Source organism: Chelmon rostratus, chromosome 20 (genome assembly GCF_017976325.1).
Source record: "Chelmon rostratus isolate fCheRos1 chromosome 20, fCheRos1.pri, whole genome shotgun sequence".
NCBI lineage: Eukaryota > Metazoa > Chordata > Actinopteri > Chaetodontiformes > Chaetodontidae > Chelmon > Chelmon rostratus.
Window position 1 is genome coordinate 14,627,953 of NC_055677.1, and position 144,179 is coordinate 14,772,131.

The 144,179-nt window shown below is 42.4% G+C and overlaps 1 protein-coding gene across 1 annotated transcript; it reads left to right on the top strand.

Annotated features, from left to right (window-relative positions):
• Positions 1-33,686: 33,686 nt before the first annotated feature.
• On the top strand, positions 33,687-112,154 carry ofcc1 (orofacial cleft 1 candidate 1). The gene is made up of 24 exons (XM_041961729.1): positions 33,687-33,763; positions 36,358-36,434; positions 40,933-41,003; positions 41,396-41,571; positions 44,600-44,704; positions 45,348-45,431; positions 47,496-47,720; positions 48,043-48,140; positions 49,523-49,603; positions 49,929-50,002; positions 51,224-51,350; positions 55,272-55,514; positions 59,480-59,628; positions 59,865-59,979; positions 60,905-61,232; positions 67,489-67,580; positions 69,357-69,502; positions 82,231-82,482; positions 84,891-85,143; positions 85,549-85,712; positions 89,083-89,242; positions 106,075-106,272; positions 111,640-111,778; positions 111,996-112,154. The coding sequence occupies exons 2-24, from the start codon at positions 36,417-36,419 to the stop codon at positions 112,067-112,069; spliced, it is 3,372 nt and encodes a 1,123-aa protein (XP_041817663.1). The 5' UTR covers positions 33,687-33,763; positions 36,358-36,416; the 3' UTR covers positions 112,070-112,154.
• The last annotated feature ends 32,025 nt before the right edge of the window (positions 112,155-144,179 follow it).

Below are 144,179 nucleotides of genomic sequence, written 5' to 3' on the forward strand. Positions count from 1 at the left end.
TTTTATTACATGAAACATATGAATAAAGTTACTACTCACACATCCACAGCATTTTAACTCAGAAATAACAACAGTCTGACTTTGGTAGGTCATGATGCAAGATGTCAGGCATTCTTATTCCCCACAAAGGAATTTTATAGGGATTCCATTATACTAACTTTACACATTGCCTTAGCTGAGGTTGGACAATCATAGTGAACACCTATCATATGGTCAGTCCGCTTCTCTCTGCAGCTGTTCACCGATCCAAGTGAAATTCAGCCTGTTGTGTCTACTTGGACAGGAAATGATCTTGTTTAGATGTTTAACAGATTGTCTGACTTTTGATATTGGGCCTTACAAATAAAACTGACTCGACTTTTGCTGACTGCTTGAATATAGCAAGGTCATTTTTACCCCACAAAGATTATTGTGAAGGTGGACTTTTCACAGCTACAGCGAATTTTACTTTAAGAGTCAGAGTATTTTATTATGTGTAATGATTAGTGATTTTATTATCGTTAAAAGGGCAAATTTTGGCTTTAATTCTGGTTTTGGCCCCAGATGTGGGGAAGGTTAATTTCCCAAGTTGAAACTTCAATTGCCAAAAAAAAAAAAAAAAAAGCAATCAATGTCATTCTTCTATCCGCTCATAGAAAATGCAGTGGAGGTCTTTCTACCTCACCTCAGCCGTGCATCAGTAACCATTCTAACAACTGTGTCCTCTAAATAATACTCCACATAATTAGGGTGTACTCCAGCTAGCCTAAAGGCTTTACTGGAAGCATGGCTTGTATTTACACATCTGACAGTTGAGAGAGAGCAAGACAGATGCAGAGAGACAGACAAAATGCAAGTGTGTGTGTGTGTGTGAGAGAGAGAGGGAAAGATGGCGGCGCACTCAGAGTGATCCTCTGTACACCACGCTTCAGAAGACAGACACGAGTGTAAAGAAGCAGAGATGTAAATGAGCGCGTCCATCCATCCAAAGGCGCGCTCAAAGCTTTTACATGTGTGAACTTTAAATACCACCCACCCAGCTCTTTCCCAGTGCCTGTATATCAGTCAGTGCCTGTCTTAAGAAAGGGCAGCGGACTGAACTCTTTAGTCATTGATTATGTGATTATGCTGGCTTAGTGCGTAACTACGTCATTCTGCAGAGAGTCTCATGAGGAGTGCTTTTCCAGCACTGTGATGGGCTGTGTGTACATTAGTGTGAGTGGGTGTGTTCCCTCACATGTTTGTATGTATGATCAGCTACTGCTCATTTCACCTAACTCATCAGTATTGTGAGACAGGATCATCGACTTTGATCCAGTTTTTCTGAAGCCTCTGGGTTTTGTTCTGACAGCACGCCAGCTAATATCTTAAAAAACGTCCACATTCTATTATTTTCGGGTATTATTCCGTCTTTGAATCTCAACCCGTGAACTGAAAAAGCGCCGCTGTTGTGCGTTGCTCGTCGCCTCCCTATTGTGTGGGATCTCCCCGCTGCGCTGATCACAAAGTAAGAGACAAATCATCAGGTGAGTCAGAGGGAGCAGCATTCCTTCATCAGCAGTTCCACTGCGAGCCTGAGCGTTACCACACAGCTAGACCCATATACATGAACACACACGCACACACATACACACACACACACACACACACACACTCTGCAGGTGTGCCATAAATTAAGTGCATGAGTAACTGTCTAGAAGAAGGAGAGAAAAAAAAGCAGTCCAAAGAGACATAAAATGCCAGCACACACTCATAAACAGATGTCTGAAGGTCTCCCTCACACATACACTCCTACATACTTATGCAGCAATGTTATGTTTTTACGCGTAAATGTGTGTGTGTGTGTGTGTGTGTACTACAAAATGAGTAGTAGTATTATACAGGTTTATACAAACATATTGTGTCCCAGCCACTGTTGTTGGGAAAATGTGGCTAATACACGTATTCAGTTCTATTTTAAGACCACCCAGAATTGCAGATAGTTTATGGCCTGTATATATAAAGCTTTAGGCTGCTGTTATATCATGAGACAACACAACTGGGACTCTAGTATCTTGATAAAAACATAACAAATGAAACAGGTAAGAGAGGATATTTTTTCATTCTGTCCCCCTTCTCAGCTTTCATAGTTTTGGTTTTTGAACCACGAGCCTTACTCACCTGTTCAGTGCATGCCCAGAATGCCATTTGTGCACACCGATGCATGCATGCTCCATCGCACGACTTGACTCGCGTGTTCTCAGAAGGCCTGTCTATGCCGGTGACACAGAAATAATTCAAAAATGGCTTCCCGGTTGCATTCACTGAGGAATGTGGCAGATGGCAGTGGCAACTTGACAGTCCGGTTCTGCGTCGGTGTGTGACGAGCCAGACCAAAAGGTCACAGACTTCAAAGCCTGGAAGCAGCTTCAAAACAGAGCTCCGCACCTCTGACAGCAACATAATATTTGTGCTAGTGTGTGTGTATACCTGAGTGCGTGTGTCTGTGTGAGTTATGAGAAGGGAAATTTTGAATAATGGGTTTTAATGAAAGCCTGCCAAGAGAACTGTTGCTTTGTGTTGATGGGTCAACACTTTGATAATCATATGTTACTGTAAGGGGGGTGGTTAGTGAAGCAAACTTGTAAGAAGAAGGATCTATTCAACAGTGAGTTTTCCTTCATGTGAGCAGTCTTTTTTTTTGCAAAGTTGCTGCCCCAATTTTTGCATGTGCATATTTAATTTTGGAACAAAATTGAGCGGGAGGAAGACTGAGAGCTGTGCTGCACTTGACATCCAATGACCTACTGCAGGTTTGGCATGCTCTTGCTCTTGGGAAACTTGATTGAAAGACTCAAAGGAATGTGAATCTGTGAATGTGTGTGGGTTTGTATACGTAAATACTCACAGCTGCAGCCAAGGAAGCTATTCTTTACAGACGGGTGCAATCGATACACAGACATCAGCACTGACTCGCTTTGTCTCAAAACTCTGCAAAGTCACATTTAACTTGGGCACTCACTTTATTTTTTTTTTTTCGAGGACTCTGAGAAATTAATTTGTAAGCCTGACACAAATAAACAGCTCATGCATAAATATGCCCATAACTTTAAGACAAAAGGGGAACAGCTCTATCTTCGTTGCAAGGGGGGGATTTCTTTCCTTATCAAAGCAACACAGGGCAAGATTAAAGAGTCAAAATCCTCCCCACGTGTTTGCAGTGTGTGTGTGTATTCGCTCCTGCATGCCTGCCCCCGGACGTTCTCTCTCCTTCTCCTCCCTCCCTCTCGTCACTCTCCCTGTAGCATTAGGAGCTAGCTGCCAGGCTCTCCTCTTTAGCATCCATCCATCCCTCCATCCTTACCCCCGGAGGAGTCTGCATTAATCAGTCCTTTACGAAAGAAGTCCTGCTACAGTAGCTGTTGTGTTTCCTCTCATTTGTTACCATGCAGATGTGGCCTACAGTGAAGTCACATCAATCCTTATACAGTGGAATTACACGGCCAATCAATAACATTCAATAACAACAGGCCATTTGCCCATCGGCCTGTCCACTCTTTCATCCCACCCACTGACAGTGGCCTCAAGTTTGTGTGCGTGCTGCATAGGTTATAGATTACAATGGGAAAATAAGCAAAAATACTCACAAAAGCAAGCAAAACACTTTTTTGCACTATTTCGTACCTTTCGTTGTGGGGTAATTAGAATTAGCATGAAATTAGTATTCTTCTCTAGGAAAAAGCGTGACAAAATGTTCGTGTACAGCTCAATCTTCTGGGCCTAAAACAACAAGAAACAGCTGTACAGGAAATGTAGTGGAGTGATGAAATCAGCAAAAAATCATAGAACCTGTTTAAAATTAACTGCCTGTACACTTCTTTCTTAATGATAATATTGCAAATTGAACTGATATCAGAAAGGCAACATGAAAGGGTAATATTTGAAATTTCAACATAAAGATATATTCTGATCAACTCTACCTGCAACAGTGCTTTGGTCTGAAAAATGTTTTGTTTCACCTGCAAGGACAATAAGACACATCATGGATTTTTCAAAAGAAATGCTCTCTTAGGTGTTCTGAAATGTCCGAAAAGCCAATTTTAGAGGCAGTAACCACTGAAAGCTGATAAAAACATTTTAGGCTGTGTTCTTAATTTTCTGGTAGTGTCGTGTACCACAGCAACACGTACAAACCAGGGGAATTTTGTTCCATAGTGACACTGGAATATGTCCAATGTTGCCATCAGCACATGTAACTGAATACATGTAACATGTTACACATGTAACTGATAAATCCAGTATCGCAGTGAAAAGACACAAACAACAAGAAAAAAGAGTGTCAGTCCTTTCCCTGAGTATGGGATATCAAAAATCAGAAATGATTCAAATCATGAAAATTAAGTGGCAGCCTGAGAATAGACAGAAGAAACTTAAAGGTAAAGAAGGGAAATCTTTTATTATCATTTAATAAACACCTTTTAAAACAAAGTCCCAAATCAAAAAGTGGATTTACTTCAGCTGTGGGTGGAAGACCGACGCACACTGTAGAGCATGAAAGAATTTTATCACAAAATTAGTGGATGTCATTTAACATAATCGCCTTCAGTTTGAGCTCAACTCATCAAAATAAACATACCAAATCCTCTTAATATTGCCCTGATATGTAAATTTCAAGTGTTCTATACTAGCCTTCAACTCTGTGCTACACTGGGTCCAAATCAAGCTGTCAGCGAGCGTGCCAACGTGTCCAGAGGGCGTCACCACACATACGGTACTGAGCTCCGAACAGACACCACTTCATGCAGCGGGTTTACGGTGGCTGCCAAAGGCCAGAGAGGAGAGGAGCAGGGAGGGCATGCGTGGAGAGAAAATGTGGGGCAGAGAGACTGCAGCGAGGAGGTGAGGTAGAGACAAAACAGGAAAAGTGAAAGTGGGAATGGGTGTACAGAAGAGAAGGAGGAAGGGAAAGGATGAGAGAGTAGGTGGAAGATGGCAGGAGGGCAGCATGCAGATTGCCCAGGACCTGACTGGCATATTCTTGGATGGCTAACAGACGGAGAAAGGGAGAGAGGAGGGAGGGTTTGGGGAGCCGGGGAAAGTTAGGGCCCTCAGGATGTTCTGTCCCACTGCCAGCCCCAGAAGTGTGGCTGGGAGATAGCAGGCCCACGTGCAGTGGTGCACCATACACACCAACACACACACATGCACTGACAGCGACAGTGAGAAGATGGAGCAACGCATGGATCAAGATGGATAAGAGAAAGTGTGCTGAAAAGATATACTGTAGGTATAAAAACACCAACAGATACTGTGGAAAGAAATGGAAGGGAGCGGTTTCAAGGTCTGCTTGATTGACTCTGCATAAAAAAACTCAGTGTGACATTATCCGAGTGAGGTGAGCTGCTTCATTTCCAGTCATTACTCAGAACTCGGTAAACCCAAGCTCCATCTTTTCACAGAGGGCAGTATGTAGCTGCATCTTCAGTCAGGTCAGCTGCCTTTCTCTGCTTTACTTTCTCTATCTGTATCCTCCACTCTCATTGGCAATGTAGAGTGGAGGAGCTTGAGGCCATGTGTGCAGGTTTGGGCCAATTATAGGGATTCTCATCAGTGCTGGGCTGCCTTTTCGCTGTGGGCTCAGAGCACACAGACCAGCTGAGGGTCCACATGGGTCAGCCCCGTACTCCTCACATCTCTACGCAATGAGCATACCTGGGAGATGCAGCACTGCTGGTTTGGCAGATCTGATACATAAAGACAAAAAAAAAAAAAAAAAAAAAGAGAGAAGAAATTATGCTCTTTGGGCTTAGATGTAAAAATATGTTATTACTTTTCAACATAGGACAAAATGTTGTGTTAGAACTCAACCAGTAACAAAGGCTGAGAAAACTGAAGCAGCCGAAAATTGTTGAATTTGTTTAGCTGATGCAGCTAAAGAAATGCTGCAGCCTACAGAATATTGCTATCACTGACGGGCTTTGTGAATCTGAATAAAATAAACAAATAATAAAACTTGCAGGAATCTCTGAATCAAAACACTGACTTCAACATGCATCTGTTAAGACACCTGAAAACATCTTGGAAAAGAAACTGGAGCTGAAAACTGTTCAAGCTGACAGAAATTGTAAGGTGCACCTGCATGTACAGTACGTAGCACTTGAGCTGCTAGTAACCAGTAGTGCATTTCAGCTGTACAGCAACGTCATCCGACAGAAGCAAGGTTGCACAAGCTTCCAGAGAAAACATGATATGGTGGAAGGATTGGAAATGAAGCCTGTAGCTTATACAGCCCTCATTTGTGAATTTCTCCATTGTGAGATTAATAAAGTCTTATCTCTCTCTTTTAGCTGAGACGGAGACGTCAATATGGATACCTGGTGAGTGAGGCGTGGCGTCTGCAGATGATATGGCCAGCGTTGGACCGCTGTCATGCACCGTCCTTACATCTGCAGGGATAGAGATATTGTGACTACATACACAGACCGAAGCCTGAAAGCACACCTTGATTTCCCTCTGCTATCAGTCCAATCCAAAACCTCGTCTGGAGGAGACATATATGCAGGAAAGTCAAATGATAAAATAGCTCCAAAAATGGGTGTACAAACTTTTTTTTTTTTGCATTGGTTGCCTGTGTATTTGGCATGCTGACTGAGAGGAGTGAACATCCTTGTAATTCTGTGCGGCTGAAATAGAAATGTGGAAAGAGGAAGGTGAGAGCAGCGAGAATACACGACAAAATCTCAAATGTCACACTGAGTGGCTTTTGGCTTCTCCCTTTGAAAAATGAGCTGACCCAGTTAGAAAGATGAGCACAAATGATGATAAACTGTCGCGAAGCTGAAATGATACTGGTCATTGTCGGTATGAGGAAACAATCTGAGAGGAACACCAGACAAAAGCATGCGTATCCCAGTGATTTCTTCATAGATTCGAGAAAAAGTAATAACATAAATGTACCTGAAGAACGCTCCCCTGATCCACTGGATGACTTCACTCAGGTTGAGTGTTAACTTCCTCAATTTACCCCCAGGTTAACAAGGAGGTTACTACACCCGATGTCTATACCAACAGCAACAACAGCAGTACTTCAAGTACACACTTTATTCAGCTATACAGTAATTACCAGCTTGGAGGGAAATTCGGCTGAGAAACTGGATTAAGCATGACCGAATCTTCTTAAGTGGTTAGAAAATCAAAGCGCACTGAATGTTTGCCCCATACACATTGGCTTCGGGATGAAAGGCTTGGCCGAGGTTCGTGAACTAGCGCCGACACCAGGAAGGCTTCTTCTTCTTCTTCTTCTTTTTTTTTTTGTCAAATTATCTGCTTTTATAGTACCAGAACTTTGAACAGTGCTGGCCTGTGTGTTCGCTGCTGAAACAGAATCTCAAACATGGCCTGGAACTGTGTGTCTTGGAGAAGGAACCAAACTTGTGGCCTGTTTGGCGCGGTTGCAGCAGCGCAGCCCTGAAAGTGGATTGTGCTGGTGCTGTGGATTAGCAGAAGGCAGCAGCAGGCAGTGTGTGTGTGTGTGTGTGTGTGTGTGTGTGTGTGTGTGAATAAAGTATGTGTACATGTCTGTGTGTTGGCGCTGGAGGCTAGCGTGTGGTGAGGAGGGAGATTCGCACCTCCATGCACGCTGCTGAAAACCTGCTAACCGTGCATTTACAACTCTCAGTATGGTGAGGTAAACACATTTTTAGTGAACCCCCTCCTCTCTCTACCTCTAGAAGATTTTTTAAAGGAAAAGCAGCAAAAACATATCCAAAATAGCAATGCAATAGAGGAGGGATTGTCTTTGCCCCTAAAACAAACATTTTGGATTGCCAAATGATGCTTGTCATCCAAATGCAAACATTCCCTGATACCATCGCATGGACTTAAGCCTGTTGACAAAATGGAGAGCAAATCCTGCGAGGTCGCCGTCCTCACACAGACTTGCATGTAACATGAATATATACCAGCTGAGATACTGCTAATTCTTAAAACACTAATTTAAGTCCATTTTATTAAAACCATGATATGAATACTCACGAGTATTTTTTTCTTTCTCTCCTCAGAGGAGAAAAATGGATATCAGACCCAGATTTCCATCCCACAATGCATTTGGGGTTGTTAGTTGAAGAGGAGGAAAGGCAGACAGGGGAAGCTTTAAATCTGTGTCAAAAAGGGAGACATTAGGGCCTGTGCAAGATGTTCATTTAGGAAACCTGGTGTGAAGGTAGGTACGTCAGTGGCCCATTAATTACAATAATCACATCGTAGGTGTTAGAATAATTCATTAACTCAGATTTAGTTAAGGCTTCATTTAATAAGTCCTTGTTGGTCAGGAGAATAAGAGACAGGAGAGAGGAAGGCGGGAGGGAGACAGAGATAGAAAGAAAGAAAGGGAGGGGAAGCTAGAGAGATACAGGGTGCCTATTAAACCACAAGGCCTGGATTGTCAATTTGTGTTTGAGCGTTCCACTGGGGGAACTGTTCCATCCTTTTTAAGAGATATATCATTTTATAAAAGACCAAAGGGAGGAGAAAGGAGACAAAAACTGGGGGGATGGAAGGGAGGTACTGATACAATGGAGGGATGGATGGAGGGAGTTACAGAGGAGGGGTGGTTGGTTAGGGAATCAGTTTTGCCTACTATATTTAACTGACCCATAAATCTGTTTTTAAATTCCCCTCCATTTAAAAACGCCCAGGCGAACTGGAGAGAAGTGAAGGCAAGGAAAGGGAGGAAGGGAGGGTTTTTCTTTTTCGCGCCGGCTGTTAAGTACCACAATCCATGCATAGCCGGCGCTACATTTATCCTAACAATGTAATTGGTCCAGCTCCCTTGGCTGGTGGCTCAGTTACTGGCCCTCCCTCAGGCCCCCCAATGCGTGTGTGTGTGCGTGTGAGTGTGTGTGTATGCGTGCGCAACCGAGGCCCTCCCTTCAGCCCTCAAATGAAAAGAAATCCCTGGCTTCCATTGAGACAGAGACTCACTGGGGGGCATGGCGGCTAGGCTAACGTGGCTAATGCTAACATAAACTGTACACACCTGCTAACAACCTCACTGCAGGGCTATGAGTGTGTGTGTGTGTGTGTGTGTGTGTGTGTGAGAGTGTTTGTGGATACTAGGAAGTCGGTTGGGAGTGGGGTTGTGGATTGCACCATAGGCAACAGATGAAAAGCAAAGGAGGTGGACTCACACAAACACCAGTGCATACGAGCACACATACACAAACAACCCAGCGCAACACCCCCCCAATACTCTCCTCCTCTCTTTTTTGTCTTTCTCTCTGGCATGCGCATGTACAGTACACGCACACACATTCACACACACACACACACACACACACACACACACACACACACACACTCTGCATTGAGCCTCGGTGCAATTACGAGGAAGAGGACAAAAGCTTCACAGACAGAGACAACATAAGGGTCTGCTCGCTGTTTCACCTGGAGCCAAATATCTAAAGCAGAGGGGAGTCAGAGGTATGGGGAGGGAGGTGTGGGGGAGGAGGGAAGGGCAGGGTGGAGGTGGAGAGAGAGAGGTGGGTGGGGGAGGAAGGGATAGGGGGACGAAAGGGGAAGAGCAGAGGAGAAGGGTGAAGAGAGGGTGGAGCAGGTGGTTAATCGCAACTATTGTGACGTTGGAAAGGGGTTTTCTTCGTTTTGTTGGTCATTTTCTTTTTATTGGAGTTTTAACTTGTTGAGATTGCTTCGGAGGGAGAATTTGAAGAGATCACAGACACGGGTGAATTGGGGAGGTTGCAGATTAAATGAGGGGCGCCGGATAAAAGTCAGGAGTGAAAATGAGGAGATGATGAGACAGGAGGCTGGAGCAGTGGCGAGAGAGGTTCAGCATGGAGGAGAGGGATAGATGTCGTGTCGGGGTGAGGAAAAAGGGGGAAGGTGAGAATGTGGAAGAGGGGAGAGTTGCAGGGGTGAGGGAAGAGGAGGAGACAGGAGCTGCATAATGAAGTGCTGGGCTAATTTGGAGAACTCCAGCTGGCTGCAGCCAGAGGGCCTGAGCCTCCAGAACATCTGAAGCACCTTAATGCTGCATACACACACACACACACACACACACACACACACACACAACATACTACAACTCATACACGAGCATGCATGCGATATCGCTGCAGTTGTGCAAACATGCACACTTTATACACTGAACATCACATTCTCTCTTTGACCTGAACCTGTTTTGCGAACTAACCTCAGCCACACACACACACACACACAACCTATAGACTACAAACACTATAAAACATCAATACACTGGTGTGGTGTGGCTCTGTGTGTGTGTATGCCTGTGGTGATGTTTCAGTTGGGGATTAATAAGGTCGACGAGTTGGTTGATTCTCTTGTGTGTGTGTGTGTGTGTGTGTGTGTGTACATCCGCGTGTGTATCATGGAGTTACTAGAAAGAGGAACGTTGGTTTACCTGCTGCTCCACAGTCACGTGATAATACTTTCCACGCAACCTGTCCATCATACAGATTTAGGAAGTATAGGAATACACTGTAATGCCACATTTCCCGTTCATATAACTACCTATGCATAGCTCACTGAGACATAACTGAGACTGTTAATGTGATGGTGCACATTTTTGCAGAAATATCCGCATATGCTGAGGAAATATTAAAAGTGAGGTGTAATCTTTTCATATAAGCAGACCCTTTGTTTTATCTGCCTCTACTGTATGTGTAAGCAACACGGTGCGACATGCCAAAGTGAAGGCCTGTCTGACTAAGTCTAAGTACTTAAGCTCGTTTTATCTGCTCCTGTCAGACAGATGTCACATACAGTATATTTATTTATGGATTATTTACAGACATTAATGTAATCAGTGGCAAAAAATAGCAATGACCGTCACTTACCTTTGCTGCTATAAATGCTTTCTGCTGCTGTTACTGTTTTGCAACAGTATGATTAAGACACTATTTCTGCTTTTTCTGATGTCAATCGTACGTCAGAGGTATATGAAGGTCATATTGCAACATCAGACAGCAGGGTCACTCAGTCAAGTTTAAATACATGACATGCATGAGCATTATTTGGAGTTTGGTTTAGGAGGTTTTTCTTTGCTTGTCCTCAGATGAGGATCAGTGTGCTTTAACTGTTGCAAACAATTGCTCTCGTACACTTATTAATGTGTTTTCCAATTTAGGTGGAAGCCAGAACAAGCAAGTCAGCATATCAGGTCCAGAAGATTTCGAATTTAAAGGCTGAAAGTTTATAACACTGAGAATTGAAGCCTGCTGCTGTCTGTGTTTTACAGAGTCAACACACATGTCAATTATGTTGTTATGGCAACACCTTACAAACAGTGTCAGGTCAGAGTTGTCAGTCACACTCAGCCGTTGGTCCCCTGATGAACGGGGCGGCCGCTGTTTGCCTTCAACATATTGTCAACCGCGTCATGGAGCTTTGAGCCGAACACGAAGTGCACGGACACGGAGTAAAATTCCTTTTCTCTGAGGCTACATCACGGTAATGGCTCAAAACACAGCTGGATTAGAGTCTCTCTGGTTTACAACCATAAGGTTTCCCATCTGCAAAACAAAGCCCAACTCTATTTTGTTGCCCTCCTACATTTGGTTAACCTCAAGCCTTTATGGTTACCGAGGGGTGGCTCAGGGTGATGGCATTTGACTTAAGACTAAAGCCAAAGCGAAATGCTGACTAATCTGTAACATCTGGCAAATTTTATAAGAGAGAAGGAAGAAAGGGAGAAAACGATGCCAGGTTGGCAGGTGGAGGAGTGAGGAGCACACACAATACGTTTATATAACCACATACACATGCGTGTGCACGCACACACACGTACACACAAGCAGTGACTAGACTTTCCATTGCCAGGGTGTGGTGGCTACTGATGCCAAGCAGCTTGTCTTTGTAGAAGTAACCATTTTATGGCCAAGAAAGTTAACAAACGCACATTCAAGCCCTTGTCTCCATTACCGCATGTAAACACACCTACAAACGCGTGTCTCATGGGCGCACGCACGAACAAACACACGCACGAAGCATTCGAGAGGCGTTGCAGAGTGGCCCGGGCCGTTTTTCAATCATCAGCCAAGCCTTCACTCCCAGCGCACCACGAGTCCCAGACCTGGGATCTGTCAGCAACTCAAATAGTCAAATAAATAAGGCAGACTGTTCAGGTGTGTGTGTGTGCGTGTGTGTGCCTACAGCACAGGTCCATTCAGTTAAAACTCAGAGGCCATTCAATAAATTATGAAACATCAGGCCCACAGATGAATGCACAAAATTACTACGAAAATTAACGTTTCGTTTCAAGTCATTGTTTCTCTCCTGGGCAGGCAAATTTTATTTTGGGGACATCAATATGTCAGTTTGAGAAAAGCGTTTTCTTCCTGTTAATTGAGGCAGATAATTGTGTTGTAGAGCAACCAGATAGATTCTCTGTAAAATATGATGCAGGTGGCACACGAGGAAAAGGGTGCACACTGTTACATGTTTAAGAAGAACAAACCTCAATCTGAAGGTGGATTCCAGCTTCTGAATGTGTGAATCTGTGCCCTTTGGTTTAGGTTCCATTGAGGTTTCCACACGCGCACATAAAACTGTGTACGTACACTTCTCCAGCAGAGACACTCTACCTTCCCAACACACTGAATTACTCTGATAATCAGCAGAAAAATGAAACTGCTATGACACGCAATACAACATGAAAAGGAAAAAAAAGAAACAAAAAACACATGCAACACACATTAACACAGAGTTTACTTCGTGTTCTAAGCTGTACCATGTAGCAATCACATGTGTGGTGCGCACCGGGGCGAGAGGAACGGCAGCAAATTGGATTTCCCAAGGATGATGGTGTGATGAAAGATTGTGTGTTTTTCTCATCTACCGCCAGTGCTGTTAGAGCGCAGCATGATTAAATAAAACCTTGCCCAAGTTTCAATAAACGCATTATAACAATTGCATTTCCTTGACAAAGATTTAGGGACTGGTGTGATGCGATTGGATTACTGGGGAACATTGAGCTTTTTTAATGCTGTTTTTGCCCTGCCTTAAGTTGAACGTACACCTCCACTTGAGCAAGTTTAAAGGATTTCTCGCCTCTCAACATGTGGTTAGGGACACTTTGATGAAGATGATGGAGGTGGCTTTTGCTCATCCCCACCCTCTCTTCCCAGTCTTCATGCAACGGAAAATAAATGGCCAAGCTTTCACCGTTCACAACTGCAGCTGTTGATGTGTGTTGATGATCAGCAATGCATGATTATTTAGCTAATTCCTGTTAGTATCATGACATACAGTATAGTTTTATATTTTCAGCATTGTTCTTTATGATTATGTCCCGAATTTCCCCAGCTGGGGATTAATAAAGTCTCATTTTATCTTATTTTTTGATGGATTACATTTGTATACGCACCAAATGCAGAGAAATAATGGTGACTCAATGCTTTGGATATGTTTTTAGAATTCCCTTACTGTGTGGCACAGGAACACGGCAACACAACTGGTTGCAAGACCATACTCGTGTGCTATATACTGCCAAACAAGTATTTATCTGAATAGCAAAGACAAATGTGAATCATAGCAGACTCAATGCCACAGAAAGAATAGAAGTCTGATACACTGGTGACTAACAGGTGAATGTGACGCATAGCTACATGTGGAGATAGAGAGTGAGAGAAAAATGAGAGCAAATAACATCAAAAGTAGAGTGTGTGTGTGTGTGTCATCTACCACCGTGGGAAGATGCATAAATGCTCATCATGATTTAAAGTCAACTGTCAGTCTTTTCATTGATTTAACCCCCAGTGTCAGGAGACATACCGGTATAAACATACTCAGGTATGGCCCAATGCTACCCATCTGTGTTTCTGGCAGGTGGCGACAAGCCGGTTAATACCGCCACACCTTTTTTTTTTCACTTCACCCCGCACTCTTCACACACCCACGCAGACACCAACACACACACATAGATTACAGAGGGTTCACTGGAACACACTCTCTGTACTGTTAACTGTTTGCATGTGTGTATGGAAGAACTGTAGTCACATTTTTTTTTTACTTCACAACAAGTTTACTTTTAGTTTGGCTGTAGAAAGGCATCATTTTATTTTGATTCCTTTAATAAACTCACCATTTAATGTAGCCAGCCGTAAATACATTTGCTTACCTCTCAGTAGCCTGCCAGACCCTGTGTCCAGTAGTTGGACACTGGTTATAACTGACTCATGCTAAACCCCACTCCTGGCTACTTCAGACAAATTACTGACAGGAAACATGTCATTTAACCACCAGAAGCTGACAGCTTCAAGCAAAATGAAGTAAAACTTGAGGCAAAGTCAGCCAACAAAGTCTTCTGGATAAGATCTGACTTCACTGAAACATAAATCTGGGCTACCATGGGTTGCATAGAAGTAGTGGAAACCAAAAACTGGCATTCTGTGTTAAATTAAGAGTAATTTAATGTATGGATGAAGTATACTAACAACTTGGTGATGCAAAGTTTCTAAAGGGGTTTGACAAGGTTTTTGCACCCATTGGTTATCTATCTTGATGATGTTACCCAGAGGCAGCCTGTAGTAGAAAGCTAGCCTTACCTGAACACAAACAGCCAAAGTTAACAATAGATGAAGTGTTTCCTGACAGGTAAAGTGCTGAGCTTCTGACACCTAAACTACCAACAAAATATCTGGCGCAACACGAACACTCCCGCTCACATATTGACTTCATAAGTGCAAACACAATGACTGGAAAAATGCCCATGTTGATATTGTGATGACAGTCTGCAAAGTGAGTTTAGTTTATGCACAGGTAGCAGTCAAATATCAAGATGTCACTCTGTTGTGTTAAGTGCTTTTAGAAAGATTAATCCACTGCAAACAGTACTTTCTAGTTACATAATTTATTTCTATAGAAAAATCCAATGCAATCATCTGGTTCCGGCTTTGTGATGACTGTATCTGTGAAACACACTCTGAAACACACAATTCAGATCGTCAAGGTAACCCCAAGGTACCGCGTTATCATCCATCAACTGCCTGGCACGAGCTAGCACCTCTACTTGATCACCAAAAGCCTTGTCAGCACACTCAAACCTCACTTATATCTTTACTCATTCAATCACGGAGAAGTGCTGGATGCAGACTGACGGAGTAACGTGGCGATGACAGCCAGGCAGACAGAAAAAAACAAAAAAACAGAGGGATGATAAGAAGAAGGGTGGATGGTGAGGACACGGCCTCTCAGCCAAAAAGTTAATGGTGCAACATACAGACTGGTGGACAGTTGATCAGCAAATCCAGCAGATGCTGAAAGACCAATAGAGAGTTCAACAAAAGAGCAGGTGACGATGCTAAAAGAGGCACTTTGCTGTTACCCCACCCCCCCAGGAACTGTTTGGGTAACGAGTCTGATAAACAGACAGGAGCACAGTTCATTGTCTAAATGAAAACTGCATGCTTTTAAGTCTCAGACTGACTTGACAGAGAAACACTGGTGAAAATATGCAACTGCTATTATGATTATTTCAACAGGCAAATATACGACATTATGGGATCATAAAAAATTGACACTGAATAATGACAACAACATGCAACAGTATGAGACAGTGGCAAGGGGTGCTGTGTCAAATCCTCCCCGACTCAAGTGACACGCAGGTTCCTCAACCCTAAATAAAAATAGAAAGCCGAACAGAATAATAATGAGAAGAAATTGTTTTATTAATGTTTTCCCCTCTCGTCTCTTTTTCTCTCCGTTGGAGGCATCCTGCATTCTCCTCAGCATAGCTCACAGTTCCTCCCTGCTTGCACTCTCTCCTTGGAGGGAAAGTCAAAAGGTTTTTCATTTATCTCAGACCGAAGACAAAAGCACAAAACACGACTCCCCCGAGAGACCCACGAGGAAACTGCGAACACCTTGCCCCAAATATCTGATCTTGGAGCAGCAGAAAATAGCATGCACGTATTTGTTTGCCGGGACGAAGACTCCCCTCATTCCCCAGACGCCGTGTTGTCATTGAACATTTCGCCGCTGTGTGTTAGGCATATAAAAATACATTTCGATTTTTATTGGGGAAAGAAAACAAGTCTCGAGAACAGAAGATAATTGTATTGATTTGTTCAGCATGTGGAGCAGTTCAGAATATGTCTGTTGGTAATGTTTTGAGCTCTGAGATTGTGAATGTGTGTTTTTATGTGCGCATGTGCGTGTTTGCTTGCTAACTGCATATGCGTTGTTTTGTGGTCGTCGTATTGACCGAGCTCTCGTCAGTGCTCGGTTTCAGGTGCAAAATGGATTTTAAACGTGAGTTTGAGAGGAAGCTTCAAGGTATAAAAACAAAGATGAGTGATAAAGAGACGCAGGCCAAAAGTTCTGACCTCATTCTGTAGGCAAGCAGCTGCAGGATTTTTGACTGGTTATGAAGCCGTCTCCGTTTAACACTGATGCTTCTGTGTGACCTTCATAAGCAAATGAGACCATCAGTGAGGAGATTGGCTGTTCCTATATAGTTATTCTTGATGCGTGTCTCCAGGTCGGATTCCCTGCGAAAGGATTTGCAGCAAACAAACCAGAAGAGCCCAAGTTTCTTGACATTGTGATTATGGCTGAAAAAGAAAAAGAAAATGATTGACCAAACATCCAAAAAAAAAAAAAAAAAAAAAAAGAGCTTAAAGGGACGGCGATAGAGCACAGGCGAAAACACGAGTCTTGAGCCTTGGTCGGTCATTGAACAGTTGGAGAGAATTGCGGAGTTTGAAAGGACGGAACTGATCCGAGATTGGCCCCCTTCCTCCTACACAGGTAATATGTCTGTTGTATTCATGAGATGGCTGTGTGCAGTTCATGGTTGATTTTACTGAATGGAAATGGGCTTTATCATGTAATATTTTATGGTGGCCTTGCTACAGAGTAATACCTTCCTGTTTGTTCGCTTCTTATTATGAAGACATAACATTTCAAGGGACTGTTGATCATTTTAGCTTTCTCAACAAAATTAGTATTACCATGTAGTAGAATCTATTGGTTATAGGCTTACATGTAAGCTAGGTGTATGAAGGGTACAAATCAAAGTTTCAACACACATTTCAACATTGTCATATTATTGTTATTGATCATGAGTTATGAAAGTAAAGTAGTATGAAACATATGTAAAGAAGTATATGTTATGTACCCAGGCCCCCGAGGAGGGGGAGCACTACCGCTTTTGTCCACAGGGGTGTCAGAAATCAACACAAAAAGGATGTTTCTTGTCGTTGCTTTAATGTCTGTCACAGGCCTCCATGTTGTTTGGTGCATTTAAAGGCATCAAGTCTTGTTTGTGCCACAGTAGCGTTCTGCTCTTTCCATTAAAACCCAATGAACAAGTGCACAGTAGGGGATTTCAACAGCAATACTGAGCTTGTATTGGGTCGTTTAATATGACATGCAAAGGCCTTTCATGGTTGCCGTCGCTGCAGCATTCCACGTCTGCATCCGAACAAAGTCTCTGACAACAGTTAATCAGAGTCACTAAGAGGAACCGGTTATGTCAGTTATGGCTGATGACTCAAAGAAACGTTTCCTCATCTATAGGCAATTACTCTCTCACTCTTGTGCTGTCTGTTGCTTGAAGCTATGCTAAATCAGATAGATTTGTGCATTGATAAAGGCAGCTACTGGACTGGAACAGCATGAACGTCCATAGAAGAACCAAAGAGCAAAAAAGTAATTATGCTTTCTTTTCCCTTTATTGTATATTCTGTTTGACTCACAAGCCCCATTCTCACACAGAAAGCACGCATATGTACATGTGCAATAATAATAATAATAATGAGAATTTTTTTTTAAATTGATCATACTCTGCATGGTGTCTTGCCATGTGAATCTGTCTCTTTCATGGACATTTTATTGCAGAGTGTACACAACAGTACTGCTGATTATATTACAAACTGGTACAGTACCTTGTTTTATTGTTTATCTATTATATGTGTATATTATGTGTGCATAAGTGTGTGTAATAATACTGTCAAATGCTTTTATTTACATAATCATTTGAAATGGCTGAAGTGTTCTTTTTTTCTACCCAGGAAGAAGAAGCTGTTCTGGAACTTAACAGGATTCAAATAAATAAGTAAATAAAGTCACCGGAGACTTGAAATCCATCTGTTGCAGGCAAGAATCAACCTTTAGCTGATTTTCTCTCTGTAGTTTTTGTGTGTTTGTGCAGGAGTCATGAAAAGAAGAAGTGAGCAAGAAAAAGTGAGAAACTCTCTCTCTCTCTCCGCTGTATTTGCTTTTTGCCTGGAAGGTAGTGTTTGATGCAGCAGCGACGGCAGGCTCTTGCTGTGTCCAGCACACACAATGTGCAGCCTAGCAAAGTCATCCTGGCTTTCTGGACCTAGACTCTGAAAGCAATCCTGATCCTTGCCTCTGCCAGCCCGTCACCACATCTAGTTCTCCTTTTTCTACATTTCATTAAACAGTTTATGCAAAGTCTACATAAAAAGCTAACAGGCTACAGTGCAACAAGTGTCAGATGTCTGCAAACATTAGTGTGCAGCACCAAAAATATTTAAACGCAGATGGTAATAGAGTAATTGCTACACAGGAGAAGTGTAAAATCCTCCTCAGGTTCTTTTGGAGGAGACCCTCGGGGATGCCAGGGGGCAGACTGTCAACCTCATCCTAGGGATGGTGACCTGCAGAGGGAAAGGGGAGCAATGGGCCTTCAAAGGCAGGTTGGTGGGAGGGATTCAGGGAGCAGAGACGACCCACGCCTACAGTGGATTAATGCCAAACCCACACGCATAGCAAAACAAGCAGAGAACTTGCTGCATTTGAGCACAAATACATAAATTTAGTGCACAAACACACACGCTATGAAAATCAGAAGAGCACATTAGGCTGTGTATACCTGAACACCAACACACATGGGACAGAGATTCTCACTTATTTTCACATTCTGCACATAGCAAACAAAAAAATCCCTCTCTTCCTCTTTCACCTACACACACACGCACACACACATACACACAAACAAACGCTCACGCACAAGAAGTTTCAATCTGGTTATCAGCCTTGGTCTCTTGGCTACAGGGCTTGTGGGATAGCCCTGCTTCTTGGCAGCCTTTTCTAACACAAGCTGGAAAAACAGGCTTCGGGTTTGTGTGTGCGTGTGTGCATCTGACTCATTCTGCATGTGAGAGTGTGTTTTGTTTTTATATGACTGTGAGTGTGCTTGCATTTAAGGCATGTGCATTTTATATGGGCCTTTGTTTGTGTGATAACTTGTGTCTGCATGCCTCCGTGTACATGCACATTTGCTTATGTGTGCAGATTGTAGGAGGCAAAAATAGATCTATAAATAAATAGAGTGTCTGAAAAAACAGTAAAATAACAAATATATGAGGAGAAAAAGTTGGAGAAAAAGAAAAGAATGATCCAACCCCAACTTGACATGCATGGTTTCTAAAAAATGAATCCACCCCCAATGACTTTTTGTACGTGCAACAAAAGGATTTCAAAATGTTCTTATGCATGACTTTTTTTTTTTTTTTTGCTGTTCCTTCATTTTTAATCAAAGTGAAAAAGAAATTTTAGATTTATATGTGAATGTATAAATGACAGAAAGGCAGAATCTAAATTTTAAAAGAGTTCAATTCTTTCATTTTATTTGGGCTAAATTGCCTCGGGGGCAAAAAAAATCTTTAACATTTCATATTATGTTACTCAGACGCTGCCTCCACATCGTACAGACTTTTTATATCTGAGTTATTGTAATTCTGTCTTTCAATATTAGCAGCTTTTATACATATTTGAGAGGGTGCATTGTATATTAATATACTATAGAAAAGCATAGCTCCGTTTGTCGGACCACGATAACACAACTTATGTAATTAGGGTCATGATTTCATTTCTGAGGCAAAGTTTAAAAGTGTATCTGTTTACATCTCACTGACACGTTTTCCCAAGAACTCCCACATGCACCTCTAACTGCTGTTTTTACTGCCTCCTGTCTGGGCTTTCAGGTCACCTCTTACCTTTAATTACCTCCATCTGTCCATCCTTGCCTCCCTTCATCCAGCTATTCATTCCTCCTATTTTACCTTTTGGGTCGAGCAAACCAAGAAGGACCAGGTCAGTATTTGCTCTCACCACGAGGCTAAGTTTTACTCCATCACAATTATACTTGTGTTAGGCAGGATGTTGATTACAAAAGCTAAGCATTGACTTTTCCTGAGAGTTACCACCTGGGAATTCAAATGAAGAATATATTCTCAGGTTCATGAGGAGGAAGCCAGGCCTGTGACACATTTATGGGCATCACTGGGCATAAATAATATGGTTAAAGTCTGGAAAGAATGCTCTGAACTGTGGGACTTGAAGGCAGGAGTCACAGGCCTGGGCAGGCAAACAATTTGAGGATCCTGATTCAGATCCTTGGTAGAAAGCAAGTTTGCCACTTCCTGTATCTGTTGTGCATCTAACCAAACCATTTTTTGTTGCTGTCGTCACAGCTGTTTACTCGCTCAACCTCTCGCTCTCCTACATCATGTCTCGCCTCTCTCTCATAATCCTCGCTGTCATCTACAGATTCAGATTTAAGCTTCCATTTCATCCTAGAGGCCACTGAAGATGAAACGTAGCTGCTAGTTTTGCTCATAAATGTCTCACTAAGTGCTGATGTGCCAGAAGCCCTCCTTAACTGGTCGACTGCTGCCTTAGCAACCTTTTTTGCAATACCAACACACACACACACACACACACACACACACCCTCTCTCATTCTTGCTAGTGCATTTGCACACATAACTTGTACCCCCTTAATCCTAAAAAAGCAGATGAGTTGCTTTCATATTTGATTTATCTAGAGATAATATCATTGGTATGCATGATGTTGGGGAGGGGGCGGGGGGGCGTAGATGGTGTGGCAACCTTCCTGGCAGCCAGTCAGCCAGTGAACCAGCCAGCCAGAGAGCGAACACTGCTGAAAGGCAAAGAGAGGGGGCTTACTAATCCCCACCTGCTTGTCAGGAGATCTACAGGTACCTGCTAAGGCAGCCAGCCACTGGAAGAAATCTTGGAACTGAGTCAATGTGTTTGTGTGTGCGTGTGTGTGTTTGTGTACATTTGCATGAACAAACCAGTGAGTAAAAAAGAAACAATGCATGTCTGTGCTGTGTTATAGATGTATGTGTGTGAGAGAGATGCTCGAGAGCAACAATGTGAGCTTGTGAGCTCGCAAATGGTGGCACCAAGCAAACACACAAACAAAAGGAATATAATCGATGAGGATGAGCACCTCCCTCAACAAAACTGGTTGCTGAATACTGTAATGGGCTGGGAAAGACTGACTACGTCACCGCCACCTCAGAAAGCCAGAGACAACTGCGCTGTGCTGCACATTGTGTTCACTGGCTTTTGTCCAGTACAACCACAAGAAAAATGCTACCTGACCACCAGTCGCGGATGACAATTACAATTTAAGGACATAGAGAAATAGGTGCTGTCATTAGACAGAAACACCCATCCGCATGCTCACAAGCAGGCAGACTCTGCAGCTGTGCATCTGAATACAGCTCACGCTGACTCACATGTAGTTCAGCACTATAAAAGGGCATCACTTCCAGTTCCTGTTACGCAAAACCCTGAACGCGGAACTGAACCAACTCCATGACAACTGAGCCAAGACTGCGAGACGCAAGCGATGAAAAAAGCCTGTAAGTGGACCATCAATTAAGATTATTTTGTGAAGGAACCATTAGGTTTTCCATAAGAAGTGGGAGTTGATATGAATAGTGTCTTTTTTCACATCCTGTGTCCTTCTTACTGCTGTTTTAGTGAAATCTATACTGGGGAAAGCTTTTTTTCTTTCCGTACAGCTGTTGCATATGTCACTAAATAAAAGCATTTTAACATGAATGTATGCCTGAATCTACTTTGTTGAAAAATCCACCAGAGGCCAGGAGTGAATTCATCTCTGCTGTCCAAACTTGAAAGCATTCAATTAAGATTTAGGTGTGAAATGTGGTTGCATAATTACAGCAAGCAGCTCTATACTGCCTCCCCTTTAATAAACCAGGTTAGTCTGAAAATCTCCTTGACTCAAGTTGTTTAATGACCATAGCTAATGCCGCCGTGCTCTGCCCTCTCTTTGTCTTGTCTGTGTAGCCAGCCTAATCGCTGCTGACAGTCAGCTTTGCTCTTTTATTAGCTCTGCGTCGCTTGCAATCAGTGACAGTGAAGTCAGGCAGCAGGAAGGGCTTGTGTGAACTCAACACCCACTCGGACTCGAACGTTTAGACTTGCGCACGCACGCACTCACGGAAATGCGTGTCGGCCCGTTTTCCCAAACAAACTTGCACTCGTCCTGAGCCAAGTCAACATGCGCACGACCTCTCACATGTGCGCACGCAAATGTATATGCGCAAACATTTGCTCGCGAGCATGAGTGTAAACCTCACAACTTGCCACACACAGGCATGCATGGACAGACACACACACACACACAGATTCACCATTGCTTTTAAAATAATGAAACAGCCTCGACTAGGCAGCCACTGGCCTCACTGTATGTGGGTCAGGCCCATGCAAAGCTGTATTGATTTTTTGGCTGTGTGTCTGACTGTGTGCCGCCATGTTAAAAAGGCTGAATGCTAATACGACAGCTAGCAAGCAAAACTAAAGACACACACACTCATTCACAGATGAGAGCTTCCACAGTTTGCTAGCCTCTTCTTGTCAGTGCCCCACGAATTGGCAGACAATGGACTTGTTTGATAAAGAGGAGGTCTGACATTCGAACGTGCAATTTGTGAGCGACGGGGCGGCAGAGAGGGATGGGGGGGGTGGATGGGCGGGGAGGGGAGGGTCAGGAATTCGCTTCACTCTCTTTAAAGAATGTAGCGTCACCCATATGTCCGTCTGCCCTGGTGCATACTCGATGGAGTGGAAGGGCAGGGATGGGAGAGTGCTCTCTCTCCCTTTTTCTTTCTCTCTCTATTTCTAGTCTATTTTGCAGGGCTGACTAGCCTTTCTCCCCACTCTGGTGCAGAGCAAAAGCTTAATGCTGTTTTGTCTATTGCATTAAACCATGCAGTGGCCATTTAGGACACTATGTAGGCCACAGCACAGACAGAGATGGCCTTAAAACCTGCACCGTCCATAGTCGAGGTCAGAGCAGCCCGTAGCCCAGTCACAGTGAAATATTTTAAAAGATGAAATGTCACTCATCCTGAATAGCCAACATCCATGCTCCTTTGCAGTAAATGCGCTGCACGCTCCATTTAAGTGCTTTTGAACGAGCCCTTATTAATCCCCTTAACTGCAGGTTTGCACCTCATATTTACCACAGCTGACCTTTTGACCCTAGCCACTGGCTAACATCTAATGTTGAAAATTGGCTAATTTGTGAAATGGCAGAATTTGGGGGTAAAGACCACTTAGAGCTAATGGCTGGCTCATCTGAATATAAGCGGCATGCTTAGGGGAGGGCAAGCGCAGGGCAGCAGTGCTACCAGTGTTGGTGAGGTGTATTTGCGAGAATTGCCCATCTCAAAGAAGCCAGATATTTCTCTCCCTAACATCAATCTGGATAGCTAAGACTTTCACTGCCTCCATTATCTTGCCATTCGTTATCCTTGTATGCTGTAGGCCTTTTCTCAATTACAGCCATTTATGGTTTCTGGAGTAATTACATCAAACTCAAGTCAGTTACCTGTAAGGTGTGTTCTACTGTAAATTAATTTGGAAGTTTCAGTCTTACTTCCTTTTCATTTGGTAGTAATGGGCTGTACTTGTTCTCATGCAAGACAACCAGAGGGCTGAATGAATTCTGAAGCAGGAAACTGACCTCACGAGGGAGGGAGACAGAATTTCAAGAGTTCAGAGCAATTTCCATTAAAGCCGGGAGACAGAACATGATATGTGACAAACGATGCCAGGCAGGCATATTGTGCCAAGCCAGTACATGCAGAAATGCTTACTGCCTCTCTGTCTCTATGTACAGAAGAATTCAACACATCATGAACATAGTCATTTTGTTTTACATATTATATTTTTGACTTAACTTCTGGTTCATTAAATTGCATTCAGTGGATTTGTAATTAATAGGCTGAACATGCAAAAATGGTCAGGAGCCAGTTTTTCCTGTTTTTTTGTGATGAACAGCAAATGAATCCTTCATCCTGCAATTTATATCAATCCTGTGAGACTGCTTTGTTTGCTCATTAAAGATATATAGTTATATATAAAGTTCCAAAATAGTTATAAGAAAATAGTTTAAATTCTTTCTAAATTGTTATGGCACATGTTCTGTGGAATCACACAAAAATGTGCATGGTTCCGGCAATACCTGAGAAAACTAATTTATTCCTGCTTTCTCCCCTCTCCACTCACTGTAATTTGAGTATGAATGTTTCGCTATCTGTGTTACCTTCAGCATATTTAGCCAGCCCTTCATTTGCACTCGTCTTTAAGGCTAACAGCTTATTCAGCCTGTTTATGGATGGCCCCTCAGAGCTAAATTAATAGAAGAGGCTTTGGGGACCAGAGAGGAAAGTCATAAGCAAGACTGTAATGCTCATTTGCAACGTAGAGGCTAATTACCAATTTGCCACTCTCCAATCTTGTTTCATAATACGTTCACGGCTCAACTTCTTTTGTGTTTTGGTGCCTGCGAGCGATGTATGACTTTTATACAACAGAGGATGCTTAGCTTCTGTCTTCTTTATAACTTCATGTGCTGGAGATATTGAGCTCTTCCACTTGCCCCACACAGGCCTACATCTAACACTCGCTCATGTGAGAATGGTGCCGTGATTGCCTTCAGCCTCAGCTGCGTTCTCTTTGGCTGCAATTTTTGTCTCGTGGAGAAAGAGAGAGCTCGAGATGACGAGATACATAGAAGGGAGAGTGCTCAATTGAACATCAGTCAATCCTCTGAGATACTCAGCAACTCTCCATTTTAAGCGGGATTCACTGAGATCCAGAAAGGACACAGGAACACGAACTTAGATAAGAAAACCAACATTACACATCAATAAAGTGTGCAAATATGGCCATGTCTGGTAATCAGGGGTTATTAATTACCAAAACTCGTTCTTTTTCTGTGCTTTCAAGAATCAAAGGTACAAACAAATTCAACTGACAGCAGTACGAGTGCTGTGAGACAGTTACATAACCCACCTTTAAATGCTCTCCTCTTGTTGTGTGTTTCCTCATCTCTCAAAACCCTGGAATGACAGACAGAAACAAAGTCTGAGGCAATATGCAGGATTTACACGTTCATTGTTTACAGGGCAAACCACTGTACGACCCAACCAGCTAATATTGTGTCAATTCCTAACACAAAAGGGAGACTGAGCTCTGAGGGACGCTGAGCTGAAATGTAGAATAAGATGCAAGCAATTAAAGAATTAGCAAGGTCGAGCTACACTGACATCATAGATCAGCTGCATTAACACTGACTTCTGCCTTTTATGTACTTTTCATCTCTGGTTAAACAACTTTGACACCACAACTCTTAATGTGGTTCATCTCACAGCAAACATGCTGTATACGAACAAAGTCTGTGGATTACCTGGCTTTAAGAAGTATATTCTTAAAAATCCAGCTAGCATTAGCTTTGTGTGTGAAGCTTCAAAACATCCTTGCTGAAAAAACTGCTTAAACCAGTATATGCTGGTTGCTGGTTTTAGCTGGTTTGAAGCTGGTCTTGGTGGTTCACCAGGCTGGTCAAGTTCGTATCAGGTTGGCTCTGCTGGCTGGCAATCCTAATAAGGTTGGACCAGTTTAGTGAGACAGATCAACCAGCTCTGACAAGTTAATATGATGCAGATCTAGATGGTCAGCCAGCTTAGCTGGGTCAAACTGGTGTAACTGGTGGACTGGTAGCAAAGTACCTTGGGGATAATTTTGACTTTCATTAGTAACTAATAATTAATGACTACATGTGCATTTCAGAGATTTCATTGAATATTTTCAAAACTAATTTTGTAGGATCAAAGTTGTTTTATTCAGATGCCAAGAGGGTATCATCCTCAGGCCATTACTTTGAAAGACCAGCAGGGGTCAGTGTTCTAGGTCCATCTCTTACTGCGTTCCTCAGCACCAAACAGTGCCTGAGACAGTAAAAATGTCAGCTAGTTTTCATGCTTTGCCAAGCTTGCCCACAGATGAACTAATTAAAAATTAACAGAAGCCGGAATACAAACTGACGAGGAAGAGAGAAGGAAATGCAATGGTAAGTATCTGGACCATACTGTTTCTGTTTATGCTGTTAGCTAGCTAGGTAACTTTAAGAAGCCTAGCTTAACTCAGGCTACTGTAACTTATCATTTGGTGGCTAAGTACATGAAACTTTGTTTTTACTTGTTGCTAGCGGCCCAATTTGTTAGCTTAGCTATTTCAGAGTCATGATCTCTGTTTAACTTGCATGCTTTTTATTTCAGACTGAATTTTTTCATTAAATTACTGAAGTGGCTAACACTGTAGCAGAATGAAATGCTTCCACTTACGCTCAGATTTATGTGTATTAATATATATATATATATATGAGAATACTAAATCATATTGTTACACATTGTGTACATACCAGCAGGATTTACATGCAGTTGAAAGAAGGCAGCACAACAACTAGTGTTGTTACGTGGCAAAGTCAGTGTAGCATTCATTAAGGCAGCTAGCAAGCTAGCAACTGTTTGACAAACAACATCTACTCAAAGTTAGGGCTTGAACCGCATTTACATCTGTTTTCAGCTGTTTAGCCGACATTAGCTAGCTTGAACTCATGGAGCCTCCATGAATGAAGTCTTGTTTTTTTCGTACTGTTTTAACTAAAACAAATATAGCCTCGCTGTCAGTAATTTTTGTGCCTGAAGCTTGTGTTTTTAATGCTGCAAAAAAACAACAAAGCTGCAACAAACCTGCTGTTCAACGTGTTGCATAACAACAATCAAGGCTCAGTCTGTGCAAGGATTTTTGAAAGCAGTGACAGTGGATTTGTGAGAGATGGCACTGGGACATCAGTTGCTACTGTTTTCACTGATGCGTACAGTGGTGGTGCACATGAGAATGTAAATGTTGAAATGTACAGCACCCAGTGTGTTAAAAGAACGAGGCAAACAGAGAAAAATACAGTGTTACCTCAGTTAACTTCTACATCTAAATGTGTCCTTGCTTTGCCTGTGCGTTAATATGTCAGTGCACACACAGTAGTAAACTTAGTGTTGAATCATTAACTGTATGAAATGGATCATTAAAAGTTCAAAAGAGATCTAGGTTAAACTCACAGAGTGAACATTATACCCTTTAAAAACTTAAAAGGCAGTAGGCAGAGGACACACAGTCTATGAATAGTTCAATGAGCATGCCCTAAGGGTCAACGTTGCATGTCCATTGAAGACAAGCTGAGTGGAGGTGGTCATTGAGAACATTTACATTTCAAACATTCTCCAAGATATTTAGACAGACGTGTGGGTTAGCTAGTGACCTGGGAGATCAGGGTTGTTCTCATTTCAAGCAACCAGCTGCTCTTACAGCAGGAGTCCAACCTGGACAAACTACTTCCTGGTCTGTTACTTCAAACTGGCCTACATCCTTGTGAGAGTAAATGAGCATTTTTGAGCCGTAAACAAGCTTATACAGCCTCTCTATAGAGTAGCTCGTTAAGTTCTTTAAACATTTTTGAAAGGAAGCGCGGCATTTCCTTTGAATTTCCTTCCTTTTCACCATCAGCTGAAATGCTAAATCATTACTGGACAAACCCACAGCAGTGTATACAGCTGTTGTTCCTGCTCACGCTGCACCACTGCTGCAATGAATCACAGTTTTACCAAAAAGAAAAAGAAAAAAAAAATCTTCTTCCATGTAGCTGTTTCTCTATAAATGACATAAACAAATGTCAAGGCATATTTTTGCCTCTGGCAGTGTCAAATGTTGTGAGAGCGACGGGAAATGTAAGGGTGAGATGCATTGATACGTATCAAAAGTTGATAATTTTACAACATTACAACAGCAGCAACATGGTTGGTTGGTTGCACTGTGCCACCCATGATACACCTGACTTGTTCAGGAAGTAAAAGTCCCATTAATTTTTCATGTGATTGACAGGTGCAGTACTTCTATGGCTTTTAGATGGGCGTGAACTCTCCCAGTTATACAAAAATCAACAACTCCATTAAAAAAATAGCTCGCTCTTCAATAAAAAGCTCATGAGAGTATGGTGAGAATTTAAATATGACTCCAAAGGTGCATTTTGGTAAGAAACAGCCATTCACAGAGATTAAAATTCTGTGACATGTGCCTCTAACGGCAGGCTGAACTTAAAGATGCTGTTGATGATGCAGCTTGACATCAGTTGTGAATTCTTTGATGAATCTACTAACTTTGGCACAAATTTTTGCAATTTGTGCAATGACGAAAGTTTTAAATTAGCTCTGATTCGTGTCTCTGATAAAACATGTTTTTCAGAAGCAAAATTCAAATAATTATAACTGCTGGCGGTAACGCACCACTCCAAAGAAACAAGGACTACTACTGCAACAACTGCCACTAGTACAGAAACAATCTCATAGTCTCGTGACAACATTTCTAGAGAATTCAAACAGTAAAGTAGTCAGGGGCGCCGATAATCACTTTTCAGCAAATGACAGGCTTGAAACATAGGCTTTATTGTCAAGTCAAGAAGATGAATGGCACTGCAAACTAACTGAATTAATTTGACTGGCAAAACACCCTCAATTGTGAACTTCTTTATTTAAAGCAGCAGAAACAGCAGATGCAAATTTCATTGCATATAAAAACTTAATATTTAATTAAAATTTTTAAAAAAGATTTCCCACAATATAAGTACTTGTCTTCATAAGGACTTTCGTTATCTTTTAGAAGTCCAAATAAGATAAAAACAATTGCAGAGTATAAGATGTACTATTATATACTATATAGTATATGCCAGAATAAAACTCAATTGATGAGATCATCAGTATCTCCCAGTTTTGCATTGTGAGTCATCACAATGTGGTTCTTGCAACAGATAGACTCAAACTCATCTGTTCACCCTCGTAGCTTAATGTCTCAGACTGTATTTCATAGCATATTCATGCCGACCCTTGGCGCCACTGACACACCACTGCCTGTGGACTCTTGATCTTTAAAAGAGATCACAAGACCTTCGCCGTGCCATGACATCACTGCGTCTCAGAGTGAATGACAAAGAAAGAAAGAAAATGTATTTATAGCACAAAGTTTCATCCCGACAATAGTCTAACTTCCTCAAGCGTTTAATGCGTGCACTTGAAGTCAGCGTGCTCATCAAAGGGCATCTTCAGTGCCTGTCACAAGGCGCATAATAAATCCTTGTCATAGAGGAGTCAGTTGCATGCAAGATGCCCCTTGTTGGTCAGCAAGATGTTTCTCAAACACTCCCCCTTTGCTCTCAATTTCTCTGAGATCATGCCCTAATGATGACCCTAGGCCCACTTTTAATCACTATTTGCATTGCCCTTTAAACAATTATTCCACTCCTCTGCACAATTTTAACTCTAGAAGCATGAGATGGATTCCTGTGATTGTTAACTGCCTTATAGACACAATCTTTTGGGGCCACGTCAGCCTTTCTGCTCTCAAGATGTGATGCATTCAAAGGAAATGATGGAAAATCTGACTTCTCCTTTATGTATTACTTATGCTGTATCATGCGAGGCGAGCCTCCTTCCGCAGCATTTGCTCCCAAGTTTGACTGAAGCAAAGTTGAGGCTTACAAGACTTTAAAAAAAAAAAAAAAAAAATGCCACTCACTCCCACTCTTTCAAAGTTGCATGAACTCTGTGGTCAAAGAGAAAGCAAACCAAGTATGAGAGAAACAACTTAAGAAATTGAGAACCGAAAAGTCTAACTAAATGTTACACGGAGTCCAGACTGGACTGAACCACAATCCAGAAACAACAGTAGTTTAATGACAGAACTACACTATTGTTTCAGTACCATCCCATAGTACACACATACTGCACATGGTGGCTCCTATTGCGTTGTAAACAGAAGCATAGATTTATTGATGTGCCAATAGCAAAATATGGTCTGTAATCTTAAAAAGTATGACCTATTTTTACTGACAAAGACCATATATGTGTGTATACATACATGAGATTCCTCTGCTCAGGTCCAAGAAAAAGGTTTCGAGTGCAGCAAGCGACACATTCCTGTTTGAGTAATCTACATGTGAATAATAAAGTAGCCTTCAAGGTTTATGTATTTTCCCCTTCACAGTCGGTGTTATTAATAGCCTCATCTTTCTTGCTGCCTTAAATACAGGATGAATTATTTTGACGTGTTCATTGCAGAGGGTTGAGGCCAAATAAACATTTGTTTTAATTAATCATTTGATTGTGAATTAGAGCTAGCTTTACAGCCCACTGGCCTCTCTCTTTAACGCTGACATCACCTTGAGTCAAAGCGTCTGCCCCTGTAAGTCACATGTGTGTCTATTTAGGGAAAATCTTTACAGAGATAAATTATTTTTGAGCAATGAAGGATGAATCTCCTGTGTTTTCTTTGACCTTGTGAGCAAACTACAAAAAGTGGAGCAATCGATCGCTACCCTCTGAAGATACTGCAATATTGTATTTTGGAATGAACAGTGGGAAAAAAAAAAATAGAAGTCAAGCCAGATGAACAGCTGTATTGAGATAAACCGTCACCCCATATGCTGAGGGAAAACAATCTCTGCACATTATGGAGAGTGAAGATGAAAAAAATACACTTAATCAACTAACATTGATATTACTTCTGGCAATTAGGAGCATGCTGGTAATGATATGAGTTTTCAGCTGTAAATAATTATGCTGCCTGCGGGCCATACTTTAATTCTCGGCTGTATCTATAAACAATAATCAAACCAACAGCAGCAGGCTAAAAGTTGGAGATTTGTGGTTTGCGGAGCAGCGGTTGAGGAGCAGCTTATTGGAGCCCTGTGGTGATGCCAGTAGTCAGGGTCACCTTCAGGTGCTCTCTCATCTGTACACCAGCGCGCTAATGCGCAGCTCTATTGATCAGTCGGTATGCGTCAACACACACACACACACACATGCAGGTGCACATAAAGCACATAGATATGAGCTCACATCTAGAAGCGCATACATAGACGCGAGGTTGCATGTATGTATACTTCATAAGCTCTTACACATGCATAATGTATACACACATGTTACACCTTACATAAGAGGTTACCAGCATGGTAGAGCTTTGGCTAAAGCAGCCAAATTAACATGGACATTAGAAAGAATTTGTGTAAACACTCAACTCTGGATTTTCTATTAAAAACAAAGGAGATATACTCTTATTGTAATTGTTATTGTAATTTCCTAATTACACCACATGCATCTGTTGGTTTGCGCAATTGCATTTTGTTATTTACCAAAATAACACTGCAACAAATTATAAATGAAAATATTCAACATCTTTTTCTGCACTGCTGCTGCAGTATTTAACAGTTTAAAAAGAGCAAGGAAAGAAAAAAAAAACTTAAAATACAAGAGTGAGACTTGACAGCTAACTTTTACTCACTGTCAAACAGGAAGCGGCAGCGTGCTGATTGTATAAGGACTAAGATGAAGTGCATAATTAAGGAAACATATGAAAGCCGGCACTGGGCCTGAGATTAATTAGGTGCGTGTCAATACCCTCATCAATATCCGATTAACTAATGACACATGGCCCAATGAGGGCTATTGATCTGCTCCAAGTCTGCTGTGTTAATAGGTTGAAGCTGACATTCAGTGAGGAAAGCTGACAGAAAAGTGTGAGGAGAGTTTCACAGCATGCAGGGTGCGGGGCCCTAAACACAGCAAAATCAGAAACGCCCCCTCAGTCATAAGTAGTCAAATCACATTCGCGTAATGTAGTCTCATGGGATTCTAGTGATTGCTGTGACCACAACTGAACTTATTCAGCTTTGCTAGAATTCCCATCCTTTTAGTGATAATTAAAAATGACCCCAAAGGAGCCCCCTCCCCAAAAGAAAAAAAGGGACTCAATCTAGATTAATGGTGATGGAATGGCCAACATCATAAGTTAGCCCCTTTATGATAATGATTGTAATGATAATAATGAACACTTGGATGAAGGATGAACAATCCCCTGTCCTGGAGTTGAATCCCTATACAGGTTAATTAGTAAAGATAACATCATTAGCCACTCTCATGCCTGCACAGAGAATTAATTGGATAAGATGGAGATTTAAGTCTATATTTAATCGCATAAACGATCAACGACAGCTTAGCCAGGTAATGGGAGGTCCAAATCGGTGGGCATCTTATTTAGATCACATTTAACCAGCTTAATGAGCAAAAAAGATCCCAGTTGTTTTTAATGTAGGGCCTGTACGGATCCCCTTTGCATGCACTGTATTGATCAAAATGTGCATTAATGATGTATTATTGTGCCTTGTTAACTCCTAATTGTTTGCAGAGCTGTTGGAGGAGAGGTTGTAATATGGGTCACTTGAATGAACAGAACAGAGTTCACAGCACCAATCGTACACTTTTTATAGGCTGCATTAGCATAGCATGTATATAGGGTCATAACACATGTCAAAATTCATCCATTCACATACACTGATGACAGAGTCGGTCATGCACGGCAGCCTTGTGGATACAAAATGCTTTGGCCATGATGATTCTGTGCTCCCCCATTACAGACCGATGGTGCAGAAATTGGGGTTCAGTGTCTCACACGAGCGCATTCAGACATGCAGACTGGAGGATCGAACCACCAACCTGATCAGCGAAAGACCGGCTCTACCTCCTGAGCCACAGCTGCTTGGGTACAACATAGCATTGACTCCATATTTACCAGACAAATGAGGACTATTCATTGCCATGTACAATCTCTCTTCCTCAGCTGAAAAGGCCACAAATGGCCTGATGGCTTTGCAGTCATAAATAAAGCACAGTCTGACTGTTTGTTCCAAGGGAAGCATTCGCTGGAGTTCATGATCTCTTCTAAGGGGGACATTAGAGTTAATGTGCCTTCTGCCAAACGTGAGCGGGCCAATCCTCCGGGTGTTTTGTACCTATTCTTCACAGCAGCTGTAAAGCTTGCTGGGTTGTCTTTGGCTGAGAAATACGTTGTGAGCAGTTCCCTCTAAATAATGCATGTGGGGAACTTTTGTGTGAATTTTCATATACATAATGGAGGTTTACAAAACAGTGGGAGTACTTTACCTACAGTCTGGGGGAGCTGATTGTAATCGGCACAGAGAGGTGATAAAGCAGCCTGTGATATCTCTGGCTCTGGTGAAACAATAAGTGAACGCCTCTTTGAAGGAGTGCCATGCCACACTCCCCATTAATAATGAAACATCATTTAAAACACAAACAGTGCTGCCATCTGGTACATGAGACTGTCACACAGACGAAACCTTATCATGGCACAACTCAACGGTTGCAGTTCTGGTAATGGCATGCACTGAACTGTGTCAGATATCTCTCCTTCCCTCCGAATTTAAATAACACGCAGTTCCAACATTCAACTCTTATTTTTCCTTTTGCTTCACTTAATTTATAATATGGCTTATCTAACAGGTAGAAACCTGAGATCTAGTGGATTTTATACATTTGAGATGTGTATAATTTAATTCAGACTTTCTCCTGTACTTTTTGTTTCAGGAAGTGAAAGTGAACACGAGGAGGTTACCTGAGACTATGTGTACTTGTGTGTGTGTGTGTGTGTGTGTGTGTGTGTGTGTGTGTGTGTGTCTGTGTGTCTGTTGTCGTGGACTGCGTCATCATCACCTTGACGACTGAGGTGTAGCTGACCATGAAGTGGAAGAATTCAGGCCTCACAAGGTAACATACCTCTTAATCCTAAACATAAACAATATGCATGTATACAGTTACTCATATAATGCGCTCGTTATTTGCGATAGATTTGGTTTAGAGTCCAGTAAGATCGAATGGCGTACTTTAGTGAAACGTGTGTTTAGAAAGGCATCACCTGCTTGAAATTTACCTAAGGAAGAGCAACCCATGCACCCATAATTTCCATATCTAAAATGCAACAGACCTGCATGAATGCACTAAGATATACTCCACTGTTGTTCACTTGACTACTGATATATGCCTTTGTCAGTGCACTGGAAAGTGCAAAGAGTACATTTAGAGTAAATATGCATGCAAAATGTCTCCACTGTGGAGCGAAGAAGAACCAGCCTGCCCTTTTTCTACCCTTATTGTCAGCTGTGTCAACTCTGTATCTTGAAGGAGACTAGCTGTTGTCAGACACTAAGAAAAGGCCTCTGTCCACAAGCAAATAAAATATTCTTTGGTGCACAGTGCCCTATCCCTCTGTGACTATTGAATTACATCCCTCATCCATGTTCGTGCAGAAGAGAAAGAACGTCAAGAGAAGATTTCAGGTCGCACTATGCCATAGAAAAGGGGAAGTGCCTTGTCTAGTGCAACACAGACCCCACTGTCATTCTGGATTAAGGGTTGATTGAGCTTAGCTGACTAGATGACAGAGGAGCTGGTCATTCTCAGGGCAGGAGAGGGAGATGGAAAAAATATGAGTTGAATGCAGCATCATGTCATTTTAGAGGAGCAATGTATAGACTTGCTTTCAAAATAATTATTGTGCAATTTATTTGGTTCTGACAACTCATTATTTGTAGACTTCAGGCATAATTTATAGCAACTTTCTCATTCATAACACTTTAATTTATGCACACTATACAAAGTTTAACTGCAAAAGGTCAGGGGATTTTAGGGGGTTTGTCAGAGTGCCAAGAAGCCATTTGTTAAGGAAGGTATTCGACAAAATTTAGCATAATTTTGAAAACCTTAAAACACTGGTTTGTGCAGCAAGAAGGTCTAGAAAAAGTCATGGAGAAGCATCTTTAAAAGTTGAGATATTTCAGCTCCAAAATTCAAAGCAGCAGTCAATTGACAGCAGTTTGGTCTTTCTGCGGTTAAACTCTGACCAGATCCTGGCATGTTGCTGTGATTAAAGCAGGAAACAGTGCTGTGGTGTGTGGGTCAGATACAAATATATTTGCAAGGAAACCCAGTATAGATAATGTAGCAGCATGCTGGCTGGTGTTGGAGGTGTGTGCTTTCATGGGTGTATTGCTCGTGAGATAATTTAATACATCTCTTTGGACTGAAGACCAGCAAGTACAATATACTCTGCAGGATTTTATGGCTTTGTTGCACGTACTGTAACATATTTGCATGTGACTTTTGACAGAAAGCCTGAACCTCAAGCAGAAAAGTGAGTCAGCCATTTATGTGGTTAACAATGGTGTTGGCAATCTCATTGGTTAGGGAGCAAGAATTTGGCAGGGGGTGTGCAGTTTTAGCAACTAATGTACTTATTTTTCTCACAGCATCACAATTTTACAGCCTGTATAAAACATTCACATACACGCACACCCATACACACACGTGCATGCACAGCTATGTTAGTAACCCAGAAAAACAGTTCAGCAAATTAAAAACAGGAATGTTGGGGTGTCTTTAATGCAATAAAATACACATGTAAAGGAAGTGCTGCAAAGTAGCTCTTTATCTAAAAGTATTATCCTCCTTTTGTGTAGCTGGTGATAAGCGCCAGTCGACACAAATAGACACAGCTGGAAATATAGCCAAAGAGTTTTAGTCTCCACAGTTATTTACACAATCAAGTTTTTTTTGTGGGCCGTGATAAGGTGCATGGATATCCTGTGGTCTTTGCCTAGTTAATGTGTATGGACCGCACACTGGCTCTGCTTTCACTGAGTTATTACGCAGAGTGTAATTTGAAACAATTACAAAAACACTGGCCCACTTGTTACAACACTCATTTTCCCTCACATATACAAACCACAGATTCAATAGCTTTACATGTTTTTCAATCACACCCAGTGGAGCAGTGTTCAGTGTGAAAAAGTATAGCATTTCATCCTAGCTCGCATGGTATGGGATAATCTTTCACATTTTGCCTGGGGTTTGTTTTGCTATTTCAGCAGAAACTTGTGCAAGCCATGTGAATTACCATAGGAAAAGACGATAAAAATACCAAATGATATTGTATCAGATGTAAATGAATAAACTATTTGAATAATCAGGGCAAATAATTTGTTATCTGTGATAATAAATGGTGTTTATTGTCCTTTATTCTCTAAGATGCACTGCAGAGATAACAGTTTTAAACACACAAGCAGGAGGGAGATAGTGTAACACTGCATGGAATGAAGGATTCTGTGCTGCACAGTAAGCTATTAAAAGAGCTCTAATAGCATCAACAAACTTTGAATTATAAGGCAAATTTAAAGTTTTACTCTTAAGTCAATAACAGATTGTCCTCGTGTGTGGTTCAGATTCCTGGGAGCCGTACAACTTCAGATTTATCTTATTTGTTTTGACACATTTCTCACCGTATTTTCACACATTCTGTTTTGCAGGCCTTGCCATAGTTCAGAGATCGGGGTCAGCCAGTGATGATCTTTTGCAGTTTGTGGAGATGGACACCTTTAGTAGCGTGAGTACAGTTTCACTTCTGGCCCCTCATAGCAGCGTAGCTGAGCACAAGGAGGTCAGGCCTTGTACCTCCATCTCTCTCTCTCTCTGAAGGTGCTGCTGCATTCTGACCATTGACATTTAGCATTCCTCTGTGCTGCCTCTGGGTTCTCAATGGGGGATTGAGAGGTGCAGAGGCCAGTGCCTGGTTCTCAAGGGTAAAAACAAAAAGGCTCTTGAAAATCCCAAGGAGTTCCCATGATCCTAGGAAAGACCTTGATCCGACCTGTGTTAGATTTCCATTCCACGGATTAGGGCACACAAAAAGTACATATTTGGCTGATTTATTTGGTCTTTTGCTCTGGATTTTGGACAATGAATTGCAATGTTTTTAAGGCTGGCACTGAAATATCTGGTATGGTGATTTGGCAATAATGAAAATTTGTAGAAGTTTGACAGTTCAGTGAAAGAAGATTTTTTTGTAATCATTCACTATTCATGCTCTTTATTGACATTTCTAAGTCAGTGCAGAAGCTTGTTGTGACATTTTATGGTGGAAAGTTTTCAAAGTCGTTTTTCAAGGTTTTTTCCAGTAACATACATAATCTGTTAGCATCAAAGGAGCACACATGCATAAATAATTGACTAATTCACTTAAAGGGGGCCAGCGTAGATTAATTAAGCTTGAATACTAATTATGTTTTCTGTCTACACCAACTGACGCGGTTGTTGTTTAATAAGAAACTGTTTGGTGGGTCACAATTACCGTACACATATAAGGCTGCTCTATAAATTAGGATGGTTTCACATTATAAAGGGAGAATTGGCTTTGTATGCCTTTGAAGCAAAATGCTAACCCTTATCTTTGGTGAGTTAAATAAAGATGCTTTGTAGATGTTGTCATTGTACTTATGACATTTTATTCATGTGGCCATTTTTTAAGCTGACAGATAAAAAGAGACTATAAACGTGAAAACAAAATCAAGACATGTCCACTGTCTTTTATTTATTCGGCAAGGCATTCAGCCTCATCTTTATTATATCTTTTTTTTTCATTTTGTTACAACCCATTATGACATATATTCACACATATATCTATCTTTAGACAAGGTGATTTTATTCACTTTCACATTCATTTCCATTCAAATTCTGATCACATTAAGGACAGAAAGGCCTGAGAATAAACACAAACCTAATATTATGGATTCTTAAACACAAATGAGAACTCAAGGAAGAGACAAATCATGTCCAGGGATCTGTACGAAAAGCTTTTAAAAACTCTTGTCATTTCCAGAAACGCTCTTGTCCTTGACTCCCATGCCTCGCGCACAGGGGCGCTTGTCTGCAAATGGTAGCTTTAAGTAGCTCTGTGAAGCCGAGGTTTTGCTGTCTACGCTCCCCTGGCAGGCAGCGCGCGCAGGGACAGAGGAAGACAGCTCAAAGCTGGGGCCTTGTTTACAGCTGCGTGGGGAAGAAAACAGGCAGACGTAAATGAGGGTTGACGGTTTCATGAAGCACAATTGGTTGATGGCAGATTCAATGTGACTGGGCTGAACTGGGCGATGATCCGTACAGTATGCAAAATTCACTTTCTAGCTGGTCTGTGCCCACCAGCCCCTAGCAGCAAGCGGTCTTCCCCAAGCCCTTCTAGCTATGCCTTTGAATGCAACAAGAACTGAACAAGGCATTGTTGTGCTCAATTCCTTTTGACAACAATCACATTTAAAAAAGAAAGAGACGAAAAAAGAAGTCATGGATGGGTTTTTTTTGTCACCACTTATAAATGATTTTGCTCTCATGTTGACTGCAAAGTAAGCATTTTGTGTGCTGCACAGTAAAATGAGAAAAGTGTGACAGTTTAAAGGGGCATGTACGGATGCCTTCAGATGACAAGAGAATGAACTCAGGGGCTGTTGTGTTGTGCTACTGTATATGCATGTTGTAATACACACAAATTTCTTGGCATGTATTATTGGTGCAGCACCATAAATTTAACATATTTATGTGCAATGTGACTGGCAAATGATGAGAAATTTTAGCCTGCACTGGGACAGTTCACGCAGCCGCTATCACGATTCTTATTGAACCAGTATTGAACAGCCTTTCCAGCCTCTAAGCATCCACTTTACTTCGTGGACCTCTGTGATGCTTTTTTTTCTCCTCAGGATTGAATTGTTGTTTATCGTTTTAGAAATGCAACATCTGCATGTTCCATCCAGTTATGGCACATTAAACAACAGTCCTTGTATTACAAGGAGCATGCTGTCAATGTCAGTGGGGTCTTGGGATGAGATGAGAACCAGGCATTTTTCTTAGCTCTCTAGACAGTGAGGCTCACATGGCGCTGTGTGGATTAGATTTTTAGTGACAATGACCCAGAGCTTTAGGCCTGGGGTGTATGTACTGTACTCTGTCTGTGTACTTTCCCTTGTGTGTTTACTCATTTTTTTTTCCACTGTAACTGAACTTAAGGCAAGAATACATTCATAGCAATCAGAGGACTTATTGACATTTGCAGGACATGGAGCTAATTTACTTTGCATAGTGAAGAACAAGGGCACTTCTATAAATGAGACCAAAACAAAATGGTGCCCAGAGGAGAACTAGTATGAACTGATCTGAAAATTACATAAGAAAAGGAATCAAAGGAATAAAAAGAAAACTTGAAATTATATGACTGCTGTTACATTGCAGCGCTGATGATATTCCAGATTATTCTGTGCAGTAATTAAGGTGATAAACAATGCGTTTGTATGGCCTAAGATAAAACTTAATGTGATTTCTCCTTTGATTTTTGCTCATCTCTGCAAAGTGCCTTTAGCCCAAAGGGCAAAAACAATAATTTGCGAAATAAAGAGCCTTATCCTCCTTCATTATTTTAATATGATAATTAATTACTTTAGCAAGAAAATAGATCAATTCCAACAATAACGTTCACAGTGTGTGCTATGAAATGACTGAACAACAATATTACACTATCAAGCAAAAATAGAATTTTCAGTAGAGGTATATTATTTCCAGTTTGCTCATTAAGGCTTTCAGAATTGGCTGTGAGGTTCCAATAGCGATCAAAATTTTAATACCACATAATGAATGTAAATGTCATGTCGCTTATTTAAACGGCTGCTTTAGTTTACAACACAATATTGTAAAACTAGCCTGGTGTAATACAAAGCAAATGATGATTGTGTGCAATTTTTTTATTAGTAAAATTACCTGATTAATTTTCCCATAATTGTTTCAGGGAGTTTCTCAATTTGCATATGCACCCAAACACTGTTTGTCTTGCAGAAAGATGTGTGAACTTGTAAAGAAAATACAAGAAAACGCAGGGAGACAATCTCCACTGATGCCGAATCTGCCAGTCTCATACTCCACAGTATGTGAAACTCAGAAAAACTGATTGGTACCCAGTCGAAAAGAAAATGGTTTTTAAATAAGTTACAATTAGATAAGCATTAATCTCAGTGGTATAAATGAATGTCTTGCTGTAGGGCTTGTTGAATGTAAAAACAGATTTACAAAAACTCCTCTTACCAGATTGGTCTGGAAGTAGTCCTTCTCTATTTTAATTGCACTGTCATTTAGAGTTGAAATAAGCCCCCCACTCATTCTGCCCCTTGATTTTGCCTTTGAAATTAAATATTGTATACAAATACATGCTGTTCATGGGCATGAGCACAGTTCATCATCGAAATCTGCATAAAATGATGCTTAAAAAGCTCCATACGCTTTGAGCAACAGAGCTCTTTTATATGGTGCATTCTTATGTAAACATATCCATAACGAAAACAACTACTTATGTCTTTTACCTCAGCTTTCTTATTGTTCTGCTTGTCCGCAGAAACGAGAGAAATGTGGGACTGCAGAGTTTGTTCCACATACTCTTGATTTCAAAGGAACCCATACTATATACTTGCTTTCATATATTCCTCCTTTTTCTTTCCATTCCACGCCATGCCATGCCATGCCATGCCATGTAGACCACCTACAACACTATAGTAAAATAGTAGACTTAGCATGCATGTAGGTAGATAGATTTATCATCATTCATCTAAAAGTTCGCAAAACACAAGGGACCTGGCACTGTGTTATTTAAAGGCTATTTTTCTCTCTCCCTTCGAGATTTTTTTTAGGTTGAGTTCATGTGAATGGAAGTAATGACAATTGTGCCTGGATTTCCATACTCATTTGCACACCAAGTCTGTGTACTCTCATGCAGCCTGTGTAAAAATGCATAATTTTCCAGGAGAGAGTGTTGTTGCCCATTCGTTTTAGAAACAAGGAGGAAGTATTTTAATGTGACCTTCATTACACATTCATGTCAACTTTTCTTATCTATTTATGATTAAATTCTTTTCCACTCCTGTTGTTCAATTAGTGCTTGACCCCTTTAGCGGCGATGTAAATTAAATGACATTTTAGTGTCGTCCCATATTTAAAATACTGCGTTAGTTGCGGATCATAAATGATGATCTTCATTCTGCAGCTAATTTATTCATTTAACAATTTCCCTCCAGAAGTTACAGCAGAAGGCTCTGCAGCAACCTAAGCAGAAGAAATCCAAGTCGGCTGAATTTCTGATGGGTGAGTCCTGCTTGATGAGTTATTGCTCATAATTTGTGTAAGGATTAATTAACTAATTACAGACAAATGGCTTTGGGCTAAATTTTGCTCTTGCTTGTCAGGGCGCAATTTGTAATTATTTTAATCATTTCTTCTTCTTCTCTTTTTTTCTCCTCCTTTGCAAGATTCTGATTTAATTTTAACCTAATTGTGTTTTAGTGTCAGTCGAGGAGGATGCGCTTGAACATTTTGGGGCAGAGAAATCACAATAGAAAAAAAAATGCTGTCATTAAACATGCTTTGTTTTTTTTTTTGTTTTTTGTTTTTTTTAAGAGTCGCTTTGACCTAACTGTTGTATTGCCCCTTCATGTCAGTGTTTGTATTTATATTTATGTTTCTACTTATTTTGTCAGGGAGAGAGGAGAGAGCTGCTGTGGTAGGCATAGAAAACCCAGCCTTCGATGGAGGAGGAAGCACCGAGCTTTCTGTTCCTCCGGTTTGGCTGAGGAGAGAAATTCGAGGTGACAGGCCAGATAGCACCCTTGCAGCTCACCAAAAAAAAATGGAGCTGCAAGCCCCTGCCAAAGAAAGAGGTGAAGCTTCATTCTTCATTAGCCTCAAATTTGTTGACAGTAGATGTGTTCCTGATCTAACCTTTCGCTCACTCCCTCTTTCTTTCTCTCTCTCTCTCCATTTGGGGGGCCCTTGGTCCCTGCATTCCAAAGCAAGCGTGTCCTAACAAGCAACCCTCGTATAACTTCTTCCTCTGCTGGAGAACGCTACAGTAGTGGGTGTTCTATCTCTATCTAGAAGTACCCTCGACACAATCAGCCTTGACTCCCACTCTCGGCTACATGCCTTGTGGTGGGCTGGAGTCATAGGAGAGTGCATTTACATACGCTACTACGCTACCAAGCCGATCCGCTGTCTGTGTGGTGTACTCACAACGCCCCCGAAACACGGCTTAAGGCCAATCAGGCATACGAATATGCCCCCTTATAATTCAGTATGTCAGGGAGAACTCTTGAGGAATGGGATGGTAAATTAGGATGCGTTCAAGGTTGCGAGCGTGCCAGTTTTCTCAGGGATGAGTCACATGTTAGATTCTTGATTTAATGTGGTTTATTTTGCTTTTGCTGTGCATGGCTAGTAATTATTATCAATTATTGTCATGATGTTTCATGCATAAGGTAGGATTACACTTTCCCGCGGTGTGTGGAAGTGGCCAGAACATGGGCAAAAAACATTTTCTATCAGGTCAAAAAAGTCAGCCCATAAACAAATACAGTATGATAGAGTGGACGAATGCTAAAGCTGAAACTTTTTCATTAGCTGAAGACAAGCTGAAGCCTTATATCACATTTAGAATATTTAGGTGTTGAAAGCAAGGAAAACATGGATGTTGTCCAGCGTAATGGTGAGTGGTTTCTTTTTACCTTGATCACATCCAAGATCCAAGACCAATAGCATGAGGCTCCCTCTGTTTGGGGGTGACACATTTCACTGATAGTTAGTGATGTCGAGAAGTGATGAAGTTTCTGATTAAAGTCTCCACTTAAGACAGTGAAGTTTTCTCTCCATCCATGTTTGTGGGACTTTTTGATTTCTGCTTGAAAAAAGGCAGTGTATGGCAAATAAATTTTTAACCTTGGCGTAGGTGTAAAAGCAGCATTGGAGTGAATTGTTATCTCCCACCATAACATGACTCACCTCACAAAATAAAATAATGAAATTAAAACATTTTAAGATTTCTTGAAACACATTGTGTTCTTTTAGATCAGATCGTATGAAGAGAGTAGATGGTAAAAGCTTTCCAGACATTTACTAAACAAAACAAATCCAAAATAGAAAAGAAGTCACTAATCTATTGGTTTACACACTGCAATCATCTATCCATCGTTAGGTTCCCACCACAAAATCCACGCCTAACTCTCAAAAAGCTGTTACTGACTCTGCACACTATCTATAGTGTACCAATATAGACACTTTTTTCAACATATATTGGCGTGCTGATGATTAGAGATGAGTTAAGTTGCTGATTTCTCTCTCTCCTTCTATTAATTGGAAATGCAAATTAGGCCCCTTGCTATACCCTTAAAGCATACAAAATGAACTTAACCATATGGTAATTTCTTGATATTAGAACTTCTATGTGTTTTGTAGGTTTAGAACTTTATTTCTTTGTGGTATTTGCACTGAATCAAGGATTTACATAAATCACAAGCACAAAATAAGCAACACCTTTTCATCAGGCAGTTCAGTGGCTCATGTGCCCTTACAAGGCAGATTGTTCCATGTTTGTGACACGTCCGTTTGGCCTTTACTGAAATCTTTCATTATCTCTCACTCTCTGTTAACATTCACTCTGGCTGGCAAGAAGTTCTAGTTATTGATATTGTGCATGTAAGAACAGAGAATTGAAATTTTCATTAGGGAGATGAACTGGAGGACAGCCAGACTATTTAGGTAAATCACAGATATGATTCAAACGGCGATCCACGAAGCTACCACCATTATGCAAATTTGTGTTTGAAAAAAGGGTTTCATAACCTCAGAGCTATTTGCAGAGAAATTGTTCAAACTCTCTGTTAACGATGTAGAGGGCTCTAACATGTGAATTTCACAGGCAATTTATGGCACAGTTGAGGAGTCATACTGCTGCTCCTCGTTTAATAAGTATTTCAGGCTGACTGTTTAACTTAGAGTAAGGACAAGGTGTGAAAACATCGTGCAGATATTTCCTATGAGCACGGAAGAATCCCAGTGAGCTTTTTCGGGTACTGGCCTAGTGGGCCAGTGGTGTTCCTGTGCAAACACACTTACTCACATTTTTATGCGTCCACGCGTCGATACCCTCAGACATCTATAAAGGCGATCCTTGTGTGGAATATATAACATCATTTAATGCACCATGCATATTTTTGCCCCACAACCTGAGAAATACAAGTAAAGCAATTTATATTGGAGTGAAATATTCAAGGCCTGTAATGAGAATGATTTGGGGTTAAGAAAGCTGCTTGGTTGGGTGTACCCTTAATAGAAAGACCCTGGAGCCATTGGATTCCCATAAACTCTGTGGAGCAGACTTGATACCCATAGGTCAGTGATTGCTAATAAGAAGTCAATGAGACATGGGCTCAGGTTATTTTTCCTTTGGATCTGCTCCTCCAAACTTGCCCGGTCCTCTAGGCCGCTGACCTCGGAGTATTTAGAAGGTATTGTCTTTGAAATTCCAGGTACTTTTGAGCTTGTAGACTTTCTCATTAGTTCCTTTTGAACACGGCAAACATATGGCAGTCGTATTTAAGAGATTGCCTGCCGTGACCTTTTGCAGCATGCTAATTAGGCCCCAGAGCACCGCAGGCCGTGGAGAGGTGCACTGAGGAACCCAGCAGTCTCTTTCCCACTTCTCTCTTTCTGCCTCTGTACTCCTGTCTCATCTTGGCGCTGCCTTATCTGGTAGCAGCCGCTGCCCCTGCCCTTCGTCAGTGTGGGTTTCAAAATTAACATTTCGCTTCATGTGCTTCTAATAACCACTAACCTGAACCTGTACAACTCCCTTCTCCCCCCTCCACCAACTCCCAACCCCTCTCATTCTCTCCCCTCTCGCACTTTCCACAGGAAATAAACGTGCCCAAAATTACTTTGACCCGTTGTCGGCAGAGCAGACAGACCCAAGGCATTGCAGGATGGCTGGGGTCAGCGCCGAAGATGAGCTGGAATTAAGTATGCCATTCTCTGTCATAATAGTTCTCCTCGGTTCATTAAAGTGAGGTTAGAGAGATCACTGGTAGCGGGCCGCCATTTGTGATGGCAGGACAGACTATGTAAATACACCAAGTGATGGCATCACGAGATTGGCTTCCCAACTCGCTGTCATTGACGAAGGTCACGTATCATTGGTCAGTTTTCATTTCACTGTGGATTTTTCTTCCCCCTGCCAAATGACACACGCAGAGCCATATCAATAGTTTGCAGCCCCCTTCTAAAGTAGGCCTATTAAAAGCGAGCTCTTGGGAGCCAAGTAATATGCATGTTATAATGAAACATGGCTATTAATGGAGAAGCCATTTCACCTGTATCTTTTGGATATCACTGCCGTGTAATATCAAAGGATTCACCTCGCCAAATCTCATCACATGATGACAGGCCGGCTAACAGGCATGTTAATGCTCCTATTTCATTACCCCTCTGCATGCACTTGATTTTCACCCCTCTCCAGCCACGGCTAATATCTCTGGTTTGCATGTTAAGATGTGGTTTAGATTGACTCGTCTGATAAGTAGAAAGTAATTTTGAAGCACACAACACATGTAATTTTCCGGCACCTCTGAGGGCGTACTCGTTTTATAATTGTTTTGACTTGTAGCAATATTGAATGCTGATGAAAACAAGCTGTACCAAAGAATGGCTGCATTGCTGGATGAGGATGATGCCTTCATAAATATACCTGGTATGTACGTTGTTTTTTTTTTTTATTTGCATGGTGATACATTAAACAAAAATCTATGTTTTAACATCATGTAACCAAATCACCATTGTGACAATCTGAAGCACTGAGCACAGAGTTATAAATCGAGTAATGGAGTAGAACCGTATTTAGGTAACTTTAGGAAAAAGCTCAAGACAGGGAAATCATAAAGAACCCAGACAAAAACAACATGCTACATTTTCCACGAAGACTGAAATCAGCGCTAGCATTGAACAAAGAATAAAACTAGAAACGGACCCTCACGAGTAGTCGGTGCTTTCCAAGCACAGCCATTGTCTCACGGTAGGCGTGCCTTTTCTCATTAGCTCTGTTTCACTTAAATATGTAGCCAACCAGGCAGCATTGAGGTGGCTTAAGCTTAGCATTGTTCTGGGTGAAGACAGTCGCACCAGATCCTGTTGACATGACGCGCATCTCCCTTGTAATTCCAGCGCACAAGTGATGGGTTTATGCCCGCTTCAACACGGTAGAATTTAGCCGGCTTGTATTATTTGCCATTGTCTTGGATTTAGCTGTACCAGCGAGATTAGTGGCCCCATCCATTGTCTTGGAATGTTCATGAAATCCCGCAGAAAAAGTAAAGAGGATCTTGGATTAACAGTTCCTCCATGCAATAGGCTGAGACACAGGGAGGGAAAGAGAGAGAGAGTGAGGAAGAGAGAGAGAGCTCTTACTTCTGTGCTGTTGGAGTCCAACTGCAGTGACTGCCAGTAAGCACTTCACCGAGCTACAATAGACTTCAAGACAATCACCTTATACCGTTGTATGGATGCCTCCCACCGGTGTAGGCCGCAAGTCCTCTTTGCAGCTGCAGAGCCGGCTCAGTGCATGTCAGTAGTGATCCTGACATTTTTTGACTGCTTCTCAGGCTTTTGTCTTTGCTTTTACAGCCTGCCACAAAGCACCATACACATTTCACAAGAAAGAGCACGAACAAGACAAAGTATTAATGAAATGGACAGTGGCCAGTGCTGTAGACAGTTTTTTCAGAAAAAAAAAAAATTCCTGGAGAAATCCCTTCTGTCTGTCTAAGATCTTCAGTTCTTCCTTTTTATCTCGATAAATTCTATTGCCTTGGCTTGCAGATGAAAGAAGACAGAACTGGCATTCTATTCATTCGAGTCCTCTGTAAGGCGTTAGGCATTGATATCAGCTTCTATGTGAAAAGCATTAGGCTGTGATAACAGCTTTGGCCGTCACACATATTGGACTGCACACGTTGAATAAACAGATGCTCAAAGAATACCTCGTGTTTTCTACCAATGAGGCGGCACAGCTCAACTGAAAAGACACACAGCAAGCAGGTTAGCTACCGCAGATGATGCTTCTCTGCTTTCAGTAACACATTCTAGGCTGCTAACCACAAACTAGTTCACACATCACGCAAAAGAAAACTTTCTTTCAATGTATGGGCTTGCTGAGGGGGTTTGTGAGGAAAAAACATTAGAACTCAGAATGAAAAACATTAGAATTAGCTTAAAGCCACAGCCACTTAAAAACACTTTAATAACAGATGCTTCCTGTTATTCCTTGCATTGAATAGCTAATAGCTAGAAATAGATACGGTAGATGTCAGTTCAGTTCAGTTCACCCTTATGTACCCTACTCTACAGTTAAAAATCTCCTGTAAGTTCCAGTCATGCATTTTGTCTCAATGTTAAGAGATATTTCCATCGCTTGAAATAACAACTGACAGCATATCAGCAAAAAATTAGCAAAGCAAGCTAATGTGGTCCTTGTGGGTTCTGTCTCTATATGACTGTGTCAAGATCAGGAATATAATACTGTGGTTTTGTGAATGTTCACGTTGTACGCTTGTGTGAGTTACTGTTTCCGAGCACATCGCCGTCCACCTGCGTAAATGTCTGTACATACAAACTCATCTCCGTGAGCGTGTGTCTGTTTTCTAGATGTGGTAAGTATGCGCATCCATCAGTATGTGTATGCGTGTGTGTGTCTGTCTGTGTGTGTGCGTTTGTGTGTGTGCGTGCGTCTGTGCATGCCCACCGATGCGTAACTCTCCAGGTACGCTGCTAGCCTCCAGGGATGAGGAGGTGTTGGAGGTGAAGGCGGGTGATCCGGTGCTTCAGCGGCGACTGCTGCTCCACGGTGGTGGTGATGCCTCGGGCTCCAGGCCCTCCCAGGCCCATACCATTGCCAAAACCCAGGCTGGGGCTAGTGCTGGGCTGGGAGGAGAGGCTGGACTCGAAGCAGGGAGGATGGTAATGGGCAAAGAGAGCACTGTAAAAGGTAATGCTATGCTTTTATTTGTTTTTATATTTGATTTCTTATGTAGACAGGCATTATATTAGCAATATATTAATACACTGTTATGATATAAAATACATTTTCTTTGCACATAGATGATAGAAAATTAATTAGTAAAGAATCATTCCAGGAAGTTGTTCACATTATTGTTGAATTTGTTGTCTCTGGACAATATTTTATTCACACATATATTGGTGGAGTGACATGATAAGACACACACAAAGAATGCATGCATGATACCACAGAAACATTTTGTCTTTGATTAATATTACAAGGTTTGCTGCCACTGTATTATTTCTTGCAGTGAGGACAGCCAAGGAGGTGATCCCCCACTACGCCCAGCAGCTGAGGGAGCGTGTGCGGCCTGACATGATCACGCTTGGCAGCCTTTCACTGCAGCAGGTCAGCGCCACAAAGAGGAATATCTGTGTCATCTTCCCATATTCACCAGCACATCAGCCATGTCCATTATGCTGTGTATCAGTGGCTTTGGCTAATGGACACAGAGTGTGTGCATGTGTGCGTGTACATTCATCTGTTGTTTTGTCCATGTGTACACGTATGTGTGTATTCTCAGCTTGCTAATTTTCTTTCTCTTTCTTTCCATATTTGCTTTGCTGCTTCACTTTTTGTCCCCAGCCTTTTCGCCCCACCGCTACCTTTATAAAAGTTCTGCATTTCATTTTCAGTGCAGATGGTTTGAATCTCAGCTGAATGCACTCATATGAAATTGCTTTTTGTAGAACATGCATTCAAGGTTAGATAACTCATTCATCCTCTGCTCAGAATAAGTGCATGGATTTCAACGATATAATCTATGCTGTACGTATGATATCCGGGCACAATTAATTTATTTGTGGAAACCATTTTGTTCTGTCTTTGAACTTTGTTGTACATTATTATGCATATTTGTTTCTGACAGAAGCTGAATTTCCTTGGCTTCTTACTCCAGTCTTTTCAGGGAAAATAGAGCGTGACTGCTTTTTATTTTGCAACTGGGGAGCAGGGATATTGTCAACTAGCGTCAAGATCTAAAGCATCTTTCAAAACAAGTGTTTGTATTCCATCAGTCAGAAAAGAAATGGGAGAGGATACAAGAACATTGGGTTTCCATTGTGTTGGCAAATCTAGATTGCAAAGAAACCCAAACATTAACGCATATGTAAACAGAATGCAGAACTTCTATCCACTATATTTTTAGTTATAATCTCGCTTGAAAAGAGAGTAGGAGTATCAAATTATATGAATAGAAAGTCAGCGTAATTGGGAAAAAATGGTTCGACAATGTCTCAATATCACTTGGAAGCCACAGCAACAGTTGACTCATCCCTTACTGGATAATCAGTGGCATCTACTGTGTACTGTATCAGTACTGGGATCAGTGTTATCTTATTCTGCCATAATATGTATGCGCTCTCCTACTGTTTCCACACCCACCTCCCATTGAAAGCACATTATCCACCAGAGATTTCACATCTATTTTAAAAATAATAGTGTTTTTCTTCTTTCTCTATTCTGCCGTACAAAGCCTCTACAGGGCGAGACGCTGTCACTTAGCAGTGTCAATGCGTCTGAATGGGGAGTGTGAATGTGCTGACTGAATGTAAAACCGGCAGAAATACTCATCAAACGCTACATGTCTTTAGGGCCTGGCTCAGTATCGATTGCCTGCAGATTGCATTACAGTTGCTCCTTGTGCTTAATTCTGCCATTATGGTGCACTGCACTGTTTCATAAAGCTGCATCCAAAGAAAGTGTGCATGTGTATTTACATGTATTTGCAGCAAGCGGCTCAGAAGGGACCACTGAAGAGGAGTGAGTGGGCAAAGAGAAAGAAGAGACTAATGGCCTTCTTCACTGGGAATGTTAAGGTACAGGCCCATGTAGTGTGTGCAGTATATAATGCATAAAGGATGTGTTGCTTGTGTTGTTACAGGACAATAAGCTTGAGATTGAATGCTGTTTATAATTCAACATGTTCATCCAGTCATACTCTTCTTATTAAATTCACCCATAACACAATACAGCCAAATTCTAATGCTTACCATTTAAAAAATGTTTAATTACAGGCAGAAAATAAATGAATAATATCTAACATTAGAATCTAGACTGACGTTGTTTAAATTAAACTATCAATTAGCTGATGCTAGTGATGGCTAACACATTAATAATGTTTGCTAACACATCCAGCCTCATTCACAAAGAGACTGTGACGAGGCAGTAAGAGAAGCTCCACAGCCCAGACTGAACACACTGCTTCAGTGGTAAGTCCAGCCCATTTCATATTTCTCTCAATATGTACAATTGATGTCGCACGACTGTAATCATTAATTGTGTGAAAAGCATTTGTATTCCCACTGACACTCGAGAAGGCATGTAATTCATATGTCCTCTGCATGGCTTCTCCTGTCGACGGGCATTGCATTGTGGGTAGTATGGCTCCAGGGCACAGAAATCTGTCCATGTCATTGGGCTCGGAGGCGCATCAATTCTTGGTCCATCCACTTTAGTCACAGATCACACATCACATCTCATAGCGACGCCCCACGGGCAGTCAGCTTAGCATGTTTAAGTTTTTAGTAATTATGGACTACCATGCCAGCTGACATGATAAAATCAAGAAACCACTGTACACATCAGCATCTTCTCTTGTGTTTGGTTGTTTTATGGGTGGGTGGTAGTCGGACACCAGCTCTGTCAGATGAATGTGGTTCGGAGTTTAGCGAGATGACCTCCTCTCGACAGCCTTGAACCCTGTAAATTCCTTCTGATATCAATGGTGGGTGGCTATTAGACATGGGAGACTTTCTATGCATCACCTAGGGCTACATCTGCCTGAAATTTAATGAGAAATGATTTCACTTTTTCTCTCCCTACGCTATGAAAGAGAAAAAAAATAAAGAGAAGAGACGCAGAGCTGACTTGTGGTTTTTGTAACAAATGTGTAATTCATTTGTTTCCACTGTTTCTGATTTAATGGAGGTCGAGTAATTGCATTAGGAAGCACATTGTGCCTTGTTGTGAACTGATGAAAGCACATGTAATACTTTTGATAGGCGAACAGAGAGGAGGGAGAGAGGAGAGAAAGACCCAGTGCCTGCCTTTGATGCCGAGCATTTATTTGCTGAATTATCCTTCCTTTTACAAGCATCTTATCCCCAGTCACAGGCAGGCCAGGGCCCCTGTGATATTGCTTTATTTTGAGGAATTAAGAGAGGTGGCGAGGAGACAGAGCGAAGCAACCGCTTATTACATTACCACTGATAAGATTGAAAGGCCGAGAAAGGCAGAGAGAGAGAGAGAGAGAGGGAAAGAGAGAGAGAGGGACCCAGTGGAAAGTGTTTTGTTGTGGTGTTATTAGATTGAGCTGCTGTTGGCTACAGAGTGGAACAACAGAGAGTCCAAAATGCAGGTGGCTGTTAACAGGGTTAGCTTCTTGTGTTTGTGTGTGTTGTATGTGTGTGTGTGTGTGCTTATACTTGTAGCAGCACAACCATTGAAAGCCCGTCACTCAGAGCGCTGGGGGAAGGCCAAGAGGAAGCAATGGCCAAATACGGCGGGATGACAGAGCTCCCAGAATCTACTTCTTCAGCATCACGGCCGGCGTGGCAGGTGAGATCTGTTAGCCACTGTGTCTGTGGACTGTGAAGGAATAGAAAGCTCACAAACAGGAAGTGACATACCTCTTAATCTCTAATAAGGTTGTTTCACAGGAGGAGATATCAATCCTGTAGTGTTTACAAATCATCATCAAAAAAAAGAAAAAAAAAGACAGGGTTGTTTGTTCAAAAACAGTCACATGATGTAATTATGTGAAATCCTGTGATGAATGGGACCTGTTCGAGAATGGGAAAATCATATCTTTATTTTCTAGTTTTTCCAAATTCCTTCACTCCTTTTATTACACCAATGGGCACTATATGTGAACATGCCTACACAAAGACACTCACAGACAGGCCGTATATACTGCTGAGCAAAAGGCTTCCATATACAGAACGCTACTATCCAGCCACATTATTTTTATACAGTATATAGAGGGTTTTTTTCCTACTTTGTGTGGATGGTGTCTGTGGTTTTAGGAATCTAAGTAGGAGGGATAAGGAGTCTTTGGAGATGAAAAAGGGGAACAGAGGGAGAGGAGAGAAAAGAGAACCAAGTGGGAAAGAGAGAAGGAAGCTGCAGCTTTAGCGGTAGCATCACCAGCTGTGGGAGGAGTGTGCTGTTGTGTTGCATCTGGGGATGAGGCTGCCATGCCACCGTGCTGGCTTAAAGATGTAATGAATCTTCAGTCGGGGGCTTTCCTTCCAGGGTGACAACTGGCTTTGAGGAAGGTTGTAAATGCAGGGGAGATTGTGGTATAATTCCTCAGACTGGCGTTTGTGCCCCCCAGTCACCATTCGATTATCTCCCAAATTGCTGTGTTTCACTGAGATAAAGATTTTTTATGGCTTGCTGACTTGAAACAACCGGCACAGGCAGAATAGGGGGCAAAAGAGGGAGAGGGAGAGAGAGAATGAGAGAGAGAGAGAAAGCAATGGCCAAACCTGCCACGCATAGTAATTTCCTTTGGTAAATGACAAAATCTTTGTTTATATGACATTTCCCTAAAATTACTGCAGCGAGATGAATCTGAAATATAAAATGTCACATTTGGCATGCAAAACTATGAAAATATATTTCTGTGCAAAATTCATGGAGGCATTTAATTTAGAACGTGTTTAATAACTAAGGCAGCCTGCATCAGTAATCCTGCCCGGAGGTCCCAAAAAGATTGTCATATTTATTCTCTCCTTTCTTCACCCCCCTCCTTCATTCCGAAGCCAAAAAATTTTAAGGGTAAATGTTCATTGTTAATTAAGATTTACTAATTAAAATGAAAATAATTAACGAGAAAGCTTAATCTCTGAATATTAGCCCATACTTAGAAAGAAAGGAAGTTTTTGTATGTGGCATTTCCTGTCTCTATTAAGAGTGCATTTTGTGTGATCAGTCAATGTGTGGAAAGCCCTGAAAAGATATTTCACCGAAAGGACGGCTGCTTGCCAGCAAAACCACGGAGGATCCCTTGCTAGAGCCTTTGATCTCATCTGTAGGAGTGCTGTAATGTTATGGCACTTTAGGCACAACTCAGGCTTGGGGCAAACAAACCACCTCTGATATGGAAAATTGGCTCACTTCACCTTTTACCTTCGCCTTGCTGTCTTGACTGTCTCTTACAACGCCTGTGCAAGCATGTGGGCCAGATAATAACAATACCTCTTAAACACACACACATAGTGCAAATTGGACACTGGTGTGATATTATTGTTTTTTGTTTCTTTGCCTCTTTTTTTCTCCTTTCTCCTCCTCCTGCTCTTCCTTTCCAGTCTGCATGCATGCATCCAGTGTGGGGGTTTGGAGGCCTCCATTACCTCCTCCCAAATGTGAGATGTGTGGGCTAAACCGCTTTGCCACCAATTATACTAATTTCACTTCTGCCTAAATTGTTTTTGTTGTTTCGGTATGCAAAGATGCTCACAGTGGAGAGATTGAGGGGCATTACTGCAGGGCTCAGCACACACCTTCCCCCCTCACAGACTGGCAGAGCAATGGGCACCGCCAGCCGCTGCTAGGTGAATGTGTGTCTGTGAAGAGGGTAGGAACAGTCTCAGCTTGTTTGGTGACAACACTGTGAACAGTATACTATAGAACAGTGGATACAGTGCATGAGTGTGTGTGAGAGCACATGTAGCCCCTGAGTGCTACTCAGTCATCGATTGGAATTGAGGGCTTTAATTGCCAGACACTCAAAATTTGCCCTAGGGAGTTGGTCAACACGGTGTAAATTCAAGTACATAAAATAAATGGGCATTAAGAGATGCAATTTAGATAATCAGAGAAAAATAAATGCCTGCAATCAAGACAGGGGGAATAGGATAGGATGTGATAGGAAAGGATGGCATGGTCTAAGGTGGGGTAGGATAGAATGTAATGGGATAAGACAGGGTTGGATAGGACGGGATGGGATAGAATAGGATGAAATGGGATAGGATCGATTGGGATCGGAAAGGATGGGACAGGAATCGCATAGGAGGAATAGGATGGGATGGGGTGGGATAGGATTGTTTAGGTTGGGATGGGATAGGATACGCTGGGATAGGATAGGATGAGATAGGACGGATCCTAGGATGACATAGGATAGGATAGGATAGGATAGGATAGGATAGGATAGCATAGGAGGGAACAGGATGGGATAGGATGAGATAGGATGAGATGAGATAGTATAGAATAGGATAGTGTCATTTTATTTGATTTCAGTGTTTTGGTCATCAAAAATATCACTTAATGTCCATATAAAATGTCCTATTTATCTGCCCAGCAGCATTTGAGTTATCTTGGTCTGTGCTAGATGAACAAATGAAGCGTAAGAATGTCCAACCAGCCAGACGACAGACCGACCAAAGTTGTTACTGAAGTTTAAAAACATAAATGGTGATAAAGACCAAGTGTCTCTGTCTAAGCCAGATTGACTTTCCATTCAGTGCTGTTCAACAGATGCCATAGGGGACAAAAGACTGAATATGTATTCATATTGTTTCACAAAATAAACTAAACTGTCTAGCCGGCTTACCCTATTACTCATCCTAAGCCCTAAAAAAGAGGCACATGTCACCAAAACAAACAAGCAAACAACAAGTGGGCTGATGTAGCCTGAAGGTTAATGGGATGAGCTCGCTACCAGGAGGTTGGCGTTCTGAAACCTTTATCTTAATGGCATTGTGGACAGCGGAAATAACTATCTCTCAACTTTTATAACAAGGAATGCCGTTGTGCCCTTGAGCATGGCACTTAACCCCTAAATGGTTGAATGGAGATCAGTAGGTGCTGTACTGGGCATGTCTTACATATGCAGTTAGACAGAAACTCTTTGAATGTCATATTTCATATTTTTCTAAGTAAAAACTCATTATTTAGAGGTTTTCATTGCTATGACAAGAGCCAAGTTATGTCCGCTGCAGGCTGAGTGACGCAGAAAGTCGCACTTTTAACCACTTTATTTACACAGCACATTTCCAAACAGTAGCTACTTTACAGAGGTAGTGGTGATGGGCGGGGATACAGATTAGACACCAGCTGACAGCATTTACAACTGTTGTCAATATGGTAGCAACAAAGTGTTTGTCTAAGAGGCAGGTGAACTATTTACTTTAACAAGTGTATATCAGTAGTGAATTGCAACATCCAACTAGCAAACATAACAACATCAGCTCAATACAGCTGATGAGAACAAACAAACGCAGGTGCAATATGTTCACAGCAGTCCTCTGTAACTGTAAACATGCAGACGAGGAATGCATCAAGGGGTGCAGGATTATTTATTAATCTTATCTACATTTGTGTCTGTGTCATTCATGAGTTCACTCCAGTGAGATGGCAAATGTGGCATCCCATTAGTCCAACTGTCCACAGCAATGAAATCACTGTTTCTTAGCCTCCACAGAAATAGTATAAAACTGATCAAATGTCTTATGTACTGCACTTTGTGTGTTATAGGTGAAACGGAGCACAGCTCTCCAGCCTGTGGAGGTGGTTGTGTGTTGCCTAAGAGCCACCAGAGACAAGCTGCCCAGGGGCCTCTACACTGTCAGTGTGGCCCTTCACAGCCATCTAGGGGGTCCGGCTCTGGCCTGGGGTATTGAGAAAGAACAGCAACAATGGGCGGTGTCCACTGAGCCGATCGAGCACCGAGGCCGCTTCCACGACGCTGACCTGCACATTAACCAGAGCCTGTTTATGGTGAGGACTTTTTGATGAGAAAAGTAGACAATTGTGTCTATTAAAATATGACAACACTGCCTCCAAGTAATTATGTTTATACACAAGTAATTTGCATTCATAATTACGTTGTGCTGACAAACGCCTACGTTTCTTTGAGTGAATGAAACACTATGTTTTATGTAACACACTGGAATCGTGCAGAAGTGCAGGACTGTGACACCACAATCCAGGGTTCACATCCAGACTGTGGATAGGTTAGGCCACAAATGCACTTTGGTTAAGGTTGGGTAAAGTTGATTGCTGCAGACTTTTTCTGCATTACAATAGACCATGACCCTTCCATAACATTAACAAGTGCTGTCAGTGGCTGACGGTAACCATAAAAAAGTTAATGCTGTAGTCACTACAAGTGGATTGCACATTCTAAGACTGTCGTTTTAGTCAGAAAACAAGTGAAATACCGTGTCAGTTACACACCTTCAATATCAACATTTTTGCGACTTGCCAGTGGGTTAGGGTTGGGGTCAGGGTCGGGGTGAGCCTGCACACGAATGGTTCTGACACTGGAACAATTCAGGAATTACAGTATTTTAAGGCATTTTCAAAAATATTGTCCACAAAACATTAGAAATACTTTGCTTTTCAATTAAATGTAGATGAATAGCCTAACATTTTAAGATAAATGAACGAGCATAGCTTCAGTTTGTTTTTAGCTGTGTTTAAATGTTGAATGTGGTAAAGCATAGAGAGGATAATTGCAATAAAACAAACATTTAGTTCATGCACTCCAAATACTTACAGCCAGCATTAGCATTCACAATTAAGGCTGCAGAATTAAAAGAGAACAGAAGTGACTCTGCAACAATAAATGAATGAATAAAAAAGGAAGAAATAACAAATGAATAAACATAATAAAACACAGAGATCTGCATGTTGTTTTCCATACTGACACTAATGTGTTTTTATTCAACAAGTAAGGATGGAATCAGGTTGTGATTTCTGACTGTACAGTTTGATTTAACAACAGCCCCTTTATTCATATGATGCTGAGGGAAGCTGCTTTGATTTTTTTTTTAAATAAATCTAAAACATCTCTTATCTGAAAGCAATTTTGACACTGACAGACCCTGGATTAAAACACGCTCACGTCCAACATAAAGACTTTGATGTGAAAATTGAATAGAAGATTTTGGTAAAACACGATCTAAAAAAACAAACGGTCCCCTCAGACAAAAGCAAACAATAAAACATGCTGTGCTAATATGACAGAGGCCACCCCACTACATATTTGGTCTTTGGTCTTTTTTTGCCACACCGTTTCCAAATTCCTCTTCCTCTTGCTGTTTTCTTGGTTTCATCAGTTGCAATGAAGACGGAGCAGTTTCAAGATTGAAAGGGTTATGAGAAGTTATATTGCTGTAAAGGCGGCATATGAAAATATGCCACACACAGCCTCTAGGTTTTTCGCCAGGGATCTCCGTATGAATAAAACAACAACTTTTCAAACATGACATTTAATCCATGCATGTAAATCAAACCCAAGATCAATTATTCATTTATATAAGGAAGTAATGTTTTATTGGAATGAAAATGAAGTACAAATGCATTGAAAAATTTAGTGTCTTTTCTACATGTCTTTGAGCATCTGTAGCATAGTCGAGCTGGATCAGGGGGATAAAAGAGGAAATAGAAAACTTAGGCAGAATGTACAAAAATGTAATATTTTTGAAGAGTATTAAGAATCTCAACCTCCATTCCCAACGCATGATAAAGGACTTAGCATGTTTTCACATTTGGTCCTTTTGATGAAGCAACACAGCAGATTACATTAGATGAAATCTATGCACATTTCACAGCCACTTTCCTAAACCTCTTGATATGAGGGAAAACATCCTCTATAGAAACTGTACTAATCTTAAAAAACCCACATACTCATTTTGAACGGCCGATATTGACCAGTGGATTAGAAATCTCTATTTATGCTTATTCATTGACGGTATGAGAGATTCACAAGAGAAACCTTAAAACAGAAGCCACTAAATCCAGTGTCCCTCCTGATCCCATAGAGTTTTGTGCAGGCTCAGAAAGGGCTTCTTCAGTGTTCTGATGGCAACTCTAAAGGCCTTAGCTAGAGCATTTAGCACATGTGGACACTGTCTATGTGCTGGTGGGCGTATTCAGTGAGCTAGAGCATCCTGATAATATTGTCTCCAGCTCTCATCAAACATAAAGGACGGGGTAAAAGCTGGCATAAACTGAATGCGGACCTGGGATCTGATTCAGAGGTAAAAAAGGTTTAAGTACGGCATAGTAAATGCCTCATGTCACTCTTCCTTCCCTCCTCTCCTCGCCAAACCCTCGGCTGTGCTTTATAGACAAACCTGTTGTTGTTGTCCTCATTGATAGTGGTGGAAACGCTGATCAGATTTGTCTGAGACTATCAGGATTGGCTTGGATGTTTTCTCTCTCTCCCCTTGCCCACACTCTAGCGTGCGATTTCAGGAGTGCTTGCAGTGCCTTCTAAGAGGAAATGAGGAATTAGTGATGGTAAGAGGAAGCCAGGAGCTTATTTTCCTTTCCTCCCTCTCTCTCCCTCTTTTTTCATTCGCCCTTTGTTTTGTGTGTCTGGGTTTGGATTTAGACAGAAACAGTGCAGTTCAGTTGGAGATGTCTTGGATATGCTGGCAAGTGGGAGCACTTGAGAGGAGTCTGGCCCACAGTCTTTGTGCAGTTTTTACACCAAATGGGAAAATGCACAAGATTCCACATTTTAATTTTAAAGGGGGAAGAAGAATGAATGAGGAAGGAAAGAGAAAAAAGATTAAAGGTCCCAGGAAGTGTATATGGACATCAATGATTTTGCTCTTGTTCTTTTCCCCCTTTTTAATCTTCTGTTGATCATTGTGGAAGAACTGAGTCATCTTGCACCATGATAGTCGCTATTTTTTCCTCACTCCTTCTGCGGACACATGCGCTCTTTATTTAAAAGGAGAAAACATCAGTCTGTTTTGAATTAAACAGCATATTTCTAATGGTTTAAGCAGCTCCTCCAGCAAGCAGAGGAAGTGAGAAAACCTCTGAAGCACATCATCCAGTCTCACAAACCTCACAGTAACACTTTCCACATATGAACATAAGCCAACAAGCGCACATATCTACATGCAGGCACTTCACACACATGCACTCGCACATGCACACAAATTACTATTGATGCAGGTCATATTTCTTACAGTAAATGAATAATATGAAATATCCTCAATATCCATAATCCGTGATATTATGCCATAAATTTGTGTCCTGAGTCAGACACTACTACCCATCATTTCACAGGTGCATACCAAAAGCAGATTATCAGGGGGGCGCGAGGGATACACATGATTTATGTGTTAAAACAAGTCCCCTGCGTTTTCCATTACAACTAATAAAGGGATAACATATTTCCACCCAGTGATGGATGAAGTGGCACACACCTCACTGTCAGTTCATTTTTTAAGCAAACCCACCGTTCTCTGGGTAAATAAGAACGTATGTGTTTGCCATCAACTGCTAACCACTAACACTTTTTGCTTCACGCGAGATACCCTTAATATCGTCGGTCTGATTGATGATTTAACTGTCAGATCATAGACTACAATTGCAATCTCAACTCGTCCTCCACCCTGCGTTTGATGCCAAAAGTCTTTATCATTCCAACATCTTCTTTTAGGCAATTTGGACGGGTAAGAATGTCAGTTGCAAAAGCTCTAAAAAGAACACGGAAACAAGTTAAAGGAGGATTTAAGTCTAGGATGCAGATTAAGTGGCACCCCGAGGGCCACTGTCCTGTTTGTTACCCTCTGTGTGTCTGTTTGTCATTGACTTTGTGGTCGCAAGCCAGGCTGTACAAGCTTTATGATGTGTTTGTAGTATGTGTGCATAAGTCAGGAATGTGTGTTCACCTGAGTAGAAGTGTGGGTGACCTTGGCCTTCCTGTGTGTCCACAGATCCTACCTGCAGCCTGTCAGGTCACCCCCTCCATGGTTCTGGTATTCCAAGTGATTGCGCTACCGGGACACAGCAGCCACATCAGGTCCGTGCTGGCATGGGGGGCATTTCCTGTTTGTGGGCCGAGCCTCGATCCTGTCCAGGGCAGGTGGGTTGACGGCAGATTGAAGGTGGCTGTTGGACCTCAAGGTGTTTTTATTTTGAACAGTGTATGCAAATAAATCAGGTCAATAAGCCGCTGTTTCCCATTAAATATTATAATTGATTTTCAGATTCAGAATGCCTTAAGTTTAAGAAAAAAAAGTTGAATTTGAGTGGAATGTTTATGCTTGTCACACATCTGGTTGTACAGTGACTACTACCGGTTATGTGTCATTGACCCAGGTTCAAAACCCCTCTGCTCAGGGGGGAGCCACACACACAACTGGACCAGTTTAAAAAAATTGAAGCCCTCATCTCCTCTGATCTAGACCACTGGCTGTGCAACCTGTACTTTCAGGTGTGTGTCTGTGTGTGCGATTAGGAAAGAAGTTTCTTTTGAAGATTCTTTTCTGTTCTTTTTTTGGTTTGTTTGGTTTTTTTTTACATGTATTCAGAATTGTGTGCTGGATTGAGTTATGGTTCTGAATGTTAAATGATATGCTGTGTGTGTGTGTGTGTGTGTGTGTGTGTGTGTGTGTGTGTGTGTGTGTGTGTGTGCGTGCGCGCGTGCATGCGTGCGTGCATGCATGTGCGCGTGCATCTTTTCCCTCACTCTGACCCTCCCCTGTTATTTGGGAGGCAGGATGGTGGGTCTGGGTAGATGGGGGTTGGATTTTGGGATTTTCTATGATAAAAAGCTTTTGCAGAGCAATTGGAAATTGGCCCCAGAGAGCAAACAAGAACCACATCTTTACCCAGCAATTCCGGATGCATTTGAGCTGATGCATTGATTAGATTAGTAAACATCTTAATTGAATTAAAAGCCAGAACAAAGCTCTCTGTCTTGGGTTTGTCTCTTTTATTTGTCCCTTCGACTGTGACATGTTGTTTGTATTATACTACATTATCATTACTGTTGCTTTGATTTCTGAGGGATGCAAATAGCCACTTTTTCATACATCTTTGCGGATGTGCAGCACAATAGGTTGTACAATATTCATACGAGTCACATTTATGGTCTTAATTGAATTATTTTATGCCATTGTGGCACATTATGACAAATACTAATAGTTGGCTATGTCTGCAGCTTTATTACTAACACCTGTGGTGTAATTGCACACACATGCTGTTTTCCCACAAACAATGGTGATGCAATGGAATGATATGAACATAACTGCTGATGACATTAACATGAACAGGTTATTTTTATGTTCACTGAACCCATATGTAGACCTTAAACACACACAGTCAGATCTACTTCCCTCTTGTTTGTGCTCTTTCAGGTAAAGAGGCTCCCTTGTGGAAAGTCTGGGGGGTCAGAGCACGGCATCACCCTGTCGATACCCCCTTCTAACATCCCTGTCATGCCCCAACCTGAGGTCCGTCGTGAGCAACCACAAGGCCAACTGCCACTCCAGCTCCAGCTCCCGTCACAGGCCCAGCCCCAGCCCCGTCCTCAGCCCATTCAGCCCCAGTCCCAGCTATACCACCAACAGCAGCCACATGCGGGCCCCAGCAGCAGAGCAGGAGAGCCCGCTGTGGTACATTCTCACCGGGGGTCTCCTCTCCACCTGTCAGCTGATTCTGCTTGCTCTTCCTCATCTTTGCCAGGTAGGGGTCTGATGTTAAAACCCCCAACTATGCCACAGTGGGGAGAAAATGTCACCCTAATGTCACAAGCACTGGGATGAGAAGAATGGCAGGCCTCATCCACGGCGGTTCTCCACTTGGGTGAATGTGCTCGAGGGTAGGGTTGGGTATAGACAATGGGCCAAGCTCGGCAAACAAAGGATGTTTTCTCAGTTAGATTATATGCAAAAACCCAACAGATAGACTCTAACATTAGTGTTAGTTCAGGCTAATAGACTTGTAACATATTCAGATAAAACTTTTTGACAATACCATTAAATAAGTAAACAAATGCTCCTCGGTAAGATAACACAGAAAGCGCTGCGCTAATAAAATGACAGCATTTTGAATTCAGTCGTTTATTTTAGATTTTAAGTTTCTAGTTTTTCTGTTGTTGTTGTACTAAAAACGTGTTATTAATACACAAGCTGCAACACACATTGCTGCTTATTATACTGTTATCAAGCTATTCAACAACCAGTTTAAACTCTGCCAAAGTTTTCTTTTGCCACTTAGATGTTCAAACAGTGCATTTGGGAAATATTAGCAGCCTCAGTCTAATCTACACAAAGCGTTTTGCTTTGGCAGACATTACATACTGTATAAGTGTACTGGCTTTGACACACTGCAAATTATTGTTGTTGTTTTTTTTTTAAATCTTTGTAGACCTTGCATGTGTTAACCAGCATGCTATAGAGCAGTTTTGTTCTCTTTCTGCCATTTGATTGAGATCCATCAATCACACTTTTCTGATTACCTTCTTGAAGTTGTTATCTGTCCCATTATCCACTAGAATACTCAAATTTCAAGTGTAATCCAATTTCCTTCATTCTCTGTTGCTTTTTTCCAGAGGCACTGGGATACAGAATGAAATGATTTTAGATAGCAAATGAACTGTTGTAGCAGCCGCATAGCGGTTCAGTGGTAAGTGCTGCTTCACAGAAAGAAGGGCCGTGCTGTGTGAAGCTTACATGCCCCCCCTCTCTCGAATTTGTGTGATTTTCCTTCAGGTGATCTGGTTTCCTCCCACAGTCTGAGGACATGCAGGTCAGGCTGATTTGAGACTTACATTCCCAGGTGTGAATATGATTATGTTTCCATGTTTTAGTCCTGTGATGGACTGGTGCTCCTGCGTTTCTTTCAGTGCATGCTGGGACAAGCACCAATGTGATTCTGAATAGGTATAAGTGTGTCCATCAGATGCACTAATGAACTTTTCTGATGTGGCTGCCCTGCTTATCTGGTTGTCCAGGCGAGGTCGTACGATGACTGTTAACACATCCAGAGGTGGCTAATGACTTCTCTTGATAGTGATAAAGATCTGCTTTAAAAACATACTCTTCTTGTTTCTCACCTAGTTTCAAGTCAAGTTGACATCATGGCCATCGCCAGGAATCAAATACAGACTCATTTGGTATTGATCTACTACAAAGGCGACTGGCTAGCGTCTTTGTTATTAATACATCCCCCTTTTTTTCCTTTTCTTTTTTTTTGCACGCACAGCTCATCTTTATTTAACAGTCCTCAAAAGTTTCTGGGGTGCTCTGCTTTAAACATCACACAGGCTTTTTAATTACAAATGAGTTGTGACAGGTCTGCTGGGTAGCACCCTGGCCCATTTTAAACGTGATGCCGGCTGACAGCTTGGCAGTGTTCTCCCAGCACTGAAACATGTGGAAGAAATTGGTCTTTTACATTTCACAGCTTGTCGCTTCCTCCGCCGACTGACCTGTGACCCCCCACAGAGATCCTAACGCCCACAAGGGAAGTGTCCCCAACGAACTGACTGCCTTTCCAGAGAGAGAGAGAGAGAGAGAGAGAGAGAAAGAGCGAGGGAGGGAGGCGCTCACTATGGGAGATTTATTTTCTTCCACGCAAGGCAAAAGGTACCAGGTCTCTTGAACACACACGCCTGCATACAGTACTCTGGCACACACACATTCCCGAAGCCAGGTGAAGAGGTTGCCTGGGAAGTGAACCTGATCCGTAAGTGAAATAACGGATCAAAAGGTGTCCTGCACAACACCTCATCCACGCCGTTCCCTAAGCCGACCTGACGTTTGCGCCTCATTTGCATACAGATCCATTCATTTTGCATTACCTCTGGAGCGAATTATGGCATTCAGATGGGGAGATTACGTCAAGGCTGAAGGGAGCGATTGGATGGACAACTTTAACCTAGCCAAAAATGGAAATCCAATTCAACGCGGAGAAGAAGAACAAATTACCCCCTGTTCCTCAGTCCTCTGTCAAGTCTGGGGGTTTCAGACGTTTCCTTCCCATTTCATGCCTCTCTGTTTCTGATGTGTGCTGTGTGGAGATCGCTTTCTCTGCGCATGTGACGCCAGGATTTTCCTCATTACCCATTTGTCTCAGAATCAGGACAAGTATACGGAGACCTCTTGTCACTGCGATAACGTACACACAGCAGAGCTTGACAGTGAGACTGGAAGTTTGTATTCCTGAGGCCTTAAGTTAATTAATCCCCGTAGAAAAATCACAGTGCGCGGTGAGGTGTCTATTACAGAACAAAACCTGACATCCCAATCCAAGATGATAACTCTGACAAGTTTTGATCGAAAAATCTGAAGGTTACTCTGAGCGCTATTGTGTGGGGATGGATGTTTTTTGTGTTTCAGATTCATTTGCTATTGGATGATGATAATTCTAATTTACCTCAGTTGACTTGTCCAAGCATTATGGAGTGCATTTGGCTTTTTAACGTAGAGATTAGCTACAGGCACACTGGGTTAAGTGACCTTTCACATTAACTGAATGATCCAGTTACATTGGGTTTGTTTGAACCCTAATGACTAATTAGATTAGCGTCTTGTTTCATGATCGCCATTAGTGGATCACTATGAGCACTCAGATGATTCTGCCATAACTGTATCACTGCTTCATTTTCTGCTTTTTTTTTTTTTTTGGGGGGGGGGGGGGTTATTTTTTTAGTTTTTTTACAAGTGGATCATAACATCCATCCCCTTGAGCACCAATGGTGATTTCGAGGATTCCTCCTCTAATGTCTTCTTTGGAGTGCTGCCCTGCACTTTCAGGATGTGCTCCCCTCCAGGCCGGTCCCAGTCATCCTGAGTTTCAAACCACAATGTTACATCATACCCGCTCAATCAGCCGCTCTCTGCATCCCGCCGATTAATTCAACGATGTCCGGATTCCAAATGAATGGATTCAGCGTTTGAAGCCTTTTTGCAGAGACACACACATAAACCCTCACAGTGGGTGTGGAAAAAAAAAACCTAGAAGACTGCACGTGGGGGACAAATACAGAGCATATGGGATGAACACACCCAAAGGTGACAGCAACTTCCAAAACGCACTGAAAATCCCCAGTTTGTGTGTGATGAGACAACTGCAGCCTATGTGTGGCTCAGTGAACATGATAAAGACGAATTTGACTTTCAAGAGCGATGGACTTCACCAGTGAGAGTAAAAAAAAAAGCCTTAAAACAGCATACAAATATGTTAGCATGCTGTATGCATGCATCCATTGTCATTATTATGCCATGGATTACAAGAAAATGAACTCTTGTGTGAGGCGACATCGAATCCTCGCAGTGCCATGGCAACCTTAACACAAATCCCAACATGGACCCAGGGGTAATCCGTGAGTCACTGACCTTCGATCCCTCTGTAACTTTGGACCAGTCATCAGGCAATTAGGGGCCTAGGTGAGCAAGAACCGCCATCTCAGCCTGGTTGCATCTCACCGGTAACGCAGTGATGGGGTCTCGACAGTGTTACGGCCCTCAGGCTTTTCTCTTTCCTTGGCCTGTTTTTGTGTGTGAGCAAGAGAGAAAAGAAGTGTGTTGAGTTATGCGGTTGTGAGGTACACTCATTTGTATTTCTTACCCTGGAAAATATTTGTGCATGTATGCAAGTGTCTACATATTAATGTCTTTGTTTATACGCCTTTCTGTGTGTGGGTGCATCAATGCAGTGTATGCACTGAATGTGTGCGTGTGTGTCTCCGTCTTGTGTGTGCGCGCGTATGTGCGCTGGTCTTAACACAACTCAGAGCGCAGGGGGATAACAAGGAGTTTGTTGTTGGCCTTGAGTGCCCGGAGAGGCTGGAGTTGTGGCAGCTCCAGCGCTCTGAGTTCACAGACGTAGCCCTTAGCTGTCGAAGCTGTCGATGATGTCGAAGCTGTCGATGCTGCCTCCGCGCTCACTCTGGTTCCACAGCGTCTGCGCATTAGCAAGTGGGGCCTGGTGTAATGAGTGTGTTTGTGTGTGTGTGTGTGTGTGTGTGTGTATATGTGTGTGGCTGTGGAAAGCATCCTAATCCATGGTGGTCCTCGTCTACGAGTCCACGGTTGTTGTTGTTGTTTTTTGCTAATAGAGGTTGAGGTGTGTGTGTGTGTGTGTGTCGGTGTGTGTGCTCATTACAGCAGCTGGCCAGGGGCTGCTTTGCTCTGTCTGCACGGCAACACACACTCTGTTGAAATGTAATATTTGCTCAAGTGCACTTCTACTTAGATTAGCTATAAACTATTAAAACAATGCACTACAGCTTGAATGACAAATAGTTGGATTTGGATGCTATAAAAGTTAGGAATGCAGAGTGTACTGCATTTTCTTTCTGGGTGAATGCAGTCTGAAAATCTGCAAAACTGCTCTAACATTTTGTATATTTGACACAAAACGGTCTCTGACTTTGTGCCTCTTGATTCGATCTTTCTCCCCTCACTTTCGAAGTGCTTTTTCCATTCTTGACATTTCTTCTTCTTTCTTTTTTTTTCATGCACTTTCAGAGTGTGCAAAAATATCTTGTCCTCAAGTCCAGATACAGCATGTTCACACCGTGGAGGCTACACAAAATATTTGGCTGATGTGAAATTATTGGAATCATAACACTGACGCAAAATTGAATATACAGTTATGTAATGTCATGAAAATGCAGAAAAATAAGAAAATATTTTATCCAGAGAATAGAACAAATATAACCTTATTACCTTGTAACTGTAGGCGATCCAAATGCTTACCAGTAAAGCAGTGGTAATTAAAAACTACATCTGTGTTAGGATGAAATCTGATTTCAGACTCCCTTAAAAATAGCAGAGAGCAGACTCTTCCTGCCATTTAAGTACATTTTAGCTGTCAGAAGGATTTCTGATGTGTTGCCTATATTTAAGTTATTATTACTGATATATTTAATCCTGCAGCAAGAGAAAAATTATATCATCGCGGAGGCTTCCATATGTATTATATAGATGTGACTGGTTCCATGGGGGAAAAAAAGTTTCACATAGTGAGATTTTTACATGTATCAAGCTAAGGTTTACTTAATTACAACCTTCAGGCAATGCAGGAACCCTTTTTTAAATTCTGTGAATGTTAATATGCTAAATAATGCAGATCTCCGACTCTTCAAGCATGAGACACACATCTGGCGGCTTACCATTTAAATTACAGCAAAAAAAAAGAGAGAGAGAGAGTGAGAGTGAGACAGATAGAGAGAGAAAAGAAAAAAGAGGGTTAGGATGAAAAAATACTTCAAAAGTAATTTTCCAAAGAAGAGAAGAATGGGAAAATGTATTACAACCAAACTTAATTTCTTTTTCGATTTTTCATCATTTCTAATTGCATACATTAGAGGGTTGAGGCTGGGAAAGGTTCAGCTTTGAGATTGTGGGAGACGGGGATGACTGTGCAGTGGGAGCTCCATAAGTTAACACTCCTACTTCTCTCTGTTCAGAGTGAAATCAGCCTTTGTTGCTTTTGCAAGTCTCCAGATAGTGAACCAAAAACATCTTCACTACCTGCCTAGGAGTAGAAAAACAAGACAAAAGCAGCACTCGCAGTGTGTTGAGAAATGCAAAGAGTATTTCATTTGCTTTCTGGGTACACTGCAAACAACAGATTTTTTAACAGCTCGTCTTCTTGTTTCAAGTGCCTTTACAAACCTGGAATTTTCAGCATTTGAGCTTAATTTTAAATACATGTTGCATTACTAAATATAAACCTTCAAATTTTTATTGTGGTATATCAGACAATTAAGAATGTAAAATCTTAATTTTTTTTATTCCATTATTACTTTTTTAGTTAGTTCATCAGGATGACAAAAAACTCTTAATCAATTGGATTTTGTAATATAAATATTACTCAGCCACCCTTGATCCTCACTATGATTGCCAGATGTGGTTTGCAAAAGAAAACAAACATGAACCTCTCTTTCTTTTTCACGCTCACTGCACATTACTTCTGTTTTGGGATGCAGGGAAGAATTCCTCCTCGGGAGCCATTTCTGGAAACGCGGGAGAGAAGAGTGATCCATGCAGGGAGAAAGCAGAGGGTGGGATTCACTACAAGGTAACACTTTAAGGGAAAGTGTTCCCACCCTTGAAATGAGCACCCTCTCCGCTTTCCCCTTCCCTTCCCTCTCCGCCCCTCTCTGCACCCCTACACACACCTCCCCGGCTTATTATCTGAGATTTGTCAAAATACATTTCACACTAACAGGTATTTTTCAGCCTTCAAAGCCAGTTTTGATCTGCTTGACAAGCCAAAGCAGCTCAAATTCTGTGAAATCAGCAAAGCCAGCCAGGCCTCCCTTTTTTTTCTCCAAGCCGCTCTAAACACGCCTCTTCCTGTGCTACAGAGGACTTAAGCTAAATTAATCAAAGCCTGCATGTTACCTGCCATACTTTGAAGTGGTAATTGCAAAATTACTCTGTGTGCTGATCTGGCATTGCTGCTTCCCGGTCCGCCCCTGCCATTGTGCCTCCACTGCGGCCTTTTGTTGTTGTGATGTTATTGTTGAGGTAGTTAGAAGCCTATGAACAAGCCTCCGTCTGTCACACACATATACACATCCTCCCCTCCTGCCGCTCTCCTCTATCCCTCCAAGTCTTTAGTCTCACTAACCTCCTTCTACTGATGTACAAGAGGCTCTTCGGACCACCATTAATCAGAGATGACCTGTTAAATAAATGAGTTTGTTGATATGAGGTTTTATTTCTTTGCAGCCTCTGTAGACTATGTTTTTTTTTCTTCTCCTCTTGGCCCTATCTTTAAAACCTTGCTAACTCTGTCAAATGTCATGGTGTGGAACCCAGTTGTCTAATGATTAAGTGGAGTGATCTCCAACCTGCCCCAGCCTGGGAGCGCAAGGGATCAGATTTCAACCCTTCAACCTGCAGTGCAGGCCTAATTAAAATGAATTTTCTCCAGGCGACCACTTTGCCCACAGGGCAGGAATCCAGCTATATACGGAATCCGCTCTTAAGGTATTGCATTAAATTTATTGTGGGGAGACACCGGAGAACATTGTGGTTTATATATCTCCTGCATTTTTTCTCTCTGCTTTCTTTCCCGCTCCTTTCCACCTTTTTATTGTGATCATCACTCTGGAATCCAAGCTTGCTTTGGCAAAGATTGCGCTATGAAAACGGATGGAGCTTTTATGGGGCCCTGCCCATTTACTACTTCCTGGGCCTAGTTTATCTCAGAGGGAGAGGCAGAGAGAGAGAGATGGAGGAGAGGAATGGATGAAAAAAAAATGAAATGGAGAGAGGTAGGGTGAGACAGGGGCGGAAGAAAGAGAGAGGTTGCTTATTCCAACTGTGGATCTCATTAACATACATCAGTGAGTATTTCACAACTTCAAGTAGAAAGGCACTAAGCCCACCCAAGGGCAACACAGGCAGGGCTGACAGGGCCAGGGAAAGCAAGCCGTTAACATGTTGGCGGCTTAACAAATAATATCTGCTCCCAAGTACCTTGGTGAAATATTTAAAACCCCACTTCCTAACTCCATTTGACTGTGTTTATGACGATGACAGTAAACGACTTGTGTGGAAAAAAACAGTGCCAGATGCTCAAATTTCACATATTTAACACCACCGTCACTGTACGCATGTTTCCCAAATGAACCCAACTTGAATGATGGCATGCCGTATGCGATTTCGCCGTCATTCTTGTCTCGTGTCAATTGAGGCGCGGTTGAGATATAGGAGCGGCTCCAAAGTGCCACGCACACTGTCACTGTCACCGTGTGCATCCCCCAAGATAAATTCAGAGGCCTGTTTCCTGCTTTGATTACAAATGACATCCGCATGTGTTCTCCCCGATTTCTGCTCCTCACAGAAGAAGCCAATCAAGAAGACAAATAGCTGCGGCCCCAGCATGAGCGGCAGCAGCGCACCGCCTCGGCAGGCAGACAAACAGAAGATGCAGCCTTCAATGGAGAACCTCTCCACGGAGGAGATGGAGGAGTATACATTCTCCCTACAGTAAGTCTCACCACTCATTATCCTGCCTCAGTCTCGCAAAATATAAACGTGGAGAAGAAAAAAAAGGGAAAACGTGGGTGACAACTGGTTTCTGTGCCTCACAGACAGTGATGTGCACGGCATCAAGCAGACAGACGCTGACAAGAAAATGTGCCTAGAACACCTCCTGTACAGATAGAGATACAGTAGTCACGTGCCTTTCAAGGGAACTCCTAACTAAATAGAGTTTGCATCTGCTATAGCTGTAATCTCGTATCGCTCAATTGTAATTTGTCAACATAAACAAGTCACAAGCGAAGTAAGTTTTAGAGCCCCGTGGCCTAATCTGTCCCGAAAAAAAAAAAGAAGTCAAGCTGTGTGGGAACCAGGGAAGTTCATCTGTCCACAAGAGCTAAAATTTTATATTTCATGCTTGAAAACATCTGAACTCAATCTCAACTTTTCAGCTTTTTTAAAACGTTGCAAAGAATGTGAATTCTAAGTCAAAATTTCACTTTATGGTTTACAGCTATAAAACAAAAACTAATCAGTGGCACTCAAACTAATTTGGTTTGTAACAAATCACATGTGTGGCCAAACCAAACATTGCTCACCCATTATGTCACTATGTTTTTTTTTTTTTTTTTTTTGCGTCTTCCTCTGCACAACAGAATGCAACAAACGACGGTTTGTAAGAAATTTGTTTTCCTCTTCACCGTGGCTTACAGCATTTGATTTTAATGAGAAAACGGGGATGTATGAAATATAAACAAAGCGGGAAGCACAGAATTTCAAACACCTTGGCCAAACGTGTTAAAAGCAACAAGGTGCAGCCCTGTATGCCCATGGAGCATCAAAATAGGCTAAAAGCAAAATTGCTTATTTCAACAAAAAAAGTCACAGGTATTTGTTTTTATTTGAACGTCAACTAAATTAAGGGGAGGGGATTACCACACACACTACTACACTGGGGGGGGGGAGAGACAGAGAGAGGGAGTCTATGTGTGTGTGAGAGAGACTGAAAGGGAGCTCTCCCTGGAGATTTAAAAGTACCCATGTTTCCTCATTTCTGGGAGTTGGTAATTTATAGCTGCTGGTCACATATTAAACAAGATCAGAGACTACTCCCTGACATCTTCTGAACATACTGGGGGAATTCAAATGATTACCAGCGTATCCTGCCAACAAATGACGACACAGGGACTATCTTGAGGGAGAGCGAACACAAAACGAACACAGAACCCAGGCAGGCTGCACACAAAGGGACACAATTAAATGGTTTTCACGATTATTCATAGTGCCGCTTTTTACCTCTGAGCAGTCGCCGGGCTCCGTGAGATGAGACATTTCTGTCAGTTATAGGTACGGATTGTATTGAGTTGGAGCCCTGGCGGTTCCCTGATGCCCTGTGAAGGTGCTGCTGCTATTGATTTCATCTTTACAAGCACACACATTACAGTATCTCTGAGCTGAAGGCTGCTTTTTTGCCCTCGCCTAATCAGAGCATTAGAAAGATACGGTGCCAGTGTTGGCTTTCACGCTGAAGTTAAAGACACTGCACTCTCAAAGTCATACCCTCACCCATCTCTCCCACTGTGCTGTTTGACTTATTCTGGGCTTCTCCACATTACCTGAGGACTGACAGAGACGCAGACGAAAGGGATTGTTTACTGATCCTTTTTTTTTTTTTTTGCCGTAATGATGTCATCTCCATCTCTTCTGGCATTTTGAGAGCTCTGTTTGTATCTTTGTGTGTGTGTTTCTATGCATTGGTGCATGTGCGTGGGCGTGTGTGTGTGTGTTTACGTGTACATCGTTTCTTGCCCGTGTCTGCGTACACTGTGTGTGCACGGATGTGTGTGCATGCATGTATTTTATGGGAGATGAGGATTCATACCGCAGTGATTGAGGGATATTACTGCCATCTATTGAGCCACAAGAGACTGAGCTCATTGAGATTTTTATAGGGCGTCCCGACACAAATGTGCAAATCAGATGCTCATGAATTATTAAGCAAACACTTAGAAACAGCGAGATTCAGTTAGGACAGTCTGAGAATCACACAAAACCTTTAACACAATGCATTCATTTCCTGGACGTCGCAGTCAGGAACACTTTATTCAGCAAGTGAAATAAATATAAAGCAATGTATTGGAATGAAGCATGATCACTGTCTTACTGTGCTCCAGTGCTTATAACAAGAGTAAATCTAATGTATGTACACTGCAGGCTGTGGCTGCAGGTGTGACTTCAAAGACAAACCTTCTGTTAAGAAGTGAACTGTCTGAAAATACGATAATATTGTGACAGGTATGGCAAACAATAGTTTATATGGATGCATCTGAGTCATACAAGTTGGCAAAATGTACAGCAGTGTAGTTTTTGTGTCACAAACACCATAATCTATTCATCAGAACTGCTGAGAAATCCATCTTCTGGAGGCTGTTTTTGTGTTTTTATGATTTTAAACAGAAATTGTATTTTGTATTTAAAGTTTTTGTTTCAGGATGAGCTTCTCCTTTGCTTTTTTGGAGTTTAGTAATTTGATTTTTTTTTTCTTCTTTACTATTTTTATTTTAAGTTCCTGTTTGATAAGCTCAAAGGCACATCTACACTGTTAATAAAGACAAAAAAAGCCTACATGGTATATGGAATCATAATAACCTTAAACCATAAATTACAATTTCAAAGACAACACAGAGCTCCTTTTACTTCATGTATTGACAGTTGCAAGTCAATTCTGGGCAAATGAAAGAAAACAAGCCAGGAATGATTCTTCTTTCTTTTTTCTTTTTTTTTTTTTTAGTTCTTATGCTGCTGCTATCTGTTTGAACATGCATGAAAGACTCCTGCCGACCTTCCAACTTATTTGATGTCTACAAGTGTAATCTTAACCACCTTTTTTCTCACAGAATAGCACTGAGCAAAATCAAAGCACCTGATTCAATACGGCTGTTGTAATTCGATATGGCCAATTTAATGCTTTCGGATGGTGCAGCAACAACTTCTAGAAAAAGTAAACATACTCAGACTGAATTCATTTTGCACCTTAGAGGGCACTTCAGCAGTGCTTTGCACAAAGTGTGCTCAGCACAGTGATAAGTTACTGTTGCTAGCTTGCATTTAAGCTTTACAAATGTCATTGTGCATTTAAAAAATGCATCCTAACAAATGCTAATACTGAAGAATTTCCTGTTGTTTTTAGGAAAATCTGTTGTTACTCATAGAGATTTTGATGCATTCTTGATTAATGTCAGTTAGCTTTAGTATTGTGTCTCACCAATGTCACCTAACTTTTTTTTTTCTACTCTGGTTTTGAGGAGAGAAACCTGTTTTAATCAAAGTCATTCTCACATAGCAATTAGATCTAATTAGTCCAATTATCAAGATTCTAATTACATTGAAATATACCCCCTAAATCTCATATCAATTATAGTATGTGTGACTTGTCCTGATCAGGAGACATGAAGAGGGAGAGAGACAGAGTGAAGACAAAGCTGGGTGGGAGGTAGAACAGAAGAGCATGCACATCCTCCGGAGGCCAAATGACTGCAGAACTGACTCCATCTGTCCCCAAAGCTTTTATTCCAAAAGACTGTATGGCCATTTGGGGATAAATGTCACTTAACCTTTATTCGTTTTTTTCATTTTCAGAACTATTTTGTTACTGGTTATGATGTTATGATTAGTTACATCCTAGTTTTCCGTTTCAATTAGATGACTGATGAGTTCAAATAAATACAGTTTCAGCGTTTAGTTTGCGAGCGAGTTGTCAAACACTGTTGTCACGTCTGGATTAAAGCTGCAGAAGAAATCGTGCTGGAAATAATTATCAGCTGTATTAAAATCAGGCCTGACCTTTGGTAGCACATTCACTCACATGCTAATGTGCGGCAGGCAGCGCACACAAACACACGCACAAGCACGCACGCACCCGCACAGTATGTTGCTGTAGTGGTGCAGTATGACACTGTAGGTGCACCGGCAAAACACACACGCACACACACATGCACAGCCTGTTCTTGTTGTGGAGTCAGAGGGAACACACTGACCTAATTTCCCCCAGTTAGCTCGCCTCGTTGGGGACCAACAATCCTCTCCGCCCGTTTCCCCCAACCGAGCCTATCAGAGCACTCACTCACTGTGCGTCTCTGTCTGTCTATCTTTCTGTGCCCTCCATCTGTTTTAGTGTGTATACATGCTCAAGATTAGCAGCACTGTGGTGCACTTATATTTCTGCATTCACTGCATTAGTCCGTGGCACTAATTACACAGGGTCATGCGCTTAAAACATTCATAACATGCAGTGTCATTCCTTCGCTGACAAAGAACCATCGCGGAGAGAAAGAGAGAACGGCCTGCAGTAACAGACAGAGAAAGAGAGAAAACCACCTGAAATAACAACTAGTTCCAGGCTGTCAATCCTCTGCATACTGCAGCTCCGAATCACAACTCAGTGCAAGGGTCAATCAATTCTGATGTAATGCTGGTAGGAGAGGTGGGTGGAGATGGCAGTGCTGCTCACCCCTGGGTCTCTAGTGCTTTCCAGGGCTCTTTCCTGTGCTGAGGGCGCAGGAATGTGCCTGCGCGCGTGCACGCACCGGTGCGTGCATGCGTGTGCGAAAGAGAGGCCCCTGGCTACCTCGGCCCGAGTGCACGTTAGGGTTTTCTGCGGCCAGACGCGCCCTGGGTCACTTCGGATCTCACAGACACACACATACACAATCAACGTGCTGCTTCCTTTATGGAAATCGGAGCTGTCAGCTCCCTGACAGGCCAATGTTGCAATATGATTGGTTACTCTGCAGTGATGTGGGTGTCAGTCAGAGCTGACTGCGGTCCCATTGGTGGTCTGGGTCAAGGGAACATGTTTCCCACAGACACGTAAGAGAGAGGTAGGGGAGGGGCTTCAAAATGACAGGAACTGTATGTGAGAGCATATGAGTTATTGCGTGTGATTTGTGCATGACAGAGAATGTGTGTGTATGTGTATGTGTGTGAGAGAGAGAGAGCTTGGCCAGAGGTGACACTTCCCTCACACTCTTCTTTCTTCATCTGTAATCACTTGTTCCCCAGTCTGACACAAACATCTAATAAAGATGGCAAAAGTCAACAAACAACTCCCCAAGAATTTAAAAGTCAGTGACAAACACTATATGCTAATGCACTGCAGCACAAACATGCACTAATGCACTGTGCCCTGTGCAAATAAATATGAACTTTTAGGAAAACATCACTGACAGGCAGCTCTAATGATATAACTGACAGGTTGTAGATGTCGATGCAATCAGGATTTCATTCACAATGTAGCATTTGTGTATATATGAGCATGATGTCATCAGCGCGTATTTCAGCCGTTGCCAGTTTAGAACCAGAGCCTGTTTGATTGATAATTGCACTGACACTACAGTTAACAGTTTGCATTTGTCTTACACTTTATTTGTTTGGGGGGCACACATTCATGAGATATGAGTGACATTTATAAAAACACATATAAATTCAGTTCACCAGAAACCAGAAGCCCATTTACACAGTTTTTCCCATCAGAAATACCGGTTGATGCTTTTTGCATCATGGTTTGATCTTGTGATGGAAGCTGTAATTTGATTTGATTTGGAGCAATACAGGAGAGTTACAGCTGCGTTTCACTGGTGTAACATTCAAAATATGTTATCATACTCAAAAAAAAAAAAAAAAAGCAAAAAGCGATCAAACGGTGTGATTTTAGAAAGTATGAGTGACAGTCTGGCCACATCATGAAGAAACAACAGCTGACAGAACGGTAAAAGAGAGATTTACAGTTAATCTGCTATGTGATGCTGGGTGGCATTTCAGGTCGTGTCTTTTTTTCTTGCTGTCTTTTTTCTTTGTCCATCACCCACTTAATTGCTCTCTCCATACACACATATTACACATAGTTAGTCTCCCTGGCTCGTAATTATTTCCTCTCCCCCTCTCAGTCTCTCCCGTTAATTCTGTCTTCATCTCTCTGCCTCTAATTTTCTCCATCTTTCTCTCTCCACACTTTCCTCGTTCTCTCTCTGTCTCTATCTCTCTGGTGACAATGTCCTGCAGTTATGAGGCAAGGTCAGAGAAGTGAAATCGATTTAAATACTGATGCAACTCTCTGGAGGCCCATACTCAGCCTCCGCAGCACCCCTCCCTGTACGCCTCACCCAAATTGATGAATGGATAGATCTCCGCAGAACCGTTGTTATTTGTCCCGCATTAATCATTCGATGTATTATGCATCTACTGGCACCATGTTTTCAGTATTTTCTCACTGCGTCCAAAAAAGTTTATAGAGAGAAAAACAACCTGTTCTTCATTGTTGAGGACTGTGGTGGTAGTTGTAGTAGCTGAGTGTGTAACGAGGGCCTGGGAAGTCCCTGTGTGTTTGTTGATCCCAGGTGCATCTGCATTTGAAATGTTTCCACCCTAGTTTATAGCGCACCAAGGGACCTGCCATTTCCATGTTTTAATCCCCTCTCGTGCTAAGTCAGGCGCTCCATAAAAACGCCACATGTTGCATGGCAATGAAACAGCTACCTCATGTATACTTCTAAACTATTCCAAGGTGTGTGTGGAGGCCAAAGCACATTTTTGCAGGAGGGATATGTTTTGCCAGTGCAGGAATCACAAAGATGGATTATCACTCGTCAAATTATAGTTGTTGAATGGTCCTTTGGCTAGCAGCTTCAGAGCTTTGCCATTGAACAAAGAATATTTCTGTATTGGCTAAATCTCCTAAGCTTTGAGTCTCATCATCGTCTCTGACCACATTCCCATCAAATTGGAAAAGTGGTCTTTATCCTTTGTCATACTGAAAGAAGCAGAGGGACGGGATGTTAGCTTGTTGCTACACAATTAAATTGTTCATGTGTTTATAGGACAACATTGTGGGAAATACTTGTTCACTTTCTTGCCTGAGAGTTAGATGAGATTGATACCAGTCTATATCCATGCGGTAAATATGAAGCTGCAGCCTGCAGCTGGTTAGCTTTGCCTGGCATGAAGACTGGAAACAGCTAACCTGGCTCTGTCCGAAGGTAACAAAATCCTCCTAAAGCTCATTTAGTAACACACTGAATCTTGTTTATTTAATCCATACAAAAACCAAACTATAAACAGGGGGGTTATGTGCCGAACTATTTCTTGGCTACTGCAAGGATACTGCAAAAGAGGGAATGGTCATTACGTCACTGTGTAGCATGTGGACGCACATTGGCGCCACACTTGCAAGCTCTCTGCGCAGTTAGTGCAGTGGCGAATGGGCCGACCACTTCATCTCTCTCCTCTCCGTCTCACAGGTTACCATTCTGGGTGATGGAGGCAGTGGTGTGTTGTTATTTTGCTAATGTTTCATGTGTTTTCAAGGTACATTTGGTTTGATTTGTATGTTGATTCAGTAATTTATTGGCACGCAAGTTAAGTTGATGTTATGTTTGCTAGACACTTTAACACATGACAGACAGTTTCAGTGTCTGTCATATGACCTTCAGCATCGAAACCTGGCATAAAGCAAATCATGTAGATGTTGGTATTGTGACGTAATGACCTTCTTCCTTTTTTAAGTTTCCTTGTCTTGTCCTCACCTGAGGTTGCCAGGCAACTCCTTTAAAGATTTTGAAACAATTGCATTCACAATAATGGGTCATTTGTATTTTTTGTCTGGCTTGATTATATACAGATCAACGGATCATTGATCGCCATTACTTTAGAATTTCATCTTCCAGAGTTCATTTCCCCAAATAGGAGTTTTGGTTACCTACAAAACATCACACATCCTGGTCTAATTACCACCTTGATACTGATGCAAATGTTTTTTTCCACTGTCTGAAATATCTGAAATAATAACCAATGCAACATTTCCAACAGCTTGTGATTCTGTGCCAGCACTGCATCTCACTCAGTGCTCGCTGATCAACAGCACAGAGCACTTGTGGCAGTCTCCATTGCCCTTATATGCTTGCCTGCATGTGAGAACCTCCCTCGCATTGTAAAAATGAGCAGCCAACTATTAGTCAAACATGGATTCCTAATTAAGTGAAACATATTTTTTTTCACTGCTTTTGATTATGTTCTCCTCCGTTCCTGTCAGCTGCAAATAATTCTGATAATTTGGTGGTGCATCGTTATACTATTTTAATTATATGATGATGGACTCCAGTTCTGCAGCTGAGTCACTATTCCATAATTCTCTTTTAACTACACCCCAAATACCTGCCACTGTGCTCCCATTTTGTCAATGAAACTCATTTATGTGTATTCCAGCTTTGCCAGGCTCTCTGTAAAAAAAAAAACAAAAAAAAAAAACAGTGCTTATAAAGCCCCTAAATGGTAAGGTAATTGTTCTTGGAACAAATAAAATTTAAAGAAAACAGAGGGGAGGGAGTGAGAGAGAAAGAGGCAGCACAAAGTTAAATCTGAAGCAAATTTTAGTTTTTTTTTCAGTGTAAATAAAACTTCTCTCAAGATGATATAAAAATGACTCAATTATCTAAAAGCCTGGAGGGCATATGCTGCTCTGTTCAACTTGTTTTTATGCACACACATATTCAAGGTGCTTTGCAAAAATGATACTAGCTTAGTAACCAATGATTATCATTTAATACAACTTGGGGGATCGGGTTTCTTTGTGATTTGCGCTTTGTGAGGTTTCCTGGCTTCCTGCTTTATATTTGCCCCACCTGTGCAAAGCCCCGCTTCAATGCCAGTCATTACGCAAACTTGTGTGCTTTTGCGTACTTGCAGTAACTAGGCAGTTAAAGCTTATTGTTTCTACTGCGGGAATGACCGAAGCATCTGGACATGATGTAAACTTTGATCGGCATTCGTACAGTACGCCCATTTGTTCATGATTATGCAACACAGAGTTTATATAAATACACACTGTCCTTACACAGGAACTTGCAGACTGTATCTCATGCCTGTAAATATATGGAAGCACATGCACACAGGCAGTCACATATACGTAGATATACATTATCATAACAAGAACGACTGCACACAATGGAAATGGTAAATTAATGTCTTTGGTGATTGTACACAGCACTGTAAAGGTCACTCAGTATGTGTGTGTGTGTGTGTAGTGTGTATGTTTTTGCAGTGCATCTCATTACTTTGACAAAAGCATCATTATGAAGCGCTTCACTGGCTAACCTGTGACTGGCTGTGGATTGATCCTACAGGTTATTAGTGCAAGTCTTAGACCTTGTGCAGATACAGCAGTAGCATTCCCTAACTAAAGAAACAGTAAAGAATGTCTGTGTGCTGTTGGAGTTGCAGGAGTTTTAGGAGTTGTTACTTCACCATAAAGATATTTTGCTCATGATGTTTGCTTTCGGTTTGGGTTGCACGCTATTAAATAGCTTGAAAATGAGCTCCTTTTTTCCCTTAAGTTAGTCATTTGAACTTTACGTTTTGTTTGAATGCTCACATGCAAATTCCTATTGCCATCTGTGCACATGTGTTTAAAGGTCGCAAACTACAGTTGAGTAGTACTAGAGTAATGTGGATGCTAAGTGTAAACTTAGTGAAAGTTATGCATTTTAAAACAAAATGCATTAGTGTTGATGTAGCATAAGCTGTTTTTTTTTTTCTTTTTTTTCAGTCCAAGCCTTAATAACGCCTCAGAAAGGAACGGGTTTTGCAACCTACAGAGGACAGATGTAAGATACTGTCACAATCCAAAACAAATGCATTATCAGCGTTCTTCCAAAATGAAATGCAAACAAAGACAACGGTATCTTCGGTCCTATCTCTTGACACCTGAGATAATCACACTTCCATAATCACCACAAAACTCATGCATCTGGGCCACTAAGAAAACAATACGTTATCTGTCAATCTTTTAAGTCTATTTTCACACTGTATCTTTGCTTTCTCTATTTCCCCAACAGCAAACCATTCTTCGACTCTGTCGGAAAAGATGTGTGGTTTTAGTGCATTTATAAACAATGCCGGTGGCCCAAATAAGAAAGTGACAGAAAATAACTTAATCCTCAAAATAAAGGGATAAGTCCAATACTTTAAGTGGCCTTAGACTGGAGGGTTTAAGCCATCAGGGCAATGCGGGGGGATTCTGAGGGTTACCTTCACTCTCCTCGGCCCTGCAGCCTTCTCACCATTAATCTGCTATTTAAAATGTAACACTCCACTGTACTCCTCTCCTCCCCCCTCTCCCCCGTCTCTCATTACCCATGCCATCTTAAAGGTTTAATACTTGTCCGTACTTGCTATTCACTTTGTGCTATTTTTAAGAGCACAGCTCCCGTTTGTTGTCATGCGGCACAATGTTGAGGGACGCAGCCTGGGAAAACCAGTCCTGGAGATGGTTCTTGCTCCAGTGGTTGACAGATATATGCTAGTTAAATCTGATTTACAGGCGTTGGCACTCTGTGGCAAGGTTTAAGGAGGATGATGAGTCCTTTTGCAACGTGCTTTGATGACATGGGAATGAACAACAAACATATCAAAAGATAATGAGGGAACAGCTCCTGGCCCAGATTTCACAGAATCGTATAAACTACAATTAAAATATAGTATTATGTGCCAATGCATGCCTGTTGAAATGGTTAGTTTCATCTCTGGGCTGCTATGCCACATGCTATCAGTCGTTTGGGGGACAAGCTGTGATATTGGAATGAAACATCCTTCGTTCCTGCGAGATAAAAAGCCCACACCTCCACCCCCTGCCTTTCCCTCTTTTTCTGCATTGTACTTTTGTAATTGGAGGTGCCATAATGAAATCAATTCAGTGGCGATAACAGATTTCACATCATGTTACCAGTTTCCTTTGGAAGAGGCCGCCACATGAAGACGTCTAAAAATATTCCTCTTTCATGCATCATCAATATCTTCATTATATGAAAGATGGGCGTCAGGTTGTGTTTGCTGTTTTCGTTTAATGTCACTTGACAGGGTAGCATCTTGCCTGTGTCTGTGACACACTGCTGTTTTGTCTACTCTGTAATTCCACTTTTGCAGACATGCGGAAAGCAGTTTTATACCACACAGCCAAGCAAGTCGTGATAAAGCTTGGAACAGAAAGGAAGACCCTTTGTCAAAATCATAATAGAGAAGCGGAGACACACATTCGCTCAAACATTATCATCCCTCTGTTTGTGTTACACTTCAGAACCTTAAACACACACTTGACACTGGGAATGCACACATTTCAACATATCTCCTGTAAATCTAAAGTGTTATGCATGGCGTCTTTGCCTCGTGTGATCAGTTACTCTAAAGATTCAGAGCAGTGATTTTGAAGTTCTCTTTATTGTCAGTGTCTTTCATTAATGTGGAGGCTGTTTTTCTTCATTATAGATAGCTGCTAGTTCATTTGTAGAAAAACAACAGTAAACAGCCGTCTATTGCGTATATTATCTTTTATGTACAGCATCTCACTGACCTCACACAGTAACTGTACTGTATATATGCACTTGGGATTCATGCTGTAGTTTAAAATCTCAACCACAGCACTGACCGGTAACTGACTTCTATGACAGATGTTTATCCTCTCTGCTCCAGTTTATTTCAGCCGGGCTATGAATATTTATCAGCTCAAACTGTTGACTGAGCGTTTTCTCAATGAATGTCGAGTTGTCCCACGTGTACCGTGCGCTACACCGCTGCTCTTGTGTGCATCCACTGAGGAACTTGAGAACTTCAAATAATTTAACACTTCAGAGAGTGTACAGCCCACCTCACAGACGCAGCAAAGATGATCTCTTTTTGTTTTAAACGCAACTGCGTGGCGGTTCGTGTTTCAGCAGCCATACGAGCAGAGGCAAAACACAACACTGCATTTTAATGTAAGTCTAGCCTAATTATTTGGCGAAGGGGGGGGGCGGCAATACAATTGATTCAGTTTTTTTTTCTTGTTTTTCGTCTTTAGGCAGTGTACCATTTTCCCTAGATACACACTACAAAGTGAATTCCAGCCGTGCTCTGGGACACAGTGGTGAGACACAGGGATGTCCACAGGCAAAGGCCTTAAGTCACACTCTGTGATGCTAACCATAGCTTTACTGTATACACCTACTTTAGCCTTGGTCTAATTGCTGTCAGCTGGGACAATGGGGGTCATCGGTGTCTGCTTGTGTTGACATGATCAAACTGTAATAAATGAGATGTCTATGCACGTTACTGTACGCACTAATTTACAATACACACAAACACATGTTGTACGTTGGGTGTAGGACATTGTTTTTACATTAGGTTGTTACCATCATATTGAAGCATATTTTTAATTTTCCTCTCCTCTCCTCTCCTCTCGCCTCCACTATTCCATCTGTGCCCTCTATATGAAAGGGAATAGCTGAGCAGGCCTGACAAAGGGCGGCACAGAGGAGGCAGAGGTGCTGAGGGAAGCTGAGCACTGCTGGAAGGGATTCCTATCTGTTTGTGTGTGCGTGTGTGTGTCAGAGTATTTGTGTGCATGTGTGAATGTGCAGCGATTTGAAAACTGCATTAAGCAAATGTAGTCCTCAAAAACCTATAATTTACTGGATGCATATTGGATGCATACACAAAGAAAAGGAAGTGTTTGCTATGTGAATCCAAAAATGCAGGTCATTAGATCCAGCGTGGTAACTCTAGCTTTAGGTAGCTGAGGTCCATCTAACGTTAGCTTGTTTGATCATTTGCGCATGTACATTGTTGTATTAAAATCAAAAATAAATGATTGTTATTATTATTATGGAAGAATAGAATGGTGTGTCTGATTCTCCTCTGTCTATAAATAGATCAGCACTGACTGGAGCTGGGTCCTGCCCCTCTCGGCTGTCCGACCAAGCCCGCCTGGCCCTCCGCATGCTGCCGTCCGAGCTGGGCCTGCCGTTTCCGCGGCAACAACAGCCGCATAGTAGCTGGCGTGGCTCCGTTCGGCAGCTCGGCCTCATTATGCCGCTGCTGGCTTTGATGTGGTTTGTGAGGCTCTACCTGCATTACTGCAGCCAGTGGCTCTACCTCCAGGCCATAGCAGTTCCTGTCAACAAGTGAGTTTGCTTCCTTTGATATCGCCCTGAAAGCGCACACACACACATACGTATGGGCGGGGGGAGCGTATGGATACGCACGCACGCACACGCACACACGGCAGAACTACATAGACACCATTCGAGCACACACATCGCTGATGACATAAATCCCTTTCCAAGGAGGGCAGATACATACATAGATCGCTGAAGCACAAATTGCAGATTCACACACAAACACTCACACGCAACTCAACACAGACTTGCATGCAAGATGTAACACACACACACACGCAAAGTACGGTTGTGGTGAAATGGGATGTGGAGGAGAGGATTTGCAGTGCATCTGATTGTGTGCACTGGCATGCACGCACACACACAGTAGATACGCCCAAATCATCTGTTTGGAATCCCCCCATTAACATTTTAACAAGATTCTCTCAATATTAACAAACCATTGCTGGGGGAGTTTGTTGATTTCACTACACGGCTTTAAGTCCCAAAAAGCTACATTATTTGGAAGGAATTTATTGTTATTATATGGTACACAGCATTGATAATAAACAGCAATAAGATGCCACAGAACTGTTAAATCACATCTCAATGGCATATGGTGCTGATTTAATTCATCACAATAAAACAAGCTGGCTGCAAACATGCATACATGCAGGTTTTATTACGATAACATTGGGGTGCAAACATCACGCGTTAAATCATGGAAAGTGATGGAGGAAGGCTCAGGGAGGGAAAAAATGTGGCTGAATGTAAAAAAAAAAGAAGGATGGACTGAGGGGGTGGATAGGAGGTGAAAAAACAAAAATGCGAAAACAGAGGGGGTCAACGTCAGATGACAACTTCCACATGTCCGAATCTGCTGCTCTCCCTCCGAGCATTTCTCTCTCCATGCAATGGCCAGAGCTGGTGGTGCCCAGTGAGAGAGAGAGGGAGAGAGAAAGAGTGACACTAGAGTGGCTAGTGTGATGACAGGCCTCCCTCCCTTCTTGTTTTTATCTCGCTCTCGTTTTTCCTCCTCTCTGACTCTGTTTCTCTTAGTCTCCTCCTTCCCCATAATCCACCCTTGGACATCAGCGCACAGGAAATAGTGCCCAGGAGCAATGGAGTCTCTGGCCCCAGTGTGGCTTCATTCACCTATGAGCTCTCCTTTCCTCCTTTTTACTTTTTGTTGTTTTATATATTAAGTAATAGAGTACAATACATTAGTGATAGAGTTTTACTGAAGTAAAAGCTAATGTAAAAGTTGACCCTGCCACTAGCACATATATATCATTATGTATATTATATATTATCATATATTACATCATTGTACTGCTATTGCTATATATTTTTAGCTGGGTCAGTTGGGGCCAAATACTTCTAAATTATAACTGAGTAAATGTACTTAGTTCTTTTGCAGCACACACACTGCCCAGCAATAGCACTGCACATGCTAAAACCATCCTAAAAGCAACCACATGCAGTTTTGACGTCTCAATACAATATCACATTTGAAGAGACGCCAAATGTGATTTAATATGGAATGATGCTGCCATCGTCAATTTTTGACATGCAATGATGCTGCCAATGTCAAAATGCAATGTCAAATTTATTTAACTGGAAAGTTTCATCGTATCATATCGAGATTCACTATAAATGAAATATTCCCCTGTCATTCTTGGAATGAGATTTAACAGTGCAATTTATCTGGGAAATAGAAGCCTACAGTGTTAAAAATAACATTAAACCCCTCTGTCTGTGCCGGTCATTCAGTGAGGTAATCTCTCTGCCAGAAAGGGCCTTTTGGAGGATTGGATCTGTGTGTTAGGAGATGTGCCTCAGATAAAACACCAAAGGACCTCCACTGTCAGATTAATGGACAGAATCTGAGAGACGCTCGACTCTTGGAGCAAATCAGATGGAAATTAATGAGCAAAAACTGGACCTCTCCTCTCCCACCACTGGCTCTACCTCCTCCTGACTGATGGGAAGATTAAGAAACTCATGAGGCTTGCGGTAAACAGGGGAATCTAACTGACAAAAGGTGCCAAGAGAAGCTGATTTGTATTGATACAGGTGTTAAAACTTGCAGCATCTGACTTTTTGATGGAGTTGACTTACATTTCATGCATGTAAAGATGATCAAGCCAGTGAAAGTTTTCTTTGAACATATCACATGTGACCAATAAGGCAACACATACCAGTAACAGCCAGTTGTAATTTTAGTTGTCATCAGCCTAATTAAATATGATTGAATCACAAACAATAGCCACAAACAATATAATGTAGCGTGTGAATTGCTGGAAACAGTTGCCCTTGAGCTGCAAAGCACCACAAACACAAATATGCTCCATGCATATTGACACATGCACACACTTCACACTTTAGCCTACCCACACGCGCACATCACCCGCCTCCCTTTCCTCTCCCGCCAGATTCCAGTTTCACGCGCACACGGTGGACCTCGTATACCAGAGTTCTTTGCTCCACACCCGGGAGGAGCTGGCGATGGTGGTGGTGGGACCCCTGACCTTGAACGCAGTAACGTTCCTGCTGGTTCTGATCAGATGGGGCTGTCAACAGATATTTGGCTCACTCCCTTCCTTCACGTCAAAGTTTATCATGGCTCAGGGAGTGTGGACAGTCCTCGACCCCCTGGCAGTCTTTGCAGTGGACGCCATCCTCGGGGTAAGTCACTTAAAAATAACTTGGACACTTGTGCACTTTAAATAGGAGTTCACTTTATCTTGGCAAAGTGACTTTAGATTACAAAAAAAAGGGGGGTGGGGGGGAGAAAGGAAATGTGCAAGGTTAGATTGGTGCCTTTTTTGGCAGTTGGATTTTTTCAGCGAGGAAGACTAAAATGATTTGAACTGTTCAGTTGTGAATCACTTGACAAGAGACAATGTCTACATCCTAGGTAAATAGCAATGTCATATTTTGTACTAATTCCTAAGAAATGAATCCAAACCTTTGTTATATTTGTGATTTAAAAAAGACAGCAATGTAAGATAGAACAGTGAGAAAATCGTCGTAGTCCTTGGGCCATCATGTGCTCATTCATCCTCATTTGATCGATCTCTGTCCCCTCAGCGTCTCGCCTACAGCCCAGACACACCGGTGGGTGACGCAGCAAAGCTTTACTGGCACTTCCATCGAGCTGACCAATCAGGTGCGGCGGGAGTGGTCATCACTCTCTTCCTCTACGCGGTCCTTTTCCTGCTCTCCATCACCATCCTCTTCATTTACCTGCTCAGGTGAGACACGCCGGAGGATGATGACCTGATCCAGTTCCTCTCATGGTGCAACCTCAGAACTTGAGAAACATTTCTCAGTAGCAGAAGGAACTTGCTTCGATTCAGCACACTTCAGTACCATGCATCACCGAGGCAAAACACACTGGTGCATCCATGTTCCCATAATGATTGTGGTTCCAGTGGATCCAGTTCCTGTTCCATATAGCTTATGCACCCCTGACTTTGAGCTCTGTGTCTGACCTTGCTGGTGGCTGAAAAGCATAACAGCGCAGCTCAAGCCAGGAATTATCATTTGGGTATTTCTGAATTGACGCACCCTGTAGGGACAGTCTGCCAATGAAGAGGAAGACCCTTTCTCTGGCCCTCACCAGCCTACTATTCTCAAGCACTTGTTCAGAAATAACTCCAAACCCTCCACCCCCGCAGCTTCGTGCCATGTCCATCCACTATTTCTTTCCCAGCTCTGTTCACAGAAAAGCACAAAAAACAACAGAAAATGAAAACAAATGTTGATTTAATCCATTTTGATTTTATGGTCGCATGGAATTACTTATGCAGTTATGCATCAACCTCACACATCTACACACAAACACACACAGAGTTATCAGGCACAAAAGCAGAAATACACACACACACACACACATCGAGCAGTTGCCTTTTTTGAACATGCCATACTCTGCAATTGGTTGGAAAATTGAAAGCATTTCTAATTCAAAAGTTCGATGTGTTTTGATATAGCGTGAACATATAACCCCCTTACATTATCCGATTAGGCTGAATGTTTTGCATGGTTGGTATCACTGCAGGTCTCATACATACTGAAATGGACTGCATATACATGGTGGTGAACACACACACTCTATCTCAATGCATGGTGTGTTCCACTCATGTCTTGCAGATTGAGGTCACCCATGCTGAAGCATTCACTTGCTAGGTTTGTATTATATTCTAGCACCTCAACACCTTAACCAATTTTTCTACAAAGCCTTCGCTGTCCTCTATAAAGCTGTTGAGAAGCTTCCTGATTGGTGGCGACGAACAGGAAAAAACAAAACAAGTGAGAATCTCTCACAGCCTAGTTTAAGAAGGCTGGTCCCTAACTGCTGAATCAAACATTGGCTTTTTTTCTCAGTTGTAGAAAATCACAGGAGATTGACACTGCATTGCAATGTGAGGGCGGACTTAAACATACACCACAGAACCTGCTTCCAAATTTCCAGCTTAAAAGATGACTATTGCACTTTTTAAATAATAGAAGGACATCATTTTTTGCAGCAGGGAAGTGGAAAAAAGTGGAAGGGCGGGTGATAAATTACTGAATAATGTAACTCAGTATTCATCCAAGGTGTGTTCTCCCACCCTCATATAAGACCAAATTCCATTAACGGCTCAAAATGTAAGAAAACCCTTATTGAATTAATCAGTTTGAGATTGGCGGCCGAGGAGAGGGTGCCATCTAATTTCAGTAAGCGGGACGCTTATCGGGCTCCAGCTAAATGGACAATATTAAAACAGCAGCCGGGAATAATGACTTCTGCCACTCAACCGCCACACGGGTTTGTATTGAATGTAGGCCACGAGGCTGAAGCAAGGCTGATAATTTTATGGGTTACAGTTTCCTATTGGCTGCAAGGAAGGGGCTCTGACACAGAGCGTGACCTATTTCTAAAAAAATGCCTCGGGCTATATGTATAGATAGAATGGACTGTTATCCGTTTTTAATTACATTTTAGGCGGCCTTTATTCACTGGCTGCAAAAATACACATCATTGATATGTTTTACACCTCTCCCCTTTGAAACTTCATAAACACAAAGATGTGTGATTGTGATCATAGTGGTGCAGTTACATCCAAATGATTACAAGGTTCACGACTAAAAAATAACGTAGTTGCACAAATACTGTGTTTGTGCGGGTTTGTATGTGCATGGGGACAGTGAGTCATTGATAGCGTTTTCTTAAAGGAAACATGCACTGATTGGCTGTCATATTTTGTAAAATTCATCCTTTGGCAATAAAAGAGTAATTTAGCATGTTCCCATAATTAATTTTGTCAAAGATAGAAAACATTGCATAATCCTTGAAATTCAGTTTGAATATATTTATTGTACATAGGTTTCCCACACAAAAACACCCTTCGCTTTTTGTCCACTGTGGTCATGTTGTCATTAATATTCTGTTGAAATGTGTTCCATAAGTTTATGACACATGTCCTTAAGGTGACCCCCATACTGAAGAGGAGCCGACGAGAGCCTTATCATCCATTTCATACCGCAGATATAAGTAACACGTACTTACATTCAGGGCACTCCCAACGAGAAGGAATTGAGCCAGTTCTGAAGCACAAAGATACAAAGATGGTGAATTCCTCCAAGAGAGAGACTGCATAAATGAATGAGAAGCACAATTCAAGTGTAGGATGAAAATGAATGCATGCTATTCCTGTGTCTGAGGTCAAGATTCTACAAACATGCCTCTCCCAAGAGCGATGGGGAATGATGCTAGGTTCAAAGCTCCGTACCAGCTTCTTGTCTAAATCCCGGTCTCCTTGATGTTGGTTTTATTTGAGAGTTGATTACCCTCTGACAGACTAGAATCTCTATGGAAGGGCACAAGGTCTTCTGGTTTTGATGGTCAGCCAAGGCATTTGTTTACAGACATGGTGATTCTTTTTAGGGGTTGGCTGCATGCACCCTTGTGTGGCGAAAGAAAAACAACACTTTGGTGATGTGCGCTCATCTGGAGGTATGAATCAATATGCCTTCTGCTGTGCCGAACGTTTTCTTGTGACTCAGGCCGGTCTCTCCAGACATATCTGCAACCAGCACGTCCGTTGCATCTGCCATCTTTGAAGCTCAGCATTAACACTGAAGAATATCCCAGGATCTGACTCCCACACATTAACAGATGTACAACCACGCAGACACACAGCCAAACACAGACGCCGCTACAGTCAGCTTGTGTTAACAAAGTGCTTCCCACTCACAGGCCAATTTGTTTGATTCCTTTTGCTCTTTCATTTTCTTTGAATTGATGTATTATACTTACACTGCAAACATGCTTTGTGTAATCAATAGAAGAGTCATGTGTTCTTCCAGCGAGTTGGGTTAGCTGTGATATGACCTGTTCTATAAAAGCCAGCCAATGTGACAGTAAAAAAGAGGCAATGATGCTGTTTGGCGTTGAGGTAGCCTCACAGCTAGTTATCCACAATCATCATCTGTGACACAAGGCGAAGATGCACGCTTTTCCTTGCTTTGACATTTAACCCCACCTGACCTTTACGGGGCAAAGACAGTGATTCAGTATGGCGTCACTCCTGCTACCACCTCCCCTTCCTCACTTCCTCTCTCTCACACCACACCTTGCAGATTCCACAACGGCGGTCGCATGCTGGACGTCTTTCAGCGGCTCACAGCCAAGGAGGGGACGTACTTCCTGCCTCAAGACCTGGAGCTGTCCAATCAGGAACTGAGCTACATTGTCAAGAAAGCGGAGCAGTGGAGAGGCTTCAATGGGGAGAGACGCAAGGTAAGCATCTCACCACACTGCAGACTCTTCTGTCTCTCCAGACAATGATCTTCTCCTCAAACCCTTGGAGATTAATTGGGCTAATGGATGTTTTCCTAACGAGAGAATGAGCCAAAAGGTCACTGATACTAATCTGTTAGATTGGTGCGTGTATAGGAGAGGAACAACAGTCGGTTGTTTGTAACCTCGGGAGGTTTCTGCCACGTGGTGCTGAACGAAAGACTGGCTGTGGAAGGATGAGTCTGATACTGAAAGGAACATTTAGTGGCAGGCTGCGATGGGCCTGGCATCAAACTGCTCACCAATATCACGTTCAGTTTGGTCACTTTAACGAAGATATTACATCTGAGCAGATGTATAGAATCGGTTCATTTTATATCATTGCATTTTCTTTAGTTACATTTCAGAAAGCTGAGAATTCATCTCAGAGGTCTTTAGCTTCATTCTAATTAGTACAAGATAATTACCAAAACAGAAACTCAGCTAGCGGGCTGCCTGATTAGTCTGTGGAAACCAATTTCCGAAGATATTTCATTAAAGAAAGACTGCTCAATCAACACACATACCGGGGTGCATATGCTACACTGGACAGCTTGGTGTCACAGGGAATGCAGGACTCCAGTTCACATAACTGCATGTCCCCATGAAATTACTAGTGCTGGGGAGAGGCTGTCGCGTGTTTGACAGCCCAGCGTAGGTCGATGGTGATGACAGAGGGAAGGGCAGTGTATTAGCACCGAGCCTACACCCGATGTAAAATCTTTGCATAGTGATTGAAAATGTGACTTGTTGAGATAAGGGAAATGGAACACAGCGATCAAACCGCAGCCCACTTTAATTTGTTCTCCAGGATTTGTTAGTGGCACACATCGCTCGGTGTTCTCCGTGTTCATTAACTCCCTTGCTCTTTGCTTGCGCGAGTTCATATGGCTGTAAAGGGGTAAAATGGAGCCAGAAACTACAGTAGACTCACTGTTGCTGGTGAAAGATGGAGCGGCTGTTAAGAAATTATGCACAATTTTGTCTGACAAGGGAGTAAAAACAGGCTAATCCAAATTATGTTTCGTGAGGGTCAAGGTAGTGAGATCCCACATTTACAAATGAGCCGACACTTTGAAGGACTGCTCCCCACAGTGTGAACGGAGGCAAACTGCATCTCTGCAAACACAATCAGAGGCAGACCTTTCACAGAACATTCTCGAGTACTGATTGACAGAGTTTCAACCGATGAATACACGATTACCATTACTAAATACAAGATCGTGTCCACCTGGAATTCATCACACTTGTCACACAAATGGGAATAATGATTGCAGTTCATTAATCAGCGTCTGACAAGTTAGTGTTGAACAGTGTTGATCAGCTGTGCCACAAGCTTTACTGAGGACTATGTGCCATCATAGAAAGCTCCATAATGCTAGAATAGAAACCATCATTCGACTCACTTCATGTGCTCCTGCTTCTTCTTCAGAAGATGATGAATATTGATGTTGATTCTTGAAAAAGGCATTATTTATCTTCCTTGAAACTGTTTTATAATTTGATACTAAACTCACAAGATGATATTTGTGTTGTGTTTTGCGTAACTACATGCATACACAATTTTTCCCAAGTCCTTTTTTTTAATATATATATACCTGCCTTGTAAGCCTTAATGAAATGCAGCCGTGGCTCCGAGAGGTGACTACACTGCTGCTAATGGGATGGTGATGGACCTGTTTACTGGGGGGAAATTGAACCTCCCAATGTTTGGAGACTTTGAAAGAAATTACACTCCTAAAGTTTGTGATTAAGCAAATGCTTCATTTGGCTGCTGATGGCCTCTTGCTATGGTGGCACTGCTAAATCATCTGTGCATTACTGCAGAGCTCCCTCCACAGCAACAATTACAGCATACTTCATATTGTCTCTAATTTGGCATTATTAAACTGATAAAATGCTAACACGTTAACACATTCTCCAGCATGATGAAAATTTAGGGTTATTGCATTTTATGATTTTTACATTATTCAAGCCGGCCATTTTTCATCAAAATAAGATGGGCCTTGCCATTATTTCATAATTATTGTAACAATTTCTCCTGTGAAAAGGGTCACTTTCCTAACTCAGCAAAGACATATCCCTATTAGACTAATTTGCCTACATGCAAATTTTTGTCATTTTTCCCTCATTAACTATTTATCATAGACAGGAAAAAAAATATATTCATGAAGGCGAGCAAAGGAGCAGCCCGACAGAGCTGAAACTAATATTTTGCAACTCTAATGATTTTTTGCATCCTTAATTAGATAGAATAAGGTTGATATGATTAGGTCAGGATGTAGTGTTTTTCATTAAAAATACATTTCAGAAACTGTATTCCAAATGTGCCCTTGCAATTAAATAATGAATCCGACGCATTCCTTATTACGGACCCAATTAATATCAGAGGCAAGGGCGTAATTTTAATAACAGTGGGCCACGAGGCCTTCATTAGCTGAGTGAGAGAAAGGAGGGATGAGGAGAAGGAAAACAAGGCACTCACAGGAACAGCAGCAGTCTGATATTGAGCCAATTTTAGAAAGTTATTGAACAATATTCTCTTAAAAGGATAAAGTATGACATTTTCAACAAATCAGATCTGGGGCAACCAGGAGCAGCAAATACCTCTTGTTCGTTTTAGCCTAATGTGATACCAGCTGCATGTCAGGTGCCAGACAGGGCAACTGCAAATGGAAAATGATTTAAAGAATCACAAGTGAGTCTCTTAAGGTTAATCTGCTCCTTTAATGTAGGTTATAACATGCAGCAGCAATTTTAATACCTCTTCTATAGGACCCTATAGAGGTGTTTGCACTGCATTGGATCACAGGTAGCAATTTGTTTTTTGACTGTGCATCAGCCAGGAAACCCCGAATAGAAACAAGTTAGAAATATGTCAGCCAGTTTGCACTGAGCTTGACCAACCAAGCCGTGTGCCTGGAATTTCAGGGTCTCTTGTACCTTAACTTCCATTACTGGTCAGATCACCTGCAGTATCAACTATAATGGGAAAACATACAGGTGGGAGAAGCAGACTCTCCATTATTTTTGCACAAAAAAATAATATAAGATATACATAAAAGAACAGGCTATAAGTTTGCCATTTATAGAGCAAAGTGTGCAGTGTGCAGAGTATCAGAGGTTTGTCTTTACTACCGAGAACATAAAAAAATGTAAAGTTAAAGCATGCTAAACAAAATACTAGATTATTTTAATCAATCAGGTTAAGACTAGTTTTCTGGATAGTCTGTGCTGTAACTTAGAACTCAGCAAAATCTCTGTGACGCTGTATCTCCCTCCAGCACTGAAACAATAAAAAAAGAATCCACATTCAATAACCAACCTGCAAATGGCCTATTATTATCAAACTTGTAATTTTCACAAGGCAGTCATAAAACATAATCTAATTTTTACTTTCTCACCAATTAACTTTATATTATAGATTCCTCCATGCCATATGATCGTTTGAGTTGCTTCGAGGTTTAAATATTACTCTCAGGTTAAGATGTCAGCAGTGGAGCTTACTGGCTAAGCTAAGAGGGTGAATGAGTCAAGAACCTATCTACCTGTGTGCTCTTTAATTTGATCACAGGAAGGAAGGAAAAAGAATGAGTTTCCGTCAAAGATCATTAGCCCCAAGTGTTGTGGATAGCAGCTGAGAGAGGAGGGCATTACCTCACCCATCAAATATAGCATTTTTCATAATTGACATTCTTTAAGACTTACTTCGCACTTTTTGGACCACACTGCTTTTTATATGTGTAGCAGATGTCAAACCTTTTACACTTTACACTATGGTCGTGGAAATTTTTCATTAGTATATTATTATTAGAACCGTGACAACGACGTGTGATTGATTGAGTTGTCGCATGGTGCAGTAAAGTACATGTCTCTGCATTCATTATCTAGCATGTTGGTGGCATTTCTGTCTGATAAAAACTGGATGTAGCGATGTGCACAAGAAATAATTACTGTAGCTAAAAGTCAAAAACATGCAGAAGGCCAGATTCCAGAAAAAGTCAACTCTCCTGAGAAAACTGGCAGTGAAGCTTAGATTAAGGGAACTGTGACTGTGTCCTCGTCTTTAAGATGGTTTAGCATGAAGGCTAACAAAGCCTGTGCAATAAGCCAATCAAAAGTTGACAGATTTTGATAGAGGACTGCGCTTGACACTGCAGATTAATGAATTAGAGGCAAGTTTGACAAATGAAACAAACAAACAAGAATTGTTATTTTCCAAGTGCTTTTAATACTATCATGCTCTGAGCTAGTGAGGGTGCTAGCATGCTCCACATCATAGTAGTGCTTCAGTAATGAGCCCCATTAATTATGTAAAGGCAGTGATGCAGATGGACCTAATTAATTGTCTCCCGTCACCCCCTTGATTACTGTACCTGGAAGGGAGGTGTTAATTTCTGTAATACTTAAGCAGGTACGCAAACTGTTTTGTCAGAGCCACCGCTATGACAATGACAGAGTAGAGCGCCAGCTTACCCGCTGCAAAGCTCTCTTCCTGTTAATTCACCGAAAGGAAACTTTCCCAGTGGTGGTGGTGGTGACATTGTGATAATTGAAGGAGAGAGGGAGAGATTAAAAGAAGTCGGGGGGGGGGGGGGGGGGAGGGAGGGGAGAGAGGGGGTCTGTGTGGTGGCCCTGGAGATGTTTTCGCAACCTGATTGCATCAACATTTGCGTACCTTCGTGCAGTTTGTCTCCGTATGTCGAGGTAATGGGTTACCAGCGGGCGAGTTTGGGAACACCCAAGGTGCTTTGCAACAGCAGCATGGTTGGTGGGGAGTAAACCTGTTGAGAGTCAAACAGCACAGATTGGAGTGGTAATGATAACCTGAGTCTGGGAGGCTGGCTGTTAATCATGGAAGATGTGTGCTCCATCTTAACCGACAGCAGCGATATGATGGTACCACCTGACCAGAGAGATACCAGGGTCATCCTTTTTCCAGCCAATTACCTTGTGACGAAAAAGAAAAATTGTAGCTTTAATCTCATTGCTAAAGTTAATTCAGAAATATTCTACATTGCCTCTCCAAAATAATATGCTGCAGCTGCAATTTGTTACAGAACATAAACTTGTGAAGCTCTGAATAGCCTTAGGAAGACACACCTCTTCCACCTTACTCACTATAATTTCATGTAAGCTATCACTATAAATGAGGAGGTTTGACATCATAAAATCTGCATGTCCTCCAAACTCTCTACAACTAAGCAACACAGTTTAAACTCAAGACAATGACACACACAGTACTCATAAAGGAGCACTTCAACTGGTTTGCCCATCAGCCTTGTGTATCAAAATAGTACAGTAAAGTGAGTATGAGGCCACCTGAGAAGCAAATCTACACTCGAATAAAGGAAGAAGAAGCATTTGAGAGGAAGGCGGACAGAGGGAGCAGCAGGCCGTGACAGGATACACAGGAACCGCTGTCACACAACAATAGAACCCTCAGCTCCTGAACAGGAACCCACAACAGCAACACAGGAACACCAGGAGAGGAGAGGAGGAGCTGAGTGCTTCAGGAGCACAGGAGGGGTCGTCTAGAGTCAGAGGGCAGCTGCTGGTCTGTGGTGTGTGTGTGCGTGTGTGTAAGTGCAGGGTCACTGGAGTCCTCCAAACCCCCCAGTAACCCCCAGCAGGGGCAATGTGGTCAGTGTGCGTGCATGTGTGTGCCTTCACATGCTTAGCCTGTGCACAGTGTGCATTTCTACACTATGTCTGTGTGTATACCGTCATGCGCTGTCTGTAAGTGTGAGCACATGCACGCAAACCTTGCTGCGCGCTTGCACGTGCACGTCACATCAGAGTGGCTTCTTCAATTACAGCGGATGGGTTTTTTTTTTTTTTTTTCAGTGGACAGCGCTGAGGGGCCCAACGGCCCCAGGCGATGGCAAGCGGGCAGGCAAGGACAGGAGCGACGTAGCAGCAAGCACAGCTTCCACAGTCAGAACATTAGAGAGCTCAATATGAGATATGACTGCAAAGGCTACATGCCTGTGTTCCTGAAAAGGTCATGGACTTTGCTGGGCAGTAATGTGTGAAAGCGGCGCACGGTGGTTAAAAAAGAAGAGAGAAAAAAACAGATAAGAATCAAACACATGTACACTCACCTCCTTCTCGATTCATAAGATTTTATGGACACAAAACACATCCATGCAGACTGACCCATTTAAAGTAGTGCTGGAATTAAAACAGAATAGTTGTTATCGCTGAGGGAACACCATCAAACTAATATTCATACATAATACCTTTTTAGAATTATGATTCTGATTTTTTACATACTGCACGTGGAGCCATTGAAGTATGTAAGCATCGACTTTCACTCAGTGACTTAAAAAAACAACCTTTCCACAAAACAGCTCTTTAAGAGCTATTTGCAGCGCACATTTACCTCTACTTTAAAAGAGCTATGGGAGGTCAGCTATTCTCCATTAGTCAGTCCCTGGCACTCTTATTTCAGTCAGCATTGTTCTCTATGATACATGTGCCTCTTCTTTGACCTCTGTTTAGCACCATACACAATAGCCATACATAGCTTTCTCCAGAGACAAGGGCACATGAGGGCACGCACGCAAGAAGAGCTATTACCAGTGTCTCAGAGGGTCTGCAGACACAGGTAATTTCAGTTGCTTAACGAACAAAGGTTGGCAAATAGGTGATCACTATGACTGCAGGCTAATATTCTATATGGTTAAAATCAATTTCAGTACTCTGTGTTATGGCTCACTCTTCTCAGGTAGCGTATGACTCATAGGCTCTATAGTGTCAGGATCACAGCAGGGTTCATCCTTTAGCCCATAGAGCCCCATCAGAGGGTGAAGCCTCTCTAAAGTAGGGCAACGGTTATGTATTATGAAAGAATTGCTCTTTTTTTTCTCTCTAGAAATTACATTTGAAATAGTAGGGGTCATCTTATATGTTGAGGACTTGATGTATTCAGGAGTTTGGGGCTATTGTTTAGTGTTTTGTAGTCACTGAGGAAATAAGTTATACTTTTACTTTCTTATATATGGTAGTAATTTGTAGCTTCAAGCAGTATGTATTATATATTGATTCATTTTGGCATTTACAATGCATTTAAGCAATGTAAAACACATTATACCTTATATATTTCTTATATCTAAAAGCAGGTGTTGTAAAATGTGGGGTCATGTTATTGTCATAGTTTTATTTTTTATTGATAAATGTCAGGCCAATTGATCAGTCTAGTTATATGAACAAAAGATCTTGAGTTTCATCCGGTTTTTGTTTGAATTCCACAATGTGATGCACTCACTCCCCCCACAAACACGCCACTGTAATGTCTCATCCCATTCCTAAACAGGCCCAGCGTTCCAGCGTGGTAGACGGAGAGAGAAAAAGGAGAAAGTGTTCCAGTATGAACTCGTCGGTGTGAACAGTTTAATTACAGGGAGTGTCAGCCCCATTGCTTAATGTGTCCCTCACAATTAATCCAGGGAGAGGATGTCATTATCTACCAAAGCCTGGGCCTGGGCAGGCTTTTCTGTCAGAGCGAAAAGAGGGAGGGAGTGAGGGAGCGAAAAAGAGTCAAAAGAAGGAAGCGCCTTTAGTTAGCGGCCGAGAGTATGGACGACATCCGTGTCACACAAAAGGATCAGCCAAAGATTCTCAGAGATTATTTCCAAATATTGTATCCTTCAGATTGTTTCGGACACTTGCCTCTTGTGGCTCCATCGATGACGAAGAGATTTTTTCTTTGAATTTCTTTATAACGGGAAGCTTTGCCGGTCAGCTGTCAAAACACGTCCAGCTGGAAGAAGTTAGATTGAAGCCAGGTTTTCACCACTTTCAGACGCTTTTCCACCTCCCCTCCTTCCTCCTCCATCAGGACAAGAACGAAGGAGCCTGCCCCGTTGCCATCCCTTAATGTGAAACAGAAGGCAACAAATTGGGCTGCTGAAGAGTGAGAAAAGATTTTAGCAGTTGTGCACACACGTAACAAAAATTAAGAGGACTCATCTTACGCCAGAGGTTTCGCCACCAAACCGCCTGGCTCATATCTGTCCAGAGGAATGTAGCTTAACCAAAACATTTCAGTGATTGATGTTACATGTGTAGACCAGTAGGATGTAATCATTGTGGAAACAGAAGTTAATTATGTCAGCTGAAGAAATGCATTCATACTTACAACAAACAGGGGCTGCGCTGTATGTAATTTTCGCTCAGACACGCATACGAAGATGCACATAAAGCCTCTGACTCCACAGAGGTTTTGCAGCTTGAACTTGACAGATCTGATTCTTTGTGACTGTCCGTCGTTAGTCACTTCTTTTCCCCTTTCTCCCTTCCTTTCCTTTAAAGAGTTTGACCTTGGCCGCTTCCTGCGGCCCGGAGGGGATGAGGAAGGTCTGGTGATTGTGACAGGTGTCGCGTCTTAACAGCCCCACATGACATCCCGAGGAGAGATAGACATTTGGAAGGTTTTTTTTTTTTTTCATAAGGGTTTCACTCATAACCTTAAAGAGACAGTGTGTGTGTGTGTGCATGTACATGTACAGTATCTTTCCGACAGAGGAGTGTGTGTGTGTGTGTGTGTGTGTGTGTGTGTGTGTGTGTGTGAGGGTGTGTGTGCGTGCGCCTTACCACTGATTCCCAGCTCTCATTTCGGGTTATTGGCTTGGATACTTATCACCTCCAGCCTCCGAGGCCTGATTAGGTTGAAGCTACTCCAAAGTCAAATTTTGGATATCAAAGGCAATACTCAACTTTGGCATCTGTCTGCAGCATCTTAATACGAAGCCCGGGCACCTGACATTTTGAGAATCGAGCACAACGTCTTAAAATATGTGTTCCGTACACTTAAAGTGAGCAAATGCGTTTTGAAGGATTACCTGAAGGAGGCATGTCTACGAACACTGAATTAGTTTGGTGTGAGGTATCATGGTTTGATTGGTGTTGCCTTTAAAAATACTAAACAGTAGGACTGCCTGGTCTCTCGAGGCAGGTGCAAATTAAAGTTTGAATAGAGGCAAGTGCTTTAATGTGCATGGATGCACATGCTTTACTTCTTATTATAAACCTACATTTCATCTTATTGCTAATATTCAATTTACATGAATACACTTTTTAATACTTGCATCTGGCTTATATGAGGTTACATATTTACAGGTGGAGTCCTTAGTTTAACATGTTCAGTGTTTTAATCAGCCTTGTACATGACTCCTGACGTGGATTAGATTAAAGACATTGAACAGAAAGCTGATTAAAATATAACTCTCAGTCATTTGTGAGCAGACAGTGGAAGAAGCAAACGAGGAGCACGCACATTTTCCTTTGTTTAAGAAAGTTGCAGGTAAACTCCAACGTGCTTCAGAACAAACCTGGAAAAGTGATCTCCTTAGGGCTCAGGGTGAGTCAGACATGGTGTTGAAGATGGGCTACTATCTGAGTTGTTTACTGTAGGCTGGGAGTAGGCTTTATTTTCTGCTAAGGAGATTAGTACCAGTGAATTATGCATATCTTATTTTATGGATTATCTCAGGCACTCAGAGATATTATCTCACGGATAATCTCTTTTAAAGTTGTTCGGTTTATTCTGACTGTAAATATAGTCATTGTTGCTTGTTTATCTTTTTTCTCGAAGTCCAATTTGGTCTGTGCTACTTTTAGATGAAGTGTGTTATTGCACTTTAACTATGATTGCTCAAGTTGAAATATTTATAGGCAATGATCCTCGTTTTATACGCACAGTAATGAGAGGAGGGTGGATGAAAGCCACCGTAGCGTACTAGCCATTTTGTCACTCTGTGTGTGTGTTTGTGTGTGTGTGTGTGCATATGTTTGTGTGTCCCTGCATGCAAATATGAATGGGTAGCCTGTCTTGTCCAGTGGTGCGTTTAACCAGACACAGACCTTTGCTTCAGCCAAATCAGGCCCAACGCAGACAGTGTGCATCCATGCCATTTTCAAGCTGCTCCAATTATATCTGCCGACCGTCCACATATTGGCCAAATTTACAATAATAGCATATCTATTTCCATCCTAATGGCTGACATTGCTTGGCTTATCCATGCATGTATGTCGGTGGTCTTTTATGCTTTGTGGTTCGGTCTGTTCCCAGCCATGTGCAGTGTGCTGTAGCCTGTCTTGGCCTTGCGTGTGTATGTGTTGCATGAAGCCAGTGTGTGCTTACATGCATGCGTTGATATCTCTGTGAATGAGCATGTGCATTTGTGCAGTGTGACCCCTGACGTATGAAGCTTGTGCGTCTGCACTGCAGTATGTGCGCCCATTATTTCATATTTGGTGTGTGAGCGTGTGTGTTGGTGCGTGCGTCCATGAGCCCGTGTTGGCGCGTGTGTTTGTGTGCCTACATACAGTCCGTGTCTGTGGCATGAACCCAGTGCTCAGCGAACAGGCCTTGAACCCGGGCCAGCTCCGACAGACTGGGCGGTGGTGGTGGTGGAGTGCAGAGATTGACCCTCTATAGCTTAGAGAGCCTCTGCACAGTACACACTCCTCTCCCCCCTCCTCCCCATCTCCCCACAACCCTCCCCTCCCTTCCTCCCCCCACTCCCTGCTGCCTAGCCCCGAGTGCCCGCAGGCACTGGAGATGCACGCATGCGTTGCCTCACTGTGTGAGGCTTTGTCTGTTTGTAAGCATGGATGTGTGTGTGTGTGTGTGTGTGTTAGCATGTAGATGAGTGTTACTGTGTGTGTGGTGTGTGTGTGTGTGTGTGTGTGTGTGTGTGTGTGGATCTGTGGACAAAAGAAGCAACCATGTCTACCTCTTCTCTCACTTGGCAATAATCATTGATGCTCCTTTCTGCTTTATCTGTGCTGTGTGCCCACTGCGTTTCCATGTTCCATGTTCCATTTAATGACTGTCTTTTGTTTTGAAATGTACAGAAAAATCAGTGTCAAATGGCAACAATAACATTACAGTGACGATATAAATACTGAGGTAGCTAGATGTTCATTAAAATCACCATTTTAAGTTTAAGAAACAGTATTTTTCATACAGTGATTGATAAAGTTAAGCAAATAAGACATTTCTATTAGACAAACAATTCAGAATGCTGGTATATTACCATTGCATCATATTTGGCATAACAGTCCTGTGGTGCTCGTCACATATCAAACCTCTGTGACAGCATCCCTGACAGTTTCCATTGCCCTGATATTATATTTGCTTGCTACAAAAGAATGATCCTTTCCTCTCTAAATCTTCCATCATTCATTAATGAAAAGCATCACAGGCACCATTAGGCCTCATCTGTTGCCATGACTTGATTACCTGCCTCTTACATTCTTCTGCGAGGCAAGCAGGGTAGTTCAGGAGTCACATGATAAAGGTTTGATTGCAGACATTTTAGAATGAAAGCTGGTAATGAAAACATTGGATACAGTGTTGACCAATGTCTCTATTTTATCTAAATAAAAAGATTTGACTAATAACCAGGTCACCTTACAAAGCATCAACTGTCAGCCCACAGGGCACATCTGGTCCACCAAAACTTGGTCCCATCCAGCCCGAAGAATATTAATCAATTCAGAAAATATGCCCATCTAACATAATTAACCAGTCACCCCCTGGCAACGAGCCAGAAAGTTCATAGTTCAAGATTCTTATAGAATGGGATTATTCTCCAACCCCATCCTCTCTACTCTGTGGACCCAACACCTAACAACCTGCTCCCAGGCTAGCCATTCCTTGGAGATGGCGGCAGCACACTCGCTGGACTACAGGAGGTAACGCCGGAGTTGTAGGTGAATCACTAAGCTTGTCTTTTAGACTCAAGAGGCATCACTTCGGTTCATTTTTGTTGGCCGGTTGTATCGAGTATGTATGTATGTTTGCTTTCTGGGATCCCAAAGAGTTTTTATTCATTGGTAGTTGAACTTCAGCACTAACTGCCTCGTTGGTGAACACCAGAGATCTAGAAGTGTCTAGTCATCAATATGGATTTTACATGTTTCTCAGACTGCTCACACTGATGTAGACAGATAAAAAAACATTAATATTGTAAGAATGTTAAAGTATTAAATGTAAATGTCACTCCCTTCTCTTAATTTAGTCTCCTCCAGGTATTTATACTCATACTCTTCCCCATCCTCAGCCCGCACCTCACTTCACCCACTTTAAGCTCCTTTCCCAGTCCAAACATGGCCCCTACTAAGAGCCAAAACAAGCCCCATTCTCATTCCAAGTACCAGGTCCAGAACCATCTTCAGTTTTCTCCCAAATCTAAACCCCCACTCCGCAGAGTTCCAATCTCTTCCCTAGTCTCAGTCCCAACCATAGTCTCAGCCACAGCCGGGGCTTCCATGTGCGACTGACACATAAATAACCAACCCTGTCCGCCACCCAGGCAAATTCAAATGCACCTGTCAAAGTGATGAAGCACCCGCCCGCAGGGAAGCATTGTTTACATTTTCACTCCACTCTTCGCAAAAGTGAGATTCTAATTATTTTCCCACTGTAAATTAAAGCCAAGTGGGACAGAACTACAAACCAAAATGATCAAGGCAGTGGCAGGAGAAAACCCCAGCCCTCCCAAGTATGAGCTGCGCAAAGGGTGGGAAAAGGCAGGACAAAGTGTGTGTATTGTCGACGGAGGGAAGGTCAGCAGCTTTTGTCTTCAAGAGGGGAGATGGCGAGAGAGATGGCGAGGGGAGGAACTGGAGGTAGAGCATTCAAACAGGCTGTGTAGCCGGTCTACGTCTGTTGCGCTCATTACAGGCAGGGTCTGGAGAACTTCAACCAACTGGAATACATTATGCCCTCACATTTCATACATAATAATGTGCCAAAAATGTGCTGCATTATTTTTCATACCAATGGACATGGAGAGAGGAAGAAAGACAGCGGGTGAGGTAGAGAGAGAGAGAGAGAGAGAGAGAGAGAGGGGGGGGGGGGGGGGGAAGATTTAATTAGTCCATGGGAACATGCAAATGGAAGGTAAAATTAGACAGAGGAAGGGAGACCTGGGGAAGAGAGAGTGCACGAATGGTAATGATGGCTATCTAGTTTGGATCAATCATTAAGGGATCAGGGGGACTGACAGGCCTGTTCGTGCCCACGCCTTAGGCTCCTGTCCTGGACACTCGCCAGCCCGGCTCAGTCTGCCTGCCCATTGAGACGTTTCCTTCTCTTCTCCCTTAAGTCACACACACAAGTACACACACACACACACACACACACACACACACACACACATGCACTCATATATCACACACTAATGCAAACAACTTAGTTAACTTAGGTGGACGCACACGTACACTCATATTATTCCCAATAAAAGCTTCATATTTGATACTATGAAAGCTCACTCTGGGGCCTTGTTAGTTTGTGTTTATTAATCAGTGATGCATCCCCCTTATGTTTGCATTATGAAAATGGTGGATCAAGGCATGCATTAATTGGCTACGGCTGACTTCTGATGTGCTCTGTAGGCCTGTGATTGGGTCCCACTTTGACACTGTGTTTTGATTATCATCTGAAAATAGCAAAGTTTGCTGCAAGGTCACAGGGTCAAGTTTGGGAACTGTTTTGGCTGTCAGCAGGGACGTGCTGAACCGGGGTCACAGAAGAAGTGTTCTTTTTTAATAATGGTCAACTCGAGACACCGTGTTTATATCCGACATGTCACATAATGGAGGAAAATGTCAGACATTGATATTTGTGACAGTGAAGGACATGTGAGATAAATGCATAAAATACACTGCACCTCTCCCAGACACAGCTATTGCTAGACGAGCCTGTCACCCAGTGGAAAATTACTATTTAATTCCCAGAAACTATCTGCCCTCTTTTAAGCTGTTATTTGCAAGTTTAAATCCTAATTTAGATATGAATATGGGTCACTTTTTAAATATAACACAAAAGAATATCCCTTTTAGAATGTGGTGCATTTATCCTTTTATCTCCGAGGCAGTGATGCCTATTTTTTGGCCTCAAACTAACAAAACAGCAAAGGAATTCCAAATCCATCTCTTGACAGACTTTCTATTTGCACACACTTGAATGAAATGATTGACAGGTCAGTCAAATTTTATTACAAGTCACAGTGGATTTTTAAGGAGAAAAGCTTTGCACAGGCGCCTGTATTTAAGTGCTGATTGCTTTTCTTCTGCATTCATATGTGGTATGGTATGATTCGGGAGGTGTGAAATCGCATCTTCTCCCAGAAAGACAGACAGACTATATTTGTGAACCATGGAGCCATGTCTGCAGCTGTGCCATCCCCACTTCCTGTGCCCCTGTCCCTCCCTCCCATTCTCTGTGTGCATTTGCGGTAATGTCTACAAATCCTGAAATTTATGTCCCTGCTGGAAAACATGGTTTGCCGTTTATAGTCCTCCGCTAAGAAATAAGGCCCGTCTCTCCTGATGCAAGTCAAGGGACTGATGCAGACTCTATCAGATTTCTAAATACAGACCCCAACAATAAATCCCGGCTTGATTGGGTTTGAATTGGGTTAGCTCACTTGAATGCTATCTGCTTAACCCACAGCTGGCCTGTCTGCTCCATGCAGGCATTGAACCTAAATCAGTCACTTAGTGCTATCAAATGGAACAATGGTGGAGTGGAGAGAGCACTCACGCTAGGGCTAGAAGCCAGGCTAGCACCATAACGCAACACAACAGACCAGAACAGAGTAGTGTAGAGCAGACAGGCCCTCTAATGCTCTTTGCTTTTTGTGTCTCAGCAATGATGCATCCTGAGAGCCATGGTGCATTGCATGAAATGGCATCACCCAAACCGAACACACAAACACCTTTTCAAGCTTTTGTCTAGTCTTGTCAACTGGATTTCACGTGCTAATTAGCGTAGGATGGTGGCATGGCTAACATCAAAAAAATCTATTTTCATGCAAGCCAAAATACATACACATGCACACCACACAGGGAAATTTAAGCAGGTGTGTTGAACCAAAGTGACTTAGAGCACAGAGGCTGAATCCATGGTGTTTCTATCACCACTGTACAGCTTGGTTTATAAAATCCTGGACTGGGGCCTTAACCGGGTCATAGGCACACTTCCTGTGACCAGTACAGCGGGGAAAGGATGTTTTCTCACTCAGTTTCTTTCCCACATTCGTGACTTCAAATGTTTGTGATTACTTACTGTATCACGAACAAGCCAAGAACCACGACACAGGAAGAGACCTAGGATTTTCTGCACACTCCCACTTCTGTTTCCTCTAAAAGAAAAAAAAAAAGCAGCAAATCAACATACACACACTATCCAAACAGACTGATTGCTGCCTAGCAGAGGTGCTGATTACTTAAGGAATTCAGGTAATCAGTTTCCCCCAGTGTGGGCCGAGGCCAAGCTGGAGGCAAGGCGCAGTTGAGGCGATTTCACTAATGAGCGTCTTAATTAGCGTTGAAGAGATGCATCCCCCTTGCAGACACACTCACACACAACTTCTTTAAATGTTCTTTGCTAGTCTTGTCTCTCACTGCCCTCGTGACATTTTGACAATAAGGTCCTTTCTACTCATGGGGCTGTCTGGTTCGCAGTTTATGCAACGGCTCTAATTACAAGTGGGGTAATGGCTCCCACTGTTTTCTCGGTGAAGTGCCTTGAGTTGTGTTTGGCTAACCGTTTATAAGTGCGGGGTGACATCGATACGCCGCCAAATTAAACCTCTCCTTCAGCTTGACCCTGCCACTCATGGCCCGCTGAATGAGTTTGCCTTTTTTCCTTTTTCTGTATTTTTAGACCAATCATAATTACGCAGCCAATTAGGGGGTCACCTTGAGTTTTGCAAATTACTTGAAAAACTTCCTCGTCTTTGTGACTGACTGTGTGTGTGTGCATGAGGTTTCAACTGGTCTGAGTCTGTGGTGTGAGAGTTAAAGTTTGCATCAGAATATGCACACACACACACACACACAGTTAAAAGGTCTCTCATAGATTTGGGCCTATGTTTTCCTGACAGCCTGGAATATGAATTTGGGATTTATGTCAGACAAAGCAGTTCTGTCATATTTTCATTATATTTACTATGTGTGCATAGGGATTTACTACTTTGTCTTGTAAATAATAAAGTGTATATGAGCCTCTGTAATGCATGCGATCAGACACTCAAGCCTTCACCAGCAGACACTATCAGGAAGCAAGAGAGCTTCCATGATCTTCACACATGGATGACTTCGAGTTACATGACCTATATAACATGTTACATGCTCTGCTTGCTCCACGTGTCTCACCCTAACACAGAGGGGCAGTGCATTACAGGTGTGTAAGCCCCCAGTACACATACACACACACACACACACACACAGAGAGAGAAAGAGTCATAAACAAACCTGCCACCAGGATTACACATACGTATGCATGATCACAAACACAACCTGTCTCTTTACCTGCCACAGATCAGGCCCCATAGGACTCATGCACTACTAGGAATTAGCGCGCTGATGTACTGCACGCCAGTGGTGCTTATCTGGTGGCTGCAGTTGTGCGTAATTAAAATTAACATCTCCGCCGCTTGCAAGGTACAGGTTCAAGCCTGATTTTAATATGTTGTACATGGATTTTTGAAAGTTGCTAGTGCTCATTTTTGTGTCATGAGGATTGAGGATTTTTCCCACATGTACTCACAGTATATTGTCACATGCTCTCAATATTCTGTTGTGAAGGCTGAAGAGTGTTTTGACACTGAATGTATACCAGGTTTGATAGAAACTTATTTATTATTGCCTTCATTTTCTAATGCTTTTTTGAATGTCTTCTCAGTTTGAACATAATTATCAGAGCTTTCCACAAGCTTACAGTCCCTCCTCACAGTCCATCATCATCCCCCTTTTTATCTGTGGTTCATTAGGTGGCGGTCTATGACTATATCTGGACAGTGGAAGACCCCTTGGCAGGCTCTGCAGCCCCTAGTGAACCCCCAAGGGATGGTGCACCTCTACCAGAGGGAGAGACCAGCACCCATGTGGCAATCTACACCCTATACCTGAGTGGGCTGAAACACAGACACAGGCATTTCCTCCGACAGCCAGATGGGGCTATCATTGAGGTGGAGTATCAACATGTTATATACAGTGTGTCCAAAAAACATTTTCACAATATTCTTGAGGCTTCATGGTTCCTGTTGTACTCCTGGAAACATGTGATTGACAATATTTAGGGTCAATTCTACTGCATGATATTGGCGGTGGGATTAAAAGCAAGTAGTTTTGTGACCATTACCACAGAGAGAGCACATAACCTCACGCCAAGATGGAGAAATGAAGAGAAAAAGACAAAGGGTGGGAGTGGAGAAGGTGGGAGAGATGGGTTGGACGTTCACAGAACACTCCCTCCTTTCCTGGCTCTCTCTCCTCCCTCTTTGAAGAGAGTAAGAAGGGGAGAGGGACAGAAACCGATGCAGCAACTAGTTCATTATTCTGCTTTCAGAACAATAAAAAGACAACAGTACAGCTCTGTGGTCTGAAAGGGTGAATGACCGTGACAGAGTTTTATTTTTTCCTCGGGTAAAGCCAGATTCAAATTATTTCTTCCTTTCAAATGAAAAATGACAGGATTTGCCCTGAGAAACAAGTCAAGACTTACTTCATCATGTGAACGAAGCTGCTACTTACTAAAAGTCAGCGAAACTCACCTTTATGTTGGCCTCCTCTGCCTGTAACAACCATTTACAATCTGTATGCTGTAATAAAAATTCCAGCGCCCCATCCTGTTTAACACTGCGTTATGACTTATGATGAAATGTAATTTGAGACAGGAAAAAAAAGCACACAATGCTGCCTAACTTTGCAGTGCGTTGCAATTATTGCAACTTATATTTAGCTCCTCGTCCTCCAAGTCCCTGCAAGACAGGCAGGTCAGAAACAGACTGGCTCACAGATTGTTGCCTAATTAAAAGTAGTGCTTTCTGACAACTGCTGCAGAAGCAAGAAGTCATTCCTTTCCTCAATCATTCTGTCAGTCGCCCAAGAGCAACCTGGATCATCCCAACAAAATTAATATTTTGAAGTTTGAATGTCAGAGGAGTGAGGAAGGAAGGGGGGGGGGGGGGTTACGCGCTGACAATTAGCTCTGAGGCTCTTTTGCGTTCTAATGGTTCTCCGTCATAATTTGAGTGATGTGAGTAAACACACAGCATGGTATATTTATTACTGGTGTCGCATTGTCTATGTGTGTGTGTGTGTGCGTGTGTGTAGCCTCTAGACCCGTGCATAGCAGATGAGACATCTGGGGGGGGATTGTTCGTCTCCAAACAGCACACACTCATTGACGCCGACAAACACACTTCACTTACTGTGAAAACAAATCTTGTGCTAGACACAAACACACTCACCGTTTGCATATACACGCAAAAGCAGATGCCGACGCAAAATTTACAGCGCTCATAACGCAGACGCACACAACCTGAGCTCACTGGGAGCGAAGGGATGAATTCCTGGCATCTCTTCTAGATCACCTCTACTGTGCTGACTCTCCATTCTTTAAGCTGTGAAGCGAGTTGCATGGAGGCCACCTTAAGTGAAAGATAGGTGTTGCTGTCCTTGGGAAACGCATTCACACACACACATACTCTATCTTTCTGTTGCTCTCTTTTCTCACACACACTGTGTCCCTTGGGTGTTGCTGTCTGTTCCTTGCAACTTAACAGGCAGGGACCTCCAGTAGCAAGAGATGCCGGTGGCATCCTCTTTCACCCGCTGGTAGTGGGGCGCGATAACACCGATGCTCAGCATCGCCGAGAGAGCACTACGCCATTCCCCTCCGCCTCGCAGCACGGACCCCCACTTTACATATTCAAAGCTAATCCTCCCCTGAATATATAGACTGGTTTTATGTATAGAGCAAGATCCAGGAATCACCAAAGGGCATCCCCAGCACTCGGAAGAACACTTGAGCTGATTTTATTAGTGCTTTATATAATTCTGGCAGCGATATACACACTGTGACAGGGCGCTGTGTACAAACTGGCCTTCAGATGTAAGGTGACAGCTCCTCCGAGAGAAATAACAGCCGTAGAAGCACTCTAGAAAAAATTAAATAGATAAAAAATATAGAATGAAATAGAAAAAGGCTCTACTATGAGATGCAGTGACCACACTAATGTAGAGAAGTTCCCCTCTGTTCTTAGATTTATGACATTTTAAAGCAATTTTATGGGCTTTCCCATATAGGCTTATTAGGCCTACGTTATTCACTTATCTGAATAATAGCATGCTTTATGGTGATGTGGCTACACAGCTATGTCACTAGACGAAGTATTATCTAGCACGAATCCTGTTTGAGCGTGAAAAACTAACGTCATTTGTTTTACTTATTTGTGGTGGTAAATTTGCCATCTTCACACAGGCTTTCTTGCAACATGTCGTTACTTTTGGCCAAACATTTCAACTTAGGACGTGTATTATTCACAAGAAAATCTGCTTTTTAGACATTATAGTTGTATCTAGCATAATATGTTTGTTGTTTTTTATATTCTGTTTCAAAATCCTGATCATGAGGGCAGATGACGCTTGAAATAGGGAGGTGACAATGACAAAAAAAATAACAACTTTGTTTGACTGTGTAATAACGTGACTCCATCATCCAGTTAGTTAAAAGACTAATCCTGCTACTTAAGAAGTCTGTTTCCATTTACTGAGGAAATATTGACGGATGGCTCATTTCCTTTAAAGAGCTCTGTTTTCGCAGGCAGTGTCCTGGACACCAATGCCCCCGAGGACTTTCTCCTCCCTTAGACTAACATGACCACAGCTCCAGGGGCCAGCAGCTTTGCATAATACTCTTAAATTTACACCCAAAATTTGTCTAAACGAACACCTTAAAAAGCAAGTCCTGGAAGAAGTGCCCTGAGCTATAGACACTGTTACACACTGTTTGGAAGGAACAGAACAGCGAGGTGTGTCCTGTTTGATCTGCTGGAGACTGAGAGTCATGAGAAACTAAATATTTCTGTTGTTTATTCAGCCATTATTGAACCAACTCTGGTGACTGATTTTTTCTTTTCTTTTCTTTTCTTTTCTTTTCTGTGCTGCATCGCTAGCAGGAAGTAGGAGTGGAAGGAGTTGTGGGTGTGCAGTAAAGAATATAATGATAATGAAGTCTTTATTTGACTTGCATATTGAATTCTGTTTAAAGAAAGTTAATATTAATGATCCATCATATGCTCTCATTCAGCGCGTTGCCCAGGGCAGGTGTCTGTAATATTGACCGCGTTGAAGGAATCTTCCAGCTGAATCACAACAATACAAAAAGTTAAAGCTACGCTCCCATCAGTGTGCTCCAATAAAAGACATTAAAGGTAAAGTGAGGTGTTGCTTTTCAAACACTCATTACCTATAAACAGATGTTCCCCAGCTGCCAACTCACAAAATGCACTGCTGACAACAACTGTTAGGGCTGATATTATGCAGGGAAATGCATCTATATAACCTAAGACCTTCAGAGAAGGCCTCATAACCACTCTGTCTGAAGAAACAAGATGGCTGATGAAGAAATTAATGCAGGCAAAGTCATTATCTTCCCTCCTAAAACCACAGTGGGTTTATGTCCCCCTGTGTCGTTTTTTTCTCCGGGGCTAGCATTTAAGTGTCGATGGACTTATAAAAAGATAGGACAAGCCAACTGTGCTCCTTTTGTCTCCTATCCTCCATATGGGAGGCAGCAGCATATGCAAGAACTGGCTCAGCTTCTGTAAAACTTCCATTAAAGATGCACAACTAAGGCTCTGCCAGCTTGAATATTACCTCTCTGCGCAAATTATTTATGGCTCGGAAAAAACGCTGATGATGAGCATCTCCAGCGACTTGTATAAATAAAAACACTTTTCTCTGCAATTTCAGCTGCGCTTTTTTTTCTCCCTTTTTTTTTGTGTGTGGGTGGGGTGATGTACTTAACCATTTGTAGAAACAAAAGGTATGCAGTTTATTCACATGGTAAGGTTTTAACTGTATTGCATTAAATTATCTTGTGACTGTGTTGTATTATGCATGGTTTGTATCATCAGGAGAGGATATCCCCTTATAGTTTGTAGATTTTTATAATAACGGTGACAAAGCTGATAAATATGAAGATGAGGGGTGACAATGACACTGATGATGATGAATTGAGAATATGAGAAATGAAAGGCAGAGCAACGCAGAGTTGTAAAGCGCAAAGAGGCCCGTGCTTTCACGAGGGACACCTCATCATCTTGATATGCCATCAAAACTCTCATTAACAAGGACCCTTTGTCTTGCCTTTGCATGACTCAGCCCACCGTCCGCCTGCGCGTGACGACGACTCTTCGCCGGACCAATATTGACCTAATTTGGCATGCAGAGAATATGAAGAAGTTAACCTTTCGAAAAAACACCTTGCAGCAACATTAATTGACAAACCGCATCAATTCTGCCTCCTACCCCTCTTTTGTAATTACTCTGCCGCACGTTTGATTGCCGCTGCGGAGCTGAGGACCCACGCTTCATTTGCCGTGAGGTCATCGGCAGCCCTCAGAAATATGAATATGATTTATACAGGAAGTGAGTGCGCTCTGTGTGCTGTGTGTGTGCTGTCTTTTCTGTATGTGGTGTGTGTGGCTAAGAGAGACACAGACATGAAGAGAGAGAGGGAGTGGGGGGGGTGTCCTTGGCTACGTACTGTATGTTGCATGAGGAGATTAATGCCTCCCTGGCAGCCATATCTGCTTAGCAGGAGGACTTCTCCAAAGTACACCGCATGTAATTATCTGGCAAGTTTATACTGGTTTTAGATAAAGGAGCACTCTGTGGCACATTTTTTTAAAGTTTGCTCAATTGCTGCTCTATCTGTATAATTTGCAACTTGTGAAAAGTGCCAGCCCACCTCTCTGACATGACTGCTTGATGCTGCCGTAATGAAATATAGATGTGCGGAAAGAATGCAGAGGTAATTTTGACTTAACCCGTCATTATATTAAATTTCCGTTATTTATCCATCACATTTCCATTGAGTGCATTTTTTTGTCATGTATTTGTGCTAAAAATATGTTTAGTTTTTAGAGGAAATGACAATGTATCATTCCATCATGGCTCATACCAGTGAGATTTAAGTTGTATTTCATATCACTGTACATAAGTAGGCCAACCCAGAGTTGTGAGAGCTGTTTCCCCTCTGGGACCAGAGGTAGTGTGTCATATAAAGTCTCCATTTCTGCTTCTTCTCCAAGTTCACTCTAAGCACCAGGACAGAGGCAGAGACTATGCATGACAACACTACTCGCAGGCCTCGAGGAAAATAGCAGTTCTCCTGCCAATCTCAGTCACTGTCATCCAAGTTCAACCTGTACTTTGAGATGCTTGATACATTTTGCCAGGGGGCATCCTGGAACAGGGTTTAACATTGTTGTACTGCTCATTTATTGTTAAGTTTCCTTGCTGACTCTCTCGGGTTTTTTCTGAAGGTGATCGGTGACGTGGAAGTGGTGGACAATGCGGCGAGGATGGTGTCCTGCCAAAGTCAGGGCTCTGCCAATCAGAGAGAGGACAAGGAAGGCGCAAGTGCTCTGCTCCAGCTGCGGAAACGGAAGAAACTATTTGGGCGTGAGTGATTGCCTCCATATAAAAATCAGCTTTATTGGGATAACAAAAGTACGTTTTTCTCACAGCTCGCTGTGTTTGAGGGCACACATAGAAAGGCACACATTCAGTAGTCCTCGTCTCCTCAGGTCACACATGTGACCTTTTTACCCCCACACCCTTCCTACCTGCTGTTTGTTTAGCAGAATTTTCGGTTTCATCCGACGTTTCGTTCCCTCAGGGTCCCATCGTGTTGAGCCAGTAGGAGGAAGCGGGTGTGGCTCCAGTTTTGCGCTGCAAGACCTCAACCAATGACATCAAAGCAATGGAAGAGATAGTTGGACCTTAAACTAATGTAAGTCATCTGATCAACCATCTGTTTGACTTATAGCCTCTGCAATGAGCTGTGTAATCCTACTTTCAACAGCTTTTTCAAACTAGTCAAACATGCTTGTGTGTGCTGCATATTTGTGCAGTACTTCCTGGGTACTGTAACTTTAAATGACAGAAAGAAAAAGATTAAAATAGTCAAAAAGGAAAAAGACAGAAGCTTGACTCACCAGAATAAAGAATAATATGATATTGCATTGCTCTCGGACCCCTCTGACATGTGAGCGCATGTGAACTGCTAAGCTATTGCTAAGCTAATAAACAATGTTCAGCAACACTCCTAATGAATGCAGGTCGTTAGGTGTTCAGCGCTGCCTCAACACAGTGAAAAATGAAGATCCCAAAAGTCACTAATCAGAACACGAGTGATAAAATATCAATATTGGCCTCACATTAAGCAGGATAATATTCAAGCCAGCTTGATTTGTATTGAATATGTGTCTGCTAGCCGGTGCTCAGTGTAATGAAGTGGCTCACAAATCAGGCCATAATGGCTGCCTACTTACACATATTGCTTAATTAAAGGTTGTGAGCTTATTAGCATGTGTCTCTGGCGCAGGGCGCGGGGAGATGGGAATCGGGGCTGATGTCGTTGAGGGCCGGGCTTTAAAGGTTTTATAGATAGCTAACCTATCATACTAAAGCCATACCCCCCCTAAAATCGGATCTTAATAACCTGTCATTTTCATTGATGATGATTCTCCTTTATGGGCGGCCATTACGGATCAAGTTCTGGGTCTTGTTGGATGGCGATAGCGGCCATTCGTGCTCGTCATTATCAGGAACACACCTTACTTTGGCCTTGAAGTTGCTCCTCGCCTCCATGTTTAAACCATCAGAGTCGTGGCCCGGGGGCACAGTGCATATGGACACGCACGCAACGCATTCGCTCTCACACGTACACACACACACACCCAACACCTGATCCTCGGAGCTCCGCTAGAGCCACAGGCCTTTGCAGCCTAAAAGTCCCCATAAAAGGAAGAGAAAATTTAAAGGAAATTAGGTGCCATTTTTAGATTTATCCCTCCATCTGTGATATAAAACGAGGGAAGCACAACATGTTGGCATGATTCCACAGGGAATTCATCCATTGTTTATCCCCGCTATATGCCAACGCTCAACAGATAACAACGTTTTGTTTATTTTGGTGTATCGTCAGCATCGGCAGGATGTGTTAGACTCTCGTGTTGCATCCTGTCCTTCTCTCTGCCTTTGACACTAGCCAGAACCTATAGAGCTAATGTGCTCCAATTAGAGATCACTCCATTAACAGTGACAGTGCTACACCCCCCAATTCAATCAGCCTCCTAATGAACATTAAGCAGAGACGCTGACTCTCAGAGATGACAGGAAGCTCTTCTCTCTCTCTCTCTCTCTCTCCATTTGTTCTACCTTACTACTTACTATCTATATTTCTCCTTTTCCTTCACCCAGCTCTTCTGCTCTCTTTACTTCCTCCACATGCGTCTGTATGTTCACAACAGGATGCTGGTCTGAGAAGCCGAAAAGCGCAAATATTCCTCTGGTCTATGCATCTGTTTTGATATGTTAATGCTCTGATATAAATCTATAATTCTTGATGAATGGCTTTTGTTTCTCCTCCTGCTTTCTCTCTCCTGTGATGTTTTCTGAGAGTATCATCAGCTTTTCAGTTCATCATCATCAAAACAATGCCCCGTGCAAAATTTTCCAACTGGGGGCAGAGGGTGCAGATACAGAGGGGGCAAAGGTATTTCAGTGGTTCAAATATTTGATTGTTAATGACAAACACCGTTTCACCACAATTTAAATTTCAAATTGATCCCTGGGAGCAATTATTTCTAGGGGAGAGAAACACGCCGCTAGGTCTCTGCTCCACACATTTGCTGATTTAAGTTAAAAGAAAACCTTTTTGCAGAGCTATCATAAGGGAGCTGCAACTTTTTGAAGTAAGTGCCTGCATCTGCTTAGAGCCAACCCAACCTGGGGATGTTGCTGGAGAGTGAGAAAAGAGGGGAAAAATAAAACATAAAAAGAAAAAAATAACACTTTGTCTAATTCTATATTTATGTAGCCCTCAGCTTGAGGTATTCACATAAAACAGTTTGTATTCAGAAGTGCTGCGGTGATCGTTATGCTGCACGTTGAGATCGGCAACTCTTCGGGCAGGGTTGGCGGGCGCAGCTCAGCCTGATTCATTTGAATTAAAGTTACCCAACTAAATAAAAGGGATTCAAATTCCCACTTTTGCTGCTTTGTGTTTTTTTTTTCTTTTCAAACCTTTTCAAACCACTTCTGTTTTAAAGGCATTTCTAAAGCCTTCCTTTTGATGAAGAACTTTGTACATTTACTGTCTTTGCATACATGTCTGTATTTTCTGTTTACCCAATGTCATTTGTGGCAGCTTCTTGTTTGATGTTGAAATGTAATTATGTCTTGTAAGGAGCAGAGGTGTCCTGATGCTCTTTTGATCAGAGAAATCCGACAGCACAGTACAATATCCATCGGGGGAGTCTGACAGTACATTCAGCTTAAATGCATGTTCACCACACTTCTCATCTATGAAGGATATTTATTTTTCTGAAAATGTCATCGTAAATATTAAATAAAGCTAGAACTTTTGTTATTTAACCTCTGTCTTTGCATACACTATTTAAAAATATATAAAAAATGTATTTTTCAACATTGAACTGTTAATAAATGTACTTTTCATTGATCTCTTTATTATTAAATCTTTTATTTTAATAATTTATACAAAGAAAACTTTCCTCGGTTTTTTAGATTAGGCCAAGCAGCTACATGAAAGAGCTGCTCTAATCAGCTCAGCAACACACCTCTCCTCTGTGACATGAATTTTAGTCGTCCCCGACTACGCGTAACCTGCAACACCAGTGTTACTGTGGCATTTATGTCACGGTGCTCGAAAATAATATGCAAAACAGATATACATTCCAGACCTCTGTCAGGTTTTTCTGCCCAAGCTGTATTCTTCTCCACTGACCCCTAACATGATTTCCTGGTGCTTAAACCGCGGAAAACACACACGGTCGGGGTGTACGGGGATGTCAACATCGTGCCATATTTCTGTGGCATCTGGATAGATCATGTGCCTCTCTGCACACATATTTATTTATTTTCCCTCTTCCAGAGCAGTGTCAGGGAGGCAGATGTCCTGCTCACAGGAAAAAATAATTTGCGGTGAAGAAAGGGGAGGGGAGGTGGAGGGAAAAATATATGAATATGCAAATCTTGTCACAGTGTGGAACCTTGTAATGAGTGGGAAATGTTGTCGCCATCTTTCATTATGCAGAGGTCATTGCTTAATGCCAGGCAGCTGGGCCCAGCTTCTTCTCTCTGCGCCCGCCCCCCCCCAACCTCTCCTGTCATCTCACAGCAACTTGAACCAAACTGCAGCCTGGCACGAAGCAGCAAAGAGGTCACACACACACACACACATGCAGACACGCACATATCCATCCATGAAAACACCTGCATACGGCCTTGTAGCCTCACTTTTCTTTTTGTCACTTCACTTTAAGGTTTAAGGCAATTCTTGAGACTCTTAAGCTTTTAAGACACACCTGCCGGGAAGATAAAAGACCCACTGTTTGTCTTAGCTCTGATGTAAATATACTACATACATCACTCGTCACAGAATGTTCAGGTTTGTAGCTGCGTGTTGCATGTGCTGTTCAGGAGAACTTTGCATATATAAAACCTCTCTGTGCACACTGGCTCTGAGAACATGCAAAGCGAGATTATTAAAAATTTTCCACCAGGTAGAACTTGTATGGATGGTTGCACGACAGTTTGTTTGAGTTGGAAGTTCAAAAGTAGGCGCAGCCTGCACCGATCACGCTGCAGTTGTTGTTGTTGTTCCTCGCCTTCCTTTTGATCAACCCCGTCCGTGTTTTGTAGATTGCTGAGACAGCTCGCTGCTGTTCTGTCTCCTCTCGCAACAGCTTTCCTGAAATTTCCGCTGGCGTCTGCCCGACATTGAGCTATGGGGCTAATCATTAGGTAAACCCGTCTCCCTCTCTCTCATGCACTCTTCAAATAATCCTGGGTTTGAATGCTAAAAATGTAATGAACTTCACGGTTCATTGTGTCTGACATTGCTTAATTAATGGGTGCATTTAAAGTACATAGGGCCCTGGTAATTGATTTATATGCATGATTTGCACATACAGCTGTTGGTTCCTGTAGGAGACTCATCACTCAAAAAGTGGCTGTGCTGATGATAGGCTGGCTAGGTAATATCAGGATGTTCTGTTGGCTGGTCCAGCCTTTGGGAAAAAAAGACCAATTTACATATTTTCCTCTGTGATTATCAAGAACTACTTAGAATTTTGACTTGGGCATTTTAATATATTTTTGACCAAACACTTATAATAGACTCACCCCGGCAACATTTTTTGACATGGAAACCTTTTGCCTCCTGTAGCATAATTGAATAAAATGACAAAATATCGTTGAGAGGCTTTATTTTCATTAGGCTTTGCCTGACGATGAGGGTTGGACACAGTTAGTTTTGTGCCACACAGAGCAATTAAACCTCCTCACGCCAACATGATGCTTTGGCTTGGCTGTCCCTCTCTATCAGTCTATGTGCCTGGTCGCTTTCCACACACACAGCTTGCGTTACTGCACCTGCCAGGACCGAGCTGGACACCGGCATCACCAACAATGAAGGCCCTCAATGGATGTGTGAGCTAAGGCACACATCATGCACATTGGACATAATGTGTGTTCAATCACATATATGGATGGCAGAAAACGCACATTCCTCCTAATCTGAATGACTGCTCTTCAGTTTTGCTCATGCATTATGCAAGGTGCCGGAGAGCCAAACTAGTGCAACCGTGCTTATATGCATCCAACCATGCTGAATATTCATTATGTAATCAGACACAGTGTGCAGTATGAAGTTATCATGATGCAGGATTCAGCAGAAGACATTTAGATTCTGGTCACCAATGAGACTCAATCTGATAATGAATTAGCACTTATTTTTTAATGGTTGAATATATAAATGTCAGTTAAAAATTACATTACAAAACCAAAATTGTGTGCATGACTAGATCTGTGGCATTAGAGGGTGAGGGGAATATGCATTTAAAACACCAGTCTTGCCATTGAGATTATGGACCTAATTATTGTTAACTGAAAGCTCCAGTTTTTCTCAATGCTGAGCCGCCACCTTTGCAGTGTTAGCATTTAGCCTTCATTGACCGCGGCCTTTATGCTTAGTCCAGGCATACACGGTGTGGTTATAATTATTGTTTTCTGTGGAGATCTGGAGGTCGCCGGCCCCTAACCATTATTTGGTTTTGGACGGACCCTCTGCGGAGCTCAGATCAATCTCTCACCTACAGAACATTCTAGCATATTTCTATCACCGGCATATTGATTTTTCCATGAGCAGGCCCCTGTTGTATGTGTGAGGTGTTTTCATGCACGGCACATGGGGGTGCAGCCTGCAGCGTGCACAAACACACCCGCTTGCATGCACTGTACATGAGCTGGCACAAACAAATAGACACATGCACAGGTGCACACGCTTGCACACACACATGCTTTTTCATTTATTCATTTCTGTAGACACCCATAGGCATTTCTGTGTGTAAAATGCACGCATCGGCATATTTAGTGGCTTTAGATCTCAAACGCACACACTCCTTCACCACACATACACTCCTTGTTAAAGCAGACACCAAGTGAACCATGTCCTCTCTGGGGCCAAGTGTCTCGCTTTCTTTATTACACGCACTAATCAATACAGACTGGCCTGTTGTTGAGGGCTGCCATCTTTCCATCTTTTCCTCTGCGGCCTCCTTCTCTCCCTCCTCATCCCTCCTTCCCCTCCACCTCCTTCCATCATTCATATATCACATTCCACCTCTCCTTTCATCCGTCCTCCCTTCTGTCTCTCCACACCTGAATTCCATCCATCCATCCATCTGTCCGTGCATCCATCATCCCCTATCCCTTCATCGTGTGCTCCCACCATCACTCCATCCATGTGATTGTTTTGGTCCTTGGCATTTCTATGATTCAGAGGGAAAAGAGAGGTAAAGAGGGAGAGAAAGGAGGTGTGTGTTTGTGTGTGTGTGGGAGAGAGAGAAAGAGAGAGGCAGCGTTATTGTCATCTATAACATGGCCGGACAGGGGAGGGTGATTTGGATTTAAATAATGTATTAGATTTTCAGAGCTACCATCCACAATGCCTCACAACACTATGAAACATAATAACTTAAAGGTACGCATGTGTGTGTGTGTGTGTGTGTGTGTGTGTGTGTTTGTGCGTGTGTGAAGGTGAAAGAGAGAGAGAGGCACACTGTATGAAATTGCACATCTTTTAGATGCAAATTGAGTTGCGTGTAAAATGGTTTGATGCAGCCTGATCGGGTCAGGTTGTATTCCTGCTGTTGTTTAGCAATAAAGGAAAGAGTCTTTTATTGTCCAAGTGTGTTACAAACACACACAAAGTCGCGCTGCAGAGTGAAATTGGAGCTGAGGGCTTTGGCACCGGTGCTTTGAGACAAAAGAGGTGGCCGGGCAGAGCGTGGTGGCGTGGTGGGGGGGGTGGGGGATAAAAGATTGCGTTGGAATTTGTCAAAAGCCAATAATCATTCTGGTGCAGAAGAGGAGTACTATATCAGAGCAGCAAATCAATATCACATTACTTTGAGTATGGGAGTATATACAAGACTCATCAAATTGATTATTTTTGATGCTACAATGGCAGTTTCATTTGCCGGGGCCCTCGACAACAACTACTGTTCAATTACCGGGGCTGTGTGTGAATTGAAAAAAAAGGAAAAAAAGAAGAAATACAACAAGACAAATGGATATTTATTTGACTAAAATAAAGCCTTGCTTGGAATAGAAATGAGGAATGGTATGTCACAGTCAAGCTCTGGTTAAAAGATGACTTGTTTCATCGGACATTGAAATTTCATGAATATATTTTCCAAGAGCCCTGGAAAAACAAGAATTCATCATGAAGTTTGTACAGGCCATAATGTCACAGCAAAGATTAGTCAGTTTCCTAATGTATTGTGCTTGTAACTCTGGCATTGTTAAGCATATGGTTCCCCTGACTTGGCTGCAGACTGTGATGGCTTCTGTTCGCAAAAGTGGAGTTTGGGCCTCCATTAAAAGTGTACTGCATACTGTAAATTCTAATTACAATACATTTACACTTGTAGAGGTTCCCTTGCCCTTTTTTTTTCTCAATTCTTTCTCCAGTGTTGATGTTTGCAAATGTAATCTTGAAAAAAAACAAGCAACTTCTATCTATATGAAACAGCAAATGATTGTAAGTCATCTAAACAAAATAGAGAAAAGTCATTATTAAAATCCTGCATCAAATGTTTTTTACTGTTTTGTCCCCAATTCAAACTCTCTCTGTTCAGTTTGGACTAGTTCCACCCCGAAACATCATCTCCTTAAGTAACATCAGCCCAACTGTTGCTAAGAACGGCCTCTACCAGTGAACTCCTTTTAATGGCTCTAAGTCTTCAATATGGGGCCATCAGGAGAGACAAGGCACAGCGGCTCCTTGGATGATTAAAAAGTCATTTCCTTAACTGTCCTCCCAGGATTTGCGAGCTTTTTTTTTTTTTTTTGCAAGAAAACATTAAATTGCTCCAATCAAGCATAAACGTCTCCTGCTTGTGGTGTAATTTGTACTGCTGTTCGCGTGGTGGGCGCTTATTTGTCATCCTTTTCCTTTGGCGCTTTTCCCAACCGCCTTGATCAACAATTAATGGTTGAAATTGCTTCCTTGTTACTTATGGCTGTGGAGACAGATGCGATGCAATGCAAAAAAAGAAAAAAAGAGTTTAATTGAGCTGCAGAAATATGTTAAGATTGGTTCAACTTTATTCATACAGCATTGAACTCATTTTTACTCGTCCTTTTGCTTTTTCAAATAGTTTTGCAGTGCAGTCTAACAGTATTAAATACAGTATCACAACAGCAGCAGCCCACTCCTTCTTTCCTGTCCACTCTATTCTATTCCTCTCTGGCTCTCTCCTCCTCTGTCTCTCTCTCCCCCACTCTGTTCTTTTACACAATGACCTTTAGTGCTCTTTTCTTCATTGCGGGGACAGGCCGGGGCCTGGCATCTGATAGAATCAATATTCTATTATGATAGTGCGTGGAGCGTGTGGGGCTTTACAACTCCGCTGTAATAGTCTCTCTATTTCATCCCGTGGCAGCCATGGCCTGAGGGATCATCCAGGCTTCTCCAGGCTCTATGCTCCCAGCATCGCCCCATTTCCATTAACGTCGCAGGCCTCTGCCTACCAGGGGACAATCTATGTGACCGATGGATGGGGTTGAGAAAGAGTCCAACCCCGGTGCAATGTGTGTCAATAGACTGTGTAATAGCCGGACCTGGGTGAAATGTTAGTTAAATGGCTTTCCACTTTTAAAAGAAACAAGAGGGATACTTGTGCTGTTTCTTTTATTTAATCTCTGCGCTTTTTCCACTATTAAATCTCCCCGGAGGTGAAATCTAACTAAATCAAGTGATATTTGAAAACATTATATGACTGATCGGTGGGAAATATCCAACCCGCATGAGGATGTTAACCTCCCTGGAAATGTTTAGATAAATTGTTAGAACAAAATGATCCTTTATGGCTTTCAGTTGAAGCAAAGTGTCTTCCTTCATGATGATTTTTTTTTTTTTGTTTGTTTTTTTTTTGCTTTGATGGACAGCAAGGCTAAGATTTAAAAACAAAAAGCGCACTGGATTTGGACCTCGGTACCATGCTGCCCCCTGCACCATGCTCCAGCATGTAAAACAGTTGTTGATTAGAAGTGTGTATTAGCATGGAGGGAGTGCTAAAGCGAAATGTTAAGCTATTAGAGATCATGGCACCGGGCAGACCCCCATAAAAGATTGGTGCCATTTCATCTCCCTTTCTCGAATAATTAACTAATGTGAGTGTTTTACTCAGCCAAATGCAGTTAGGCTTTAAAAAAATCCTTGCATTTAAATGTCATTTGGGCGTGGAGTTTTCATGTGAATTCTTAATCTCGGGCAATAAACGTTATGAGGTTAACAGGGCGCGCTGAAGGAGGCAACGCAATGTCGTCCTGAGAGGCTTCCATCAAACCTGTGCTAGAATCCATTTCGCTCTAAAATGTCAGCATTCGTTGTAAAACAGATTACAGTTTCTCTCTGTCGAGAAGTTGTTGGAATGCATAACATTTGTAAAGTCACAGAAGTCAAGACCCGGCCCTTTAAAGCTTACGGTCAGCGCGGTCGCGCTCTTTGCGGTGCTTTTATCTTGTGGAGAACACCTGCAGTTTTTACCCTTATGCTTTTCCAGTCCCATTCACTCCTGATGCATGTCTCTCTCTCCTGCGCAAGAGTCGTCCCTGACAGCGTTCCTCCATCCCCTAAACTCCGCCCCCGCCTCTCCGTTTGATTGAGCGTTGGGCGACTGGAGGTGCGTGATGAGGCCCCGCTCGTCTCATATTCATCATGATGTAACCGTGAGCAACCCGGATCTAAATTACCTTCGTCTGGCATCATTCCAGCACATGCTATAAATGAGGTAATCGTCCTTGACTATAAAATTTGCATTTTCAAGACTTAATTGCTATCATTACATTTTTTGCGTAATTCTATTAATTTAACAGAATGGGGGATCAGAGGCTTTTTTATGGTTATAATTTGCAGTAAAACAATGCATTCGCAGAGTAGAAAAAAGTCTTGAATAGAAAAGGGGTGAGCGGAGCATCAGGACCACTCTGGCCTCTTATCTTGAATTTCCATTATGCCTTTCCATTTAAAAAAAAAATGGGGAAAAATAGGCAACAAATACTTACAAAAAACTTGTAGTCAGACACAAGGACGTGTGTTTGTGTGGGCCAGCATGAAAAGCTCTCTCAAACTGAAGACAGGAAGTGCATCAATTCCATCCCATCATCACATTGTGTGGGCTAACTGAAGCTTGTGTCTTAATAATGTCGGGCTGGGCCCTATTTTTGCCACGCTTTTTAAATCCCGCCTGCCTCCTTTGTGCACATATGTGCATGATGTCAGCTGCGCTCAGTAGTGCCGTCCCCGAGTAGTATGGTGGAGAACACGGCGGATGACACGGAACAACGGAGCCATCAACTCCCATTTATGCTTCCCGCGGTGACCTTGCCACAGACGTCTACGAGGTTCAGAAGTGCGCCAAGCTAAGTGCCAGCAACATTCTGCAACCCGCTGCACTTCCTCGCACTCTGCTGACCTTAAAAGTGTGGCCTCAATTTGGGGGAAGGCTGAAAACACACACAAGCATTCTGCTCCTCTTCCTTTTTGCGCTTCTGTTGCAATGCCCTACTTTGATCACGCTGCAATTGTTCAAGATTTTGATTTCACTAAAATCTGATTTAGCGCAGATTCTTCAAATCAACCGGCTTCTTGTTTCGCTTCCTCCTGTAAACAACTCTCGCCTCGCAGTTTGTTCATCACAGCTTGGCACTGGATTGCAGAGAGAAACATTTTTCGTGCCCCTGAGTAACAACCTTGAAAAAAGAGGCAAAACAAAAGGACCAGTGGGAGGACGATGGCAGAAGATGGCTGTGCATTTTTCACATCTGTGAATTAAGGAGGTGCTTTTTGAGTTATTAGCTATGTTTCTAACACGTTTTTATGTGCATTTCGAAGTATTGCATTGGAAAAGGTTGATGGAAACAGCAAAAAGGTGGTTTTTTGAGGTGTTTCAGGTGGCTTTTTGGAAAAAAAAAACATGATGGCGCTTTGTGAGAAATGGAAACACTTTTTCCAAATAAACTCTGACATACTGGACATTTAACTTGCATGATTAATCAGCTGTTTTCACTCCGAGTGAAGAAGAGGCGGAAGCTGTAAACCCTTTCTAAATAGGGGCAAAAACATGGCTGGTAGAGGCAACAGGTTCGTGTAGACTGATGAAACCAAATTATTCCTCGGACTCATCATGTTTATTGGCAGTAGGTAAACAACCGGTTTTCCATTTCACAACCTCCACTTCTTTATTACAGCTGCACATTTTCTCTCTGTGCACTTGCAGCTTTGCAGACTTAGTTCAAGTGTGTTTCCTTTTGGCAGATTAAGCCAGGAAACAGCAGCACTGACAGGAGAATTATCCCACAATATTCCCCTTTCTTCAAAAACACCACAGGTTGACAGTATAACTTGTATCATCCACATGTTTACATGGTTTAGAATAAGCCCATGGTCACATTATGATGCATCTCCTTGTAGCCATGGCCTGCAGTCTTATTATTTTTCTGTACAAAATGCATGCATGTGGCACAACTTTAGCGATCAATACATAGTCGGCTGACACAATGAATAAATTTAATGTTTGTAACTTCTTAAAATGCTCAATGCCAGTAGCTCAATAAAAAAACAAAAAAATAAAAATAAAAATACATCGCCTGGAGGCATTACATGGAGCTGTAGCCTCAATGTGCAACCATTTGACAACAATGCAGACAAAAAAAAAAAAATAAATAAATAAGCAGCAGGCTCAGAGGATGAAAGAATCTTTTCAGGGCTTTACCTCTAATGTGTGTCCCAAAACCAATGGCCGTTTAGTCCAGGTGCACATGATCATACTCAAGCTATATGGCAAAAAATAAATTTATTTGACGCTTTAATCCGGAGTGATTTACAGTAAATGCTATGAGTTCAATAACATTATTGTCTGAATTAAGTGCAAAGGTCAGTGTTTAGGACAGTCTAGCAGGGTCCAGCAGTACAGCATGTTGCTCTTCTAGAACAAAATAATCAATATTTGTGAAAATGGACAACAGTTTCCTGAAGCCATGCAGTACAGTAGGAGTAGTAGAGGATACAGTGTGCCTTTCTTCCAGGTCTCCCTCTCTCCTTCGCTTTCTCCTCTGTGCACGCTCACGCTGACTCCTGCTGACACTGAGCAGGTGGCGTCGTCACAACGGCTTTCCATGGAGCCTTCAAACAGGAAGCAGGTAAGGCCTGACAATCCGGCCTTGATGCTTAACGTAGCGGCGGAGAAACACCGAGCTCTGTTTTGACCGTGTCAAGCAACATCAGCTCAAGCTCCGGTGTGAGGCACAGGAGAGCGTTTTCCTCCTCCGGTTTCGGTTTCAGCGTCTTGAGTGTGAGAGCGCTTGTTGTGTCTCCATTGCAGACGGTGGTTGGGAGAAGCTGTCAGGTGCATACGCACGGGAGGTCATCGGAGCACTACTGACAGGATCACTTAAGTGTGTGTGTGTGTGTGTGTGTGTGTGTGTGTGTGTGTGTGTGTGTGAAAGAGAGGAGGGCTGACTCACCTCTGGACAATGCTTGGACGAAATATGGTATGTCTACATCTGAGCTGGAAAATAGAGCTTGTTTTCTATCTAAAAGACTGATTCAAGACAAACATATAAAAAATTTGCAGTCAATAAATAAATGACACTTGTTTAAATGTCCAATGAAGCTTTTATCAGGCCTGAAAACCTCTATAATAAGCTTATAGAGTTAATAGAAAAGTTCAGCGCCATAGCCTTGCAGGCTATTCTCAAAAGCTAACAAGGAGTGTTACATAGAATAATCGAGGCCTACATTCGGCATTAGTGGATCCCACGCTTTGTTTGAGTTTGGATTTGAAATCCTCAATCATGTGTTGAGAGGCATAACCATTCACGACCACGATGATAATCTCCATCTATCAGCGCACTAAGCTCACCGCATTGAAGCGCTCTACCTCCAGTGATTCGGTTCATTTTTCGCTCAATGACATTTGTCAGTAGCGGCTCAACACTCTTCGGCGTCGGCCCCGCGCCGCGTGATAGCTGGTGAGCGACCACATCAGTCACTCCCGGCCCATTCAAGCTGTTTGCTCAAGATTAAGTTCAGAACATAAAGGATACAGTATAATTAGTGAAATCTTAAGTTGACACAAGTGGCACAGCAGAATGTTTTGATAGTCAGTGTTCAAAAAAAAAAAAGGACTGGAGCTGCTCGTTGCCCCCCCGCGTGAAGCGTTGAAGTGTCGACAGAGAACAAGGTCAAACTTTAAAAAGCTTGAAAAGAAATGTCTTAGAGGTTTGTTAATGCCAGAGCTCATTGGACTTAGTGAAAGCCCCGCTCTTTGCATACTGAAACAGAGGGGCATTTTGTTGATGAAGCACCGTACTTGACATTCATCTGTTGTGCAAATTAACATTTAATAGCCATACACATTTGAATATGTTCCTTCTTGACACAGTGAGAAACCCGCGACGTCGGCTACATACGCAGGCTGAGGAGGACGAGAGATGGGTTTTGGCCGCGAGCGCTTTCGCCCACCGCGAGCAACAATAATTGTTTTGCGAAAACTAACTGCAGCGCCCATTTTTCAACATTGTTACTTGTTTTGTTTCCTCCTGTAAACAACTCTCGCCTCAAAATTTGTTCATCATAACTCGAAACTGGACGGCAGGGAGAAACATTTTCCGTGCCCCGGAGTAACGACCTGAAAAAAGAGGCTAAACGAAAGCACCAGTTGGAGGATGATGAAGGCGGAAGATGGCTGTGCATTTGTCACTTTTATGAATTAAAGAGATGCTTGTTGAGTTATTGTTGCGCAGCTGACCTGCAGAGACTGCCAACATGTGTCTCTGTTATATACAAGCGTGCACTTTCTCCAGCCAAGCCACCGACGCCGTCTTCAAACACAAACATGAGCCTCGCAACTATTAAAAGCCTCGACATGTGCACACACATCCACCTTTTCTCTGGAAGGTGTTATACCACAACTGGCAACCCACGTTATTTGGCTGCGCCTCCCCTGCGCTTCAGCTCAGCAGCGTGACACCATCTGTCTACTGGGTGCTGTTTGTTTGGTGCTGCTTGACTTCAGCTTGAGAGGAATCCACTCTGCCACTCCTCAGGTGGTGTACACAGTGTTTTAGAGGAGTTGTCATGAAGCGTGCAAAAGGTGGCCATAAGCCAAGGTGATGTCATCGGAAGGTTTTTTTCTTTTTTTGCCTCAGAGAAGAGGCCCTGAGTGTTGTGTCGTGTGTTTCTCCAGAGCTGATCGCTGTCTCGACCTCAGGTGTGACAGGTGCGACGACCGAGACAGAACAGTATTTAGCACCTGGAGGTCAGGCGGAGCTAGGCTCAGCAAAACCTCCGGTCAGGATCAGGTGCTCTCCTTGGGGATGAGAGCTGAGGGGATACTGATACCAGCCCTGACCCTGTATTAAATGGTGTCTTTGTGTGTGTGTGTGTGTGGGCACCAGAGAAGGGGCATCTCCTCCTGATTGAGACTGATGCGTGCCGATCGGTTGCCAGGCAGTGCTCAGCGGCGGCTCGGGCAGTGTCAGGCGAAATTAGCAGCCGTCAATGAAAGACCTTCAGACCTGGGGGATTCATTAGGGACAACCTCCCCCATCCCCACGCACTGACAGCCCTTCGCACTTACACCCATGCATAGACACAAACACACATGGCGGACACACGCCATTCCCGTCTCACCCCACAGCTCCAAATAATGACTCCCAGCTAAGAGTCTCACCAAGTCCAAAAGGGTTTTATTCCCCTGTGTGTGTGTGTGTGTGTGTGTGTGTGTGTGTGTGCATCCTGGCCCTCTCTTTCTTTTCCCATGTGGATGTTGCGATGCTCCAGGGCCATTTTAGCAAACACCATGCAAACCACACACCATAATTGTGCCTCTTCCAAAAAGGATCTATTATGATGGTGACTGCGTGTCAAATTTTCACGACAGTACATCCAGATTCTATAAAACTACATTTTCTCAAACTGTACGCTATTTAGCCATTAGCTGTGTACGTTTGTGGATGTCCAGCACTACAATTTCTGCCGCCACACAAACAATTTGGGTGATCTGTCCCTTAAGGAATTGCATGCACTTTCTTGTGAGCAAGAAAGACGCTCCCAAGTCCATCCATTAAATATGAAGCTAGTAGCAGCAGGTGGTTGTAGCTTAGCTTAACACAAAATTGGAAACAGAGGAAGACATGAGAGTGGTATTGATGGTCCCATCATGTCTGTTTTGAGACGCTGAAACAGAAATGGTTAATGAGTCAGCCTGTCATGCAGTGTCATGCTAACTGTCCCCTTTATCCTCCATCAACATGGAGACGTATGTGTTTTCAGTTGGTCCCCCTCACCTCCACAGGTCTCTACAGCCAGCGGTGGCACGTTTCACCGCACAGCCGCTCAGGGAGGGTGTATTAACACATTATTTGCATTAGAGGGGAGCCTGCTGTCTCCAGCTGGACGCTGCCCTCACGCTACCTGTGAGTCTGGCATTATCCCAGATTTGCTCTGGCAGGTGAGAAACTGCTTTCAACCAGCCAGGACGACTCAGTCACCTTCCACTCCCTCTCCCTCTTCCTGCATATACAGCATGCGCACGCACGTTTTCGCTGCCATTCACCCTCCCAACTCGCATTCTCTCCCTTGTCTCTTTTTGAAAAAACCTGCACAACTTCAGCGACGTTCACTGCCAAACCTCTACTGGTGAACACTCTAAATGCCTCTCTTATTGCAAAAGTGTCAAACTGATAAATTCGAATGTGCCTAAATGTGCTGTGGCAAATTTTGAAACACCTCTGTGTCATCATTTAAGATTTTAACAGGATGAAAGTGGGGGTGTTCAACCGCACGTACAAAAGTGCATCAGTAGAATCATTTGTTACATGCTTTTGTGCCAATGTGTATATCTGCATGCCTGATCAAAGCTGATGACTTTGAACTCGGGTCCATTTGCCCTCATGAGAACTCTCTTAATCCAGTGCTTCCCAGTTTAGGAGCATGTAGCTGCAACACAGAAGCCCCGCTCATTAGAATTAGAGACATTAGTTACGACCAAAGGAACTCTATTTCACGCACATCTCCCCGACGGACTAAATGAAGCTTTGCAAATCCTCCACAGCTTTTAATAGCTGCCACTAATATTACAGGTCACAAATGATTGCACCCTCAGACTCAGATTTGGCTGATCAAACACGGGCTGAGATTATCAGTGTTATTTACGCTTGTGTATCACTCTGGCATAAACACGCACTTATGGAAATGTGATCCCTCTACGGTAATGCACTTTATAATGATTAATGCTAGAACGATTCATGGAAAATGTGGCAGCACGAGCCGCATCAGCCCACAATCCAGCGTTGTTTTCTTTTTACACCCGGCATTTCTCTTGTGTTTGCGACGCTGCCTGCGAAATTTCACTTGTTAAATGTGTACATTCACACATACGTCGCTGAAGTCACAAAGCCTTTGTGTTTGTGTTTTGGGAAGCACAAGAGCGGTCTGCACTATAGCATGATGGCTCCACCTTTACAAATCAATTATGAAGTCTGGAGTAAATAATGCGATGCATGTCTAATTACCCAACAATCCAGAAGCTTTTGGGGGCCTTGCCAAGGAGGAATGGAGCTAACACATGTATTACCACTCCAACAAACACATACACGCAAACCCAATCATGCATAATTCCATCCACACTCGCACACACACCTAGAATACACACGACTCAAATAAGCATGTAGTCACAGGTACTCAATGTATCTACCAATTAAAATAAGGGATTACTATGTTGACTGCATGTGTGCCTGTGTGTGTAAATGTGTGTGTGTGTGTGTGTGTGTGGGCACTGCTGCCACGTACACAGGCAGGCAGGCAGGCCTCACATTGCCCACAGCTACTCGGTAAGGATTCCCGATAAGGAGAATTAGTCAAAACTTGGGAGCTGCCAGTCAGCGCCAATTAAACTTTAATCTTGGGCTGAAACAGGCACAAATAAATTAAACCCTTGTGAGCGGCAATGTGCGCTCTCCTGATAATAGGGGATTGAAGTCGTCTTGGAGCGAGGCTGCATGTTCCCCAGCTCAGCCATGGCAGGCAGCGGTGCAGGGGGAACAAGGGTAAGGCTGGCGTCAGAGTGAACTAAAAGGAACTCTGGAAGTTGACAGAAACACAGACGCTGATACGCACACGGACGAGAACACTCAATGACTGGAATAATCGGTGCCGGACAGCAGAAAAAAGAATTGACAGCACTTATTTCTAGTTTTGTGTACTCATCTTGCAAGCTTATATTCAGTTGTTTATGTGCCTGATGATTTTATTTACAGTATAAGTATTAGTCTCCATATACATATAAAAACTTCCCCTTACTATATATGCACTCAAACTATGCAAATATCAATACAGATCCTTACACCTTTTTCCATGGTCCATGCCTAAATACATTACATTTATTAGAAATGCCACCCAGGCATGCAATTGACCTCCGTAGGTCCAACACTTTTTTCATAGTAAACTCTGCATAAACCCAGTATATTTACTGTAAATGTCTTTGGACAATCTTGGGGTGGAATCATATTGGACCTTCCAGTGTGTGCTGGAATTTGATAACCAAACCATGCATGACGCTCCCAGTACCAAGTGGAAATGATATTTTCAATCATGCTCAGGCATGGAAAGTAGCGTACAAGTATCAACCAATACAATATTAATAATAAAGAAAGATCTACCCTTCATATCAGCCAGAGGAAATACTTTTAATGTTGCAATATTCAAAAGTATGGTTGTCTCCATGCACACTGTGTAGAGGGGGATATTTCATTAATATTTTTTAATGAATTAGCATCCTTATCTCTATTTCCCGTGCCCGACCTGTGCTAGCCTGGTGTTTAATTTCAAAGTAATTTTCTTGCCATATGAGCGTGCCGTTTATGTATTAATGTCATGGGCCTCGTCAGCCAATGCCATGCTTTATTCCAGAGTAGCGGTCACATACATCCTAATATCTTAAAAATAAGCCCCAGAGAAATGCTGTAATGAGAAAACAATAACATTAACAATATTAGCAACAATAATGAAAATAATTGCCGCTGAAGCAACAATGGTAATCACACGTAGAGAAATACCTCTGTGTTTGACCGAATCATACACAATTATCATGCATGTGTATATAATATAATTAATTCTATGTCTGAGCCCCTTAGCCTGAGGCGATCAGCATAGAATCAGTTTTGTATGTATAATAGATCAGAGCGCAGTTCATGAATAAAACAAACGTGGGGAGTATGCAGCAGTGACTGTGAATGTTTGTCTTTGGACAGCAGAATCAAAGTGAACATGTAATATTGTGATAATCCATACTTGATGAATTCAAGGGGCTGACTTGCCTTAGCTAAGTTCAGCTAATTTCCAGACATGGCTTGCCTCCGTAATTGAGTTTCCAATAACATTATGATTATTCCAGCCCACATGATAATTGAATTCAAGGTATTTTTTTCTTAACACTGCAATATTGTAGATGTGTGATTATTATGCATTTGCATGTAGATTTCAGTGCCTTCCTGAAACTCATCACTTTCCTCCTAACTGGATTTCCTATATTGTAGCATACATTTGGCTCATAACAAATGACGGGATCCCTTCTCGTTATGAGCACAGAGTCAATTATTCCAAAAAGTTCATTTTTATATCAATTTTACCCCACATAATGATATTGCAAAGATTCCCCCCCGCCCGAAAAAAGTCTCCAAAAATCTGCCCAGCTCCGACCTGTTTCTCATTCTCATTATACGTGAAAAGTGAATATTTTCACTGTTGAACTCATCAAATTCACATCACTGCCAACACTCCTCCCGCGCTTCCAGTTTGATCCTGCTTAAGAAATGCTATCAAACTTAGACACCCTGGCCCCAATGCTCATCTGTTGCATAATGTAGGCTGTATAGGCAGGAGTGGCGCGGGTGTGAATGTAATTTTCATTAGGCTGATCGAGCCCCCACAGATTCAGCCCGTGCATCGGGGTACAGTAGGGGCACAAAGCAGAGCCGGCTGCTGAATATGGGAGTGCTGCAGCGTTGTTCTTTTCAGAAGCACAATGCGCCAAATCCCCCTTTCCTCATAGCTCTAGGTGAACTAGATGGCATCTTCTCTACCCCTCTGTAAGATGAATTTTTGACAATGCAAGGATGAGAAGCCGATGCATTCATACATAGCAGCATAAGCTAAGCAGAGCCCCCCTGCAAGCCCCTCCAAAGTGGGAAATTATTCACCATATAGCCCTGCGTCTCAGCCTGCCTCAGACTTGCCCTGGAAAGAGCTTGTGAGTGTGATGCTGAGCACCATCGGCACAGACACCGCAAGCTCGCTGCGAGAAGCGGGCGGTGGTGCTGCAGCGCTAGAGTAGCATTAGCCGCTCGGCCTGAGTTGGGCTAGCTGTCACATCGGGGGATGACTGGGCAACTAGTCGATGCTCTGAGCTACTGGGCACACATGGATGGCTGTGAATGGAGGCTCTATCCATTCTCATCATTTGGAGTAGCCACAGGGCCCGCACAATGAGGACGGCACCAGCCAAGACATTATGCCAGAGTTTAGCTGTTGTTTTGCATAAATGTTGAATCATGCCAGCGTCCTTTTAGAGTGTAACAACAGCCTGCATTGATATTGATTTAATGCTCACTAATATTTAAACTGCCCTGAGGGATCGATGCTGTTGAACATGATTTAATATGGCCTACTAGTACAGATATAAATACAGCCACATAACACAGGAAATCAATTATTTGGTGGTCTTCGTTAGAATGTTGGTAAAACAGACATCAAATCATATGTGTTTTATTTCAACTTGAGGCAAAAAAAGCGATTCCTACAATTACAAATTAACTTAATTGATCAAATTAATCAATGCTGTATTTGAGGGTTAGTTATTGAATAAAATTGATAACACAGTCTATCCTTCCTATAGTGAAATGATCGACGTCAAATAATCGGTGCATATTTTCCTTTTCATTTCTTTGTATTTTCAAAATGAAATGTATCATTTTGGAAGTGCACTGACTCCCTGCCAGAAATAAGTAGGAAAGAAAGGTTGCAACAACTTTTAACAAAACATGACATGCGAATGAGGGCTGAGTCCTCATTTACATACGCTGACATTTTGCGGAGAATATTTCAACGTTAGGCTGAGCTGTAATGAACTCCTGCCAGGGAGCAGTCAAGGAATAATGTTTCCATAAAGGTAACCTGTCCACATCTCCTCCAGGAGAAAGATGTGGAGGAGGAAAAGAGACATTTTTTTCTCTCTCTCCTCCGTGTTGGGTGTTTGGTAACAAAGGGGTATTTTTCTTTCAGCCCGCTTCATCCATCTTGGCCGATACTGATTTAGTGTATTTTTCCACCCTTTTTACAGGCTAATTGCACACAGCGACGGTGAATTTGTTAGTGGTGACACCTTGCCTACCCATTGGGAATGCATCTCATTACCGGACGCAATGTCCAGGAACATCAGATATTATTAGCTGTCATTAATCTGCCATATATAGTGAAGGGGTGGGGAAAATGGGGGAGAGAAGGGCAACAAAGGACACAAAGAGACAAATATGATGGCTGGCAAGGGCTGTGTGCTAAGGTCAAAGTTCACAAAGGTTAGCAAGAACCCAGGTGGACAAGGCGAGGCGGAGAATATGAAAGATGATGTTTGGATGGAGTCTTAAACTGGGAGGAGGCCTGAGGATTACTGCAACCTGCAAAGACCAGACACCACAAACAAAATAATTCATTCGTCATCAACATTCATTGTGTGGCTGAGTACTTAAAGTGGACAAATAGTGAATGACAGGTCAGCTTGGCAGAAATTTGTTCCGTCACAAATCATGACTGTACCAAAACAGTAATGAAAATCAGTCAGAAACACACATACAAAGTGTGCAGGGAGGCCGAGCGGCAGGTCTGCAGTGAAACCTGGATGGCTTTTATGATAAACGGTAATAAAAGTAATGTTCTCACACACTACACACGTCCCATATTGTTCTGTTTACCTGCTGTTTTCGTCCATTAAAAAAAAGCTCACATCTGTAACACTGCCAGCCTGCATTCCAGTCGTAAACCTAAAACGTGTCATGTTTGAAACAATCTTAATGAGATGGATGGGAGAAATGGATCACTACAGATATGTTGAGAATCCTTGAAATCTAAAATGGACCGTGTGATTTCATGTCATGACCGAACCAGACTACAACACATTTATCCCCAAATCTTCAATATTATAGAACAAAACAGTAAAAATGTGTCTAATTTCAAAATGGAACATATATACCATATTTTTGGCTTTTGTTTCCTTTTTTATGGCATATTATGAAACATTTAAATCAATAATATTTCAATGGACGTACGTTAAATGTGTATTTCAAATTAAACGTGTTTTTCGTTATCTTTCATTGGAGCAGCTCTGGACGCGCTTTGATGAAAGTCCCACAGTGTGCACAGTGAATAATGTTTTTGTAAACAGATCAACTATTGGGCCTGTTTTTGTCATGTTTCAAACTGTGTTTTGTTCTCAAATCCCATTTGACTAAAATGAACATGACAACCTTAAACTAGATTTTGGGAAGAAATTCATTCTCTTTCAATGCAGACTGATTGTTGCCCAAAAGAGTGCGCCTTTTTTTTTTTTCCACACATATGTTTAATTTGATACAGCATCTTTGGCTGTTTTTCCTGCACAGCCCCGCCTGAAGACTGCTACATGCATACTAGATAGGATTACACCTTCTAAGCAGATTTCGTTGTGGAAGGGTTAACGCAGAGCCCCCTGCTCTGCTGAACAAACAGGACACCGTCTGAAGACACAGGAACTAACTGGGCTCTCATTAAGAGAATTTTTTCTTCTCTGGAGTCGGGGGGTTCTGTCCTGCTTTTTTGTAGAAGAAGCACGTTGCGGCCTCCTGCCGCGTCGCCTGGCTCTTTGAGCGAGATGGAGTATATGGCCTAATGACTAAAAGTTCCTCTATAAAAAGTATACAGCGCAGCTCCCTGCAAATTGAGTTTCCTCTTTGTGCCAATTGAGGGTGGTTTATATAGGCTGCGGGGAGTTCCTTTGAACTCTCATTCCAAAAAACTCCAGATTCCTGGGTCAGTCCCCCCCCCCACTCCTTTCCTTCTTCTTTCCCACCAATGGTTGAGATAGAGGAAGAGGAGGCTGCTGTCTCAGACACCCAAATTCATGCCACATTGCACATAACAGTCTCTCCAGACAGAATGAGAGAGGGAAAAGAAAACACATCTCAAAATGAGGTTAAGGTGGCATGAAGCAGGTGTTTCTCCTCTCCTTTATTGGTAATAAATGAGTTTGTGAATTGGACTTTATTGGATTAAACTTTCTAATAGTGTTTACATAAGGCCAAGGTAGCGTAAAGTCATTAGACTTTGCAGCACTTTCTTTATTTAAAGTGGCATCTTTATAGAGGGCCAATCAGGACGCTTTAGTTTCTCTACTGGAGAATTTGATAAGACCCTGAATGTTACTAGCGAGCTCAGATGAAAGGTGGAAAGCTTTAGACTTCACAGATGTGACAAGGAACACAAACAAGTGTCCACAAAAGCAGAAAAGGTGTGATTTTCCTTTAGCAAAAGAATGGAAATGTATGTCACAGAAAAACTGAAAAATCTAAAGCATCAAAACTAAAATTTCCAGGTAAGTGGTGACAAACTTTGGGACAAAAGTAGTGCTTTTTGGGTTAATTTCTTCAAAAATAAAACAATTCACCCCCAAAATATCTCCCCTTGTTCAACTTTTCACTTATACATTTTCTCTTTTTTTTTAAGGAAAAAAAAACAACTACAAATTAAGAAGGCTTGCTTGCAAATAAGAATTTGCCAGGAGGTACTTGCTGTCTGTCTTTTGTCCTCAGCTATCTTTATTGCCAAAAGCGAATGTTGGCGGCATCCCATGTGGAAGCAAAGGGGGCCTGGATGCCCAGGACTCAGCCAAGTGGCAGCGATTGTTTTCCATGTCGGGGGCATGAAAGCTGGGCTCGTTCTACACTAATCAAAACCCCCAAAAAGGTCTCAGTATAAATCCCGAGACTTCTTCTTCTTCTTCTTCCTCTTTTCCCCCACCCCACCATCTTCACAATTATGCACACACATTGCCATAAATCTAATGCGCTTTCATGATCTGTGGGAGCGGAGTACATAAAACGTGTTTGCCGGATTTGCATACAAACATACTTATTCTAAATCCCCCTCAGAAGTTGTAAATGATTGTCTTTTCCTGAAATACATCTCAGCAAATTGTATTTGGGCATGTTTATGAATCCTATTATGGCATGGGTTTTATCATATTTTGTGGACAGTGATGGCTTCTCAGCATAGCTGTTAAGAAGAGGGAGAGAGGGGCCTTGGGCGATAGACTTTGTCATTTGTTTCAGATGGGCGCTGGATTCCCCTTCATTGCTTCATGACAGGCTCACGGTACCAAGATGGATCTCCGCTAAGTCCTTGCAAGAGGAGTAATTCAGTAACTACTGTCTAGTGAGTGAAATTCAGCGTTCATTTTGGTCTTTGATGCAACACTTTTTAAGGCTTTATTCGGATCTTAACGTGATACAGCCTCTCTTTGATTGTGGCCTTTGCATTTCTCCATTTTTTGTACCCCCTGCAAACATAGTGACATAATGGACTGGAATGTTGCATAATATGACCACAATAGAGCAGTATTTATCAAGAGCTGGAAAGCTGCTGGGCAGGGAAGAGGAGGAAGACTTTGTTAGCAGTGCCTGAGAGGCCTGGGCTGCCAAAGAGATTATAATATCATGAGCCATGTCTCCCTGTAGCAGCAGCCGCGGTAAAATACACACTGTGTGGAAGTAAAAACAGGCCAGGTGGTGATAGTCTTACCTCGATTAAAACAGGAGCACCTTCTCATTTCTCTAGTGATGCTTTCGGAGTCGAGAAATATTTTTCTCTGCCGTATTTTTTCCTCACTTTGCCTCTAGGAACCGGCCGAGCTCGTGGACTCTTGTCAGAATCAGCCATTAATTGGTGGGACAAGCTGCTGAGTGGGAAGGTCATAAACATTTCAAGAGTTATAAAACTTTCATTAAGTTCTCACGATAACGCGCCAGTGAATGACCCTGTTGCTCTCTCCCTCTCTTTTTTGTCTGGGCGGTGTTGAAGAGGGGAATGATTGCGAACAAGCGGCCTCTTTGTGGCGGAGGGAGCCTTTTTCAAACTGTCTCGGCCTCTTGACTCGTCCTAAGCCAGAGATCAGAGCTTGGAAAGTGGCAAAACAAAGGGCCGATTTAATGAGACTGTAAAACAGGCTGAGGAAAAGGAGGGGGTTACCAAATAGCCAGACTGCCAGCTCTGGTCCATTTCAAAAGCTCTTTTCAGGATCTTCTCTAAGCCGCCTCAATATGAGCAAGAGGGGGGGGAGGGGGGAAATCAAAGGGCTCCAAATGCTCTGACAGATTTTGACATGAGGAAGATGTGGATATTTGTCTGCTGTTTTCCACACAAAGGGGTTGCATTCCTGAAAAAAAAAAAAAAAAACGCGTTTTCACATTTCACATGTTGGAAAAGTATTCCCCCCGCCCCTCCCTTGGGATTAAAATTCTTTTGATTTCAATCATCAAATGAGAGATTTAATTTCACTGACAGTTCCATCTAAACGACTGCACTTTCATCCCAATGGATGAGCTGTTAAAATAACAACGTTTTCGAATGACAACAGATAAATCAATAAAAAGAAATCAATTGCACTTAAACGCATCTTTGCCTCAGATCAGTGCACTTGGCAGAAGAACAATTTGAGTGGGGGGGGGGTTGTGATCTTAAAAAAAAAAAAATAAACCTACCAATTATGATAGTCGTAAGGCGGGACTTCTGCTTGTTTACACACACACCCTATAAATAGCACTGGCACACATCACAAAGGAAACAGCATTGCCATTCTTGTCCCTGGCTTCTCAGTTGCTCTTTCTGAGTAACGCCAGAATCAAGTTTATCGCGATACATCTGTCACGTATCTTCTCCCCCCAAAACTCTCTGTGGAATTAGAACATTTAACCCCTCCTCAGTTGTCATTAGAGGGTGGGAGGTGGGGGGAGGATGGAGGGACGGAAGGAGGGGCAGGGGAGGAGAGGAATGAAAACAAGCCACAGTTGAAGAGATAACCATCAGGGTCCTAAACCCATTATCTGGCCCCTGTCCACTGTTGAGTGTCAGGAGTCACACCCAGGTCCAAGTTAGCCTGGAGCTGTTGACCTGATGGTCTCTGCTGACATTTCCATTCAGATGAATGGCTCCTCGCTGCATGCTAGGAAGTGTCCAGTTTGACCCTTACCTGCCCCAAGATTCCCTCCCTTATTAACCGGGCTGTGGCCCTCTGTCTAACCTGTATTCTATTGCCTATCACCCCCCTCCTCATCTCCGAGGCTCTGAAGGCTGAGCCGTCTTCAGTAATAATGGAGGACAAATGAAGCCAGCCAGCCCTAATGGTGGTGCCTTTTAATGACACCGAGCTTTTGTGCTCTTTTCATTTAGACGAGGAGTGAGAGATGAGGAGGAAAACCGCCGCAGCACTGCGACAGTAAAACTGCGGCAAGCGGCGTGCCCTCGTTTTAAGGTTATAGGACACAGTTAAGTTCCTTCCGTGGCACAGGCAGGCGTGGCAGTAATGGGCTCGTCGGGGGAACCGCGCCGCACACAGCTGTTTCTTTTATGTTCTTTAATTTGCTCGGAGGAGAAAATAAAGCGTGTGAGTGTGTCTTTAAGGAGGCCCGCGGACTTGAGAGACCAAATACCAAAAGGACCTTCATAGGTGCACTGTAGTTAACCAATGTAATTAGCAAGAACACAAGTAATCAGTCCAGGGAAGTGTGTCATTAAATGGCATCCCCCCATGATTAATTTGCCACTCGTAACAACGAAATGAACCTTCTCGGTGTCCTTAATGACCCTGGTTAATCTTTTAAAGAAACAGGGAGGAGAGAAGACAGAAAGAGAGAGAGAGATGGAGAGGGAGAAACTGACAGGGAGAGGGACGACATGTACATGTCAGCACATCAATAGAAGTGTCTGCAGCTCCGGAAGTTTTCAGCTGGGCCACTTCCAGTGGTTTTCGGAGTGGTTAAGTAGCAGCAGACACTTCAACAGATACATCACACAATGATCTTTTCTGTGAGATAAATCCCTTTGTAGAGCAGTGAAAGAACAGAGGCAGCACATGGTCCCCAGCATCTGACACCATGCACTCTAAAGTGGAGGTGGCGAGGAGATTAGCGCGAGGAAAAGAGCCCCTATTATACGCCCTGTTGCATTATTAAACACACCTCCACGTAATTCATTCTTCGGTGGAGTACATATTTGTCTTGGTAATTTTTCTTAAGCCGTGATAAAGCAGAATTAACCATTTGAATTAATCATGGGAATTAACGCTTTGATGCCGGGCCGGGGCCCTCGCGTCCAGCCAGCTGCACTGGCCGGGGCCCGCCTGCTTAACACCAGAAGTGCCAAGCATATGCTAGCTGGGAGGAGGAGGGCAGATAGGGAGGCCTGGGTGGGCAGGGAGGAGGTCCCTGTGGAGCCCTTCACAATGAAACACAATATCCTCCTCCTCAGACGCGTGCAATGACTTAAACACTCCATTGTATTAAATATGAATGAGGTTCCCCATTGTCCGGGCGCGGGCGAGCGGGGAGACAGTGTTGTCGATTAGCCACATGATTAAGCAGACGACACGGTGGGGGCCAGAGAGGTAAATAAAGGCCGCCTTCTGTCATTTCCTTGTCCCCAAGGGGCCCCCGTCAATGGCTCCTCACAAAACTTAGCACGGTTAAAGCCAATTGACGGAAAAAGTGATAATGTATGACTGTGAAAACAGCTGAGTGATCGAAGGGAGGGAGCGACAGAAAGGGAGGGAGGAAGATTAACGGGCCAGGAAGTGGAAGTGAAGGAAGGAGAGAGAAAGTGAGGAGAGAGGAGAGAAAACGAGTATGGGAAAGGGATGTAGAGAGAAATAGGACTGAAGAGAAAAAGGCAGCGCAGGAAAGGAAAGAGAAGGTGATGAAACATTACAGAAAGAGGAAGGTGACAGAGAGGTGGGGAGCTGCAATAAAGAGCGCCTTTGATTAAACAGGCAGGATAATTCAGTCATGCTCCATGTCAGGTGTTTATTATCACATTGTAGCATTTGCATGTGAAAAAGACACTAGCGCCCGCCTCGCCCGGCTCTCGCTCCCGCCTTACGATTGGCTGACGGAGCATCTGCGCTACTGTTGCAAATCCCCCCTGTTAGGAGTGCGTGAACCCGGTCACGGCTATTCACAGTGGGCCCAATATGTCAAACGGTTATTATTAGCTGCATTAGCCAAGAAAACAAATAGAGGCAGAGAGGCTCATAAGGAAAGGGAATAAATTGTTTTAATCAATTCTCATTAATCAATTTGGGGCAATATGTCAAAGACACAGTCCCAGTTGGTATTACTGACGAGTCACACATAATATTGTTCTGTGCAGCTTGTAATCACAAGGGATCATTGCAGTTTTATATGCTGCTTTATTGTCTATTATGTTATTTGCTCATTTATTTATTGATTCTAACTTGATTCCAACTAATGTTTTTGGTATTGAGTTTGACTCTTTAAATATCATCTGAACATTTAACATTTACTTTGTTTTAAAAAATAACACAATAACAGTTGAATACTTAACTTCATGGTCACTAGTTTGGGCTTTTTCACATCCCCCCCTGACTAATTTGCCACTCTTCACTCTCCACACCTCAGATGAACGTGTGGTTCGAAAGATGTCTTTCGGGGAGTTCCATCACATTGCTGTGACTATGATCTCTCCCACTTTAATGATATCAAGCAGCTAACCTTACCCGGCACTCCTGCACCACCCTCCCCCCTGTACGCCCGGCCCACCCGCACCGGCCCCCCTCCTATCCCGTCTCGGGACATTCAGGTAACTAATCTGCCCTTAAATATGTCTTGAAGGAAGCGCGGCTAATTAGTATCGGAATTTACTGCCTTCACTTTTATTGACTTGTCCTACTTCTCCGATAATTAACTAATGAGTAAAGTAATGAGCTATGTCGTTCAGTCGTGCTGTTCAATTAGAGTGCGGAATCAATTATTGAAAATGGTTTCTGATGCCAACGCCGCCTGGTATGGTGAGTGAGAGCGCATGCAGAGAGGGGACAGTAGTGATTGGACCAAAATGGAAGAACTTTGAGGTGTTTCTTAATTATTGTTCTGCAGACAGGAAGTGAGCGTGGGACACAGGCCTTTTTTCAGTCGCAATATCCTGCTACGTGATGTCAGATGGTATCATTTATTTGCACTTTCAGAACTGCTGATGAAACATGAACATACACCAGGATACTGCAATACATAACCCAACACAAGCTTCCCCACAAAACCCAGTGGAGCTGGGATGAGGTCCCTCAGTAAACAGTGTGTCATTGAGGTATTTCCGAGCCTAACAAAACATTGGGTTCATTATAGAAAATTAATTAGAGTAACACACTCCCAAGTGTTTTGGCTGATAATGAACTCTCTATCTTGTCAGGCCAATTTAGTCTGACGCTCTTTGATAATTATGTTTACATCAAAATCAATGCCCCTTGTGATTAAATACGTTAGAATGTATCATGTGGTTCAATATTATAAGGGGGAAGTTGCGTGCTTCATAATAACTATGCTTCCAAAGTTTGAGTTTGATATTCATGGTAAAAAAAAAGCTGCTGTAAAGGCCTTGAAAACTACATTTTCTCCACCAGCTTCTTGTTATGAAAATTTGTTTTGTTACAGAAAAGTTTTGGTGATTTTACATGAGAGATTTGCGTGTTTTTATTTTGACTCTTTCTTTTTATTTTCACTCACGTGAAGTAAGCAGGGTCAGTTGGAAAATTCAAGGTTCGAATCTAAATATGATGACAATTGTGGGCTCATTAGCTTACATTGCTTACAAATTTCCTCAAACCTCACCCATACAGTCCCACTGAAGCAGAATAGCCACATTTTTGAATGTTAAATCTTAATAAATCATAAAGGTTCCTCTCCAAACTTTAGCTTTGATTTTTGCTGATTGAGGCATAAATATTCATTAAAAACACTTTAAATTCCTAAAGTGTTCACGCTTTGGGAACTGAGCATGTTAAAAAAAAACACATGACAAACTGACATTTCACTTCTCCAAAAAACAAATATGTATTGTGCAATTGAATTTGTCACCACATGGCATATGGTGTTTAAACACCTCGTGCACTTTACTACCACTTTGTGGCATCCAGAATGAGCCTGGGAAAGGAAACCAGCGTCGGTTAAGTAATATCATGAGAGGTTTTAAAGCTCTTGTGGGGTCATGCCAGTACTGGTTGGTATAACTGCAATGGCGGAAACATGAATAAAGATAGTTGGACGAGCTCCCAGTTTCTTCATGGCTGAGTCATTGCTTTTGAGAAATGTCCACATGAAGGTACATGCATAGTGCAACAACTGTGACAGAGGTGGTAGCGCATGTGAGAATACCTGTGTGTGTGTGTGTGTGTGTGTGTGTGTATAGCCCGGTCTCAACCTTCAACTAGTAAGCTCCTGCTGACCATAAAAACTTCTGCTGATAATTGAAGCATTAAACACACCTGTAGTTTTTGCTTAATTAATAATTAATTTAATGACGAGGAGAGGTAGTAAAAACACTAATTAATTGGGTTTTGCATGATATTAGAAGTGTCGGGTTTTATTCAATTAAGAAACAAGTGGAGCATAAGCACACAGAGAGAGGAAAGGAAAGAAAGAGGGGGGTAAAGTCCTGCAGAGAGACGGGGGGGGGGGGTAGAAGACATGAGAATCCCACCGCAGTGTTTTGGCGGTATCAATATTCTATTAATATTCACCATGCCAGAGGTCCCGGCTGGTATGCCAGTCAGTGCTGAGCCGATGTGACAGGCTCCCAGAAAGACGCTAAAGCCAAGGACATTAAATTCCCTCTGACAGCAACCTTGGAGACCGTCCCAGGCACGCGTCGCTTTGACTGCGGTAAATCAGAGAAATAAACTCAAAAGAACATAATGGAGTCGGCTCCCATCATTATTATGACAAGCAGGTTTATTTAGTGTACAGTTGGCTCTGCTTTGGCTTGTACGCCTGAGTGTGTGTGTGTGTGTGTGTGTTTGTGCTTGCCTTGCTGAGCTCTAACAAGACAACCAGGGGTGACTGTCAACTGTCAGAAATTCCTGTAAGCCAAAGCTGCTGTTGGACTGTACGTGGAGCAAACCGAGAAGATTAGAACGAGAGCTACTCTAATTCTGTGAGAAAGTCACTCTCATAAACAGCGAGCAGGCACACGGTGACAAAATGCAACGAGCAAGTGCACTTGAACCGTTCACTCATAAGGTAGCGTTAAGTTAAATTGTACATATTCAGCATGGGCACGCTCACTGAGAACCTTAAACGCCAATATGTAACATTTACAAATTAAAATGACGAAACGTGTGTTATATATTTTGTTGAGTTGTATACTTACATTATCCCAAATAATAATTTTGTTCAAGGTAACGATGCATTTTGTTTGGTCGCCTCCACAGGAAACGACGTGTGAGTGAGGAAGGAAGTGGTCGACCATGACTAAACTTAACCTGAATAAAACTTTAGTGCTTTACCTCGATCGTTTCTGCCGAGTCACGTCAGATAGATTTTACAGTGAAGACAGCAGCTCCCATGATCCTGCGCTACTTCACAGCATCATTAAACTACATCTTATGTTTCCATTGTTTTGACTGAGAAACCCTTAGCAGCAGAAATTACTTCCTGTGTGTGTGTGTGGTTGTCCAAAATATGTATTTATCTCAATTCTATTCGACAATTGAGAAATCCATTTAGCATTTTGTATTATTTTGTATGACTATATAGTGTGTTTGGACTATAATATACTACATATATATTGATACTGTGTATATATAGAGGTATGGATTTCACAGCTAGCTGCTGGAACAACACACAGGATTAACCTCTGGCCATATTCTCACAGATCCAAGATGACACATTTCTCTATAATTCCTCATGTAGCGTACAGTATGTAGATTATGTGATTTCAGAGATGGGGATAACCCTCAGTCCTCCCTGCCAACTGCATACTGTATTTGTTCTTCTGATTACATCCACAAAATGAGAAATAAAACAACAGCTTATGGCACTGCAGACAGCCTGAAGCAAGCTATCTGGGGGCCCTCTATCATCCTTGTCTTCCATTACCCCTCCTTTATAGAAGCCTTGGCCAAACCTTATCATCATTGCTCCCATTTGAATAGTATTACAGACATGCCGGCCAGGGGAGATGGAGATGTCATAAAAAATTTTATTGATTTTTTCTCCTAGTTGTCGTCATACATTAATATCACCAAATAACTGTGCAGCTCCTGTTTTAAACGCGGCTTTTGTGGAACGTGTCACAGTTTTCTTTCCCCCCCCCCTCAATATGTCGTAACAGATTCTGGTGACGTTATCTTTCCGGTACAGCGTGACTGATCCTTTTGCATCTTGTCAGGCTTCTCAGAGAAAGGCCTTTTTGACATGCACAGCCATGCTGTTGCAGGATTTGACGTGGCATGATGAACAGTAGACTTTAACTGTGGGTGACCTCCTAGTCCCAACCAAGGACTGCGGTACAGTGGGTGTACTGGAGTGTGTGCACGTGTGCATAAAGATATATGCCTGCATAATGGCGTGTTTGTATTCATGGATATTTTTCCACACGAGGACTCCAGCATCACTCCTTAACACTGAGGCTGCATCAGCGCTTGTTCCTGTGTGTGCATGCCGTGCCAGTGCATGTCCTGATGTGTCTGTGACGTTCTATAATGACAGATTCACACCTTCACGAGACAGCACCAATGTCCACACGCTTAGGCTGTTGTCCCCATTCCCCCTTCCCCAAATCCCCAGATTCTTCTCTTCAACTCGCCTGGCGTGACCAGGTGACAAGCTCTCTGGAGGTGTGAGTGTGCATGTGTGTGTTTACCTTTAACGCTGGTCACACACATTCTGTCAGGTGTCACTCACATGGACAGAGTAGAGATTGAGCTGGGAGTGAAGGGCCTGCAGTGTGTGTGTGTGTGTGTGTGGGTGATAGACTGTTTAGTCTGTGCACATATACCCACACACACATTTTTTAGGTTGTGTTCCTTCATGTGCTCAACAAGTGAGTGTGTGCAAGAGTTTTGTGTAGGTCAGTGTATGTACTCTTCAGATAGCACGGCTCTGTCACAGCGTC

Excerpts from the sequence above, each read along its gene's own strand:
- ofcc1 (XM_041961729.1), top strand. Across the intron at positions 85,144-85,548 it reads CAGTGGACGCCATCCTCGGG|CGTCTCGCCTACAGCCCAGA; the intron begins GTAAGTCACTTA and ends CTGTCCCCTCAG. Across the intron at positions 111,779-111,995 it reads ACGGAAGAAACTATTTGGGC|GGTCCCATCGTGTTGAGCCA; the intron begins GTGAGTGATTGC and ends TCGTTCCCTCAG.